The sequence below is a fragment of the Chenopodium album genome, chromosome 20, assembly GCF_948465745.1.
Source record: "Chenopodium album chromosome 20, dcCheAlbu1.1, whole genome shotgun sequence".
Taxonomy (NCBI): domain Eukaryota; kingdom Viridiplantae; phylum Streptophyta; class Magnoliopsida; order Caryophyllales; family Amaranthaceae; genus Chenopodium; species Chenopodium album.
This window is the reverse complement of record NC_137853.1, coordinates 39,440,989-39,582,537: the sequence shown is the minus strand read 5'-3', so window position 1 is coordinate 39,582,537 and position 141,549 is coordinate 39,440,989. Positions and strand designations below refer to the sequence as shown.

Sequence of the window (141,549 nt, the reverse complement as noted above, 5' to 3'; positions counted from 1 at the left end):
ATATATAGAATTATTACGACAAATGTTGTAACTGTTCAATGTTTACTTGACTTAAGTATATTAATATTTGCAATTTGAAGTACTTTGATGCTCAAAATGTAGAATTATACATCCTTCATTTCAAATTAATTAGATGTCATGTTTTGACATTATTCATAAACTCCACTTTGACTTTAAGTTCTCTTAATGTATTTTTCCAAAATATCAAATTTATATATTGATAATTAGAGATATTAACAATTGAATTTGTGCATTGACACATGTGGTAAAGAAAAGTAGGAAGAGTGTATCTAATTAGGAATAGAGGTAGTATATGAAAAGCTAAAAGGTAAAAAAAAAAAAAAATGAAAATGATAATTAATACACATTGTTATACAATACTAAATTAACATGAGTACATTATGAGTAAATGACTAAATGCTTATTTGTAGCCTTAATAAATCATTATTTTTTCTAATTATCAACCATAAAAAAAAAAAAAAAAAAATCCAGTTTCTTTATATTATTGGTCTAAAACTTCTGTCTTTTTTCTTTTTTTTTTTTTTTTTTTTTTTTTTTTTGAGGAAAAGCCTCCAGTTTTTCAAAGTGGCAGTTTCCCAAAATTTAAACAATAAAAAATAAGAAAAAAAAAAATTTCAAAGTGGCAGTGATTAAGTACTCCTCTTCTCTTCTTCACTCTTCAGAGTTGAGAGTACTGTTACTAGGGTTCTTACAAAATTCATTTTATCTCCCATTAAATTTCCAAAATCACAGAAATTTCCGGGTTTCAATCGCAATTTCGTTGAATTAGTCCCATCTGCAAGTGTTTGCCTTTTCAAATTATGGCTCCTCTGAAGAAGAAATCAAAGAAGAAAGATTTGAAGAAATTAAAGAAGAAAACAAAAACAGTGAATGTTGTTCCAATTGAACCCAGACCCATTGAATCTGATTGGTGGGATAGTTTTCTCCACAAAATCTCCTCCTCCCCAGGTAACCAATTTACTCTTTCCATAGTTACTTTATGCTTATTTTCTGTCATGAAATTGCAATTTGTTGATGTATTTTTACCTGGGAATTTGTTAATTTTAGGGATTCCTTTGATTTCTGAATTGCTACTGATTTTATTTTGTAAATATTATTTGAATTTTAGCTGAAAATGTGCATGTTTGTATTTTTTCTTATTGAAGTTGTTGGTGTTATTGTTGTTCTTGTTGTTGATTGTCTATGAAATATTGAAAACTATTTAGCTATAATGAAGGGTAATAGAGTGTCCATTGTACACTCGGGTATTTGATATATTATTTACACCCACAAACATTCTCCTCCGGGTGCTCGTGTTGGAGAATTTGAGAGGGTGTAGAATAGTAGATTTATTCAAGAATCAAGATGTAATATGGAAATGGCACTAGTTGATTGAATTACCAAAATGTTGGTAAAGTGACTAGAAAATTTGTTATTTGGGAATCTTTCAGGTGTGACCATACCTAGTGATGAAGAGGAGGCATTCAAGTTTTTCTTTAGGGTGTCAAAAAAGACTTTTGAGTATATATGCTCACTTGTTAGAGAGGACTTGATATCGAGACCACCCTCGGGGTTGATCAACATTGAGGGGAGGCTCTTAAGTGTTGAGAAACAGGTTGCAATTGCAATGAGGAGGTTGGCTTCTGGTGATTCACAGGTGTCCGTTGGTGCCTCATTTGGGGTTGGTCAGTCCACTGTTTCTCAGGTCACTTGGAGATTTATAGAGTCATTGGAGGTTCGTGCTAAGCACCATATTACGTGGCCTGATCAGGATCGGTTGGAGGAGATCAAATCGAAGTTTCAAAGCCTGTTTGGGTTGCCCAATTGTTGTGGAGCGGTAGATGCTACTCATGTTCTTATGACCCTACCGGCTGTACAAACATCAGATGACTGGTGTGATGAAGCCAATAATTATAGCATGTTGCTTCAGGGAATTGTTGATGATGAAATGCGGTTTCTTGATGTTGTCACTGGTTGGCCTGGGGCAATGTCAGTGTCTAGATTTTTGAAGTGTTCTGGGTTTTATAAGTTGTGCGAAAATGGAGAGCGAGTAAGTAAAAAATTGAGGTTAGATGATGTAGAGATCAGAGAGTACATTGTCGGTGGAGTTTACTACCCTCTTCATCCATGGCTCATGATCCCTTATGACAATCAAGATTCTACCCTCATGAATTCAAAATATAAGGAGGCACATGAGGCTGCAAGGTATTTGGCAGTGAGGGCATTATCATATTTGAAGGGAAGTTGGAGAATTCTTAGCAAGGTCATGTGGAGGCCCGATAAGAGTAAGCTACCCAGCATAATCTTAGCCTGTTGTTTACTCCACAACATTATGATCGATTGTGGTGATAAATTGCTCTCTGATATTGCTATTCCTGGTCACCATGACTTGGGTTATGAAGAGCAATTTTGCAAGCTTGTTGATACCTCAGGGGTTACCATGAGAGATAATTTAGCTACATATTTGCAGCCTAGATAAAGAAGGCACTGATTATTGATTTAAGCATGTTTCCATCTTTGGTTTCCGGCAGTCATTTTAATTCTTGGGGTTGAGGGGTTAGGAAGCCTTCAATGGGGGTTTTTGTAAATTTTGGGATAAGAGATAATTTAGATGAATGCGAGTTGAGTGTCTGCAGTATCTGAAATATTTAAAGCTGTTGTATAACATATGCTGTTTGATTATTTGCTTTTCAATGAGAAAGAACCCTGTTAAATTCTCCAATATTACTGTTCCCTTTTTTTTTTTTTTTTCAAAATTCTATATATACTGATTATTAAAAAATGAAGTGGAACTCACCTGTTAATTCTGTAAGAGCTTGAGTGTACGAGTCTAGAATAATGAGTTGCTTGTAGAAAAATCAGTTAGTACAAGAGCAGAATATGGATAGAAAGCATTTTTTTTTTTGGTTAAAAATCAAATCTAGGCAGCCCCTATCAATTCTGTTAGAAACTTATTTGAATTAATTTATCTTAAATGTATTTATTACCCTAATCTGAACTATCTTCCTAAACTAAGTGGACAGGTGAAAAGAACCAGGAGGTATATCAAGTTCAGACAACAAATAATAAGCGCTATTACAACTAACATAGTTTAAATTAAATAAATTAATTAACAGAAAATTAGATGAATATAAACGCAGCTTAACTAATAATTGTGGAATGGAAGTAACTGTAACATCAACTATCAAGTATAATGGAGCAGTACATTCAACAAACTTCTTTTTTGTTTGTTTTATTTATTGTTCAAAGCTAGTCTGTAGCATTGTTAATAACATTTTACTTCTACTGTCTCAATCTAGTTTGCTCACTTTCCTTATATGTCTATCGAATTTATTTTGTGCAATTCTAAAATTGCCAATGACACTATTTTTGTTTATGGAACTACGGGTGTGACACAAATAATATAAAAGTTTAAAAACCTTAAAGATTGCTGAATATAGCGAAAAATTGCTGCAGCCAGGATCTGAGCATCGTCAGTTGTATATAATTTGATGATTTCTGAGGTAGTTATCAATTTTATTGTTATCATAATCTTGCATATTCATAGAAGTTTTATGAATTTCATGAATTAAATTTTTTATAGGGTTTTAGATTCATTGGAGGAAAGCCCAATAATCAGAGGAGAAGAATAGGAATTTCAGAGCCATTAACTCAATTTTGATGGTTGGGGTTGTTAACCCCACATCCTGGTATATTCTCTTCCTATTTTCAATTTTGTTTTAATTTTTTTTTTTAATTGGAATAATATTGATTTTCCTGCTTTGAATGAACTTTGTCAAAATTTGTGTTAGTGGCTTTTGATATAAATTGCTGACTATTCTAAACAATCTAAAGTAATTATATTAGTTCAAATTAGTAATAGCTCATATTTCCCCCCTTCTCTACATTGCCTATTGAATCAAAGTGATTGTTCATTTGTTCTGTTCTCATGTGTAGCATGCTAAGATTGCTAACATACGGGTATTCTTTATTAGTGTGATACTCATATTATATAACACAAGGGAACAATTATTGGAAAGCACCTGATATGTATCATGTTTTGCCAAAAAGTACTTGTCATGGAGTGTGTATCATTTTGTCCGAAAGCATCTAATATGTATCACAATGCACATATTCTTTATATGAGTAATTGTCAACATTTTGTCAACCTATGGCAATATGATGATGATTACTATCGTCATTTGGCAATTTAGAGTTATATGGTGATCAGTTATCAGTGCTAAGAAGTCATTGGTACCAACTAACTTTTTGATTAGGTCATGACTATATAGTACCAAGACTAAACTATCGACTTCTTCAATTATATAGCCATTCAGGAAAGATTTTTGATGGAATTATGAGGTTGCAAAGGTATGATTGCATTACTAGACTTCCATTTCATTGATTCCTTGACTCTGCATAAACCACATTCTCTCCTTTACACTGTGCTTTGATATTTTCTTATCATTCTTTTTTCGACCCACAATACTTACTCTTGGTTTTTCATTTGCGGTTTTGGATTTCACATATTGATATCCAACAAGTTTCACTTGCTTTTATACTGCTTCAATCTTCCGAGTCAGGCCCAAATAGAGATTTAGTTGTGCAGGTTTGGCCTCTGGTTCAATCTGCTTCAGGATTCAGGAATGACATTTTTAGTAGAATATATCACCTTGCTGAGAGTAACTTGTTTTAAGTGGAGGGATAACCTTGGATCCTCTACTATGCAAGGAAGATTGTAATCTCCTTGTGGTTATATTGCCCATATTACTCCTATTTTTCAGCTGTCAAAGGTTTTGGACTTTTGGTTAGGATTTAGGATTAGTGGTTTACCATGACTCAAGATATGCAAAGCCACACTTAAAATGGATGGTGGCATAAGTTCACTTTACCTCTCTAGGGAAAGGTTAATGCAGAGCAAGATAAATTCAGATAAAGTAGGCAAAGTGCTTATTCTGGCTAGGTTTTAATTTTCTTTTTTTTTTGTTGTCTTTTTTTTTTTTTTTTTTTTTTTTTTTTTTTTTTTTTGTTTTTTAAAATAAAATTTTATTAACTACAAAATAGGAAAATCCTTGTGAGCAGCAATTTTCACATGAAGTACCATATTATTATTGATGTAGCAAACTATGTACAAGCTAGTGATATTAAGACAATAGGAAGAAGACATACATAAGAACTTCAATATTCCATCACAAACCATATCCTTTATTACTAGTATATAACATGTAGAGCTGAACTCTCTTGTCTATGTCTTTATGCTCTCCTAACTCTCCTAGTTGGCCTCCTCCTTCCGAAGGTGTCCATAAACCATTCATGGTACTTGTCAGTGATGTAGATTTTCCCAATTACAAAGCCAACTATGGTCCCACTAATACAACCCAGTGATCTGATGACCCAATCAATTAACTCAGAATCGTCATTGCTCTCGTCAATATTCACTGCTGGCGGTGGCAGTGGCACATCTTCATTTACACACTTCTTGGATAATAAACTTCCACACAACCCGGGGTTTCCTTGGAATGAGGTATCATCAAAGGTATTGAATTGGTTTCCTTGTGGTACTGGGCCCATGAGATGTTCATTATTGGAAATGTTGAACACCTCTAGTGATGTCAATTGTGATAGTGCTGGAGGAATTGCACCAGAGAGTTTGTTAAGAGAAAGATCTAGTGATTCAAGGTCTGTTATGTTGGCTAGAGAGGGTGGAATTCTACCTTCAAGATTATTGTTGGACAAGTTGAGTGCTTGAAGCCCCTTGAGATCCCCAATGACATCCGGTATCCTGCCCGTGAAGCTATTACTTGATAAATCAATGACCCTAAAGACTTTAAGAACCTTTGGGTAAAGAATTTCGTTGCCTTTGTTTGTTATGGTGATTGAGTACTCGAAATTCTGTTCAGAAATTACTAAATCTGTTCCCACCTTAAAGTAGAAAGTAATCAGAGTATTGTATGAACCTGATTGTTCTTCTTTAGAATCTCTCATTGCATGCCAATTTTGAAAGTACCTTGATGGTAAATGACCTGTATGAAGATTGTGGGATAGGTCAATAATGCGCAAGAAGCGGAAACTGAGGTAAGGTTTCGGATACATTATGCCTCCAAAAAATTTATTATGGCTCAGGACAAGAACTTGCAACTTTGGGAGACTTCCTAACCATGATGGAAAAGAATCATTAATTTGATTTCTTCCAACATCAAGTACCTCTAGCATTTTACAGTTTGCAAGTGACCTTGGAAGCTCACCTCCCAATTGATTTTGACTCAAGTTGATCATCTTCAGTTTGCAGTATCTTGAAAATTTTATGGAAATTGTGCCACGGAGATTGTTACCTCGCAGGTTCAGAAGCTGTAGAGATTCACCAAGCTGACCCACGCAATCTGGTATCTGTCCGGTGATGTTGTTGCCAGACAAATCAAGGGAAATTAGAGACTTTGCATTACAAATTTGCCTGGGAATAACTCCAGTCAACAGATTATCTGAGATATCGTAAAACTTCATAGAACCTGGTGGAGAAGGAGCTAGTCCTTGTAACTTATTACCCCTGAAGCAAAACTCCTCCAAATGGGTCCACGGAAGCTCTGCTGTAGGCTTTTCAAAGCCTGTCAAATTATTCTGGGAAAGATCAATTTTAAGGAGATTCTCTTTAGTTGTATTCACCAACCATTGTGGTAAATTACCCTTGATTTTGTTTCCTTTGAGTGATAGTGATTCCAGCTCATTTTGATACTGTAGGAATTGCGGAAAATCGGTCAAGTTGCAAAACTCAAGTTCTAAGAGCTTGAGCTTTGAAAGAGACGAATTGGTCGTAGAACTAGGAAATTTTAGGTTGAGTTGAGATAAAGCTAGATTACGAAGATTCTTTAGATGAAAAAAAATTTCGAATTTGCCAAACAAGTTGTTGTAAGACAAGTCTATAGATTGAAGGTTGGTAAACTGAGAAAACCATTGTGGTATTGGACCCTCTAATTGATTGTTCTCTAGATACAGTTGCCTTAGCTTGGTTAGGTTTGCAAACCATTTTGGAAATGGACCTATTATCTGAGATGATGCAAGATCTAGATAATTAAGTTTTGTAAAGTTTGCAATAAAAGGAGGTATCTCAGTAGCTAGTTTCATCTCAGCAAGGCGTAGGTAACTGAGATTGTGTAGCTTAGACAACTGAGAAAACAAGTCTTGTGGCCTGAATTCGAGATTTGAGAAATCTAAAGCTTCGAGGTTGGTAAGATTTGTGATAGAGAAGGGGACTTCACCTTTGAAGTTATTGCGACTTAAGAGTAAAACGGTAAGTGTTGTCATGTTAGCCAGAGAAGATGGAAGTGATCCTGAGAAATAACAGCCACATAGGTCGAGTTGTTCCAAATGAGCAAGATTTCCAATAGAAGGTGGCACTTCTCCTGAAAAAGCTGTGCCAAACAGATACAGCTCTTTGAGAGGGCTAGTTGATTGGAACTGAGGCAAAAATCCTGATAGATCTCTGTTGCCACTCAGGTAAAGGAATTCAAGTTGTGGCAATTTGAAAAGACTTGTTGGCAGTTCTCCATACAAGTTACAGTATTGGAGGGAAATAGCTTTTATAGAGGTTAGATTTGTGAGGATGATTGGAACTTTAGTAGATAAGTCAACCATATCAAGATAGAGTTTCTGTATACGAGTTAGGTTTCTGAGTAACTTCTCAAGACCCCAACCCTGAAGTTTCAAATTAAGTTGGCTGTTAGCTAAAGAATCACCATTGTTGGAAAGATCAAGGGTATAAAGCTGTGATAATTTTGAGATTTCAGATGGGATTTGGCCGCTAAATGATGAATAGGAGAGATTAAGATTTTGTAGCTTGTTAATTTGGCCGATTTTAGAGGGAATGAGAGAGTAGTTAAAATCATTAAAGGCAAGATTAAGCTCTTTAAGATGAATGAGGCTGAAAAGGGTGCTGTTAGGAGGAAAATTTCCATAAAGACAGCTGCTACTGAGGTCGAGCCCTGTCACATGACCTGTCTCCTCCTCGCACTCAACACCATCCCACATACAACAATCCCTTGTTAGCTCACCTGACCATGATTTCACCTTTGGATATGCAGATGCAGATGCAGAATCAGAAACAGCACAGTTTATCAGGAAACTCTGCCTGAACTGCTGTAATGCCAATCTTTCATGATCAGCACATGATGGCCGCGAAGGGGACACAGAATTGTTTAGTTTAATGGCATGAGAACATACTGGAACTAAGAAAAGAATGTAAATGCATGACAAATAGCACATGAACATAGTGTTATTATGATGCAACTTTTACTTTTAGGGTCTGGTTTTTTTAAGGGAAAAAAAAAAAGAAAAAGGGTTTGTTATATAGCAGGGGAATGCATGGTTTTCTTTGCTATTCGAAGAAATTATTGAATTTTTGGTATCTGCTTTGAAGATTGTGGGTACAAAAATTTTCTGACTAAATGTGAATGTTCTAGGAAATTTGAAGGTATAACCTAAGATTTTTCGCACTTGCCTAATTTCTAAGGGGGGACATATTGAAGTCAGCATTTTTAACAGATTGCTGAAGAATTTGTGCAAAGCACTAGTGAACCGCGAACTTCTGGGAATATGAAAACAAGAAAAACATACTTAAGAGAATAAAAAGTTACAGATTACGGACGAAGAAAGAAAAATGATTGATGAGATGGTGAGAGAAAAGCATAAAAAGTCTTGATTGTAAAGACCTGGAAATGGTGGATATAGTACCTGACCTACCTGTTGTATTTATCAATTTGAATTTGAGTTTGAATTTTCTTTTTATTTGACTATTATCTTTGGTGAAGCATGTATGGAGTAGTGTAATTGTAATTGGCTGTTTGATTTTTCTTGGTTATTGATTACAAAAATTGTTGATAAAATTAGATTTGTTATGAAGTATTATTTTAGTATTACAATAAAATTTAATTCATTAGTTTGTAGTGATGAACTTCTCTGGGCAGTGAAAACTAATAAGTAACAACCAGACATGGTAATATTCCCTTTATTCTATGTTATTTTATGAGTATACAGAATATTTTAAGAGGTGCTACTGTGTTAGTGATTAAATTGGTATCTGAATTAATTATTTATAACATATTGATTATTTTATCGAACAACTTATGATGCACTGATACTTGAACTGACAACTATATGGAAATTAAGTGTGTCGTAAAATAATATGAAATGGAGGGAGTAACTTGTGAAGTTGGTATAGGAGCTAGAGGGCCAACAATAGATAATTCTTAGTTTTCTGAATAAAAGGGTTAGACCGTTTGTTTTTAGCTAGGCTAGTCAGAGAAGTCCTCGAGAAAAGTGATAGAGACGGGAGTTATTGATCATGTACTAAAAGTAAAAGGCACCAAAGAAAAAAGAATATGCAAATTACTCTGCATTAGGATCAATAGTACTGACTTATAAATTTTTCAATGATAGCAATGATATATTGTGCAACTTATTTTATGCTGCTACGACGTACAATCTACCAATGCAGGCTAGAATGATGCAGATGTCTATGTAATAAATCTATTTGGTTTGCTTCAGGAATGATGGTAGCAGTAATGTTGTTTGACATGGGAAGTTGTTGCAGTTAGAGGATCAAACTTGAACATCTAATACAGAGGTAAGAAGTTTTTATCCTTAATTCTTATGTTTCATGGAGATATGAAGATAAATTTGACAGCAGCAGGGCTGCATTTCTAAGATGTTTGAAGGGACACTTGCATTTTAACATTTAGCTAATTAATTTTCAGTAGAAATATAGATTTAAGTAATATTTCTGTCAAAAATCTTGGTTATTGCAAAAATCACAAGTACGTCTTTCTGTAAAGTATTCTCCGAGTTGATTTATATTATTGATTTTTTTTATTCATAAGGCTAAATGGCTACTCATGAGCTGTAAATATATTTCCTTGAAGTAAATTAAGTTTGGAATTTATGAGAAAATTATGAACTTGTTTGGTGTTACTAAAATTGTTGTGTTTCCAATGTAAAACAATTAACTTCTTGTTCATAGACTGTAGGGCTACATGTACAATAATTCTGAACTTTGTAACTATGACCCGGTTTGCATTAGCCAAAACTTCAAATTCTCAAGATACTCAAGATTGTATAGAAGTAAATGGCGAGCAATTCAGTGAAAAAATTGAGGTTAGTTAGATGATGTAGAGATCAGAGCACATTGGCGGTGGAGTTTAGTACACTCTTCTTCCATGGCTCAAGATCTCTTATGAAAATCGGGACCCTTTGTCCATTAACTCAAAATACAGGAAGGCACATGAGGCCGCGAAATACCTTGAGTGAGGGCATTATTTCTTTTAAAGGGATGTTGGAGAATTCTTAGCAAGGTCATGTGGAGGCATGACAGGAGTAAGCTGCTAGCATTATCTTAGCATGCTTTTTACTCCACAATATTCTGAATTTTCTGATTTATTGTGGTGATAAATTGCTCTCAGATATTGATATTCCTGGTCACCATAACTTGGGTTATGAAGAGCAATCTTGAGCCCCTTCGAAGGGGTATTCGTATATTTGGTAATAGAGAAGAATGTAACTTGACTATCTGCGACTGCAGCATCTGATATGTTTTAAGCTGTTGAATTATGCATGTTGGTTTGATTTCTTGCTCAGTTGCTTATTGTTGAGTATTGCTTAGTTGCTTATTAGGACTTTGGAGTGATGACTTTTACTTTTACATCCTGAAAGAGACTGCCAACACCATATTTCTTTGAGTTGATCGTTCGTTTTTAGAGCTTGCTAACATCATACAAGTACATTTGGTCATTCTCTTTTGATCCCGTACGTTTTTCTTTTTTTTCCTGTGCATGACTAATAATTTGATTTTTTTTTTTTCAACATGTTTTTATTCTTTTTATTTTTTTGCTAGCTTTTTTTTAGTATTGATGTTAGTTGCCTTGTATGCTCATTTTTTCAAATTTTGACTTTTCAAAATTATTTTGGGATATATTATTGACCACCCTTCTAATAATAATGACTAGGTTTTGTTTGGTTGATATAAGAACTTATTTTTCATAGGCAATTGTATTTCATTAGAATTAAATTCCCACATGCAATTTCCTAGGAATTGCAAAAAAAATTTTGGTTATAAAGGAAATTGCAATTCATGGGAATTTTGAGTTATCGAGGGGCCTTGATAACTTAATTCCCACATTTTGTAGGAACTGGAAATTCTCATGAATTTGCAATTCCCATTTTTTTTTTTTCAACCAAACAAGGCCTTTGTGTCCATAAAATGATTAAAAACGCTGTTGTCAAAAAAAAAATGATTAAAAACCTTGTCATATGATTTTTTTTTTATTTTTTATTTTCTTTTTAGTATTTTACTACCCTAACCCTTTAGCCTTTAAGCTATCCGTGAAACCTGTCCACTACAAAGGTCAATGGTGTAATTTTGTAATACTACTATTAAAAAATAAAAAAAAGGATATAATTTGTACAATATATATTTTGTATCCTTATCGTATTAGGTTTCCAAATGAGGATATAATCAGATTAGAGTGTGTAACAAAAAATACATATATAGTTCCAATTAGAGTTTAAAAACATAATACAAGAAAAAGTATCATTTACCAAAAAAAAAAAAAAAAAAAAAAGAGAGTATCAAAATAAATTCATTAGGGTTTTCCCAAATTTTACACACATCATGATGAAGAATTTGACTGCAAACCATAACTCCGACTCCGAAGACATGGAGGATTTCAATTATGAGGATTTGACATATGTAGTGGAAAAAAAACAGTGCACCACGCACCGTTGGTACTGCCGGATCTCCCACGACATCCGCCTCGCAATGAAATTCAGCTTAAAAGTGGCCAACCACATCTTGCAAGAAAATCTTACCATTGATAATCCTAAGAATGTTGTTTGTTCCCCGCTTTCGATGGACGTCGTGCTTAACATGATTGCCCTTGGTGCAAAGGGGTCGACGCTAGATCAGTTAATGAAGCTTCTCGGGTGTGATGCCGTGGATGACTTTAATGAGGGGGCGTCTGTGTTAGCCAATATCCTCAAAGAAGCAAAGGATGGTGATGAATTAGGATTATCTTCCGTCAATAGTTTGTGGGTTCATCAAATCTACACCCTAAACGCGTCGTTCCAAAAGGTTTTGAGGGATTTGTACAAAGCTGAGTCTAAGGCTGTTGATTTTGTGAACCAGGTAAAATACTCATCTTATAACCTTCGTGCAATTGTTTTAATATTATTTGTGCATGATTTATAGTGATATAGTTTTATTTGTTCGCCTGACTTACTTTCACACTCTTCACATAATCTTCTTTGATGACCATCTTCTGTGATTTATTCGTTAAGAAATTTATGTTCATATGGAATCTGGTTAGGTTTATCTTAAATCTATTTTTTATAATTTTTACAAAAGTGATAAGGAGTAGTAGTTTGATAGTTGGCTGTTTGTTTTCCTTTTCTTTGTTTTTCCGTCTTTGCTTTATTTTGCTTACTAGTTCTAGCTTTGTACTTCTTTTTGGGGCTTCCCCTCGGCTTCACCAAAAAACTAAAGTATAATTAAAGATTTTTATAGCTAAAGTAATGCATTAACAAATATAAAATCACTCATAGTTGAATTAAAAAAAAAAAAAAACAGAGAAAGTATATGTACTTACGGACTCTCTTTATGTGTTTTCAATTTGAAGGTTGATGAAGTGGTAAAAGAAATAAACTTGTGGGCTGAAAAAGAATCAAAAGGTTTGATAAAAGAACTCATCACAAACAAGTCTCTTTCTAGTAGCACAGTTATGCTATTGGTCAATGCTTTGTACTTCAAAGGAACTTGGGTTGAGAAATTCAAGCCAAAATACACAAAAGATCAAGACTTTTACTTGCTCAATGGAGAAAAAATTCAAGTACCCTTCATGAACCAAACTGATACGCACTACGACTACGGAACCTTTGAGGGATGTCAAGTTCTAAGGATGTTATATGAAGAAGAGGAGGAAGTCTCGAAGGGCGAAACTAAAAGGAGCTTTTCTATGTACATCTTCCTGCCGGACACCAAAGACGGGTTGTCGAATTTGTTGAACACGATACAAATGAATTCAAGTATGTTCAAGGACAAGATGAAGCTTGAGTATGAATTAATTGACAACCTTTCAATTCCAAAATTTGATTTTGAATGCGAGCATTCACTTCGCGATGTTATGATAAAGTTGGGATTGACCCTGCCATTTGATGAGGATTGTAAGGATCTTAGTAAAATGATAGAGTCGTCTAATTCTAGTGAAGTGCCTCTTTTTATAGCGGACGTCAAACAGAAGTGTCGGGTCGAAACCGACGAAATAGGAACAAAAGCCGTGGCTTTCACTAGGGTTCAACTTGAAGATGGAATGAGTTTGGATGATCATCCTATTAACTTTGTTGCTGATCATCCATTTCTGTTCATGATTAGGGATGATAATTCGGGTGCGATACTTTTCGTTGGCACAGTGCTTAATCCTTTACAAGGTTAGGCCTAACATAGCAAATTCATCACTTATGGATGCAATAATGCTGCTTAGTACTTACTGGCTTGCTGCCATGGAAGAGATTAAGTCTTGTTTAGAATTTTACTAGCTATATTCAATTTTTTTATAAAAAAAAAAAAATAAAAAAAAAAAAAAATGTATTTTCACTATTTTGATGCTTTGTGGTAATCGTAAATTTAATGCTTTGAACTTTGGAGAATTTAATTTTTGATTTGAATTTCTGATTAAATTTAATGTTTCTATATTGCATTATTGCCTATTGAACCAAACTAATTGATATGTATTGAACTATTGACACGATCTTTGTACGAGTTATAGTGTTTGTGATTGGTGAATGATTGGGTTGCGATGTGCTTGGCATTGATGCAAACCACTCTAGAATTCATTAATAGCTACATCTAGCCGAAGGTATTTCAAATTCAAAATACAATAATCAAAGCTTTTATCTCAAAAAAGGCAAAAATTAAAATTGAATACCAAAACTACTTAACTTGTTTATAACCATCATGAAACCAACAAATGAGATACATATTTCTTTCCTTTGACAAAAATGAAAGGAAGTGAACAATGAACCTTGCTTCTTAATAAAAATAAAATAAAACAAGCTATTCTTTAACTTCAAATCAATCCATTTTCTTTGTTAAAATGAAGAACAGCAAATTTAAGTCTCTAATTTGTACCATTATCATCTTTTCGAAGCTGAATAGGAGGGTTATGACGGTCACATGGGAGCTTAATATTACCCATAGACCCTGCTGGTACAAGCTTTAGATTCTCACAATTACACATCTCTATCATGAATCCGTCTGGATCATTGAAGAATAGCTGATCGATCGATGTCTTGTTCTCTTCGTCATCCACCGTTCTCTTCATGTACTTTACATTGTATTCCTTCAGTCTTTGCTCTATTGCCTCCATATCCTCACACTACATACTCCACATTACAAAATTAAATGACTCAATAGATAATTTAAAAAACCGACATAAAATTGAATCGAATAACTCATTACTCAAAATAATAAGTGGCGGATCTTGGACCAAAAAGTACAGATATCGTGAACTTTATATTCATAACTAATTTAAGACAATATATTACTCTATATGTCCCTGCATGCATAAAAATTTGATATTAATAATATATTCAATGAGACGAATCCAACAATACCCCACTTATTGACTATATTATATTTTATAAATTAATGAGAATTTACAATCAAAGATTCTAAAATTTTGACTCAATTTTCTTAGAATGGGGCAAAAAAATTAGGAACAAAGGGGTATGTATGATTTATGTTTAATAGCGTTAAGCGATTATGGCGCTATGAGTCTCAATAAAGATCCTTCCCCGACTCGAATAAAAAAAGATGTCAAAAGATAACGTACGATACCTGAAAGGATATGTGGTTGTCCATGGGATCTAAGGCCGTCTTATCCGAAGGCAAACGATCTTCATCCTTAGACTGAACCAAATGAATACCAACACCGTAATTGAAAAGCCAAGCCCCGTCGAAATTAAAAGCTTGAGGCCTCTCAATTTTTACAAACCCCAAAACTTTGGTGTAAAACTCTAATGATTCTTCCACTGATCTACATAGTCTTGACACATGGTTTAGTGCCATCGATGGAAGATCATGGTCGTGGTCGTGGTCATGTTCGTGGTCGTGCTTCTTCTCATCTTCTTCTTGCTTCCTAACACTTTCATTATCTTGCTCTCTTCTTTGTTGATTGCTTCCCATGCTTTTCTTAGCTTTCAATTAAGTTTCTCAAAGTTTATTTTAAGTAAGGTATTAAAAGTGGTTTAGTTACTAGTATAGTACTCCGTAGTATATAGGGTATTAAAGGATGAATGAGTTATTTATTCCTTTTGATATGAAGAAGGTGAGAAGTGACACGTGGAGGTTGGAAATGCATTAAGGATGATGAGGTGGTGGACTTTCAGGAGGACAGTTATAAGTTTGGCATGATGTGTCTTTAATGGCGGTGCATTTGCAATCGTGCAAAGGGCAGATTACTTCATGGTGAAGTAGAGCCCTACTCTTGTAATTTTGTAATTGTTGGACATGTATTTTTTCCTCGAGTGAGATTTTTTTTTTTTTTTTTTTAATTGTGATTTATTTATTATTTTTTTTTTCGTTTTAATTGATAAGGGGGTGATCAGTCGAGCCCCTTTATATGCAAGTTTGGCCCTAATTGCGGTTTCAAATTGACTCATATAAATGTAGTTTTGTGGAATTTTGTTAGATTCATCTTGGTTTATACTTTATTAATATCAATTTTCACAACTTTTACATATTGGTAATAAAAACCAATTAAATGTTGGTACATGTAATGGTGATTGGAGCTGCACTTAATAGGGAGAATTGCATATTAAATCCTTCGCAAGGCCGCAATAATAATTGAGAGATGACTGAGAACCTACACATCTCAAATTGAGCCTCAAATCTAAATTAGTCTAAGGGTTAATTAGGTGGAACACCAAAAACATATTGGTAATAAAAGATTTCAGTAACTAAACCACAATTGTTATAAAGTGATGCATATCTTAGTCTCATATTTAATTTGCCATTAGTCTCATAAGTAAGGGCATTGGTATCCTCAAATGGTAGTTCTTTGTCATTGTTTGAAAACGTTCCCTCCATTGTTACACATTTCTCAAACTCCCTTGCTTATAAGGAGCTGAGAAAGCTAAGAACAATAAGTATGTTTGACCAAAAACACGTAATACCCCTTTGAGAACTATTGTATTTTCTCACAACATAATTACAAGCATAAATAAAAAGTGTTACAATTATATACAAAAGATGACGTATTTACTTTAGTGTAATCGATCTTATATCTTTTCTACTTTAAAATAGTAATAATGAAGACAAAAAATTAAGGTCCCACCCCCACTCATCTCCTCTTGAAATTTATGGTTGAAACCATGACTTTTCATTGACTTGATGCATTAGGTAGACTTTTTTTTTTTTTTTTTTCCCCTTGACAATTCAGGATAATTAGGGGGTTAGACACTTAGACTTAGTCGTATATGAATAATAACAGCATGCGAAATAAACATAAGAATAATAGCGTACACATTTGGTCATTTTCTTACATGTAATATCTAATAAGACTGAAAGTCTATGTTTTGTGCTCAATTTTTTACATACTTTTCAACTACAAACGTATGTTAGTGATTTACTTTAATTCTAACTTTCTATAAAAGTCTCATTCCCAAATCAATTGTTGCTCACTCAAAAATTCACACTATACCAACCTCCATCAAAATAAGCTACATCACAATTCATGGCTACTTTAATGTCTACAATATGCTTCTTAATAACAATATGCTTATTTTCATTATTATTTTCTCTTGCTTCTAATAATTTTGTACTTGCTTATAGTAACTCTTTCCATGCTACCTTACAGCAGCAACCAAAAATTTTATGTCATGACCATGAAAAGTTGGCGTTGCTTCAGTTCAAGCAAAGCCTTCTCATCAATTGTACGGCTTTTGCGCGTCCAAAGATGAAGTCATGGCTACCCTTCTCCTCGGATCATCATCATCATCATCATCTAGGTAATGATACTAATCTTATCGTCGAGGATTGTTGTAAGTGGGATGGTGTCAAGTGCAATGAGGAGACGGGTCATGTGATTGGCCTGGACCTTAGTAACAGTTGCCTTTACGGCACCTTCCCTTTGAACAACAGTCTCTATCACCTTAACCATCTTTTAGAACTTAATCTTGCTAATAATAACTTCGACAAGTCTCAAATCCCCTCAACCATTGGCCGTTTTTCTAAATTAAGAAAGCTTAACCTCTCTCACTCGGCTTTCATAGGCCAAATTCCATTCGAAATGTCAAATTTGTCCACCCTCTCAATTCTTGATCTTTCATCTAACGATGGTTTAGAATTTGGTCATGATTTGAGTTTTAAAAAGTTGGTTAAAAATTTGACCAATCTAACTCAACTTCTTCTTGATTATGTTGATATATCTTCTGTTGTTCCTGTTATCTTAGGCAACTTCACTTCACTTAAAGTTCTCTCACTCAATTTTTGCAACTTATATGGTATGTTTCCAACAAAAATCTTGCAACTGCCGAATCTTGAAAACATCTCTTTGTTTCACAACAATAATCTAAGAGGAATTTTTCCAGAGTTTCCACATAATAGTCCTCTTAGAATATTAGAGCTTGGGTCAACATCTTTTTCCGGTGAATTACCTCCTTCAATTGGAAGACTTGGCCATTTGACTAGTCTAAACCTTTGGAGGGCTAGTTTCGCCGGTCCAATCCCATCTTCTATAGGTAACTTGACAAAGCTCACTCATCTAAACCTTGGTGGGTTCGGAAATAATTTCAAAGGTGACTTACCATGTTCTGTTACAAATCTAACACATCTCACATCTTTGCATCTATCTAATCTTTGTGTTAGTCCTCGAGTATTAAATTCATGGTTGCTTAAGCCAGGGGCGGATCTATGTAGGTGCATGGTGAGTCACGTGACTCACCAGCAAAAAAAAAAAAAAAAAAAAAATTGATTTTTTTTTATAAAAAAATATCAAAGAGACCGCCTATTATAGATAGGAGGTCTCTTTGCTGCTATTGCTCCCTAGCACTTTGTCAGAATGCCAGATACTCGTATTTTTTTTAAATTACAAAGAGATCGGTTATTTAGATAACTGGTCTCTTTTCTGCTGACATTGAATTTGTTTGTTGCGCTGCTTTCATTTTTCATCAAAGAGACCTGTTATGTTTAATAACAGGTCTCTTAAGTTATCTCATTTTTTTGTATTCCGTAAAATTTTTTAATAATTCTTGTTTCTATTTATACTTTATTTGTGCAACCAATTTTAATATTTTCCCACAAAGCTTATCAATTAAGTAAAAAGTTATAAAGGCAATTTAATGTAATAATTTTATAGTACTATATGTTTGTAACATGTTATTTATTTGGAGTACATACTTTCGACTTGTAAGATTAAATTTTTAAGTACTATTGTAGTATGGATTTTTATGTCTTATTTTTGGAATAAGGACAAGTGATCAATTATTGATGGTGACTCACCAGTTCGAAAATCCTGGATCCGCCACTGGCTTAAGCTAAACAAACTAGAGGAGCTAGAACTTTCTCGCAATGTTTTATGTGGTGGAATGCCTCCTTCTCTTGCAAACCTTACTCGACTCAATTGGTTAGACCTTCGCTATAACCAACTGACTAGTCCATTACCACCTTCTCTTGCAAATTTGACGAAACTAACTGACTTATATTTGTATGATAATCAGTTTCAAGGTCCGGTAATACCCTCGTGGTTTTCCCATCTTACTAGTCTTGAAACACTCTCTTTATCATCAAATGGTTCAGTTGGCATGTTTGATCCGTTATTGAAACTCCCATATCTCCAAACACTAAACTTTTACGGTATCAACCTCAAATTTCCTACTACTAATGCAAGCACCAATTCTTCTCTTTCAAAGTTTGGTAACTTGCAGCTTGTAGCATGTAACTTAACAGAATTCCCAATGTTCTTACGTTATCAAGATGGGTTGTTTTACCTAGATCTTTCGGGAAACAACATCACTGGCAACATACCACAATGGTTTGTAAACACGACTGCAAATAGTCTCTTGGTAATCATCCTTGATATCAACTCTATTTCCGGCTTTGAGCATCCTCAAGTTTTCCTTCCGTGGAATAACTTGGAAGTCTTTTATATGAACTTCAACATGTTCCAAGGAATACTACCAATTCCACCCAAGTCCTTGAAAATTTATGGAGTGTATCAAAATAAGTTATCTGGGGCTATTCCTGAAGAAATCTGTAGCGCGACTTCTCTAGCCTATCTTGATTTATCAGGCAATAACCTTAACGGCCACATCCCAAGTTGTATAGGTCCTCTTCTCGCTACATCTATGCAAGTCTTAAATTTACTTGGAAATAATTTACATGGTGTCATATCTCATATTTCATTCACAAGAGCATGCAAATTGAAGATGATTAATCTAAGCAAAAATCAATTGGTTGGCCAATTACCAAAGTCATTAGCCAATTGTACAATGCTTGAGGTACTTGATATTGGGGAAAATCGTGTTAATGACACATTTCCGTCATGGCTAGGAAATCTTCCCAATTTACAAGCTCTTATCTTGAGGCATAATAGATTTTCCGGTACAATAGGCCCTTCAAATAACCGGCCTAATGATCATTTTCATAGCTTACGAGTAATTGACTTGTCTTACAATTTCTTTTGTGGTGACTTACCATACTCGTATCTTGAAAATTGGCCAGCAATGAGAGTGACAATTGAAGATCAGCCGAATGCATCTAATACAGATATTGAGATAGATTATTCAGCAATGGGTACCATTTATACTATAAATGAGCAATATCCCTATGAAATCACCATTACAAATAAAGGTAGAGATACATTATACACAAAGGTTTTGACCATTTTTCGAGTGATTGATTTCTCAAGCAATAACTTTACGAGTGAGATCCCGGACATCCTTGGAAAACTAAGGGGGCTTCAGGCACTTAACCTATCGAACAACAACCTTGTTGGTGGTATCCCCTCGTCGTTAGGAAATATTACAGATCTCGAGTCATTAGACCTTTCTCAAAACATGCTATCAGGAGAGATCCCACAGCAGTTAGCCGAGCTAACATCTCTTGAGGTCTTTAATGTCTCTCACAATCGTCTTGTGGGACGGATACCTCAAGGGAAGCAGTTTAATACTTTCGACGATAGCTCTTTTGATGGCAACTTAGCACTTTGTGGAGCTTTATTGTTTAAGAAGTGCGAGTATGCAGACACCCCACATCCACCACCACCATCGATGACTAATGATGAGACAGAAGAAGACTCCAAGTTGATTGATTGGATGGTTAGATCATTGGGTTGTGCAAGTGGGCTCGTCGTAGGTTTTATCATTGGAAAACTCTACATAACTGATCGGTATCATGATTGGTTTATAGAGACTTTCGGAATGAGGAGGAGGCCAAAGCCACGAGCAAGGAGATCAGCACTCAATCGACGAAGAAATTGATGAGTTTGAAGAGGTCTATCTAGTCTTCTATGTCTGCATTTTCATTCACAGCTTTTGTATTATGGTGTATGTTTATTTATTTTTGAAATAATGGTGTATGTTTAATTAGTGTATGTAATATTGGGATGTTTATTTTTATTTTTTTGAAACAATGATGTATGTTTAATTAGTGTATTGCTATTCCACCACTTTCGTAGTTCCTTTTGTGGATTGTGTTATATGATCTATTAGCTTGTAATATTTGGGAATTGAATAAACATAACATCTCTATGAGATGAGGATTTACATGTTTTGCTAAAATTCTCACTCCGTTCTTATTTTTAAACCAACTCTTCACCCGTTTAAAATTAAGGTGATTGAGTTGAATATTTCAAGATAATATATACTTTCTTTGTCTCTATTTTTTCACATTGAAATTGTTAAGTTAAATTTAAAAACTTTGACTGTAAATTTCTACTGTATTGATTTATAAGAGGTGATATAATCAAATGGGGTCTTGTTGCATTCTTCTCATTATATACTGTAGTTTATTAATATCAATTTTTTATGTATACTTTTTCCGCATATAGAAATGAAGTTGTATACTATATTTTAAGAAGCGTTTTGAATACGGTGAAAAATCAAATACTTCGTATGGAAAAAAAAATGGAAATATGCATGGGAATTGGGGAGTAGTACACAAAACAAATAAAGCACAAAAAAAAATATAAAGTAAAATAAACCATTTACCTTGCAAATTATTTGCACAACCTAATAACCAGCCATACAATTATACATGAGAGTGATGAGACATAATTTAAGCAAAATTTACAAGCTACTAGCAAACAAAACTATTAAAGGCTTGCACCATGCAAGCTCTTTTGTGCTTCATTTTCTATTCACTGTAAGTCCAATGATTTATATGAAGATCAAACGAAAAAGATATAAAGCTCACACCATGCAAAATACAGGATCGAAAACCTCTATGAGCAATACTCTCGTCTCATAGGGTGTTATCTTATTAATATAGCTAACAAAATAATTAGACATAAGAAAGAAAAAAAAAAAATACAAGCTAGTTACTAGGAAACACAACTATTATACGAAAACAAAGAAAAAAGCCTAGATAAAATGAAGTAGTAAGACTTGGCTCTTAGAACAGATAGATATGAAGCCCTGCATCCGCAACCTTTTCAATTTCTCCCAAGCCTTCTTTGTGCTGACCTCTTCACTCTTGTGCCAAAATCAATTTAGGGTGTGCCAAAATCAATTCCCAAGTACTTCGCCAAAATTACTCAATAAATTAATTGGGCATTAAAACTAATAATTATACTTTTGTCATATTTTTGAATTGAGTTGTGACTCTTGTGAGGCCTAATAACCTGTCATAATTATACATGAGAGTGATGAGACATAATTTTAGCATAATTTACAAGCTACTAGCAAACAAAACTATTGAAGGCTTGCACCATGCAAACTCTTTCATGTTTCATTTTCCATTCACCTACTGTAAGTCCAATGATTTACATGAAGATCAAACGAGAAAGATATAAAGCTCACACCATGCAAAATACCGGATCGAAAATCTCTATGAGCAATACTCTCATCTCATAGGGTGTTATCTTATTAATATAGCTAACAAAATATTACATGTTAGACATAAGGGGAAAAGAAATACAAGCTATTTACTAGGAAACACAACTATTAAAACACACATTATACAGTAACAAAGGAAAAAGCCTAGATAAAATGAAGTAATAAGACATTGCTCTTATAACAGATCGATATGAAGCCCTGCATCTGCCTACATCTGTAGCTTTTTCAATTTCTCCCAAGCCTTCTTTGTGCTGACCTATTTACTCTTGTTTTCTTCCTCGATCTCCTCCCAAAAGTCTCCGTAAACCAATCATGATGTCGATCAGCCACGTATATCTTCCCAATGACATAGCCAATTATAAATCCACTTACACACCCTAATGATCTGATGATCCAATCAATCAGCTCAGTATCCTCTTCAAGCACCTCATCATCTGCAGCTTTTTGTGGTGATGATAGTGGCACGGTGTCTTTCTTGCACTTCTCAGACAATGGAGCTCCACACAATGCCAAGTTCCCAGCAAAAGAACTATTGTCAAAAGTGTTGAATTGTTCTCCTTCAGGTATTGGTCCAACTAGACGATTGTGTGATACATTGAAGACCTCAAGAAAGTTTAGTACTATCAACTCTCTGGGGACCACTCCTGAAAGCTTGTTTTGAGAAAGGTCTAAGGACTCAAGGTCTGTAATGTTGGCTAGAGAAGATGGGATACCACCAACTAGATTGTTGTTGGATAGATTAAGTGCTTGCAATCCTCTAAGATTCCCAAATATCTTTGGGATTCCACCAGTGAACTTATTGCTTGAGAAATCAATGACTCGCAATACAGTCAATATCTTTGTGTAAAATGTTTCACTCCCCTTATTTGTAATAGTGACACCGTAATTGTATTTCTCACCATAGAACCCATAGTCATTATACCCAATCCTAAAATAAAACCTAAAAAAAGAGTTGGATGAGTTTGACAAGTTTTCAGTTGAAACTGTCATTGCAACCAAACTTTGAAGATACCTAGATGGTAAGTTACCAGATAGAGAATTACATGACAAGTCAAATATACGCAAGTGATGAAAATCATGAACTGTTGAACTAAGCAATGGAGTTGTTATCTTCCCATGGAAATGGTTATGCCTCATGACAAGAACTTGCAACTTGGGAAGACTTCTTAACCACGATGGAAAAGTGTCATTAATACGATTTCTTCCTATGTCAAGTACCTCAAGAAAAGTACAATTGACTAAGGACTTCGGGAGCTTTCCCTCAAATCGATTTTTGCTTAAATTGATCATTTTTAAATTGCATGATTTTGGAAACATTTGAGGAATGGCACCACTAAATTTATTGCCTTGTATGTTTAATACTTGCAATGAATCACTAAGATGATGACTAATGCAACTTGGAATCTTGCCCATAAGATTGTTTTTAGATAAGTCAAGGAAAACCAAAGATGTTGCATGACATATATGACTAGGAAGAACTCCATCAAAATGATTGTTTGAGACTTGATAAACTTGTGTGGAGCTTGGAGGTGTTGGAAGTTGCCCTCTTAACTTGTTGTCATTGAGATCCAGCATTTGCAAATTATACCATGGGATGAAAATTAGAGGTTGTTCAAAACCCGTCAAAAGATTATTAGAAAGGTTCAAGATCAAGAGATTCTCTCTAGTTGTGTTTACAAACCATTGTGGAATATCACCTTTGATTTTGTTCCCTGAGAGAGATAATACTTTTAGCTCACCTTGAGAATGTAGGAACTCTGGGAATTCAGTCAAGTTGCATGAATCAAGATCTAGAATCTCTAACTGTAAAAGAGATGAATTGGTGTTTAGATCTCGAGGAAAGGTTAAGCTAACACCAGTCAACATTAAATTACGGAGATTTGGGAGTTTCAAAAATGAATCAAATTTGGCAACTGAGTCCCTAAATGACAATAATAATGTGCTAAGATTCACAAGTTTAGAAATCCAGGATGGGATTGGACCTTGAAACTGATTACCATATAGCTCTAAGATGTGTAATTGGGTTAGGTTCACAAACCAATTTGGTAGTGTGCCTGTTAAAAAGTTTTTGCTAAGATCCAAAAGATTGAGTCTAGTAGAGTTACACAAAGGTAAAATGTCATTGCCTAAATTCATTTGGCTAAGACATAGCTTAGTGAGTGAGTTTAGCTTAGGCAACCAAGATTTCAATATTCTAGCATTCCCAACATTTGGCATGTCTGAAAGACTTAAGAAAGTAAGGCTCGTTAAGTTCATGATAGAATCAGGAAGGTCATTGCTAAAATAATTGCGGGCTAGGTTTAGAACAGTGAGATTTGTCAAATTACCTATTGAAGATGGAATTTTTCCATAGAATTCACTTTCTTGCAAGTCCAATTCAGTCAAAGAAACAAGATTTCCAAGCGATGCTGGCAACTCTCCTGAAAATTTTGTTCCATCAACGTATAATATACGAAGAGGACTGTAAGAATAAAATTCAGGAATATATCCTCCTAATTTAGGATTGAAAGTCAATGACACTACTTCAAGATTTGGTAAGTAAAAAATATTTGTTGGGAATCCACCTAACAAATTGCAGTAGTTCATTGAAATAGCCTTTAAAGAAGTTCGGTTGCTTAAGATGAGAGGTACCTTAGATGATATATCAACCCTATCTAGATAAATATGGGTTAAACTACTCAAATTATAAACCAACTTCTTTAGACTCAAATCATTAAGTTTCAGATCTAACTCCTCATTAACAACCATAGGATTGCCATTAAAGGAAAGATCAAGAAGAGAAAGATGGGACAATGTCGAAATTGCTAATGGTATTTGGCCACTGAAAACTGACTTGGAGAGATTGAGATGTGTGAGCTTGTACAGACGACCAATTTCAGAGGGGATTTGAGAATAATTGAAGTTATTATAAGAAAGATCAAGCTCACGGAGATGACTAAGGCTGAAAAGGGTGGTGTTGTAAGGGAAGGTGCCGTAAAGGCAACTACTACTAAGGTCGAGTCCAATGACATGACCCGTCTTCTCATTGCACTTGACACCATCCCACCTACAACAATCACCCCTTATAGTTGCATTTTCAAAATGATATGATTCATCATGCCATGATTTCACCTTTGGATATGCAAAAGCAACATGAGATGATTCAGGGCAATCAAGACGTAAGCTTTTCTTAAAATGAAGCAATGCAACCTTCTCATGATCATGGCACAATGGTTTCGATTGCTGCAAGGAAGGGAGATTAGAATTATTAGCAACTGCTAGAAAATTGATAAAAGGTAGTGGAAAATATACGATTACTAGAAGCATGTATTTAAAGCATCCCAAACCCATTGTTATAAAATTGTATATCTGATTTTGTGAGTGAGGAATTTTTTTCACTGGCACATAACAACAGAGATGAGAGTAGCTTTTATAGGCATAGACGGTCACTTGGTTGAATGTACATATGGTGATCATGATACTTGAAGCTAAGGATCAAAAGTCTACTAACGGGAAAGACGGGGCTTAGCATTTGACAAAAAACAATGATGATGACTTCTTTTTAGAGATGACAATAGTACAAGTTGACGTTTATTTACAAAGGAACTAGAATCGTAAATCCTCTAATCTTTTTTTAAATTCCACTAATATATACTCGTATATTCAAAGAAAGTAACAGCATTCTCTAGGCTGTATCATTAGCTACTTTTGTTAAACCTCAATCTTTCTGAAACAGTTTTTTCTATCCATATTTAAGGCAATAAAATTCCTTGTATATATCTAATCGCTCACAAAAGTTCGTTATGGGGTCAAACCTCTATGAGCCTCAACGTAGATCATCCCCGCTATTCTACTATAACTAGAGAGCAAAGATTATAGGTACTGCCATATTGGGTATCTTTTGCTCTGAACTAGTCAACATTGTTTCATAATAGTTTTCCAAAGGCCAAAAATTTCCACAATTCAAATTCGCTAGTAATAACATCTTCTGAATCATGAAAAGAGTCAAACGTTTAGAATGGGGCGAAGAATTTTCTAACAATGAATCCTAGTCAATGGACTAATAGTGTCTAATCAGATATGACGCGTATGGAATTTATTTTATTTTTCATTCATAGGCAACTTGTATGATGTGTATGGTATAATTTAGGCATCAATTCCTCAATATAAATTGTTAGGAATAAGTTAAGGCTAATCGTCACAGGCCACATCAGGTATATCTCATGGAAAATACGACACCAATCTAGTGCACGTATGAATGCAACAAAAACCATAGAATATCATCTTTATATATCGGCTAAATAATACACATAGCATAACTTTATATAATAAATAGAGTGGGGAGCTGATAGCACACAACAATCTGCATATATATATATATATATATATATATATATATATATATATATATATATATATATATATATATATATATATATATATATATATATATATATATATATATAAAAGAGAGAGAGAGAGAGGAAAACATCAAGTGTTCCATGGAAATAATTGGAGTTGCTATACCTTAATCGGAACGAATTTTCAAGGCCAACTTTCAATCAATTCCACCAAACTCTTTGAAAATTTATGGAGTCTCCAAAAATCAAGCAAATATGCAAAGTATGATCTCAACTTGACTTAGATTTGTCAAGCAACAACTCCAGTCCTTGCCCGTCTTGGTGCTTCTTTACGAGTTTTGGATTTGAGTGAATAATTATATTTTTCCAACGACCAGGAATTTCCACAATCCAAATTAGCTAACGTCTTTGACAATTATAAGAGACAAAGGTGAACAATAGGGCAATTAATAACTATTTCAACAATGTCCAATCCTTGTCGATGAACAACTAGTGTTCTATCAAATAGGCAATGCAAGATGAATGATGTGTGTGGAATTTACGCTATTATTCATTGACTAACGTGCCAAGAAAAATTCGACAATTTCATGGTAATTCGATCAAGAAAGCTTACATAGTCATTACTCTATAGTGTAGTCAGCTACTCATCAGCTTGTTTAGCTTGATCAATTGACCAAGTGATCAAATTTTTTTTTTTTTTAGCATTGCAACGTTGCTAATTGTACAATTTCCAAAAACCTACAGTAAAAGCGAGAACGATTTCCCATAGAAGACTAGCTACTTTGCCAAAAGGCCCAAAATCAGGCATCAATTCGTGAAGAAATCCGAGCAATTAGTACATATTTTTTGCTGTTGGTGCATTTTGAAGACACATAATTAGTAATAGAAACAGAGTAGATAACATAATTAAGTACTACGTAGTAAAGTATTAAGATGTTAGCAATAATAAGTTTGGATAAATGTCACAATTCAGGTATTACATCTCATGGAAAATGCACCACTAATCTTACTCGTGGTTAAATTATGCTAATCCTCAAGAAAATTAATCATTGATGTCCAAATCAGAATTTAGCACAGATTAACTAGTGTACAAATATATCATCTTATTTATTAACCCAATATACATACTATAGTGGGGAAGTGATAGCAAACACTTAGACACATAAAGAAGAAAAAGGAAAATCCCTGGTTAACTACTGATGCTATAACAACACTTGATGCTGAAAGCAAAAGGCGGTCACATCTACGAGTTCACCAGTTTCTCCTGCGCCTTGGTGTGGATCTCCTCGCTTTTGCGTTTGTCTTCCTCCTTTTAAAGGTCTTGATAAACCATTGATGAAGCTTATCAACTACATAGACTGTCCCGAGGACAAAACCAATTGTAAACCCACTTACACCCCCTACGGATATGATAAGCCAGTCAATGAACTTGTAATACTCTTCCGTTTCCTCCTCTGTTGGTGATGAAGGCAATGAGTCTATGTTCTCGCACGAATCAAGTACTGGTGCACCACAAGGGTTAGCCAAAGGATGCCCACATAATGCTAAATTCCCATAATAAGAGCTTTCATCAAATGTGCTAAATTGATTTCCTTGAGGAATTGGTCCTACGAGTCGATTGTGAGAGACATTGAAGTCCTCAAGAAATTTTATCTGTGTCAGCTCATGAGGGATCTTACCTGAGAGCATGTTTTGAGAAAGGTCCAACATCTCAAGATATGTGATATTACCCAACGATGATGGAATACAACCAACAAGTTTGTTGTTGGATAAATTAAGTGACACAAGATCAACAAAACTCCCAATCGATTCAGGAATTCTACCAGTTAATTTGTTGCTTGAGAAATCAATTGCATAGAAATAAGTATTGTGGAATTCAACAAATAAACCTTTGAAGCTTACACCAACATATCCGTAGTCCTCATTGTGGATCATTGATGAGGCACAAAATGACATATATGTTCTGTAATCAGTGTCGTCCGATGGATCCAAGGATGGTTCCTTCGAAAGTTTCAAAGCAAGCCAATTTTGAAAATATTTAGCAGGTAACTCGCCAGTAAAAAAATTAGAAGACAGGTCAAATATACGCAGGCAATGAACACGACCAATAACTGGAGTTGTTATACTTCCATGAAAGTTGTTTTGCCTAATGCTAAGAACCACCAGCTTTTGAAGGCTTCCTAACCATGATGGGAATGTATCATTTATACGATTTGCTCCAACGTGAAGTACTTGAAGCATTGAACAATTGACCAATGACTTTGGGAGCTTACCTTCTAACTGATTTTGTCCTAAATTAATGTATTCCAATTGACATGATGTTGGGAATGTATCAGGGATATTACCACCAAAACTATTATTTCGTAAGTTCAAAACATGTAAAGAGACACCAAGTGTGCCACCAATGCAGCTCGGGATCTTTCCACTGAAGGCGTTGTTAGATAGGTCAAGGTGGAACATAGAGTTTGCATTGCAAATCTGCTTAGGAATAACACCATAAAATTGATTACCTGATAAATCTAAGGTACCTAATTGGGTAAGCTGTATTAGGTAACGAAGGTCACCACTAAAATCATTGTCATTAAGAGCTAGATAGGTGAGTTTAGTAAGGTTACCTAGTGAAGGTGGAATTGATCCGGAGAACTTACACGAACTCAGGTTAAGAACATTTAAGGAACCAAGATTTCCAAGTGAAGTTGGCAGTCCTCCAAAAAATGCTGTATAACTCAGACTTAAATGTTTAAGATGGCTGCTAGACTGAAAATCAGGAAGATGGCCTTGGAGCCCCAAATTATACTCTAATACAACTTTCTCGAGATTTGGTGATTGTAACAGACTTGTTGGGAATTTACCAACTAGACTGCAGTTGCGAAGAGTAACAACTTTTAGCAAAGTTTGATTGCTTAAGAAAAAGGGCACCGGAGACTGTATGTGAACATTGTCAAGGTGGAGTTGAATCAAAAAAGTTAAATTGCGAAGCAACTTCTCTAGGCTTAACAGATAAAGGCCATCATTATAAGAAAGATCGAGAACAGAGAGGCTAGACAGTTTTGAAATTTCTCTAGGAATTCGGCCCCCTAAACCCGATTTAGAGAGGTTGAGGCTTGTTAACTTGTACAGGAGACCAATGTCTGAAGGTATTTCAGAATAGTTGAAATGATTATCGGCAAGATTGATCTCTAAGAGGTGATCAAGTGAAAAAAGTGAGCTATTAAGAGGGAAGGTGCCATAAAGGCAGCTACTACTAAGGTTAAGGCCAATGACATGACCCGTCTCCTCGTTACACTTGACACCATCCCACCTGCAGCAATCACCACTAACAGCTGCATTTTCAAAATGATGATCTGATACATCATGCCAAGATTCCACCTTTGGATATGCAGAGTGGGATTTTGAGTTTGTGCAATCGAGAAGAAAGGTACGCTTGAAACCAAGCAATGCAAACTTCTCAATATCATGGCAAAGTGGTTTTGTTTGATGCAAGGAAGGGGGGTCAGAAGTAGCAAGCACCAAAAAATCGATAAAAAGTACAGCAAAAGAAAGTAAGAGAATCATGTATGTAGACCAGTGAAAAGGCATGGTGATGTTAGGTGTATATCTGATTTTGTGAGGGAGGAATTTTAATTGGCAAATAACAGAAGAAATGTGAATTTTAGCATAGACAGTAACTTAGCTAGTTTGAATTTATAGTGAGGACACTCGAGGTTAAGGATTACATGACGAGTCCACTAGAGGAAAAGACAGGGCATAGCACTTGCCACAAAACATTGAAAACGAAATCGTGAAGAGAAGAAAAGGAAAGAGCGAACTAACCAAACAGAAGTAGACTTGATTTATCTCCTGAGATGACTATAGACTATAGTACAAGTTGGACCAACACAAACCAGACGTTAATTTACAAAGAACATAAAAATATCAATCCTTATCTTTTTATATCCACAAATATATGCAAAGTAACAACATTACTATATCATTAGCTACTCTTGTATAATTGTATGCAACATGTACTTCCTTAAAGAAACAATATTGTGAGACAATTTTTTCTATCCATTTTAAGTACTTACTCCGTTTCAAATTATTTGCAACAATTAGACATAGACCACATAGTGACATAGTAGATAGATCTTGAGATATTGGGCATCTTTTGCTTTGAATTTATCAACATTGTTTCCTTTCAAGACATTTCCAAAGACCAAAAATTTCCACAATCCAATTAGCTAATAATATCTTCTGAAATTATTCAAAAGAAAGAAAGGTGAAGAACGGGGGCTAAGAATTTCTAACAATGTCAATCCTTGTCGATAGACTAATACTACGTAGTTTTTTATCAATTCAAATAGGAAAGTTGTATAATAGCGTGTGAAATTCATGTATTTATTCATTTACGTACTCCCTCCGTCTCTTAATACAAAGCTTTTTTTTAGCATTTATTACTCCCATAATAAAAAGAAAGAGGCTTTTAATTTAGGGATAGAGGGTGTACCGATTTTTTTAAAAGAATATAGGTTTAAGCCTGCTAGGCTGCTAGCTGAATTTGAAGAATATACAAACACATGAACTGAATGATAAGCAAGAAAGTCATGAATTTTTAGATCAAGAAAGCTTCAACTAGTCATTACTCAGCTTATTTAGCTTGAGCGAATGATAAAGTCTCTATAGCTAAATCCAAACACCTTCGGTAAAATTGAGAGTGATTTCCAAAAATTGGGCATAAATTGTAAGAAGACTACTTTGCAAAAAATTGGGCATCAATTCGTGATTAAATTCGAGCAAATGAGCAATTAGTACCGAAATTTCACTAACATTGCAAATTAAACACAAACAAATAATTATAGAACAGATTAATTATTAGATAAAAAAAAAAAAAAAAAAGTAGTAAAACAAACTAGACACAAACTGTAGGAATAAGTTTTAAAAAAAGATCACAAGACTCACAGCAGGTATATATCATGGAAAATGCACCAGTAATTTATATGAGCATCAGAAACTAGACGAAAACAGAATATAGGATTCTGCTCAGAACAATCTCGCTTTCACATAATCTGAAAATAATCCATCTTTTACCCCATCAGAGTTTATGAACGGATTAAATTAGGGATTTTTTTTTTCTGGAAATCGACAATTATATTCCAAGTGATATTTAGTGGGTATAGAAATTGAAAATGGTGACTGAAATTCATGGGGTTTTAATGGGGAAAAGGCATTGAAAACTCGAGGAAAGGGGGGTGGCATTGGCTCCGGCAGGGAAGGGGGGTTGATTCAGGTTGGGGATCGGGGAAGAGGTTATGGGAAAAAGGCTGAAAGGGGTATGTTATAATTTATTTAATTTTTTTTTAATTATTTCTCTTTTTTTTTTGGTTTTTTTTTTTTTTTTTTTTAAAAAAAAAATAATGACATATAACCTTCAAAAATCGGTCAGGGACTTATCTAAGGACCTGTTCACGTTTACTTAATTTCAGTTCAGTTCAGCTCCAATCGGTTTAGTTCAGCTCTTAATTTCCCTCTCACATAAAATATTCATTTCAGCTAAATTCAGTTCAGTTTAGCTCCAATCAGTTCAGTTCAGTTCAGCTCAGTTCAGTATATATGAACATGCCCTAAGAAGATGGGAGTAAAAAATCGGATTGTTTTCATATTTCGCAAAGCACAAAGGCAGAATTGTTTTGAATAGAATTGACAAACGTGAGATTGTTTTTTTTTTTTAATTTATATAACCTTCAAAAACCGGTCAACGGACTTAAATCTATCTTCCTTTATATTTGTTTAAGGGGAGTAAGGGTAATTATTAGTTTGTTAGCCTTAGATTTTAGAGAGGTAACAGATGCGTGGAAACCATTACCCTTGAGTAATGATAATTGTTACTCAAACCTTCCAACCAAACACTCAGGGCTTGTTTGGCATAGTTTTTCGTTTTTAGTTTTCTGTTTTTTTGAAAACAAAAAACCAAAAACAGGAAACAAGAAAAAGGCGTTTTTACTTTTTTGTTGCCAGTTTTCAAAATTATCATAATTTTAATAAATTTGACTATTTTTTTATTTATTATATGACATATATCATATGATTTTGAAATATAAAAAACCAAAAAACAGATAATCACAATGATGTCAAACGAACCCTTAATAACGGTAATGGTTTATTTGAATTCGTTTCCAATCAAAAAACACTCCAACCAAACATGCTTTGTGTATAAGACTATGTTTTTATTCGTTAACAACTTAATTGACATACCAAATTATTGATTCCTTCCTGGATTTTAAGTGGTACTCCTACATTATCTCTACTTGCAAACAAATGTAATACCCCAAATTGTCAATATGTAATACTTTGTAGGTGATACCCCCTATTATAAAATTATCAATAATACCCCCAAATTATCAAATTTACAAAAAATTATCAATTTTTCTAGACTTTATGTATGTCCAATATCAAGTTGCTATACACCATCAGATTAACAAAAAATCATCGAATTTTCTAGACTTTATATACAAATATCATAGTTGCTGCAATAAATAATAATAATTACTGTGTATTGCATGTAATGTCATGCTTGCATTAAAAGGACAACAAATCTATCTATAATAACCGACACATACAATACAAATAAGCAACACATTTCAAGAAAAATAAAATGAGCTACAACCCGTTCGTTGAACGGGCCAAAAGGCTAGTTAACAATAACAAGTACTTCCTAATACAAGATATGTGCCACGTGGCACCTTTCACATATATTAGAAATATGTCACATCATCATAATATGCCACATCATCCATTCATCCATTGAAATATGAATATGAATGAACATGTTTCAATTGCAATAAAAATGTTTATGACAAGGTTTGAACACAAGACCAATGACAAATAAAGTAATGTTATTACCATCTTTGCTATCTTTACATTGTGCTTCATATTCAATAATAATACAATGAATATTTTAATTTGTACTTTACAAGACATCAATTTGAGAGCGTTTATTTAATTTCATTAGTTATTATTGTCCACTTATTTTTTGTAATTATATAGTTTATGATTTTATAGGCCAAATAATATATGTATTGATATTCAAAGCAAAATCCGGTGCATCGCCCGGGGCCACACACTAGTTAACTGGGCATTAAAACTAACAATTATACTATTAATTATACTATTGTCATATTTTTGAATTGAGTTGTGAGGCCTAATATTCTAATAACCTGCCATAATTATACATGAGAGTGATCGATGAGACATAATTTTAACAAAATTTACAAGCTACTACCAAACAAAACTATTAAAGGCATGCACCATGCAAACTCTTTCTTTTTTCATTTTCTGTTCACTGTAAGTCCAATGATTTATATGAAGATCAAACGAGAAAGATATAAAGCTCACACCATGCAAAACACCGGATCGAAAACCTCTATGAGCAATACTCTCGTCTCATAGGGTGTTATCTTATTAATATAGCTAACAAAATATTACATGTTAGACATAAGAAAAAAAATATATATAAGCTATTTACTAGGAAACACAACTATTACACAGAAACAAAGGAAAAAGCCTAGATAAAATGAAGCAGTAACACTTGGCTCTTAGAACAGATAGATATGAAGCCCTGCATCCGCAACCTTTTCAATTTCTCCCAAGCCTTCTTTGTAATGACCTCTTCACTCTTGTTTTCTTCCTCGATCTCCTCCCAAAAGTCTCTATAAACCAATCATGATGTCGATCAGCCACGTATATCTTCCCAATAACATAGCCAATTATAAATCCACTAACACACCCCAATGATCTTATGATCCAATCAATCAGCTCGGTATCCTCTTTATCATTTGTCAATTGTTGTGGTGGTGATAGTGGCCCGGAGTCTTTCTTGCACTTCTCAGACAATGGAGCTCCACACAATGCAAAGTTCCTAGCAAAAGAACTGTTGTCAAAAGTATTGAATTGTTCTCCTTCAGGTATTGGTCCAACTAGACGATTATGGGATACATTGAAGACCTCAAGAAAGTTTAGCACTATCAACTCCCTAGGGATCACTCCTGAAAGCATGTTTTGCGAAAGGTCTAATGACTCGAGGCCTGTAATGTTGGCTAGAGAAGATGGGATACCACCATCAAGATTGTTATTGGATAGATTAAGTGCCTGAAGTCCTCTAAGATTCCCAATGTCCTTCGGGATTCTACCAGTGAACTTATTGCTTGAGAAATCAATGACTCGCAATACAGTCAATATCTTTGTGTAAAATGTTTCACTCCCCTTATTTGTCATGGTGACAACGTAATTGTATTTCTCATCATAAAACGCATAGTCACTATAACCAATCCGGTAATAAAACCTAAAAAAAGAGTTGGATGAGTCTGACAAGTTTTCAGTTGAAACTGTCATTGCAACCAAGCTTTGAAGATACCTAGATGGTAAGTTACCAGATAAATAATTACATGACAGGTCAAATATACGCAAGCGATGAAAATCATGAACCGTTGGACTAGGCAATGGAGTTGTTATTTTCCCATGGAAATGGTTATGCCTCAGGACAAGAACTTGCAACTTAGGAAGACTTCTTAACCATGATGGAAAAGTGTCATTAATACGATTTCTTCCTATGTCAAGTACCTCAAGCAGCGTACAATTGACTAAGGACTTCGGGAGCTTGCCCTCAAACCGATTTTTGCTTAAATTGATCATTTTTAAATTGCATGACTTTGAGAACATTTGAGGAATGACACCACTAAATTTATTGCCTTGTATGTTTAATACTTGCAATGAATCACTAATAGGATGACTAATGCAACTTGGAATCTTGCCCGTAAGATTGTTTTTAGATAAGTCAAGGTAAACTAAAGATTTTGCATGACAAATATGACTGGGAAGAACTCCATAAAATTGATTGTTTGAGACTTGATAAACTTGTGTGGAGTTAGGAGGAGTAGGAAGTGGCCCTCTTAACTTGTTGTCATTGAGATCCAGTATTTCTAAATTGTACCATGGGATGAAAACTAAGGGTTCTTCAAAACCCGTTAATAGATTGTTAGAAAGGTTTAAGAGCAAGAGATTCTCTCTAGTTGTGTTTACAAACCATTGCGGAATATCACCTTTGATTTTGTTCCCCGAGAGAAATAGTGATTTTAGCTCACCTTGATAACGTATGAACTCTGGGAATTCAGTTAAGTTGCATGATTCAAGACCTAGAATCCGAATCTTCAAAAGAGATGAATTACTGATGGTACTTAGATCTCGAGGAAAGGTTAAGCTAACACCGGTCAACAACAAAGCACGGAGATTTGGGAGTTCCAAAAATGAATCAAACTTGGCAACTGATGAGTCCCTAAATGACAATAATAATACAATAAGATTGACAAGTTTAGAAATCCAGGATGGGATTGGACCTTGAAACTGATTGCCATATAGCTCTAACATGCGCAATCGGGTTAGATTTACAAACCAACTTGGTAGTGTGCCTGTTAACAAGTTGTTGTTAAGATCCAAAAGAGTGAGCCTAGTAGAGTTACACACAAAAGGTAAAATGTCATTGCCTAAATTCATTTGGCTAAGACGTAGATGAGTGAGTGAGTTTAGCTTAGGCAACCAAGATTTCAATATTCTAGCATTCCCAACATTTGGCATGTCTGAAAGACCTAAGAAAGTAAGGCTCGTTAAGTTCATGATGGAATCAGGAAGGTCATTGCTAAAAAAATTGCGGGCTAGGTTTAGAACAGTGAGATTTGTCAAATTACCAATTGAAGATGGAATTTTTCCATAGAATTCACTTTCTTGCAAGTCCAATTCAGTCAAAGAAACAAGATTTCCAAGCGATGCTGGCAACTCCCCTGAAAATCTTGTTGCATCAACGTATAAAACACGAAGAGGACTGTTAGAATAAAATTCAGGAAAATATCCTCCTAATTTAGGATTGAATTTCAATGAAACTACTTCAAGATTTGGTAACTGGAAAATATTTGCTGGGAATTCACCCAACAAATTGCAGTAGTTCATTGAAATAGCCTTTAAAGAAGTTCGGTTGCTTAAGATGAGGGGTACCTCAGATGATATATCAACCCTATCTAGATAAAGATGGGTTAAACTACTCAAATTATAAACCAACTTCTTTAGACTCAAATCATTAAGTTTCAAATCTAACTCCTCATCGACAACTATAGGATTGTCATTAAAGGAAAGATCAAGAAGAGAAAGATGGGACAATGTCGAAATTGCTAATGGTATTTGGCCACTGAAAACTGACTTGGAGAGATTGAGATGTGTGAGCTTGTACAGACGACCAATTTCAGAGGGGATTTGAGAATAATTGAAGTTATTATAAGAAAGATCAAGCTCACGGAGATGACTAAGGCTGAAAAGGGTGTTGTTGTGAGGGATGGTGCCGTAAAGGCAGCTGCTACTAAGGTTGAGGCCAATCACATGACCCGTTTCCTCATTGCACTTGACACCATCCCACCTACAGCAATCACAACTTACAGTTGCATTTTTTGAATCATCATGCCATGATTTCACCTTTGGATATGCAAAGGCAGCATAAGATGATGCAGAGCAATTAAGAAGAAAGCTTTGCTTGAAACGAAGCAATGCAATCTTCTCATGATCATGGCACAATGGCTTACGATTTTGCACATAGGGAAATTTCGAATCAGCAAACACGAAGAAATCAGTGACAAGTAAAGCAAAAGATAAAACTAAAAGGAATATGTAAGTAATACACAACCCAAAACCCATGGTAATATTAATATCAGTGTTTATTTGATTTTGTAGTGAGAAACTTTTTTTTTTTTTGACAAGACTGAAGACATAAGTGTGGCTTTTATAATTGTAAATGGTCGCTTTAATGTACATTTAGGAAAATTCCCTGTTTCTCATGGTGAGAAACGAAATTGTTTCTCATGGGGGCATTTTCGTGAATAAATCAACAACTTTTTCAATATTGTGGGCTCAACAATTGAATAAAGTTGAACAAGTTGTTGATTTATTCACAAAAATGCCACCATGAGAAACTGGGGCATCCTCTATATAAAATTAAATGTTACTGTAATAAAAACTCAATATTCCAATAATATACATGCATTAAGATAAATCCAACAATTTATTTATTAACATTTTATTTTATAAAATAGAAATAAAAGATGTGCTAATCATTTTGATACAGCAGAAGTAACTTGGTATTGACGAAATGAACGTGAAGAACTGTGGTACGGGAAAAGCTGAATTGTCTAACAATAATCAATTTTAAATTTTTCTCTGCTTGGACAAATAGTCTTGAATCATTTAGGCAAATAAATAGTTTTGTATACTTGATTACTTGTATAATCGTATGATGTCTATGCAAGAGTTGTGTTTTTTATTCGCTAACTTGACGTACTAACTTATTGATTCCATCGTGCATTTTAAGGTAGTACATGTCTACTTGCAAAACAAATTGATTAATAGTCCCCACTCCCCAACTCCCAACAAAACAAATTAAATGCAATCGTTAATAAGTTTCGCCACCGGTGAAAAAATGATTGAAGCATACATTGAAAAGTTTGTGTTTGGGGACCAAGTTTTTTTTAACTTTGTGTTTGGGGTTAGGGTGCTTCCGGCCAATAAAATGTATTCCCTGAGCTTTAGGATGAGGGCAAAGAATTTTCTAACAATGCTCAATCCTTGTCGATGGACAAATAGTGTTTGTTCAAATACGGAGTTGTTGGCAAGCTTTATGATGCGTGTAGAATTTGTTTTTTTTTTTTATTCAACAACGCACCAAAATATTTCTAAATATGCACTATAGGTTTAAGCCTGCTATTTCAAGAAAATCCAAACACATGAACCGAATGATAAGCAAGAAATTCATGAAATTGTTAATCAAGAAGAAAGCTTAAGTAGTTATTACTCATTAGTGTAGTCGGCTACTCAGCTTGTTTAGTTTACAATAGTTGTAATAAAAAATTAGAAACAAAGTAGATAACAAAAGCAGCACAATAATGTTAGGAATAAGTTTTGATAAAATGTCACAGGTCACAGCAGGAATATATCATGGAAAAATGAAAATTGCACCAGTAATCTAAATGAGCATCATAGAAAAGTAGAAAACAGTAAAAAGTTTAAAACACTATGAAAAATTTAGCTAATATAAACATCAGAGACGAGATGAAAAACAGGGCAAAGAATTGTCTATATGATTGGAGATATAGTCTTTAATCAAATAAGCAAATTATTTAATACTGGTGTACGATAAGTGTATAGAACTTTATGCTATTAATTACTCATTAACAACTTGACGTACCAAATTATTGATTCCTTCATGCATTTTAAGTACTGTAGTACATTATTTCTACCTGCAAAACAAAACGAAACAAAACAAATTTATTACTCCTTAGTAGTCCTACCCTATATTATAAAATCATGAAATCCTAATACAAAACAAACACAAGTAATCATAAATAATCTACAAGCTACTAGCAAACAGCCAAACAATACTATATAAAGCTCACACCATGCAAACTACTCTTTCATGTTTAATTTTCTCTTCACTGTTAGTCCAAAGGTTTATATTGAATATCAAATGAGAAAGATATAAAGCTCACATCATGCAAAACAACAGGGGATTGAATCCTCTATGAGCAATACTCTAGTCTCATAGGGTGCTATCTTATTCATATAGCTAGCAAAATATTACATGACATAACACTGGATAATACAAAAGATAGACATAAGCAAAAAATACTATACTAGGAAACAAAAAGATAGGAAGCCTTGCAACTACAACTTTTTCAATTTCTCCTGAGCCTTTGTGTTGACCTCCTCATCACTCTTTTTTTCGGCCTCGTTGTCCTTCCAAAAGTCTCCATAAACCAATCATGATGTCGATCAGCCACGTATATCTTCCCAATGACATAGCCGATTATAAACCCACTTACACACCCCAATGATCTGATGATCCAATCAATCAACTCAGTATCCTCTTCATCATTTGTTGCGTTTTGTGGTGATGATGGAATGGAGTCTTTCTTGCATTTCTTAGACAATGGAGCTCCACACAATGCCAAGTTCCCAGCAAAAGAACTATTGTCAAAAGTATTGAATTGTTCTCCTTCAGGTATTGGTCCAACTAGACAATTGTGTGAAACATTGAAGACCTCAAGAAAGTTTAGCATTGTCAACTCTTGAGGGATTGGTCCTGAAAGAATGTTTTGAGAAAGATCTAAGGACTCGAGGCCTGTAATGTTGGATAGAGAAAATGGGATGCCACCAACAAGATTGTTGTTGGATAGATTAAGTGCCTGAAGTCCTCTAAGATTTCCAATGTCCTTCGGGATTCTACCTGTGAACTTATTGCTTGAGAAATCAATGACTCGCAATACAGTCAATATCTTTGTGTATAATGTTTCACTCCCCTTGTTTGTTATGGTGACAACATAATTGTATTTCTCATCAAAAAACCACATCATTCGACTTTCCATATAATACATTTGAAAAAAAGATCTGGATGAGTTTGAGGAGTTTTCAGTTGAAACTGTCATTGCAACCCAACTTTGAAAATAATCAGATGGTAACTTACCGGTAAGATAATTATCCGACATATCAATTATACGCAGCCTGTGAAAATCATTACCAGCTGAACCAGGGGACGGGGTTGTTATCTTCCCGTAGAAGTTGTTATGCCTCAGGATAAGAACTTGCAACATTGGCATACTTCCTAACCATGATGGAAAAGTATCATTTATACCATTGCTTCCGACATCAAGCACCTCAAGCAAAGTACAATTCACTAATGATTTTGGGAGATTACCCTCAAATCTATTTTGGCTTAAATTAATCATTTTCAATTTACATGAGTTTGAAAATGTTGGAGGAATGGCACCACTAAATTTATTGCCTCGTGCATTTAAAACTTGCAAAGAATTACTAAGTTGATGGCCAATGCAGCTTGGAATCCCGCCCATAAGATTGTTTTGAGACAAGTCAAGATAGACTAAAGAAGTTGCACGACATATATGATGGGGAAGAATTCCATGGAAATGATTATTTGAGACTTGATATACTAGCATGGAATTCGGAGGAGTTGGAAGTGGCTAAACATGGGCACGGGCCGTGCCCGTGCCGCCGCGGGCCGTGCCTGGCCGTGCCGGGGTGGCGGCCGTGCCGTGCCGTGCCGTGCCGGCTCCGCGGCGGGCCGTGCCGTGCCGTGCCTGAAATTGGCACACCCCAGCCCACGGCACGGCACGGCCCACGTGCCTAGCGGGCCGTGCCGTGCCGGGCCGCGGGCCAAACCGTGCCGACCTTAATTTATTTTTTATTTTTTTTTTTTAAAAAAAAAAAATAAATGTTAAAAAAAAACGAATTAAAAACAAAAATGCATATAATAAAAAAAAAAAATACTAGTGCGATAATCCGAAAACACAAAAAATTGAAGAATAACTTATTTTATTATATGACGGTAGCCGGTACGACCGTACGAATGTACGATAATTCAATAATACAAAATTACAAAATAAGTAATGATAATTAAAAATCGTACAACAGTGTATGAATATTGAATAACTTCATTTATTATACGGAATACGAAGTTCGATAATACAAAAAGAATACAATAGTGTATAATGTAAATATGTAATCATGTAATTATTATTGGTCGTCTTCGTCTTCGCCTTCGTCTTCGCCTTCGTCTTCATCTTCGTCTTCGTCTCCTAGAGGTTCAAGTTCATCCGCCAATTGAGTGGATTGAGAACTAAAAGAAGTCGACGTTCCTTCATCGTCGTCGTTTTGTGCATAAGTACGATCTTGAGAACGAGTTTCGGCATCCAACCAATCCTTGAAGCAAACACACATTTCAAGTGTTTCGGGTTTTAGTCTTGTTCTTCTATCGTCTAGAACTCTTCCCGACGCACTAAAAGCTCTTTCGGAAGCAACGGAGGAGACTTGGATAGCAAAAATATCACGAGCCATTGCCGACAAAATTGGATGTTTCACGGCTTGTGATTTCCACCAATCGAGGATGTCGAGGCCAAACTTCTCTTCATCGTCCATGCCTTTCATGAAGTCGTAACTTAAGTACATTTGCAACTCCGAAACATCGCTTTGAGTTCTCCTAGATGATGATGATTCTGTACCTGAATACTTAGACATCAAGTTAGCAGCTTGTGCAAATAAACCTTTGGCCCGTTTACTTACATTTTTGGATGTTTGAGAAGGGGCAAATCGAGACACGGTTCCATATTTACTTTCATAAACATTATATAAATTAAAAAACTCATCCGTCACCTTATTCTTAAAAGTTTCAACATCATCTTCAAAATTCATGTTACTATAATAAATATCAATTAATAAAAAGGTGCCATCATATTTTTGTCTAGGATCTAAAATGGAAGCAAAAATATAAATCTTAGGAATATCGGTGTAATATTTACGCCATTTATCCTCCATGGATGGAAGATATCCACGATAAACATGTTCTGATCGGTGTTCCGCAAAAAGTTGTGCAAGTAAACATGCATTGCTAAGAAAAGAATGAGCACAAGGATTATATACAGAAGAAAAACAATGTGTCATACCATATAGTAATTGTAAAAACTGCATATATTTTTCACAATTAGCCCAATCATCTTCAAGTAAAGCATTTTGTGGATATTTCATATTATAAAAAAGTGTTAAATGAACCTTGTACTCGATTGCCCGACTCAACATTTCATAGGTGGAGTTCCACCTAGTTGGACAATCCGGTGCTATTTTTATGGTTTTAATCCGTTGTTGCCTGCAAAAACCTTTCCATTCTTGATATCTCATGTTAGAGCTATTAATAGTGCAAATAGCACTCCGTATTTTGTGATAAAATGGACCAATTGCTTGTGTTCCATCCTTCACACACAAGTTAAGAACATGACAAATGCATCTAACATGAAGTGCTTCTCCATCTAATACTAAATCGGTTAATTGGGGTTTAACCAAATTCGCACTATATGTCATAGAAGTTGCGTTATCGAAAGTCATAGACATGATTTTATCCCTAAGACTATATGCATCAATAGCTTCCATTAAATGATGTGAAATGTTAAGACCGGTATGAGGGTATTCAAGCATTTTGAAATGAATGATGCGTTTTTGTAACATCCACTCATTATCTAACCAATGACAAGTAACACATAAATAGTGAAGTCCGTACCCACCATCCCATGCATCGGCGGTTAAAGAAACTCTACAAGGAAGATTAGCTAATTCATTTACTAATTTCAATTTGTACTCTAGATAAGTCTTCATGGCAGCAGATCGAACGGTTTTTCGGGACATTTTTTTGTGTTTTGGTTGTAGTGCTCGGTTAATATAGTTGTTGAAGGCATCATTTTCGGCGAAAAGAAAAGGTTGTTCTGCATGTACAAGCATTCTCCCAAGTTCATCCCTATCTCTCTCGTAATTGTAAATGAAACCTTGTGGATGGAATTGAGAAATTTTAGGTTGGGTTGGATCACTAGATGGTCCACCACATTTTTTTGTATGCCTAGTAAGGTGTCCCGTCCCTCCCTTGGTATCGGCCGAGAAAATTTTACCACAAGTCCGACACTTGCATTTTTTTCCATCTTTACTTAATTGATAATGTACCCAACATCCACTCTTTCTTTTGGTTTGAGCAAAATCCTCTTCGGTACACCACTCTAATATGTTAGGATTATGGGTGGATGGTTCACTCGACCCGCAAGCTTGTGTTTGGCTACCTTGGGAAGGAGGAGGAGGAGGAAAAGGAAATTCATATTGTTGAAATTGGGTTTGTTGAAATTGGGTCCAAGGAGCCATATCATCCATTTGTTCTTGCCCTCCCGTGTTTTGGGGATGAAAGAAAGGGGTGGAAGTGTTTGGAAAGGGCATGTTAGGAGAGGGAAAGGGCATGTTAGGGGGGGGCATAGACATTGAAGTGTTTGGGTTTGGTGATTCCCTACGTGTTGACTTGGCTTTTCTAGAGGAGGAGGAAACGTTCGGGTTTGATGCCATGATTAATTAATAATAATAACACAACTAACAATAACAAAGTAACAATTAACAACAATGAGATCAATGAGAATTAATTAGTAAGTAGTTTTTATATAAATTAAATTTTCAAAAATAATTATAATAATAGTAGATTACTTGGATCAATGAGATCCCAGGTAGGAGAGGTTAGGAGCGACGTTGTCCAGAGCCCAAATCCCGCCTTAGACAGATTTCAACAATCCAAATAACCCACAATTAAAATAGAAAGTAGTTTTTATATAATTAAGTAGTTCCAATAATAATAATAATAATAATAATAATAATAATAATAATAATAATAATAATAATAATAATAATAATAATAGTAATAATGATAATAAATTAATAATAGTAACAATAACAATAACAATAACAATAACAAATTAAAATAAAGTTGAGTTAGATCTTACAATGACGCTTCAATGCTTTCCCAAATTTATAATTTCCCGAATTTTTAATTTCCCGAATGTAAATATAACAATTTTTTTTTTTTTTTTTTTTTTGGTAGTAGACTAGTACAAGTAATAATAGTAAAAATGTAAAATTTATAAGAGAGTAGGAATTTTTTTTTTCTTTTCACAAAAGAGAGGAAGATTGTATGTTTTTTAGGAATTTGAGAATTGAGAATTTGGGAGTAAGAAAATTAGAGAATAAGAGAGAAGAGATGAGTTGATGAATTGTGAAAATTTTGGAGGAAAATATGAGGTATTTATAGGGGATTTGGGTGGGAAATGGGGTGGAAAATATGGCCGTTTATAGCTGTTGGAAAACGGCCATAAACGGCCATATTCCAACGGCACGGGCCGTGCCGTGCCGTGCCGTGCCTGGCCGTGCCGGGCCGTGCCTGGCCGTGCCGGGCCGTGCCACGTGCCGTGCCGGCGGGTCGTGCCGGCGTGCCGGCCCACGTGCCGGCCACCGTGCCGCCCGCCGTGCCACGGGCCGTGCCCGTGCCGGTCCCAAAAAATTTGTTCACGGCACGGCCCACGGCACGCCGGCGTGCCGCCGTGCCGTGCCGTGCCGGCCACCGTGCCCGTGCCGGGCCGTGCCGGAGTCGTGCCGGGCCCGTGCCGCCCGCGTGCCGGCACGGCCCGTGCCCATCTTTAGAAGTGGCCCTCACATTTTATTATCACTAAGATCTAACATTAGCAAATTATGCCATGATAGAAACATCTGAGGCTGCTCGAAACCTATTAAAAGGTTATTAGAAAGGTTTAACAACAATAGATTTTCCCTAGTTGTGTTCACAAACCATTGTGGGATATTTCCCGTGATGTTGTTTCCCCAAAGAGACAATTGTCTTAATTCGTCTTGATAACGTAAGAATTTTGGGAATTCAGTCAAGTTGCATGATTCAAAAAACAAACCCTCGATGGCCTGGAACTTCAAAAGAGATGAATTGGTACTTATATTTTGAGAAAATGTGAGGCTACCACCAGTCAATACTATAAGACGAAGATTTGGGAGCATGAAAAATTGATGAAACTTGCCAACTGTGCCCCTAAAAGACAAACTCAATGAGACAAGATTATTTAGGTTAGAAATCCAGGCTGGGATTGGACCTTGCAAGTGATTACCTTGTAAGTAAAAGTATTCTAATTGGGTTAGATTTATGAACCAATTAGGAAGTGGGCCTGTTAACAAGTTGTTTTTAAGGTCCAAATAAATGAGTCTAGTAAAGTTAGACAGAGTAGGCAGAATTTCATTTCCTAAATTCATTTGGCAAAGTTTTAGTTCTTTAAGTGAATTTAGCTTAGGCAACCAAGATTTCAATATTCCAGCAGTACCAACATCCATCATGTTTGAAAGATATAACTCATTAAGGCGTGTTAGGTTCATGGTAGAGTGAGGGAGTTCACTGAAATCATTGTTAAAAAGGCCGAGTATGGTGAGGTTTGTCAAGTTACCAATTGAGGATGGAATTTTCCCGGAGAATTCACAACTTTGCAGATGTAGAATACTCAAGGATTCAAGAATTCCAAGTGAATCTGGCAATTCTCCTGAAAATTTTGTCCCCGCTAGAGATAAAGCACGAAGAGGACAATTGGGATGAAAATCAGGAAGATATCCTCCTAGTTCGGGATTAAAAGTCAAGAAAATTTCTTCAAGTTTTGGTAGCCAGAAAATACTTGGTGGCAATTCACCCAATAGATTACATAACATAAGGGAGATAGCTATTAGGGAAGTTCGGTTGCTTAAGCTAAGAGGTACCTTAGATGATATGTCAACTTTGTCAAGTTGGAGATGGGTTAAACGACTTAAGTTATTAAACAACCTCTCTAGACTCAAATCATTAAGTTTCAGATTTAACTTCTCATTGAAACCTGTAAGATATCCATTATAGGAAAGATCAAGAAGAGATAGGCTTGACAGTCTTGAAATTTCTGGTGGAATTTGACCACTTAAAACTGAATAGGAGAGGTTGAGGTGTGTGAGCTTGTACATACGACCAATGTTAGAGGGGATTTGAGAGTAGTTGAAGTTATTATAAGAAAGATCAAGCTCACGGAGATGATTAAGGCTGAAAAGGGTGCTGTTACGAGAGAAGGTGCCATAAAGGCAACTGCTACTAAGGTTGAGGCCAATCACATGACCCGTCTCCTCATTGCACTTGACACCATCCCACCTACAGCAATCACCACTTACAGTGGCATTTTCCGCATGATGAATATCTAATTCATCGTGCCATGATTTCACCTTTGGATATGTGAAATCAGAAAATGATGTGGAGCAATCAAGAAGAAAGCTATGCTTAAAATGAAGCAATGCAATCTTTTCTTGATCATGGCACAGTGGCTTCGATTGCTGCAAGGAAGGCTGGTTAGAATTAACAAGCATGGAAAAATCGAAAACAAGTATTGAAAGAGTAAAAACTAAAAAAAGCATGTATGTAAAGCATCCCAAACCCATTGTGATATTTCTGATTTTGTGAGTAAATAATTTTTTTCCTGGCAAATAACAAAGAAATGAGTGGCTTTTATAGCCATAGACAGTCACTTGGTTGAATGCACATATAGTGAAGATACTTGAAGCTAAGGATCACAATTGACAAGTCTACTAACGAGGAAGACGGGGCATAGCATTTGTCACAAAACATTGAAAAACCGAAACCATCTAGAGAAGAAAAGGAAAGAACAAAACAGAGACTTGACTTCTCTTTGGAGACGTCAATATTACAAGGTGGAGCAACTCAAACCAGACGTTTATTTACAAATAATCTAGAAATGTTAATCCTGTAATTAATTTTTTTTTTTTTTTTTTTTTTCATTTCCACTAATATATGCAAAGAAAGTAAGAGTACTATTTAGGCTTTATCATTTGCTACTTATGTAAAACATGATTCCGCCTTAATCTTTTTGAAATAGTATTTTATATCCATATTCAAGGCAATAAGTTCCTTGTGTACATTCTAATGGCTTAAAAAAGTTATGAATTCAGGGCTCAGACAATGTAGATCACCCCCTGCTACTCTGCGAGCTAGAGAGCAAAGATGATAGATACTGAGATATTGCTCTAAAACTAGTCAACATTGTTCCTTTTGGGAACCAATGATATCACCTACGTAGTTTTCCAAATGCCAATAATTTCCACAATCAAAATTAGCTAGTAGTAATGACATCTTCTGAATTTTCAAAAGAGACAAACGTTCAGAATTGCCAAATTAGCTTGCCCTGCCACCTAGGATTGCAAAGCTATTCTTCCTTCTAGTTAATTTATACCACAATGGTTAAGCTAATTAGCATTTAGATTTTCCAGCTTTATTTTTTAAATAATTAATATTTTATTAGAGACAATTAATTTCTAAGCTAATTAGCTTAACTAAGCTAATTTGCTTGGCATTAGCTTAGCCAAGCTAATTGTTAAACTATCCTCCAATGGTTTGGCTATTAGCTTGAAAATTATTAAAATTGCAAGCTAGTCCCTAAAAGCAACCATTGGAGTTGCTCTCTAATCAGATAGGCAAGTTTTGTGATACGGATCGAATTCATGTTTTCATTCATTAAATCATCAAGCAATCTCAAAAGTCATCTTATTTACACAGCAAAATACTACACAAGCCATAACTTTATCACTTGCCTCTTCTTTCAGCTTCTTAATCTCCGATTTATATTTTTATACCGCTCAATCTACATTCAAACTATCAAAATAACCAAAACATAACTCTAAAATTAAGCAGAAATTAAAGTCATCAACTCAAAAACTTAAGAATTATGATCAAATTCGATTACTAAGTTCGAACAATCGAAAATAAAATTGAAGAACAAAATTCAAGTACCTCAAAAACATAATGAGAATCATTTCCATTTGACAAAATCGAAGAATTAGAAGGCGATTTGGAATGAGAACGCCTTCGATCAGACTAAGGATCGAAAGTTCATCTTCATCGTCGTCATCATTGCGGACATCAAGAGCAATTTAATTCAGGTTTTCTTTCAAATTACCAATCGAACTACACATATTTCAACTTCAATCGAACAATCAATGAAATTGAATTGTAAATGTTTTTGAAAATTGAAGGAATTAGAAGTTTGAAGCCTGGTGGAGGGTCGTTTTGGGGGAAGTGAAGGGGGTGGCTGGGCAGGTGAAGCCGTGGGGAGAGGGTTTTTTTTTTATGTATAAAATAATTTACGAGTAATTGTAAAAAAAAAAAAAAAAAAAAAAAAAAAAAAAAATCCTAACTATAATTAAACATTAGGTTAGGTCTCGTGCCATGGACGTTTATTTTAATTAGTCCAAATATTCTTTAGATAAATTAATTTATATAATGAAAAATAATAATTGCTTAGTTTTCGCGGTTGGAAACGCTCAATTAAAAGAGGCAAATAATGATCTTGTCTTTGCAATAAATAAATAAAAGGTTTAGTATCCCTCTAAACTATGTTGAAAAGAGAAAAAAAAATCATAATCTTAATTAATTTCTACTCACTATAAATAGTGCATACGAAATTAGTTGATGCAGACGGATTGATTCATTACATTATTACTATTCGGTTTACTAAAATGAAGAAAAAAAAAACATACTATATCGGACTTAAAAAAAAAACAAAAAAATTGAATGATAAGAGTGTAGTCCATTTATGTAACTAATTTATATATTTGATAAATTTCTCAATTTATATAACATGATTTCTAAAAGAAAATATAAAAATAAAAAAATTTTGTAAAATATTTATTGACATTTAATCAAGAATATATTTATGCATAATATGTCATCAAAATTACATCTTCTTAAAAAAAATTTTTTTACGTATATCCTTATTATTCTTTTGTTGTTTTGTAACAACATAGGAAATTAAAGGTAAATATTATTATTGATCATTTATATGGTTGACAAATACGAACCTTCTTAAAATAACTTCCTTAAATAAATTATAGGAAATTTTGACAATTACCACCTTCTGTTATGTCCATTTTAGCAATTACCACTTTCTATTTTTTTATTTGAAAATTACCACCTTCTATTTTCAAAAACATCAAAAATTACCACCTTCTTGCCCCCCAACTACCACGTGACGGCATTTTGGGCTCATTCTTTCCTGTTTCTCCCTATTTCCCTCACATTTCTCAATCCTATTTGGATTCTCATCTCCCCTTTCACTTTTTTTACCCCAAACCACCAATAATTGTTCGTCAATTTTGATTTGGAGGAGTGAATTGAAGTGTTTTTGATTGTTAGGGGGAAAAAAAGTAAGAGGGGGGATGAGAATCGAGTTAAGAATGAGAAATGTGAAGGAAATAGGGAGGAAAGGGAAAAAATGAGCCCAAAATGACGTCATGTGGTAGTTGGGAGTCAAGAAGGTGGTAACTTTTGATGTTTTTGAAAATAGAAGGTGGTAATTTTCAAAATAAAAAATAGAAGGTGGTAATTGCTAAAATGGACATAACAGAAGGTGGTAATTGTCAAATTTTCCTAAATTATATGGTAAACATAGCATTATATTGCCTTTACTTTTTTAGGACATTTTTATTGAGGAGTGATTCAGCAACAATACTGAAACTGAAATAGTTTCAAAAAAAAAAAAAATTACTGAAACCGCAAATTCAACTCACCTGTTTTTCTCTTTATTGTATGTCCAAAGCATTTTGTTGAAGATAAAATGATATGAAAAGATAAAACACCCAAAACAAAATCTACCCATAAGCAATAACACAAGCTACTAGGAAACACTCAAATATTTTTACAAGTACAATACAACTACAAGAATAAATGTAGAAGATAATCCCTATATACATCAGAGTGGCACAGGTTCTTAATTTCTCCTATACCTCTGTGTTGATCTCCTCACCCTTGTCTTCGACCTTCTTCTCCTTCTAAAAGTCTCCATAAACCAATCATGATATCGATCAACCACGTATATCTTCCCAATGACATAGCCAATTATAAATCCACTTACACACCCCAACGATCTGATGATCCAATCAATCAACTCAGTATCCTCTTCATCATTTGTTGCGTTTTTTGGTGGTGATGATGGAATGGAGTCTTTCTTGCATTTCTTAGACAATGGAGCTCCACACAATGCCAAGTTCCCAGCAAAAGAACTATTGTCAAAAGTATTGAATTGTTCTCTTCAGGTATTGGTCCAACTAGACGATTGTGTGAAACATTGAAGACCACAAGAAAGTTTAGCACTGTCAACAGTTTTTTCTATCCATATTTAAGGCAATAAAATTCCTTGTATATATCTAATCGCTTACAAAAGTTCGTTATGGGGTCAAACCTCTATGAGCCTCAACGTAGATCATCCCCGCTATTCTACTATAACTAGAGAGCAAAGATGATAGGTACTGCCATATTGGGCATCTTTTGCTCTGAACTAGTCAACATTGTTTCATAATAGTTTTCCAAAGGCCAAAAATTTCCACAATTCAAATAAGCTAGTAATAAAATCTTCTGAATCATGAAAAGAGTCAAACGTTTAGAATGGGGCGAAGAATTTTCTAACAATGAATCCTAGTCAATGGACTAATAGTGTCTAATCAGATATGATGCGTATGGAATTTATTTTATTTTTCATTCATAGGCAACTTGTATGATGTGTATGGTATACTTTGGGCATCAATTCCTCAATATAAATTGTTAGGAATAAGTTAAGACTAATCGTCACAGGCCACATCACGTATATCTCATGGAAAATACGGCACCAATCTAGTGCACGTATGAATGCAACAAAAACCATAGAATATCATCTTATATATCGGCTAAATAATACACAAAGCATAACTTTATATAATAAATAGAGTGGGGAGCTGATAGCACACAACAATCTGCATTTAAAAAAAAAAAAAAAAAAAAAAAAAAAAAAAGAGAGAGAGAGGAAAACATCAAGTGTTCCATGGAAATAATTGGAGTTGCTATACCTTAATCGGAACGAATTTTCAAGGCCAACTTTCAATCAATTCCACCAAACTCTTTGAAAATTTATGGAGTCTCCGAAAATCAAGCAAATATGCAAAGTATGATCTAAACTTGACTTAGATTTGTCAAGCAACAACTCCAGTCCTTGCCCGTCTTGGTGCTTCTTTACGAGTTTTGGATTTGAGTGAATAATTAAAGTTTTCCAACGACCAGGAATTTTCACAATCCAAATTAGCTAACGTCTTTGACAATTATAAGAGACACTACGTCTTTGACAATTATAAGAGACAAAGCTGAAGAATGGGGCAATTAATAACTATTTCAACAATGTCTAATCCTTGTCATGAACAACTAGTGTTTTATCAAATAGGCAATGCAAAATGAATGATGTGTGTGGAATATATGGTTTTATTCATTGACCAACGTACCAAGAAAAATTCGAAAATTTCATAGAAATTTCGATCAAGAAAGCTCACATAGTCATTACTCAATAATGTAGTTAGCTACTCATCAGCTTGTTTTATCTTGATCAATTGACCAAGTGATCAAAACATTTTTTTTTAGAATCGCAACGTTGCTAAATGTACAATTTCCAAACACCTACAGTAAAAGCGAGAACGACTTCCCATAGAAGACTAGCAACTTTGCCAAAAGGCCCAAAATCAGCCATCAATTCGTGAAGAAATCCGAGTAATTAGTACAAATTTTTTGCTGTTGGTGCATATTGAAGACACATAATTAGTAATAGAAACAGAGCTTTTTTTTTTTTTTTTTTGAAGAACAGAAACAGAGTAGATAACATAAGTACTACATAGTTGATGATAGCAATAAGTTTGGATAAATGTCACAAGTCAATATTCAGGTATTAGGATAATGCACCAGTAATCTTACTCGAGGTTAACTTATGTTAATCCTCAAGAAATTTAATTATTGATGTACAAATCAGAATTGATTAAGCACAGATTAAACGATATTCTGTTTCTTGTAAACTAGTGTACAAATATATCATCTTATTTATTCAGCCAAATTTACATACTATAGTGGGGAAGTGATAGCAAACAATAAGACACATAAAGAAGAAGAAAAAGGAAAATCCTTGATTAACTACTGATGCTATAACAACACTTGATGCTGAAAGCAAAAGGCGGTCACATCTACGAGTTCACCAGTTTCTCCTGCGCTTTGGTGTGGATCTCCTCGCTTTTGCGTTTGTCTTCCTACTTTTAAAGGTCTTGATAAACCATTGATGAAGCCTATCAACTACATAGACTGTCCCAAGGACAAAACCAATTGTAAACCCACTTACACCCCCTAAGGATATGATAAGCCAGTCGATGAACTTGGTATCATCTTCCGTTTTCTCCTCTGTTGGTGATGGAGGCAATGTGTCTATGTTCTTGCAGGAATCAAATACTGGTGCACCACCACAAGCGTTAGGCAAAGGATGCCCACATAATGCTAAATTCCCATAATAAGAACTTTCATCAAATGATTGTAGAGTTCCTAGAGGGATTGGTCCTACGAGACGATTGTGAGAGACATTGAAGACCGCAAGAAAAATTGTTTGTGTCAGCTCCTGAGGGATCTTACCTGAGAGCAGGTTTCGAGAAAGGTCCAACACCTCAAGGTTCGTGATATTACTCAAAGACGATGGAATACAACCGACAAGGTTGTTATTGGATAATTTAAGTGACACAAGCTCAACAAAATTCCCGATCGATTCAGGAATTCTACCCGTTAAATTGTTGCTTGAGAAATCAATTTTATAGAGATAAATAGGTGCATTGTGGAATTGATAGAATTCACCTTTCACGTTTACACCAACACGTCCGTAGTCCTCATTGTGGATGAGCGATGGGGCACAAAATGACATATATGTTCTGTAATCAATGTCGTCGGATGGATTCAAGGAAGATTCCCTCGAAAGTTTCAAAGCAAGCCAATTTTGAAAATAATCAGCAGGTAACTCGCCAGTAAAAAAATTAGAAGACAGGTCGAATATACGCAGGCAATGAACACGACCGATAACTGGAGTTGTTATCCTTCCATGAAAGTTGTTTTCCCTAAGGCTAAGAAGCACCAGCTTGGGAAGGCTTCCTAACCATGATGGGAATGTATCATTTATACGATTTGCTCCAACAGCAAGTACTTGGAGCATTGAACAATTGACCAATGTCTTTGGGAACTTACCTTCTAATTGATTTTGTCTTAAATTAATGTATTCCAATTGACAAGATGTTGGGAATGTATCAGGGATAGTACCGCTAAAATTATTGTTTTCTAAGTTCAAAACATGTAAATAGACACCAAGTGTATCACCAATGCAGGTCGGGATCTTTCCGCTAAGGGTGTTGCAAGATAAATCAAGGTAGCTCAGAGAACTTGCATTGCAAGTATGCTTAGGAATAACACCATAAAACTGATTGCTTGATAGATCTAAGGTAGTTAATTGGGTAAGGCGTCTTAGGTTCTTGATAGAAGAGGAAAGGTCACCGCTAAAGGCATTGTCATTAAGGGCTAGATAGATGAGTTTAGTCAAGTTACCTAGTGAAGGTGGAATTGATCCGGAGAACTTACACGAACTAAGGCTAAGAACATTTAAGGAACCAAGATTTCCAAGTGAAGTTGGAAGTCCTCCGAAAAATGCAGTATTACTCAGACTTAAATGTTTAAGACGACTGCTAGAATTAAAATCAGGAAGATGGCCTTTTAGCCCCACATTAGAATCTAATATAACTTTTTCAAGATTTGGTAGTTGTAACAGACCTGTTGGAAAATTACCAACTATATTGCAGTCGCGAAGAGTAACAGCTTTTAGTGAAGTCTGGTTGCTTAAGAATAATGGCACAGCAGACAGTATTTGAACTTGGTCAAGATGGAGTTGACTTACACGAGTTAAATTACGAAGTAACATTGCTAGGCTTAACAGGTAAATAAGGCCATCATTATTAGAAAGATCGAGAACAGAGAGTCTAGATAGTTTTGAAATTTCTCTAGGAATTCGACCCCTGAAATTTGATTCAGAGAGGTTGAGGCTAGTTAATTTGTACAGACGAGCAATGTCAGAGGGAATTTCAGAGTAGTTGAAATGATTATCAGCTAGATTGATCTCTAAGAGGTGATCAAGTGAAAAAAGTGAGCTATTAAGAGGGAAGGTGCCATAAAGGCAGCTACTACTGAGGTCAAGGCCAATGACATGGCCTGTCTCCTTGTTGCACTTGACACCATCCCACCTACAGCAATCACCACTGACAGTTGCATTTACCAAATGGTGATCTGATACATCATGCCAAGATTCCACCTTTGGATATGCAGAGTGGGATTTTGAGTTTGTGCAATCGAGAAGAAAGGTACGCTTGAAACCAAGCAATGCAAACTTCTCGTTATCATGGCACAATGGTTTTGATTGCTGCGAGGAAGGGGGGGTAAAATTAGCAAGCACCAAAAAATCGATAAAAAGTACAGCAAAAGAAAGTAAGAGAATCATGTATGTAGACCAGTGAAAAGGCATGGTGATGTTAGGTGTATATCTGATTTTGTGAGCAACTTTTAATCGGCAAATCATAGAAGAAATGAGAGTGGCTTTTATAAGCATATGTTGAAGTATATCCCACCAAGTAACACATGTAAGAGTCCCACATTGATTTAAGAAGAGAGAGTTAAACACTTTATAAGGCTAAGGGGCTACTCCTCCTATTGCCATATGGTTTTGGGATGGAACCTCCTTGGACTTGTAAAGTGGACTTTCTCTCTTAGTTTGCGGGTGCGGCCCAGACCCGCGTTTATCAGCATAGATGAGCACTTAGCTTGTTTGAATTAATAGTGAGGACACTCGAGGTTAAGGATCACAATTGACAAGTCCACTAGAGGGAAAAACACGGCATAAGAACTAATTAACCAAACAGAAGTAGACTTGATTTATTTCCTGAAATGACTATAAGTTGGACCTACACAAACCAGACATTTACTTAGAAATATTTGCCAAATAACAACATCATATCATTAGCTACTTTTGTGATAATAAATTCCTAGTATCTAGAGTTATTGGAGTCGGACCAAAGTTTTATAGAAGATCCTCCTCTTCTACTTGCTAGAGAACAAGGACAATGATAGATATTGGGCATCTTTTGCTTTGAATTAGTCAACATTGTTTCCTTTCATAAAAGACCAAAAATTTTCCACAATCCAAATTAGCTAATAACATCTTTTGAATTATCCAAAAGAGATGGACAAACGTGAAGAACAGAGCTAAGAATTTCTAACAATGGCAATCCTTGTCTATGGACTAGTAGTTTTCAATCAAATCAAATAGGAAAGTTATATGATAAGTGTGAAATTCATGTCTTTATTCATTTACGTACCATTTTTTTTTTTTAACAATCTGCTAGCTGAATTTCAAGAATATAGTACAAACACATGAACTGAATGATAAAGCAAGAAAGTCAAGAATTTTTAGATTTCCAAACACCTTCAGTAAAATTGAGAGTGATTTCCTTTAAAAGACTACTTTGCCAAAATTTGTTTATTTATTTATTTATAATTATTTCTCTTTTTTGTTTTTTTTTTTCTTAAAAAAATTAATACTTCCTCAGTTCTTTTTTACTTGACCTGTTTCTTTTATCACGCTTGTCAATGTAAAACTTAGACGATCAATAAATTTAATTATCTATAAGTAAAAATTATATAAGTTATATATTATGATAGTGCTTACTGAGATGAATTCGAAAATATATATTACATGAATATATTTTTCATTACATATTTTTCACAAAAGATAATCAAAGGAGTGGTGATAAATAGTGTAAAAGTCAAAGCGGGTCAAGTAAAAAAGAACGGAGAAAGTACGTAGTACATCAAAAGGTGATATATGACATGTAACCTTCAAAAACCGGTCAATGGACTTATCTAAAAAGATGGGATTATAAAATTGGATTGTTTTCATATTACGCATAGGACAAAGGCAGAATTGTTTTGAACATAATTGATAAACGTGAGATTATTCTTTTTAATTTTTCCTTAATAGTATTGTATTTAAATACAATCGTTACAATTTGGGAGCATTTGGTATGACTAATGAAAAATTGAAAATGGAGTGGAAATGAAACAAATACATGGGAGGGGAGGAAATGAATCATTTAACTCTTATCTTAGCATTTGTTTAATTTAATCATGGTATTAGATCACTTAAATCTATCTTCCTTTATATTTGTTTGAGGAGAGTAAGGGTAATTGTTACCTTAGATTTTATAGAGGTTACAAACGGGTGGAAACCATTACCCTTTGAGTAATGATAATTGTTACTCAAACCTTCCAGCCAATGAACCAAACACTTGATAAAGATAATAGTTTATTTGAATCCACTTCCAATCAAAAAACACTCCAACCAAACATGCTTTTTGTGTATAGGTCTATGTTTTTATTCATTAACAACTTGACATACCAAATTATTGATTCCTTCTTGAAATTTAAGTGGTACTCCCACATTTTTTTCTACGCAAACAAATGTAATACCCCAAATTGTCAATATGTAATACTTTGTTAATTACTTTGTAGGTGATACCCATATTAAAAGATTATCAATAATACCCCATAGTATAAAATTATCAATAATACCCCCATATTATCAATGATATCCCAAATTATCAAATTTACAAAAATTAATCAATTTTTCTAGACGTTATGTATGTACAATATCAAGTTGCTATACACCAAAGTATCAGATTAACAAAAAAAATCATCTAATTTTCTAGGCTTTATATACAATATCACAGTTGCTGCAATGAATTATCCTATATATAAAGTGAAAGGGGGTTTTGGGTGATAAATTTCACTTTCCCAAAATACCCCTCTCTGCCTAAAAAGAAAAAACAGGGAATCGAGCCTAATCTTGTAATTATAACTAGAGGTGTCAAAAGCACACCCAACCCGATCCGAAATCGACCCGAAAAATATCCAATTCAGATTTGGACTCGCGTGGACATAATAATTTAGTATAACTCAACTTTAAAAATTTACCCGACCCGAGCCGACCCGACCATATCAGACCCGATCCGATTATCCGAACTGACACCTCTAGTTATAACTGTGTTATTGCATATTTTTGAATTGAATTGTGAGGCCTTGTGCTATTAGACTATTTGCACGGCCTAATAACCAGCTATACAATTATACATGAGAGTGATGAGACATAATTTAAGCAAAATTTACAAGCTACTAGCAAACAAAACTATTGAAGGCTTGCACCATGCAAACTCTTTCATGTTTCATTTTCAATTCACCTACTGTAAGTCCAATGATTTACATGAAGATCAAACGAGAAAGATATAAAGCTCACACCATGCAAAATACCGGATCGAAAATCTCTATGAGCAATACTCTCATCTCATAAGGTGTTATCTTATTAATATAGCTAACAAAATATTACATGTTAGGCATAAGAAAAAAAAAAAAAAACAAAATAATACAAGCTATGTACTAGGAAATACAACTATTATACAGAAACAAATTAAAGGAAAAAGCCTAGATAAAATGAAGTAGTAAGACTTGGCTCTTAGAACAGATAGATATGAAGCCCTGCATCCGCAACCTTTTCAATTTCTCCCAAGCGGCCTTCTTTGTGCTGACCTCTTCGCTCTTGTTTTCTTCCTCGATCTCCTCCCAAAAGTCTCTATAAACCAATCATGATGTCGATCAGCCACGTATATCTTCCCAATGACATAGCCAATTATAAATCCACTTACACACCCCAATGATCTTATGATCCAATCAATCAGCTCGGTATCCTCTTCATCATTTGTCAATTGTTGTGGTGGTGATGGTGGCACGGTGTCTTTCTTGCACTTCTCAGACAATGGAGCTCCACACAATGCCAAGTTCCCAGCAAAAGAACTATTGTCAAAAGTATTAAATTGTTCTCCTTCAGGTATTGATCCAACTAGACGATTGTGTGAAACATTGAAGACCTCAAGAAAGTTTAACACTGTCAACTCCCTAGGGATCACTCTTGAAAGCCTGTTTTGAGAAAGGTCTAAGGATTCAAGGTCTGTAATGTTGGGCAGAGAGGATGGGATACTACCAACAAGATTATTGTTGGATAGATTAAGTGCTTGAAGTCCTCTCAGATTTCCAATTATCTTAGGGATTCTACCAGTGAACTTATTGCTTGAGAAATCAATTACTCGCAATACGGTTTTTATCTTTGGGTAAAATGTTACACTCCCCTTATTTGTTATGGTTATAACATAATTGTATTTCTCATAAAAAAACCAACATAGACCAAGATCCACATAATACATTAGAAAATTAGAACTGGATGAGTTTGAGGAGTTTTCAGTTGAACCTGTCATTGCAACCCAACTTTGAAAATACCTAGATGGCAAGTTCCCAGTTAGAAAATTATAAGACAAATCGATTATACGCAACTTGTGAAAATCATGACCAACTGAACTAGGAAATGGGGTGGTTGTAATCTTCCCGTAGAAGTTGTTATGCCTCAGGATAAGAACTTGCAACATGGGAATACTTCCTAACCATGATGGAAAAGTGTCATTAATACGATTGCTTCCGACATCAAGTACCTCAAGCAAAGTACAATTGACTAATGACTTTGGGAGATTACCCTCAAATTGATTTTGGCTTAAATTAATCATTTTCAATTTACATGATTTTGAAAATGTTGGCGGAATGGAACCACTAAATTTATTGCCTCGTGCATTTAAAACTTGCAAAGAACCACTAAGTTGATGGCCAATGCAGCTTGGAATGCCGCCCATAAGATTATTTACAGACAAGTCAAGATAGACTAAAGAAGTTGCACGGCATATATGATGGGGAAGAACTCCATGGAAATGATTATTTGACACTTGATACACTAGCATGGAACTTGGAGGAGTTGGAAGTGGCCCTCGCATTTTATTATCACTGAGATCTAACATTTGCAAATTATGCCAGGAGAGAAACATATGAGGTTGCTCTAAACCTGTTAAAAGGTTATTAGAAAGGTTTAATGACAATAGATTTTCCCTAGTTGTGTTCACAAACCATTGTGGGATATTTCCCGTGATGTTGTTTCCCCAAAGAGATAGTTTTCTTAACTCGTCTTGATAACGTAAGAATTTTGGGAATTCAGTCAAGTTGCATGATTCAAGATGCAGAACCTGCAACTTTAAAAGAGATGAATTGGTGCTTGTATTTTGAGGAAATGTGAGGCTAACACCAGTCAATACTAAAAGACGAAGATTTGGGAGCATGAAAAATGGATCAAACTTGTCAACTGTACCCCTAAAAGACAAACTCAATGAGTGAAGATTATTAAGGTTAGAAATCCAGGGTGGGATTGGACCTTGCAACTGATTACCTTTTAGGTATAAGTCTTCTAATTGGGTTAGATTCATGAACCAACTTGGAAGTGGGCCTGTTATCAAGTTGTTTGTAAGACCCAAATGATAGAGTCTGGTAAAGTTAGACAGAGTAGGTAGAATTTCATTTCCTAAATTCATTTGGGGGAGGGCTTGTTTAGTAAGTGAATTTAGCTTAGGCAACCAAGATTTCAATATTCCAATATCCATCATGTTTGAAAGTCCTAACTCAGTAAGGCGTGTTAGGTTCATGATAGAGTGAGGGAGTTCACTGAAATCATTGTTGGAAAGGCCGAGTATGGTGAGCTTTGTCAAGTTACCAATTAAGGATGAAATTTTCCCGGAGAATTCACAATTTTGCAGATTTAGAATACTCAAGGATTCAAGATTTCCAAGTGAATCTGGCAATTCTCCTGAGAATTTTGTTCCCGATAGAAATAAAACACGAAGAGGACTATTAGAATGAAAATCAGGAAGATATCCTCCTAATTCGGGATTAAAATGCAAGAAAATTTTTTCAAGCTTTGGTAGCCAGAAAATACTTGGTGGCAATTCACCCCTTAGATTACATAACTTAAGGGAGATAGCTATTAGGGAAGTTCGGTTGCTTAAGCTAAGGGGTACCTCAGACGATATGTCAACCATATCAAGATTAAGATGGGTTAAACGACTAAAATTATTAACCAACCTCCCTAGACTCAAATCATTAAGTTTTAGATTCAACTTCTCATTGACACCTGTAGGATCTCCGTTATAGGAAAGATCAAGAAGAGATAGGCTTGACAGTTTTGAAATTTCTGGTGGAGTTTGACCACTTAAAACTGAACGGGAGAGGTCGAGATGTGTGAGCTTGTACATAAGACCAATGTCAGAGGGGATTTGAGAATAATTGAAGTTGTTAAAAGAAAGATCAAGCTCACGGATATGACTAAGGCTGAAAAGGGTGCTGTTACGAGGGAAGGTGCCGTAAAGGCAGCTTCTACTGAGGTCGAGACCTATCACATGACCCGTCTCCTCATTGCACTTGACACCATCCCACCTACAACAATCACCACTTACAGTGGCATTTTCCAAATGATGAATGTCTGAATCATCATGCCATGATTTCACCTTTGGATATCCAAAGGCTGCATCAGGTGACGCTGAGCAATCAAGAAGAAAGCTATGCTTAAAATGAAGCAATGCAATTTTTTCTTGATCATGGCACAGTGGCTTCGATTGCTGCAAGGAAGGCTGGTTAGAATTAGCAAGCACGGAAAAATCGAAAAAAAGTATTGAAAAAGTAAAAACTAAAAGAAGCATGTATGTAAAGCATCCCAAACCCATTGTGATTTATTTGATTTTGTGAGTGAATAATTTTTTACTGGCAAATAACAAATTGAGAAATGGGTGGCTTTTATAGCCATATACAGTCACTTGGTTGAATGTATATGTGGTGATGATACTTGAAGCTAAGAATCACAATCGACAAGTCTACTAACGGGGAAGACGGGGCATAGCATTTGTCACAAAACATTGAAAAACCGAAATCATCTAGAGAAGAAAAGGGAAGAACAAAACAGATACTTAATTAATTGACTTGTCTTTGGAGATGTCAATATTACAAGTTGGAGCAACACAAATCCTCTAATCTTCTTTTTAATTTCCAATGACGGGGCTTAGCATTTGACAAAAATTTTGCAAAGGCCAAAAATTTCCACAATTCAAATTAGCTAGTAATAACATCTTCTGTATCATGAAAAGAGTCAAACGTTTAGAATGGGGAGAAGAATTTTCTAGCAATGAATCCTAGTCAATGGACTAATAGTGTCTAATCAGATATGATGCGTATGTAATTTATTTTATTTTTCATTCATAGGCAACTTGTATGATGCGTATGGAATAATTTGGGCATCAATTCCTTCAATGGACTTATCTAAAAAGATGGGATTAAAAAATTGAATTGTTTTCATATTACGCATAGGACAAAGGCAGAATTGTTTTGAATAGAATTGATACACGTGAGATTATACTTTTTAATTTTTCCTTAATAGTATTGTATTTAAATACAATCGTTACAATTTGAGAGCGTTTGGTATGACTAATGAAAAATTGAAAATGGAGTGGAAATGAAACAAATACATGGGAGGGGAGGAAAGGAATCATTTAACTCTTACCTTAGCATTTGTTTAATTTAATCATGGAAAGAGATCACTTAAATATATCTTCCTTTATATTTATTTGAGGAGAGTAAGGGTAATTGTTACCTTAGATTTTATAGAGGTAACAAACGGGTGGAAACCATTACCCTTTGAGTAATGATAATTGTTATTCAAACCTTCTGACCAATGAACCAAACATTTGATAAAGATAATAGTTTATTTGAATCCACTTCCAATAAAAAAACACTCCAACCAAACATGCTCTTTGTGTATAGGTCTATGTTTTTATTCATTAACAACTTGTAGTGCTGTCAAATTTCAAACCGAAATCGTTTAACTGCCCGAAACCGACCGACCCAAATAAGAACCGAACCGATTAAAAACCGTTTTTTCTAAACCGAAAATCGACCCGAACCGTATTTTAGTAAACCGAAAACCGACCCGAACCGTATTTTAGTAAACCCGGAACCGAATCGACCCGAATAATGTTAATCCGTATAAAAACAGAACCCATTAACAAACCGAACCAAATATATATAAACCGAACTGAAAGAAAACCGAACCGAAATAGAACCGAACCTTATCTAACCCGAAACCGTTTAAACTGGCAAAAAAACCGCTTACACCGAACTGTTAGCAAACTGCTACCCATTTGCACCGAACCATTTAAAAACCGAACTGATTGTAAACCGAACTGGTTATAAACCGAACCGTTTATGAACCAAACCGCTTTTAAATCGAACCGTTTACAAACTTTTTTATATAATTAAATGGATTTTTTTTTTACGGGAATATAATTAAATCAAACCGTTTACAAACTTTTTTTTTTTGACGGGAATATAACTAGTAAGATCAGTATGACTAAACTTGAAACAAAACATAATATGTATTTATAAAATCAATGAGAATTTGTTTATAATATGATGCTTAAATATGAAATAATTCGTGACTTTAGATAAAACTTGTGAACGCAAAAGGTTAGCAAGTACTACCAAATTTCAAACCAAAACCATTTAACTGCCCGAATTCAAACAACTTGATAAACAATTTATTTTTTGAAACCGAAAACCAACCCGAACCGTAATTTAGTAAACTTGAAATGGAACCGATATGAATAACGTTAAAGTGATTAAACCATCGAAGAACCGAACCAGTTAGAAACTGAACCGAAAAAGAACTGAACCAGTTAAAAACTGAAACGAAAAAGAACCGAACCAGTTATAAACTAAACCAAAAAAGAACCGAACTGTTTCTAACCCGAAACCGTTTCCAACCCGAAACTGTTTGAACCGGGATAAAAACCGTTTACACCGCACCGTTAACAAACCGCAACCCGTATGCACCGAACCGTTTACTACTCGACTGTTTACAACCCGAACCGAATTAAAACCGCTTAAGAATAAACCGAAACCGAATCAAACCGATAACTATTTAAACCGAACCAAAACCGACCCGTGAGACAATTAAACCAATTCCAAACCGATCCGATTAAATACCGAACCGATTTCAAACCGAACCGAAACCGAACTGTCAAACCGTTTTGACAGTGCTAACAACTTGACATACCAAATTATTGATTCCTTCTTGAAATTTAAGTGGTACTCCTACATTTTTTCTATGCAAACAAATGTAATACCCCAAATTGTCAATATGTAATACTTTGTAGGGTGATACCCATATTATAAGATTATCAATAATACCCCATAGTATAAATTATCGATAATACCCCCAAATTATCAATGATATCCCAGATTATCAAATTTACAAAAAGTTATCAATTTTTATAGACTTTATGTATGTACAATATCAAGTTGCTATACACCAAAGTATCATATTAACAAAAAAATCATGTAATTTTCTAGGCTTTATATACAATATCATAGTTCGTTGCTGCAATGAATTATAATTATGACTGTGTCATTGCATGTAATGTCATGTTTGCATTAAAAGGACAACAAATTCACAATGACAAGTACTTCGCCAAAATTACTCAACAAATTAATTGTGCATTGAAACATTGTCATATTTTTGAATTGAGTTGTGAGGCCTTGTGCTATTAGACTATTAACTATTTGCATAGCCCAATAACCTCTTTCATATTACATTTTCTATTACACCATGCAAACTCTTTCATATTTCATTTTCTACTCACTGTAAGTCCAATGATTTATATGAAGATCAAACGAGAAAGATATAAAGCTCACACCATGCAAAATACCGGATCGAAAACCTCTATGAGCAATACTATCGTCTCATAGGGTGTTATCTTATTAATATAGCTAACAAAATATTACATGTTAGACATAAGAAAAAAAAAAAAAAAAAAAAAAAAAATTACAAGCTAGTTACTAGGAAACACAACTATTATACAAAAACAAAGAAAAAAAGCCTAGATAAAATGAAGTAGTAAGACTTGTCTCTTAGAACAGATAGATATGAAGCCCTGCATCTGCAACCTTTTCAATTTCTCCCAAGCCTTCTTTGTGCTGACCTCTTCACTCTTGTTTTCTTCCTCGATCTCCTCCCAAAAGTCTCTATAAACCAATCATGATGTCGATCAGCCACGTATATCTTCCCAATGACATAGCCAATTATAAATCCACTTACACACCCCAATGATCTTATGATCCAATCAATCAGCTCGGTATCCTCTTCATCATTTGTCAATTGTTGTGGTGGTGATGGTGGCACGGAGTCTTTCTTGCACTTCTCAGACAATGGAGCTCCACACAATGCCAAGTTCCCAGCAAAAGAACTATTGTCAAAAGTATTGAATTGTTCTCCTTCAGGTATTGGTCCAACTAGACGATTGTCTGAAACATTGAAGACCTCGAGAAAGTTTAACACTGTCAACTCCCTAGGGATCACTCCTGAAAGCTTGTTTTGAGAAAGGTCTAAGGACTCGAGGCCTGTAATGTTGGCTAGAGTATATGGGATACCACCAACAAGATTGTTATTGGATAGATTAAGTGCTTGAAGTCCTCTAAGATTTCCAATTATCACAGGGATTCTACCAGTAAACTTATTGCTTGAGAAATCAATGACTCGCAATACAGTCAATATCTTTGTGTATAATGTTTCACTCCCCTTGTTTGTTATGGTGACAACATAATTGTATTTCTCATCAAAAAACCAGATCATTCCATTATCTATATGATACATTTGAAAAAAAGAACTGGATGAGTTTGAGGAGTTTTCAGTTGAAACTGTCATTGCAACCCAACTTTGAAAATACTCAGATGGAAAGTTACCAGTAAGATAATTATATGACAGATCAATTATACGCAGCCTGTGAAAATCATTACCAACTGAACCACGGAATGGGGTTGTTATCTTCCCGTAGAAGTTGTTATGCCTCAGGATAAGAACTTGCAACATGGGAATACTTCCTAACCATGATGGAAAAGTGTCATTAATACGATTGCTTCCGACATCAAGTACCTCAAGCAAAGTACAATTGACTAATGACTTTGGGAGATTACCCTCAAATTGATTTTGGCTTAAATTAATCATTTTCAATTTACATGATTTTGAAAATGTTGGCGGAATGGAACCACTAAATTTATTGCCTCGTGCATTTAAAACTTGCAAAGAACCACTAAGTTGATGGCCAATGCAGCTTGGAATGCCGCCCATAAGATTATTTACAGACAAGTCAAGATAGACTAAAGAAGTTGCACGGCATATATGATGGGGAAGAACTCCATGGAAATGATTATTTGACACTTGATACACTAGCATGGAACTTGGAGGAGTTGGAAGTGGCCCTCGCATTTTATTATCACTGAGATCTAACATTTGCAAATTATGCCAGGAGAGAAACATATGAGGTTGCTCTAAACCTGTTAAAAGGTTATTAGAAAGGTTTAATGACAATAGATTTTCCCTAGTTGTGTTCACAAACCATTGTGGGATATTTCCCGTGATGTTGTTTCCCCAAAGAGATAGTTTTCTTAACTCGTCTTGATAACGTAAGAATTTTGGGAATTTAGACAAGTTGCATGATTCAAGATACAAACTCCGCAACTTTAAAAGAGATGAATTGGTGCTTGTATTTTGAGGAAATGTGAGGCTAAAACCAGTCAATCCTAAATAACGAAGCTTTGGGAGCATGAAAAATGGATCAAACTTGTCAACTGTACCCCTAAAAGACAAATCCAATGAGTGAAGATTATTAAGGTTAGAAATCCAGGATGGGATCGGACCTTGCAACTGATTACCTTCTAGGTATAAGAATTCTAATTGGGTTAGATTCATGAACCAATTTGGAAGTGGGCCTGTTAACAAGTTGTTTGTAAGACTCAAATAATAGAGTCTGGTAAAGTTAGACAGAGTAGGCAGAATTTCATTTCCTAAATTCATTTGGGGAAGGCCTAGTGCTTCAAGTGAATTTAGCTTAGGCAACCAAGATTTCAATATTCCAGCAGTCCCAACATCCATCATGTTTGAAAGACCTAACTCAGTAAGGCGTGTTAGGTTCATGATCGAGTGAGGGAGTTCACTAAAATAATTGTTGGAAAGGTCTAGCATACTAAGGTTAGTCAAGTTACCAATTGAAGATGGAATTTTCCCGGAGAATTCACAATTTTGCAGATCTAGAATACTCAAGGATTCAAGATTTCCAAGTGAATCTGGCAATTCTCCTGAGAATTTTATTCCCGATAGAAATAAAACACGAAGAGGACTATTAGAATGAAAATCAGGAAGATATCCTCCTAATTCGGGATTAAAACGCAAGATAATTTTTTCAAGCTTTGGTAGCCAGAAAATACTTGGTGGCAATTCACCCCATAGATTACATAACCCAAGGGAGATAGCTATTAGGGAAGTTCGGTTGCTTAAGCTAAGGGGTACCTCAGACGATACGTCAACAAAGTCTAGATAAAGATAGGTTAAACGACTAAAATTATGAACCAACTTCTCTAGACTCAAATCATTAAGTTTCAGATTCAACTTCTCATTGACAACTGTAGGATCTCCGTTATAGGAAAGATCAAGAAGAGATAGGCTTGACAGTTTTGAAATTTCTGGTGGAATTTGACCACTTAAAACTGAACGGGAGAGGTCGAGATGTGTGAGCTTGTACATAAGACCAATGTCAGAGGGGATTTGAGAATGATTGAAGTTGTTAAAAGAAAGATCAAGCTCACGGATATGACTAAGGCTGAAAAGGGTGCTGTTACGAGGGAAGGTGCCATAAAGGCAGCTTCTACTGAGGTCGAGGCCAATCACATGACCCGTTTCCTCATTGCACTTGACACCATCCCACCTACAACAATCACCACTTATAGTGGCATTCTCCGCATGATGAATATCTGATTCATCATGCCATGATTTCACCTTTGGATATGCGACATCAGAAACTGATGTGGAGCAATCAAGAAGAAAGCTTTGCTTAAAATGAAGCAATGCAATCTTCTCTTGATCATGGCACAGTGGCTTTGATTGCTGCAAGGAAGGCTGGTTAGAATTAGCAAGCACGGAAAAATCGAAAACAAGTATTAAAAAAGTAAAAACTAAAAAAAGCATGTATGTAAAGCATCCCAAACCCATTGTGATATATCTGATTTTGTGAGTGAATAATTTTTTTACTTGCAAATAACAAAGAAATGAGTGGCTTTTATAGCAACAGACAGTCACTTGGTTGAATGTACATATGGTGATGATACTTGAAGCTAAGGATCACAATCGACAAGTCTACTAACGGGGAAGACGGGGCATAGCATTTGTCACAAAACATTGAAAACGAAACTACCTAGAAAAAAAAAGGAAAGAACAAAACAGAGACTTAACTTTTCTTTGGAGAAGTCAATATTACAAGTTGGAGCAACACAAACCAGAGGTTTATTTTACAAAGAATCTAGAAATGTAAAATCCTCTAATCTTTTTTAATTTCCACTAATATATGCAAAGAAAATAAGAGTACTATCTAGGCTTTATCATTAGCTACTTTTGTAAAACATGCTTGTAATTCCCTCAGAATTAAAAACACAATTACCTTAATCTCTTTGAAATAGTTTTTCTATCCATATTTAATGAAATAAATTCCTTGTTTTTTTCTATCACTCAAGAATTTATGTGGTCGGGGCCTTATGAGCCTCAATGTAGATCATCCCTGCTGCGAGGCTAGCTAGAGAGCAAAGATGATAGATACTGAGATATTAAGCATCTTTTGCTCTGAACTGGTCAACATTATTTCAATTTCGAAACCAATGATAATAGTTTTCCAAAGGCCAAAAATTTTTTACAATCTAAATTCGCTAGTAATGACATCTTCTGAATCATCAAAAGAGACGAACGTTTGCAACGGGGCAAAGAATTTTCTAGCAATGTACTAAACTACTAATTGTGTTTAACAAGATAGGCAAGTTGAATGATGCTTGTGGAATACATGTTTTCTTTCATTCATTCAGTAATCTTATCTCATAGAATATTATCTTATTTATCCAGCAAAATATTACACAGGCCATAACCTTACATACTAGAATCTACATTTAAAAAAGAAAATGCTTGATTTACTGCTGATGCTATCACACTTGATGCACAAAGCAAAAGCCGGTTGCATCTGCAAGTACATCAGTTTCTCCTGCATAGCCGCGTAGTACAGCTCATATTCTAAGTTATGAGAGGTCTCATTTCAGAATGGAGGCAATAGTTAAAATGTGAAGCAAAAAAAGACTCGAGAATTGCTCTGAGGTGTAGAAATCGATTATTTAATCATGGGAAAAACTAGCTTCCTAAATGCATTAACTTGTTGCAAGATTAAAGCCCTAAACAAAGCCTAGCATGTATATCGTACACCAGATTCTCTTTCCCATAAAAATAAAGAGAATATATGCAAGTCAACAAGTTCTAAAAGATTAGGAGAGAAAAAAAATTACAAGAAAAGCTAAAACTGATTAAATTTCTAAACTTAAAACACCTCACCAACCTCAGTCTCCTCTGGTGTGAGGCTGCACGCATCCACAGAAATGAGTTCTCTTCCGCCTGCGTGGGGTCCTAGTTCCACCATAGAGATAGTCACGTAGGAGGACTCTCGTACTGCGCTCACTTACTCGGGTTCCACCTTTGCCTACTTTGTTATTGTCAAGTTTCATTAGAAGAAACTGTAACTTCTGCACTTCAAGCTGCAACCTACCGATCTTCTCTGATATCCTCCTTGCTTGCTCCAAGCATCTCCTTCTCTTACCACCCCCATTTTCTGATGAATCAGCCGTAACTGATCCATCAAAAGACGATGCTGTTGAGGAATTTTCAATGTTCTTCATTAGTTTTGCACTGTACTCAAACAACTTTAGGATTGTATTCTCACTTTCCAAGAGTTGCTCCTTGACATTGTCACATTCAATACCCTTTCCCTTGCTGGAATTGTGTTCAGTCATTTCCAACTTCTCCTTCAGATCTTGCACTGTTATCTGAAGGTTGGTTAGCTTTTGAACATCAGATGCAAGTCTCTCTAGGGTCTTCCTCTTGTTATCCTCCTGCTCGGGATTCATAAATCTCTTCGAAGTCAGTTGCTGATCATCAACTCTTAATTCCTTCTCCACCATTGACTCTATTGAGGGACGACCACTCCTGCTCTCTTTTACAGAGTCGAGGTGAGAGTACTTGTTGGAAACAGTAGGAGCTGCTCTGCTCTGCTTGCCCACTGTGAGATCAATGCTGCCTGCTTGGTCAATGGTTTCCCATAACTCAAGAATTTGATCATTGGACCCCGTCACTTTTCTGTTCTTCCCATAGGATGAGCAATCCGATACCTGATCAAGCATAATGTCTTTCATCAGAAGCTCCTCCTCTGGAGGTGAGACATCAGGATTTGTTTTCCGAGACTTTGTTTCCTCTGGATGTGATGCAACACGCCTACTTAATCTTCCACTCCCACGGCGGGAGCTGCTTTGAGATTTTAGTGCCTCGATTTGTCGCAGTGCTGAGTCTAGCTCAGAACGGACACCAGAGTTTTCCTCTTCTGCATGCTGCTTCAGCTCTATAACTGCCCTTTCCACATCTTGGACCTTGGCCTGAATGTCATGCAAGTTCACAAACACAGCTGCCTGATCTTCATGCTGGTTTTCATTGTTTTCAACACCCTAAAAACATGAACAATGTGAGCAAAAATTCAATAGCTAAACAATTTATCATAGTTCTCTTTGAGAAATCATAAATGAAAATAGCTTATCACTGCAAACAGTTAGATGAGTTCAAACAACACAAAAGGCAGGCAAAAGAAATATAAAAAGATAAAACCGTGGCAACGGTACTAAACTAGGTTGGCAACAGAGAACTCCACAAAAACACACCATCTCCTCACATAAAACAATAAATTTATCACTGAAATGAGATTTTCACTGGAAATATTGACATGATATCATGGATTAAAAAATAACAATAATAAAAACAATGTTTGGTAGAAGCAGACCTTGCAATGGAGATCTGGACATATGTGGTAGACAAATTTCCTCTCACAAATACTACCTTTATTATCAACACAGATATGCGAAATGGGATGCTGCAATGACACTATTCTCATAACAATCCACTCATTTTTTTCAAGTAGGCAACTATTAACAATGGGCGCACCCAGGGAGGGGAAATTCTCAGCATAAACATTAATTACATTTAGAAAAATAGGTGATTTTTTTAATTAGACATAAAAATACCTCATTCTCCTCGTCGTCAGTTTTGTGAATCTTCTGGTGCCAATTAGCATGCTTCTCAAGAGACGCCAAGGAATCCTTCAGGGACATAATGGCCGAGAGATCAGCAGCCAATCGAGCCTTTATTTCAGAATTTTCACCTTCCAGGGTCCCAACTCTTTCTTTCAACTGAACAACATCTACGCATTTGGAATAACTTTCTTCTTCAAGGATTTCATAAGCCTTCAGAAGCTCAGAGAACTTTTCTTTGATCAATGCTTCACGTACACTGGAGCTTTGTAGCTCAGTGAAAAAAGTGCCTGCGACAGTCTCCCATAGTTTGACTTCGTCTTTTCCCTTCTGTAATTCAGAGCTCAGAACCCGGATTCTTGCTTCACTATCTTCATGCTCTTTCTGCATTTTAGAAATTTGTGAATCCAGATATTCAATAAGTTCATGAAGGTCTTCACATTCTCTCAGTTGTTCAGCATAATTCTTGGACAATTCAAGTAATTGGATATCCCGATTCTCTTTCATTGACTCTGCTTCCAGAAGCTCCTTTTCTTTCAAGCAAAAAAGATTCTTTTCATTAGCTATTTCATCCTTCAACCTGTCATTTGAAACTCTCACTTCTTTCAGTTCATTCTCTGACTTCTTCAATGAGAGCTCAAAATTGATATTTTTACTACGAGCATCTTCTAGTTTCCTCTCTACTATTTGCACTTTCTCCTCAAGAATACTATTGTCGCTGCAAAGCTTTTCAATATGCCCAGTCAATTGTATGACTTTCTTTGATTTCTCAGAGATGACATTCTTGAAAATAAATGACAGGTTGTCCAGTGCAACTACCTCCCCGACCATACAAGAACACTCATCCTGTAGGTTGTGCTTCTCCTCCTCCAAATCTTCAAATGCCTTCATCAATGATCCCTTTTCCTCGATGACCTTGTAATTCTCTTTCTGTAGATCATCATAAGCCCCCTGGAGATTAAACAGCTTCTCCCGGAGATCTTCCATTTCAGTGAGAAGAACAACTTCTTTCTGACTCCCCTCCCTAACTTTGAGAATTAACTCTTCATTACTCTCCAAAAGCTTCTGTATCTCTTTCTGGAGTTGATTTACTTCCAGGTTCCTGCTTTCAACCTCCTGCCTGAGGGAGTTTATAACAGCATTTAAATCTGCCATATCTTGTTTAAGATGCCAAATCATTGCAAGGAAAACAGACTTCTGTATTACATGTTCTTGATTTTCATCCCAGGCTTTATACAGAGATGCTTTTATATCATCAAGCTTTCCATGTATAAGGTTCACAACTCTTTGATCCTCATTGCCGGATTTGCCGCAGTCATCCAGTGCTGAACCTGCATCAGATTCAAGTGCATCTAACAAATGAAAAATCCCCATTCTCAATCCTTGTACTTGACCAGACAACACACTAACTTCATCTTGCTTATCAAGACTCTCCTTCTCCAGTTCCGAAATGAGTTTCTCAGACAACCTGGATGCTTCCAGAAGTTTCTCAGAGTACTTCTGCAATGAAGAATTATTGTCTTTCAGATCTTGTATACTCTTCCTCAAGATGAAGATCTCAAACTGAGCATTAACAGCTTTATCTAATTCTTCTTCAAACTCTTCTCTCATGTGATCACCCGCCTCTTCAAGAAGATGAATCCGCTTTTCCAAATCAGCAATCCGGGTCTGACTCAACTGGTTTGAGTTAGTGTGCTCTTGTTTTTCAGTATCTAGGCATACTTGCAGTTCTTGTACCATCTGGGTTGTGGATTCTCTCTCTTCCTCCAAACCTGTGAATCTTTGCTCCAAGTCTGCATGTCTTTTACCCAGTTCTTCCAACTTACAGTGTGTTGTTTCCAGCTCAGATGTCAATGTTTGATTCTCCGCAATAAGGGCAGAATTCTGGTCATCAAGGATCTTGCATGAATGTTCCAAGTCTTTAGATTTTACCCTCAACATCTCAAGTTCTGCATTGGCATCGAAAAGAGAGTTCTCCAAGAAAGTGTTCTGTTCCGAGAGTTTCTCTAGATTCTCAGTTGTAATCTGTAACTGAGATATCAGAAAACCCTTCTCGGCAACAAGTGTAGACTTCTCACCTAGAAGCATCTGGAAGGACTGCTCCAACTCTTTCACCCTCTTTCTTGCAGCTTCTAGCTCAGCATTCAAATTTGACAGAGAATTCTCCAGAAGCTCATTCTTTTGAACAAGTTTTTCCATTACCTTCAGCTTCTCCTTTACAGTAGCTACCTCAATCTCACTGCTCCGGAAGCTTTCTTTGAGCTTTGAGTTTTCATCCTGCATCTCTTTTACAGATGAACCAAAAGATTCTGAATCATAGCCCACCAACTCCACCTGCCTCAACATATTTTGGTGTCTCTGGCTCAGACTATTTATTTCCTCCTTCAGCGAGGATATCTCTTGCTGAAGATTATTCCTCTGATCAAGCTGAAGCTCCAGTTCATGTTCAAGCTTCCCTTTACCCTCCTTCAAATCAAAGATCTGTTCTTCCATGCTTCTTATTGAAGCAGCCGAGGACAGGTTAAGGTTGTTGAGGCTCATGTTTTCATCCTTTACCTTCTGAACTTCGTCTTCTAAATTCTGCTTCTGATTCTCAAGGTCCTTCAAAAGTAGAACATTCTTGTGAAGATCAGCAGCAACAGATCTGAGTTCCTCCTGGACTTTTGAGTGCAGATTCTGAAGTGACTGGAAAGAAGTTTCAGCCTGCATAAAACGCATGCGTTCTTCCTGCACACATGTCCAAAGTCTACCTAATTCCTTCTGCTTCTCAGATAGCTCCTGGTCCTGAAAACCCACTTTCCGTTCCAACGATTCCACCTCAGACCGCAAAGAATTATTTGACCTATCCAACAGATAGCACTGTTCTTCACTTCCCTTTAACTTCGCTACCCCATCTTCAACCTTAGCTTTTAGCCTTTCCGCCTCTTCCTGCATGAGAACAATTTCACGTTCCAAGGTCACTATTTTGGCCAAACACTGCTCATGTTTAAGAACAGCAGATTCCTTCTCCTCAGTTAATTTGGTTATAGTTCTCCTCAAAGATTCAACTTCTTTTTCAGCTCTGTCAGCTCTCTCACTAGTCCTGCTGGCATAATCCTCAGCTAGCAACAATTTGTTCTCCAAGTTGGCTATCTTCTCCAAAGATTCCATATACTTGGAAAGAAGAGATTCTTTTTCAGCCTTTAATCGAGAAAGCTCTTCTTTCAACACTTCAGCTTCTGTTTCGGCTTTGCAGGCTCGTTCATTAAGCTGTCCTGCATCCTCTTCCACACAAGATATATGGCTTTCCAAGCTGGATACCCTGTCCAGGCATTGCTGATACTGAAGCAGACTAGCTTCCCTTTCAGCTTCTACCTTTTCCAGGGCTTCCTTCAAGCTTTGCACTTGAGCTTCAGCCTTGCTTGCTCGTTCGTTGAATCCTTGAGAATCCTCCTTGGCTTGAGAGACTTCAGACTCTAGTTTAGACAATCGTTCTAAAGTCTGCTGATACTGATGTAAGCCAGCTTCCTTCTCATCTTCTAGTTTGGCAAGGGCTTCTTTCAGAGCTTGAATGTCAGTTTCAGATTTTCCTAATCTCTCAGATTCGGAGAAAGCTTTAGTCTCGGCAAGATGCTTCTCAATCTTTTCCACGATTTCCCTCTCCTCTGCCTCTTGAAATTTTAGCCCTTTTCTTGCCTTCCCTAGCCCATTCAGCTGCTTTGATCCCTTTCTACCAGCTAGAGTATCAGACTCAGACGATAAACCCACTGCACCCTTCTGCAATTCATCAGGATCAAATGAAGCTCGTGTAGGAGCCTGTATTTCAGGCGTATGGGGACCGGAATCTTGAGTGCCATTCACAGGCCCATCATCATTCATTATAAAAGGAACTTGGTGTTCTGCCATTGTTTTTTGAGCCTGGCGAATCACCCCTGTAGCATGATCGTATCTTTCAGCCAAAGCACGGTATGCACGATAGAATTCCTCAACTAATTTCATCAGCTCAGGCCGTTTCTTATAATACATTTCAGCTCTCCTTGCAAAAGAGTCCTCATCTACCTCAATGAGTTTAATCATTGTTTTCACTTTGCTATCCATATCTGCAAGAAAGAAATTGCAAGAGTTAATTACCTTAGCTAGAAAGGGGAAATTCGAAACAATTTTATGCAGTTTAGACCAGCAGAATTTGTTACAGCTATGATTACACTCGTAAATTCAGACTCAACATTAAATGCAGATCAACACACAAACAACACAATAGTACTACATTTACATGAATCTGAGTAGATATTACACTACTTTTAAGACTAAATCACACACACAAAAAAACAATTCAGACTTTTTTCAGCCACCATCAAATTATGCCAACCATTCACTACACATAGTCACATACAATTATACAAACATTTTGACATCACACGGCTACTCAATCAATCACTTAACAAATTATAATCTCAACTTCGTGCAAACCGATAATCTAACAAGCAGTTGCATAAATTGCCTTGAAAATTGCAACTAAATAAAGCCAGAGGAAAAGCACATTATACCTGTGAGATTTTCCTTGAGCCATTTCGAATTCTTCGGGCTAATATGGCTATCCCACCACCAAGAATACATGTCTTTACTTTTCGCCATAATTCAGTCCAAAACTATCTCAATTTCACAATGCCAGCCTGATCAAATCGCCTAAATTATTTAGCACAAAATGCTACACAAAAAAACAAGGTTTTGTACCCTTCAACTATATGTACCTGCAAACCAAAATTAATGATCTTGAGTTAATAATAACCAAAATCATTTTCTAGAAAAATGTTTTCCATCAAAAAAAAGGGGGCAAAAATATAATAATCTTATTATGTTAAAACACGCCAAAATTTCCCTTACAAAGCACCTGAACATTCAACAAACAGTCCAAAACCCCAATTTTACAATAAGATCAAATTCCCAGAATTAATTACATAAAACAAAAACTTAAGAAATAAAAGGGACAAATTATACTTAGATGGTCAGACCCATGATTATTTCATTAAAAAGGAATCATCTTGAATACTTCAACTTTATTAAAGCTACTAATTCAACCAAAATCCACCAACCAACTGGAAAATCCCAACAACATAATTCCCAAATTAAATTATGAGTTTATGACAAGCCTAAAAATCCTAAATTCATGAAATTCAATTACGTAACCCAAAAAAAAAAAAAAGTTGGGATTTTTAGTTTCTCATTCAATAGTCAAAATGATCCAAGACAAAAATAAAAAACTATAATATATCAAAAATTAAATTAAAACTTACCAAAATAAAATTGATTAAAATGAAACCCAGTTGAATTCTTCAGTTTGATTCCATGTTTTTCACCCCATTACCGTTGGATCTCTCACTTTCTCTCTCTAGAACTACAGAAGTGATCCTCTGTACCTTTATTTTCTCTCTCCTCTGTTTTTACTTTGCTTTTTATTCTCTGCTTTCTACTGTTTGGAGGGCTGTCACGCTGAAAAAGAAAACAATAATTGACAAAAAATTTTATTTTTTTGTATTTTGGGGGGTTTCTAACTATACAATATACATGTATATTGTACTTGAATTGTATTTATACGTTATATTTTATTAAGTGGGTCCCAAATTCTAAGTATTTTATGTGGGAAAATGAAAATAATTGGTTTAAGGGGTGATTTTAATTTCTTAATTTAGTTGAGAGATTTGGGGCAAATCCTATGGGATTGTAATTAATTGAGAAGAACGTTGGTAATTAAGTACTAATTTGATTTGATTTTTTTCTTTTTATTTGAAACAAGTTTGATTTGATTTGATTTGGTAAGATTTATTTTTTTAATGTTAGCAAAAATATTGACTAGGTTAATGAGATTTGAAATGACATAATAAGCCTTAAATGGGATTAGTGAAAATGTTGGTTCTTCCTTGGGTCTCTCTAGAAGTTGATGGACATCATTATTTTGCTAATCAAGCATATAATATGAAAATCTGTGCATGGTTAATGAATTAATTGGGAATATTTAAGTCCTCTAAGCTTACGCAAAACCCAAGTTATTCTAATCTATGATCCCTCTTTCAATGCAATAAGATATTAAGATCCTTATTATGATCATGAAGATTTTGGTCAATGGTATCATAGATGCGTACATCAATGATACTGCCTAACATACGCTATGATAATCCCTCCTTTTCCTTTTTATGTTCTTGTTTTGGAATGTTTTATGTTCTAATTTTTAATTTTCGACTAAGGGCCTGTTCACATTTAATTAATTTCAGTTCAGTTCAGCTCCAATCACTTCAGTTCAGTTCAGCTCTTAATTTCCCTCTCACATAAAATATTCATTTCAGCTCAATTCAGTTCAGTTCAGTTCAGTTCAGCTCCAATCAGTTCAGTTCAGTTCAGCTCAATTCAGTAAATATGAACAGGCCCTAAGTTATTGTTTATATGGTCAAATAAAATAAAATAAAATAATTTGGATTATGGGCTTGTTCACATTTACTGAACTGAAGTGATTTGAGCTGAACTGAACTGATTGGAACCAAACTGAACTGAGTTGAGCTAAAGGGCCTGTTCATATTTACTTAATTTCAGTTCAATTCAGTTTAGTTCAGTTCAACTCCAATCAGTTCAGTTCAGTTCAGTTCAGTTCAGCTCCAATCAGTTCAGTTCAGCTCTTAATTTCCCTCTCACATAAAATATTCATTTCAACTCAATTTAGTTCAATTCAATTCAGCTCTTAATTTCTCTCTCACATAAAATATTCATTTCAGCTCAATTCAGTTCAGTTCAGTTCAGTTCAGTTCAGTTAAGTTCAGTTTAGCTCCAATCAGTTCAGTTCAGTTCAGCTCAGTTCAGTAAATGTGAACAGAAAATGAATATTTTATGAGAGAAGGAAATTAGGAGCTGAACTGAATTGAACTGATTGAAGCTGAACTGAAATTAAGCTGAAGTGAATAGGCCTTATATCTTATTTTATTATTATAGTGTGATATCATTGATATGCATATACTAATATGTGAAATATGTTAAATCCGTCTTGATGTAATTTTCAAATTTGATTTTTTTTTTGTTTTTTTTTTTTCACTTACACGTAGTTGAAGATATGATGATCTAAATGCGTCTAACTTTTAATAGTAGAATGAGTTTTTTTTTGGGGAAAAAATATTACTTGTGTTACTTTGTTATTTGTGTACTGCACAAGTAGGGATTTGTTATAGTTTTTTTAATTTGTAATTGAAAATTTTAAGGCCTCAATTAAGCTATAATAGATCAAATAAAATTTAAAAATATGGTGACATAAATGAAATACAAGATTTAATTTCAATTTTAGGATATCTGAATAATATCTAATAATATATATGAAAAAATAAAATTTGATATCTGAATTAATATCTAACATCCGATCTATAGAATAGGATCATACTCCGTACATTCATAGTTTCATACGCATATATAATTTCATCCGTACTCCGTAAAAAATGATCGAAATAGAGTTGGTCCACGTCCACCCTCTTTATGAAGTACTGTATTTTTTTTTTTTTTTTGCAATAATTATGGTATGTAGTATGTACAATGTACTTTTGCTTTATTGTTTTTTTATTTTTTACTGCAAATGACCTAAAGAAGCAAAGAAGCAAGCCGTACAAAGGGTAGTGATTTAATTAAGGTATAAAATTAATTAATTAGGACTAATTAAAAGCTGAGCAGATTTTTTATAAACTGGCAAACTGCTAAACTTTTTATTGAAAGCGGGCTCCGTGGACGGTGGAGAAGGTTGCCCATTCCACACCAGGAAAGTGGAGCGCAGGGATTTCTCTCCTTTAAATGACATTCTCTCTTTACAAATTGGACCACGTTTCTTTTGTATAATTTGCTCAAAACACATTTAAATAATCTACATTAGCAACTAAATCCAGAATGTTGACTTCGTATCAACGTATGTGTATAGAATCACAAAATTCCACACGCCAGCTTTTTTTAAAAAAATTTAACTGATTCAATTGATATAATGAATTGTTTTTCAAAGATTTTATGGTGTTTAATGCGATTTACTTGGTCAATAATAATTTACATCAATTTTGAGAACCATAATCTATTTCTTACGAGTACTATTTTAATTATCATCATATTTCTTTATTGGTATGAATGGTATCCCACATTATTCATATATGATAAATAACAACTGCATTAGAAAATATAAATATATCGGAGTCACTTGTATATAAAGACAGGGTTTTCCATGATGCTATATTGAGTATTATATATTTTTTTCCCAACTCGTTGTTGTAAACACTCTCAAGAGTCTCAACCTGCTTTCAATTGTGTAAAATTTGAAAATTAATCATGTTAAATCAACTTAAGAAATTTGCAATATACTCATTGATCGCTCCTTCAATTTTTTTTTTTATTTTTTTTTATATGATCTACTAGCTATATACGAAGTATAATATAAAGTACGTAGTACTTAGTACTTCGTAATTGGTAAATACTACGAAGTACTTCAGAGTTCGGGTCTGTTCTCTTCAGCTTTATTTCAGTTTAGTTCAATTCAACTCCAATCAGTTCAGTTTAGTTCAATTCAACTCCAATTAGTTCAGTTTAGTTCAGTTTCTAATTTCATAAACAATTCATTTCAGCTCTATTCAGTTCAGTTCAGCTGCAATCATTTCAGATCAATTTTGTTCAGCTCAGTTTTATAAGTCAAAACAGGCCCTTCGTATATAAATTACGGAGTATTCCATAACGGGTAAACATCCTAAAATGGTCGTTAGACGGTTAGGCTCTTGACTAAACACGTACATTATTCAAAATAGAGCAACCATAATCATACCCATCACACTATCAATATCAGCAGGTCAGTTTTAGCTTGTATTTTGTTAGGTAATAATAGCAATATAAAAGAGGATAATAAAAGAGGATAATAGTGGATGAGAAAATACTACTCGTAGCAGAGAAGGTCGGCGCGCATTATGTTGTTTATTTATGCTATGCAGGCATATCATCAAATGGTAGCAACAGTTTACCAAAAGCCAAACTTGTGAGGTTGAGTGACTTCTACGATTGTTTATTTTGTAGGGTCATCACTTTAGTTAGGAAGTTGGGATTAAGTCTTGGGTGCATCTAATTAATGTTTTCATTTCTGATTGATTTTGTTGAAGCTAACATTTTTGGACGTTTTAGTCTTATAATAAACATTAGTTATGAAATATACGCAGTTACATTATGTATAGTAAACTCGATCCATTATGTATGTCAATTAGTTTAGTTTGTAAAGTTTTAAGAGAATATGTATGATAGATCTTGTATCATGGTACATTATTCTACACCGCTACCGTCTTCTAGTGGTTTTTGTAATTTTTAATTTCAGAATTGTGCGATGATTATTGAATTGTAATGAAGAAAATATTCAGAAAAATTAATTAGAATAATTATAAATATAGGATGGGAAATAAGATAAAGTTGGAAAATTGAAATGAATTGTAAAGTATATAAATAATATATATACTCTATCTGTAATATAAATATCATCCCATCATCCAATATAAACAACAACCATTTTTACTCTTTTTTTTTAATGATAGGTGATGAGGAAGCATTGAATCAATCTAAAACTACTTGATATTTGGTAATTTAGAACTCCATATGACCATATTTGGGTTTAGATTATATTCCAAGGTAAGTATATTTTGTGGCCCGGGCTTAATTATTTTAATTATTTTTTTTTTATTTATTTTTTAAGAATTTTCTTGACTGTGATATGGTTTTGTTCGATCTCGACTATAAGATGAAAGCATTTGAAAATTTTGAGCTATGAAAATTGATAAGTGTATTGTACATGTTCATTCCTTATTTATTCAATTTTGTCTAAACCAAAATGTACTCTGTAACATTTATTGCTACAATTAGTGTTCATCTTGTTGTCTATGAATCTATGATTGACAATACTTTCTTAAAGTCTTAGAGAATTGATATTTGAAAATTTTAAATCAAATCTAAGAAATTTTTATTTGCAATTTTTGATGAAATTACAAAAATCAATTTTAAATTTTCAATTTGAATTCTAAACTGTATGGTGCATAATGTTTGTACAAGTTTTTGTGAAAATTGTGATGATAATAATAATAAAAATATCCGAACTTAAATTCACCCTATTTTTCACCCGTCATACACTCATATACCTTATTAGATAAAACCGACTCTCCTATTATAAGCATTTTTTTTCAAAGGAACCCTATTATAAGCATGAGCTATTAGGATTTTCTGTCACTTGTACCAATAATGCTCCAAAAATTTAGACTATTAAATTAGGTGTATGACTCAAACACTCAATACACGTGATCTACACTAGCATATAGAGATGACAAATAATTAAAATCGATAATAATGGAATGTATACTCGTCATTAATCAATGTATGGTTTGTTTGGTACGTGCAAATTGGTTGACAATGGGTGTCACCACGTAGACTCATCACTCATAGAATTAATTTTGTTTAGTACTTCATGCATAGTTATGAGTCTTATGACCTCTACTTTAATTTAGACAACATTGTGTAACTAATTTAATACGGAAAGAAAAGTCTACGTACACCATGGCCATGTCCCCATGCCATTATATGTTCCACTTCCATCAACTTCAATATAATTCATTAAATTTGCAAACGGAAAAAATTTGATCAAGATAAGTATAGTATTGTAAATAATTTGATAAAATTGTACTCCCTCCGTTTTTTTTTTAAAGTAAAACGCTTTGACTTTTTACACGATTCAAATAATTCACTTTGATTAACGGTGGGTATTTATTGGAATCGTTTCAATAAATAACTTATTAATATTCATTACTACAAATTTTTACTTATCGATAATTAAATATATAAACAGTCAAAATTTTGCATAAACATTTTTGCCAACTTAAAAATTACGGAGGAGCGAGTACTTAAAACTTAAAAGTATAATTTGACAAATTAAATTGGATATCTAAGTAAAGTGAGAAAAAAGAAAAACCTCAACTATAAATCAACTTCCTGTTTTTTAAAGCCACAAATTATAATTAATCATGTATATTATTAGGTGGTAGATAACAACCACAAATTGACTACTTTATCAGAAATTAGTTCATTGTATAATCTAGTGCTAATCAAAGTTATGATATCACATTTTGTTAGATAGTTTCCCTTACTATTTCCCTTTTCTTAAAGTGTTTACTTATTAACTCGGATTGAATTGAAACATGTAAGATTTCATATTAATAGAATATTTCTCTTTATTACCTTATAAAAATTGCGGACTTTACGATAAGGATACTTAAGTACGTAACGATTCATTATATCTATCTCACGTACCTTTCTTGCCTCTTTGGACTAAAGGACACAGGCTATCCTATTACGAGTAGAAGATTTTGCACCGTACTTCAGTCGACTTCCAGGAAATTTCACTCCCCATGATATTTTGGGAGTATACGATGTTGCCATTTACATAAACTTAAGACAAATTAAGCCATCTCTATAGTTCGACAAAAGAAGAACTCATCGAAAATACGTGTGTATATGAACATGGACCCATTTTATGTCTTTTTTGTTCATGAAAATATACTGTAATAATGTACGTAGTAAAATTAATCTTTGGTTTAATTGTGGTAAAAAAAAGTGGAGACCAAATAATAGAGATGAGAGTATACACAAAAAGCACACGTCCTGTAAATTTGCCATTATGCTGCCTCTTTAAAGTCATAGCAACTAATTTAGGCCCACCTATACCAACTAATAAAAGCCATTGGGCCCATTTGCTCCCTTTTGAGTATGGTGAAAAATGTGGTTGTGGTTTAACCTAGTTATTATTGCTATGTAAAAGGATGTGTTTCATTCAATCATTCTAGCAATTAATGCCAAAAAATTTATGAGAATTAGGGAGATGCTAAAGAGTAAATGAAATTAGAATTAATTTTTGTAACTATAGACTATCAATGCTTTTGTTTTGGAGTCATGGAAGTGATGCTATCAAGGGAGGGTGGATAGGGACTTTCTCTAATAATGACCAAACTCATTTAATTTGTTCAAATATCTTTATCAAACAACTCTAAAGTATCTTAGCTCCTTAAGGAATTTCTTGTATAAGCGAGCTTGTGTAGCTCCACATCTGTCGGGAAGCAAATTAGGGAGCAGATTTGTTAGCTAACGACTGTTACTTAGTTTTGATGATTAAATATTATTTTATATAATAACTAAAACTACCAATATGTATGAATTGTGTGTTTCTTTTGTGGGAATGGTCTCAATATAATCCAAATTTTGCTCACCTAACAAAAATTAACTCTTTATGCAAAACATGTTGTTCCACAATTATTAGAAGTTGGCAATACCTCATCTACAAATTTACCTACAATGAACTTATTTATCTTATGGAAAAAAAAAATTGTGTGTGAGTGTATGACCTATAATAATTACTTATTAAATGTGGTTAATATTTAAAATGATACTTGTATATTTTTGTCTAAAGATGACACTAACCCTAGTTTACTAAGGCACAACATAAATTCGAACGAAGAAAAACTGCAAAAAACAATACGAGCACAAGATAGATACTAAACCCGTAACTTGTCATACATAACTTTTAGTCTTTTCACTATTAGGGCGTGTTCGGCACTAGCTTTTGAGTAGCTTTAAGGTAGCTTTTAGTGGTTTGACTTATTCAAACCACTACGGGCGTGTTCGGCACTAGCTTTTGAGTAGCTTTTAGGTAGCTTTTAGTGGTTTGACTTATTCAAACCACTACATAGAAAAAATTATGAGTGTTTGGGAATGTAGTGATGGGGGTAGAGTTTAGTGGTTGAAGTAGCTTTTGTGAAAAGTTAACATTATTAACTTTTGTGAAAAGCTAGGTAGCTGTTGAATTTTCTTCTATTTCTTTTAGAATTTTACAATTCACAGCTAGTTTACCAAACACTCATTCTAAATTATTTATTTTCACAGCTAACAGCTAGTTGACAGCTAACAGCTACATATACAGCTAACAACCACCAGCACAGCTAACAGCTACCTCTACAGCTACATTTTGCCGAACACGCCCTACATAGAAAAAATTATAAGTGTTTGGGAATGTAGTGGTGGGGGTAGAGTTTAGTGGTTGAAGTAGCTTTTGTGAAAAGTTAACATTATTAACTTTTGTGAAAAGCTATGTAGTTGTGGAATTTTCTTCTATTATTTCAGAATTTTACAGCTAACAGCTACTTTACCAAACACTCATACGAAATTATTTATTTTCACAGCTAACAGCTAGTTGACGGCTAACAACTACACATACAACTAACAACGACCATCACAGCTAACATATACCTCTACAGCTACATTTTGCCGAACACGCCCTTAATAAGTAGACTAAAAGCTCATAGCTCAAAGTGCTAAGTTATGCAACACAACTAGTCAACTACACAAGGCAACAACTTTTTCTATACAAAGTATAGACAACACACAATAGAGGATTGTCCATTGTTTCATTTTTCCTGGGCCAATCTAATGATTAAATAAAAACATTCTACATGTTTGGCCAACCCAAGCCCAACCTAAATCAACAGTCCAACACCAAGCAAAACACAGTAGAAGATTAGAAGAGAGAGAAAATAAGAAACAAAGAAAGGAAAAAAGAAAATGAAGTTGATGAAACTGATCGTTGATGAGTACGATGACTCACTCACTAGTCAAAAATCTGAAAATGCCAACACTTCATCATCATCCAACTCTCAATCAAACCAACAAAAATTAAATTACTAGTAATTATCTACTTTAAATTCAAACTAATATAACCCCCTCCAAAAAAAAAAAAACAAATCAAATCAATTTCAAAACTCCATTACTATTCCAACATTTTACGCAACCTTAAACTTCAACAACAATGGCGGCTCTTACCTTCATCCTCCGCCGTAAACTCCACCACCAAAACCGCCATATCTTCGCGCAATTCTCTCTCTTACGTCAATTCTCGTCGTCGGAAAACTCCGGCGCCGGGAAGAATCCGATGATCGAGAAGATTTTGGTGGCAAATAGGGGAGAAATTGCTTGTAGAATTATGCGAACTGCGAAGAAATTAGGGATTCGGACAGTAGCAGTTTATAGTGATGCTGATCGAGATAGTCGGCATGTTAAATTTGCTGATGAAGCTGTTCGTATTGGTCCTCCGCCTGCTAAATTGAGTTATTTGCAGGTTAATTCGATTATTGATGCTGCTAGGTTGACTGGTGCTCAGGTTATTTTCTAATTTTGCTGAATTTTTCTTTAAATTTTTTATTTGTGTGATTTTATATATTTGATTGATTTTTTTGGTTTATGGTTCGATGATGTGTGCCAATTGAATCACGAATTGCTATGCTACGTACGTTAATAAGAACAATTGACGCGTAATTTTGTCATGAATTCCGAAATTATATGGAAGTTAATGCTAGGGAGAGTACTAGCTTAGGGATTGTATTTCATGAGTTCATGCTTATGCTTAGCTCTATAATTTTTGTGAGATTATATAGTTGAACTTGTGAGATTATTTAGTTAGACTTGTGAGATTATCTTTGGAATTATTTTGAACAACATGGAGAAGTTCAAAGTTGAATATGGCTTATTCTTTTTTGGGATAGAGGGAGTAGACTATTATGATCTCCTATGTTGTTGATTTCTCCATCTTAAAGTGTTTGTCAAAGTCAAATTTTCGTATAGAGTAAGAGAGAGCGAAAGCCTAGTACTATATCAGACTAGGTTTTAGAGCTTGCATTTGATGTGCCAAGTGATAATGTAGAAAGTTGAAATATCATTAATAGGTGTTATGTACAATGACTCAAAAGTATAAATGTATAATACGTAAGTGGCCATATAAGAAATTTCATTGGGAATTTTATGCTGTTTAATAACTTTCTTTGTAGATGGAGCCCATGTAGGCTATATGAGTTAAGCTCTTAAGGGTATTAGGCATTTGGAAATACCTGGAAATTTTTGAATAATTATGGTTGAAATTATATTCGATGAGCCTTTTGAAAAATAAATAGAGTCCACCTTGCAGTGGCTAATATGATTAATTCTTCTGATGAGATATCTACATTGTACAATGTGTATTAAATTGGGGAAGTGGCATTTCTGATGTAGTGCTGAAGGCAGCTTACTTATATAAGATCTGATTAGCAATTGCTGGTAGCGCATTTGTATATATTACCTGATAATTGACTCTGTTTAACATGTGGCATCCAGGCGATCCACCCTGGTTATGGATTTTTGTCTGAAAATGCTGATTTTGCTCAGAAGTGCGAAGACGAGGGCCTCTCATTTATAGGACCCCCTGCTTCTGCAATACGAGATATGGGCGACAAAAGGTGAAACAAGGAATGCCTTATGGTCTTTCATTTCAATTTAACTTTATTTGTGGATTTGAAGTGGTTCACATATCTTGTAATTGTTTGGCCCTAATGAGGTTCTTAAACTTGCCAATGTGTACCATTTTTCTGTGGCTTGCTCTAATTATGTTGTTGAAGAATGTAAGGTTATCTGATATATTAACCTTTCATTTGGTTCATAGTGCTTCAAAGAGGATAATGGGTAAAGCAGGTGTTCCTCTGGTGCCTGGATATCATGGTAATGATCAAGATATTGACCTAATGAAATCAGAAGCTGAAAAAATTGGTTATCCTATTCTAATTAAGCCAACACATGGAGGTGGAGGAAAGGTGTGCTATGCCTGCCATCTCTTTGTGTTTACTATTTTCTTAATCGAGTGTCATCATTTATTATGCTTTGACTAGTTTTGATAGTGTTACAATGGTATTCTAATTTGGCTGACTCTTGCAAATAAATATTAGATACCTTTACGAATTTGTATCTTAGATATTCCAAATTGGAACCACTTAACCACATTAAACTTAAACAAATGGCTGGATATTTTCTGGGCTTGGGAAAGATTATCTGTACAAGTACATATTGTTTAATGTACCGTAACCAAATGTGGTTAGAGACAACATTTTAAACCAAAATTTTTTTGTACTATTTCTATAATATTGTTCATCTATGTTTACCTTATTGAACCAGACCATTTTATTTTATTTTATTTTATTATTATTTTTTTTAATACCGACAATGATTTCTTTTTCCATTGGTTCAGACCTATTTTTGGGCAAAGACAGTTTGTTAGTATGATTTAGCACCTCTTGAGCTCTTGGTGATATACTGGTTACACTTAATCATTTTCCTGAAAAGAATACAGTGAAGCAATAACTTCAATGATGTTTTTGAAAATGAACCCACTCCAATATGTACTGCTAAAAAAAATCCTCTTTTAGTTTATTCTCTTGAATAAGGACGCCTTGCAAATTTCTATATGCCTTTTCTGCTCTTTTCTCTCCCTAGGGCATGAGGATTGTGCAAAACCCAAATGAATTTGTTGAAGCATTCTTGGGTGCAAGAAGGGAGGCAGCTGCTTCTTTTGGAGTGGACACAATCTTGCTTGAGAAATACATCACCAGGCCTAGGCATATAGAAGTGCAGGTCCTCCTCTTCTCTAACTCTTGTTAATAACTGTGGCTTTCTGTTGGAATTGAAAATAATTTTTTTTCTTATAAAATTTGCATGCTTCAAACTCTGTGAAGCAAAAGATGGGCTTTGTTTTTTTCCTTTTTAGTTTGGCCAAACTTGTTAAGTAGTTTTTCTTATTTTATTTCATCTTTCTGCTTTGTAGATTTTTGGAGACAAACAAGGCAATGTTATATATCTATATGAGAGGGATTGTAGTGTACAGAGAAGACACCAGAAAATAATTGAAGAAGCCCCAGCTGTAATGCCTCTCTATATTTTGTTCAACTTTAAGATTGTAGATTGGAAGAGGTTTTAACTAAAGTTCCATCGATGCAGCCCAACGTTAGTAATGAATTTCGCTCTCAAGTGGGTCAAGCTGCTGTTTCTGCAGCCAAGGTATGCTGCAGGATTTACTTGAACACTGGCTTGATTGTATTGTTTGTATATCTTTTGTTCACTTATCAATGCATCATTATCCACATCCCAAAATTGTTTCCATAAACCTTTTTTTTTTCTCCTTCTGCTTGGAACTTAATCGTTTCTCACACGGCTGTTCTTTGGTTTTGATTATTTGGGACTGGGCTGCTAGTTCTAGGTTTTTAGAAGCTTTATGTTTACACTCAGCATATTGCTCTAAAGCCTGAAGCATAATTTTTCCATTTAGTCTCTAATTTCTTCAACTTTTGCTTAATCCTTCAACTTATTGCTCTGCTGAATTAGCATGTTTTGGGGTGAAAGGCAGTTGGCTATTACAATGCTGGAACTGTTGAATTCATTGTGGATACTGTCTCAGGTCAATTTTACTTCATGGAGATGAATACACGGTTGCAGGTGCTACTATTTCTTATATTTGTTGGTGTGTATTTACAGCTCTACATTCTTGTGAAGTGGACTTGAAACTGGTGTCATGCACATAATTTTGCAGGTTGAGCACCCTGTGACAGAGATGGTTGTTGGCCAAGATCTCGTAGAGTGGCAGATTCGGGTTGCTAATGGCGAGTCTCTTCCTGTTACGCAGTCAGAGGTGCCATTATTAGGTGAAAATTTCACTTTAAACAAAACCCTTAATTAGAAGAATAAAAGTATCTTGCTGAATTTCTGAGCTAAATGTAGATGCTGCCATTGCTCCCTTCAGACTGCCTTACTGCTGTTGATGCTCATTTCCTAGAACTATTAATTTATTGGTAAAAAGTTAAGTATAAGAATGGGGAAATCAGTATGCTCTAATACTCATGGTATAGACACTTGTAATTGCTCCGAAAAAATGTACACTTATATTGCTATTGTGGTTGTTTGATGGCCGGTGTTACAATAGGTAGAAATTGAGTTGATGTATATATCAATGGCATACAAGAATATCTGTTGACCAGTAGGATGCCTTATAGAGTTTGTCATTGCTTGAAAAATTGCTTGGTCTTTAATTTTTTGCTACAGTTTTTATTTTTGAGCTGAATAAATTAATGGCGGTTGATAAGGCTGCTGCTTCAAAACAATGACTATATATCCTTTTTAGTTACCACTATTGGTTTTGATCGATAACGGTAATAAACATGAGTTGACAATTGTAAATTCAAGGCAATGTCTATCAAATTGACAGCCATGCTAGTTGGGTTTGACAATGGTAATAAGTGTGGGCTATTACAGTATTTGTAATTTGTCAAGCATGGTCACACACCAGATGTTTGTTCTGTAGAACTTTCTGCTTATTGTAGTTTAAGTAGTTTGTGAAATTAAAATATTTCAATTTGGTGGCAGGTCATGCATTTGAAGCCCGTATATATGCCGAAAATGTTCCGAAAGGGTTTCTCCCTGCTACTGGGGTTCTTCATCACTATCGACCTGTTCCAGATTCAGAAACAGGTTTTGGCACCTTTTGTTAGTTTTTATGATTAAAATTATAACAGTGCACTTTTAATAATCTTTACCCCCACTGCCCCACAATTTAGTTGTTTACAGGTGGCTTTGTTAGATGTGTTTATTTGGTTGTATCCTCATCTCTTGTTAATTGTCGCACCAAGCTCATTTAGTTTCCCCTTCTATTGGAATTATCAATTTCAATATTGGAGGAACGCTTTTGTTTTTATATTAATGGTGTAGATGTGATGTGTCAAATTTTGCATGTTTTTATGATTTGTTGGAGTGTTTCTCCTTCATGGCTTCACATATCACATTTATTACTCCACCTGCCATTTTTGCTGCCTTATAACATACTTCCTTGTCAAATAATCAAGTTATTTCCTTTGAACAGTTCGTGTTGAGACAGGAGTTGAACAAGGAGATGCTGTTAGTGTGCATTATGATCCCATGATTGCAAAGCTTGTTGTTTGGGGAGAAAACCGTGCTAATGCATTAGTTAAGTTGAAGGATTGCCTATCAAAATTTCAGGCATGGATCTAGAACTTCCTTTTTACATGCTTTAAATTGTATTTCCCTGGGATGTACTTTCTTTTGAGGATGTCAACAACGAATTAAAAATGATAGTAGAATTTACTGGTGCACATATTTTTACTCCAACCTTTTCCCTTCTTCATTTGAAAGCAAGGAAGGTGGGTTAGGAACCATAAGGGGGGCAGAGAGGGGGTTTTTTTGTGGGGGGGGGGGGGGTGTGCGTGTGTGTGTGTGTGCGCATTTGTTATAAGGACTGACTTGCTGAATTTTCCATAAAAGGTCTACCCGAATGATCAAAGTCACCAAGTCAGATGTCTCTTTTTTTTTTTTAAAAAAAAAAAGAATAGCAGAGAGATCTCACTTTCCTATATGTTGCAACCTTGGGTGGCCTGTTGGATTCTCGTACTTCTGGCTTTTTGCTGGTTCTCACTTTGGAGGTGTGCTTAACAAGTTAACAGTAAAGTTGGTATACTTTTTGCCTGAATTTGACTGTCAATATTTCAGTTCCTTTCAAGCTTCAAATTAACATGCAGTCTTGCCTACTTACCTCTCTCAGTGATGATCAATAATGCTAACCTCAATAGTTTATCCTCTTAAACTGTAAATAATTTAGAATTATGAATTTTTAGTTTTTTACTATTTAATGTTTGTAGCCTTGTTGCATCTGTTTTTGCATTCTGTGCTTGGTTAATAGCTTAACATCCAATTATTGTTAATGCAGGTTGCTGGTTTGCCAACTAACATAAATTTTCTTCTTAAATTGGCCAACCACCGGGCTTTTGAGAATGGGCAAGTTGAAACTCATTTTATCGAGCACCACAGTGATGAACTATTTGCTGATTCAAGTAATATGGAGCTGGCAGAGGAAGCATGCAAATCTGCTACACATAGTGCAATGCTTGCTGCTGCATGTCTTTGTAAAATGGAAATTAACACAGCGAAGGGAAATTGTCTGGGTAAACAAATAGCTGATCTATTTTATAATTATCCTAGCAAGGCCATTGAAGCACTGAATAAATGCTGACAATTTTACAGGGGAAAGAAGCCCTCTTTCAATCTGGTATTCTGACCCTCCATTTAGGGTCAACTATTGTGCCAAGCGTGATATAGAATTTGAGTGGGAAAATGACTATGGTACTACTGGTTCAGTGCCCTTGAAATTGGCTCTTACATATCAACAAGATGGGAGCTATCTTGTTGAGGTACCTATCCTTATAACTAAGGCTCATCTTTTCAAGCATTCCATGTAATTTTCTTAGTTTTTTTGCTAAGCTTAGTCTGTTATTCCTTTGATTGCCATGACTCAAAGTTAGTTTAATTTCACAGGATGGAGATTGTGGTTCCCCTGGTATCGAAGTTAAGGTTGTGCAGCTAGGTGATCAAGATTTTAGGGTTGAAGCACAAGGATTAAGTGTGCTCTTAACTTTAGCTGTCTATACAAAGGTGTGTATCTTTGCATATTGCGATGTACTTCCTGAGATATATGTCACTACAAAAATCAGGAACTGAATTTTCCGCTGCTGCGTGCAAGTCTGTCTGAAAGCATTGATTTTCCCACCTGCTTACTCTTTACTGACGTGTGATTTGTGAAACCTGTGATACATGCTTGAGTTACCCTGAGATTGAGAAGGTTGTGAAATAAATAGCTTACCAGTTATACGTCTTACCATCTTGGATGCTAACAAACTTTATGTTAGATATAAGGCATGCTGTAATTCTGGGATTGTTTTAAAATGTTGTTCCTGCTCGGTCTGCTTGACTTGCAAGAACTGTCAATGATCCTTTGAACATTTAGAGCATATATTATTTTTTTCGCTAAATTTTCCCATATACTTGTGTGATAATTAAATGTGAAAGTGGAACTGTATATCTTAGCCAACAGAAATCACCCCATGCAACCTAACACCCTTGGATAGTGAGTTCCACTCCAATTTTTGTCATGATCACTATATAGCCTGTATATGTAATGCATGCTTTTCATTTTCGTTGAGTCCTTAATTGTCCAAATTATTGTTTTCGACTAGGTACTGTAGTCTTTATCAATATTTATGGTGTATTTGGCAGGATAATAGCAAGCACATATACATTTGGAATGGCCTACAATATCACCACTTTCGGCAAAAAATTGGGCTGGAATTGTCTGGAGAGGATGAAACTGAACAAAGGCCTACAAGAGGAGCTGAGATTGCATCTCATTCCCCAGGTTCTGTATCCGCGCCAATGGCTGGTTTGGTGGTCAAGGTTCTCGCAAAGAATGAAGAGAAAGTAGAGGCAGGGCAACCAATATTAGTCATGGAAGCTATGAAAATGGAGGTTTGTGCCGCATATAATTTTTTGTATTACTTTTATCTGTTCCTAGTCTTAGAATCTATTCTTAAAAATTAAAATGCTGTGCTTCCTGTTCCAGCATGTTGTAAAGGCTCCTTCCTCTGGTTTTATTAACGGGCTTCAAGTAGCTCCTGGGCAGCAAGTTTCAGATGGTAGCATTCTCTTCATTGTGAAGGTGTGTGTCATCTTTCTGCTGATCATGCTTTCGCATATATAAATTAAACGATTTATAGATATGATTGCATAAAGTAATTGTTATTACGTTGTTGAGACATGGATTTTGAATATCTATGTATTAAATACTGATTAGAACTTCTTCACATGTACAGGAAAAATAAGAAGGTTTTGAGCTGCGCAATTCTTTCACCAGGAAACAGTGTAGATCTAATATGTAAATGATTTCTTATTCATATGTAAGCTCTGTTAAAAGAATACCAGAAAGGCAGAAACCTAGCTAGTCTTCTTCACGATGTAACAAAATTAGGCTGCAGTGCTGTACAAACTACACAAATAAACCAGAAAATTCCTACCTGTATATCACATCTATTTTTCTGATATTGGACGCTCAGGCAGCAATTTCTTCTGAACTTTGCAATGAATTTCCATTTACTTACAGGTCTTCTAACGGAGGGCCTATAGCAATAACAAAGAAAGAGGATGTACTATACAGCTAACATCCTGCAAATCTTGAAAACTAAAATGATATATGGAATTTTTTATTTTCCAAACTATAAAGAATCATTTGAATTTTGTATGTAAATACAAGTAATAAAGATCTAAATAAGCTAAAAACTACTTTTACGAGATAAGAAAACGAAATTCAAAATTCTTTTGGCCGAAAGCCTACACATTGGAGATATTTTCTTTGTACTCCGTATGATTGTAAAACCAAAGTCAATTGATAAAAACATATATAAAAGTGTAATGAAAGAATTCAAAATCAATAGACTTTAGAGTATCTATCGTAAAAGTAAATCATATACTACCTCCGTTAAATGTTATGTGCAACTTTGGGGTATTATTTGTGAGATATAAAATATTCCAAAGTTGCACATAACATTTAACGGAGGTAGTATGTAAATTTATAGGAATGGCAACGTATCAAATTCGAGTTGGGAGTTACACTGCATTCACCCACTTGCTCTATCCAATCCACCCATCACCCGCAAAACCCATCTCGCGCATCCAGCCCATCTATCATCCACGGGTGAAACGGGTGGATCAGATGCTTAAAAGATGATGCATACATTTGAGGCATATACTTAGGTGCATGCTTGTGCATGTAGAGTTAGATGCAACAACCCAAAACGCATGTTTCATTGAATGAAACGCAGCAAAACACAGCCCTGTTCTTCTGAATTCGATCAACAATTTTCGCGCCAAGTTTTCCTAATTCTCATCAAAATTCGATCAATGTTCTTCTGAATTCAATCAACGTTCTTTCCTAATTCTTATCAAAATTTTCGATCAAAAATATCATTTTGTTTTTCTTTTCCTCTGTTTTTTCTCCTTCCTTCTTTAATTTATCTCTCCTCTGTTTTTTTTTCCTCTTTTGTTTCAGTTTTTCGATTCAATTTTTCAATTGAGTTTCTTATGTGGTGAATTTGTGCTTAATTTCGATTGATTAAGTTTATCTAACTTTTGAATTCATATGAATTGATTTTTTTTTTTTTTTTAGCTTCGATCAATTTTATTTGTTTATGAATTTCATCTGATTTTTTTGCATTTTTTTTATCGATGAACATAATTATGCAAAATATGAACATATGCATAGGTTCCCTTAAATGTGAACATTATCTTTTCATAAAGTGAACATAGGCATAAAAATATGAACATATGCATTTCCGAAAGTAAACATAACAATTTAAAATATGAACGTAAGCATTGTTTTCCTTAAAGTGAACATAATCATTTAAAAGGTGAACATGTGGGTAAAAAATATGAACATATGCATAAACAGGCTTAATGAGAATATTTCATGAACAACAAATATTTACTATGAATATTAACATTATGAACATATGCATAGGTTCCTTTAAATGTGAACATTAGCTTTTTAGAAAGTGAACATAGGCATAAAAAATATGAACTTATGCATTTCAGAAAGTGAACAAAACATTTCAAATATGAACGTAAGCATTGGTTTTCTTAAAGTGAATATAAGCATTTAAAATGTGAACATATACGTAAAAAAAATATGAACATAAACATTTAAGAAAGACAGCATATGCATAAACAGATTTAATCAATATTTCTTAAACAACGCATATTTACATTATGAATATTTTAAATTATATATGAACATATAAAATATTAATATGAATATAATGCATTTAATTATGAACATAAAAATTTGAAGAAATAAAAAATAATATGATTATGAAACATATGCATTATAGGTATTAAATGTTCATTTTTTTACGTGTTCATTTTTTATTATTGAATGTTCATATTTTTTTACTAAATGTTCATTTTGTAGAGCGTAGTGCTGATTTTGACGGATCGCGGATTTGTTGTCTGGGTTATTAATTGGGCCGCGCGTTTTGGGCCTTCCCTTGTTGCATATATCTTAGGTGCATGAGGATGCACCCAAGACCAATTGGTTTTTTTTTTTTTTTTTTTTGTTAGGCTGTATGTAGGCTTTAGAACGCAGAACTGGCTGAACAGCCCAAAAAGAGCACAAGCCCATCATACGATAAACAAAGAAGACCAATAAGTTCGCGCCATTCTTCTCCTCCTTCGACAATTATTTAACAACTTTCCCCATTCCTCTTTTCTCTTCAATTCATTTTCTCTCTCATAAACTCGAGTGTTTCGACACACTCTCTTTCTCTCTGGTTTCTTCGTAAGAGCGCAACAATGGCGGACGGCCATCTCTTCAACAACATCTCTCTCGGAGGTCGTGGCGGCACTGTTAGTCTCTTTCTCTCTCCTCATTTTCTGCATCTTTTTCGAATTTTTTTTTTTAGTTCATGTGCTTCTTTCATTTTCCGCCTAACCCTAATTTTTCATGCTAAACGCTCGATTATTCTACGATATCTTTGCTAGGGTTTGGTTATACTGTGTATTCATCTTTACATTAGATTAGATTAATTTTTAATGTGTAGAAGAAATTTTTATAGTTTATTGATTAAATTAATGTTTGTCTGGGTTTTAGAGGTTTTGTTTGTATGAAATTAGGGTTCGATGGTTGAAATTTTAAATATTGTGATGAATTATACCAATTTCGGCTATTGATGTTTTGGTAGTTTTTTGCTTTTTAATCTTAAACCCTAGTTATTGAACCCTAATTTCACGCTGCCTAGCTTGATTGAATTTTCGATTTTGTCGTTCGATTGAAAATTTTGATTTTCTTCAGTACTACTACGGAGTAGAACTTACTTGAATATTGAAGAAGGATAAATTGGATAGGACCAGAATATGTTGACGCATCAATTGAATGCTATATAAGATTCTAAGTATTGAATAGTGGAGAACGTGTTTGATAGAGGAGACAAGGAGAACATAGGAATAAAAATTCTTCCTTCATTTCAAATCAATTGTGATCAAGCATTTTATTTTGCTAAATTTTTATGGCTTTATTACTTAGATTAAGAAGCTTTAATTGTCATATTGGTATTTGGGATGGTCAAGTAAATTCGTGTTAGTTTAAAGATAAATCGACATTTTATGATAAATTATGAATACATAAGTTCAATTGAGTAAATTACTGATATTGAATGTGTGTGTGTGTGTGTGTGCACAAGCACGAGCATGTATGCTATTACAGTTTGTTGGAAAGCAACATGGGATCAATGAAGATGGTTTAGTATCACCTGGTATTTATTACAAATGTCTCCCATACTTTCCGTTTTGGATGTTTTAGTATTCATCTAGTCCAAGTGTTTAACACTAGTGGCTATTTCACCCCCCCACCCCGCTATTTCTATCTCCTATCGCTTTATGCTCACCTATGTTACCTGGACACGGCATTTTGGCCGGCATACCCGGGTCAATACGACGCGACACCGATCCGGGTATGAAATCCGTTCCGGATACTCAATTTTGTTCTCGGGTACGGCGGCCATTGAAGGAGTTGAAGCTTTGAAGAAGATGAAGACGGTTCTCAAACAATTTCGAAGATGAACACGATTACGAGTTTTCTCAATGCAGTTTTCTCTCTCTTTCTTCTTTCACGTGTATTTACTTATTTAATTTCTGAAGTTTTTGACTTTTTTTCTCCCTCCTCTCTCCTGATTTACCTAGCAGTAACATTTTTTTTTTTTTAATATATGTGCTTAAGGGTGGCGGCTAGGGTTTTGTTTTAATTGGTAAAAAGCTTAAAAGGCCTTAAACCTATGTTTCTCTATCAACAACTTGAGCTTTTTTTAAATAAACAACTTGGGCTTTTTATTTTGTTTACTTTTTTTTAGCAATCCACTCACCTAGATATAAAAATCTATCAATAAAATTGCCGTATCCGTACCCGAGTCCAATGTTAAGACGGTGTCCCCGTGTCCTAAATTTTTGAGAATGGCGTATCTGACACTCGGATACGTACCAATATCGGATACCCGTACCCGTGTCAATGTAACATAGATGCTCACATAATGTAGGATATTTTTAGGTAATTATTGATTTATATGTCTGTATTTACTGTCTTTCATTTGTTATCGTAATCAGTTAATGTTTGTCTTTTTTGTGTCTCCTGTGTGGGCTTGCAGAAGCCAGGGCAGATAAGAGTTCATTCAGGTGGGATCCTGTGGAAAAAGCAGGGAGGTGGTAAAGCTGTAGAAGTTGATAAGAGTAATATCTCTGGGCTATTCTGGATGAAGGTGCCAAGGTCAAATCAACTCGGAGTTCGAAGCAAAGATGGGTTGTACTATAAGTTTATAGGTTTCCGGGATCAGGTGTGTTATTTTTCTCCAACGCACATTTTTTTTTTTATTTAATGTTTTCTACTTTTGATGAAGTCACTTTGAGTTCTTTTAATATTGTATAATTTCTTTGCTTACGTAAGTCCTACCAAATATGGGATTTCTGAGATTTGACCTCTATTAAATATGTTAATATGAAATAACTCGGAGAGTATGGAAATATTTATAAGAAATGAACTAAATGATAAATCTTATTAGATTCGAAGCGCCCCCCCCCCCCCCCCCCCTCGCGATTTTGGTTTAGATCTTTTGACTTCCCTTATATGCAACCATTTACTGCAATTATTTTGGATGTTTTTAAAGTTATGTGCTATATAATTTGTACTACCTACAATGCGTGCATAATTTTTTTGCACTTAAAACCGTGCAGTGCGTTTGGGGAAAGTGGTGAAATTTGACAATATTGCCTATGTGATTAGAAAGGGGATTGTGTTCAACAAATTTACTATAAGGGATTTGTCCCCTAAAGTTGTAAATAATGGATTAATTTCGCCGGAGAAAAAAAAATCCCCTTCCTATTGAGGGAAATGGTGCATGTATTATGAAATATCCGAGTATGGAATGTGTCGCATGTATTAAGAAACAAAGATAGTTTATAGAACAGACTTTTATGCAGTAGTATACAATGACAATCTTAGCATCAACTTCTGATGCCTCTGTGGAAGTTTTTTCCATGGGCAGCTTAAGTGAGAGGCTTTTTTATTCATCCTTCATAATAGATACAACTGCTTGCCAAATTATGTCAAATAAGTAAACAAACCGTTGGTTGATAATAAATTGAATTTATTATTATATCATCTAAATCAGTAGTTACAATAGATCAAGTTATGTGAGATGAAATGCCAGTTGAAAGTTTGGGTGGGTTTATTTGTGAATGTAGATTTTGTTATTATATTGCTTTTTATCATCGCTTCACATAGAAATGTCAGCTGAACATATTTGGATACATGGTCTTCTGAGCCTGAGAATGCTGCTTATGGCTGTTAGCTTACTGTCCTTGTGTAGATATCCATCAAACAACAAACGTTGTTTAATTAAGTTTGAGATAAACAAATGTATCAATGGTGACACAATTATGTTGAAGGACTCTTCCACCCAAACTTGTATTGATTGTATGTCAATCATATAAACTTCCACATATTTGGTGTCCTACCTTTGAGCTACCTAAATTTTGGTCTTCCACCCTTGAGCTTCCCCAAAACTTTAGTGTCTTTCACTAGAGACACCCTCATGTACACCTGTGCTGTATCTTTAGATCTCACTCTTAAACTCCCACATACCCTAACCCATAACATATAATCCATATATATAGGCTAACAATCACCTAATTCAACTAGATGATTTCCTTAATACTACCAAACTCTTAATAATATTTTATAAAAACTTAATAATGATAACATTCATAATGATTATCCTAATAATAAAAGAAACATAGCAAACTAACAAGATCCAAAGTGCAATGCTAACCCAACTTTATATGTTCATCAAGATAGAATCACATCAAACAAAGTTCATGATGTGTTGCTGCCAAAGTGTTAAAACCAATTCTACGTGACTTCACACACATATGCTACTCTATAGCAAAGCCTTCTCTACCCCTCCGTAATCTAGGCTTGGTGATTGTGGTCAGTGTTTGAAAAAGCGCGCCTAGGCGCTGAGGCGCAAGGCGTTAGAGGTCATGCGCTTTTTATGGTGTAGGCAAGGCGACTTCGATGAGGCGCAGCTAAGGCGCACAGAGGCGCGCCTAGGCGCAGATTAAGGTGCACCCCTGAGGCGCACAACGAGTTTTTTTCTCAGATTTTTTTTATTGTTTATTATATGCGCCTCACTTCAATGAGGCGTGCCTTTGCGCAAGGTATTCCGAAACGCCTTGGTGAGCCTTGAGCCTTTTTATACATAGATTGTGGTCCAGTTACTATGCTGGGACTTGTTGAGCTTGCAATCCTAACAATGGCTGATTTGTCACTGATTATTTTATTCATGTACTTGGCAAACCTTGTGGATATAAGTATATAACAATGGTTATATTACTGATTTTTCTAACCCTAACATTAATTCAGTGCAGAGTTTGATAGACCTTTAATCTCTTCCATCAATCTTGTGGATGTAATTTTTGAATGTGTTTCCAGTGCATCTACATCTCCTGGCTGTAATTGTTTATGCTGTGTTTTGCATCAAAGTTTTGCGTTGAGTTTAATACCTTTGCTGTGGCTCCTTTGTTGCACTCTGTAATATTGGCCTCATTTCTGGATGGTGCTCAGTCAATTGTGTGAGGGTTTTCCAAAAATTTGAAAGCCTGATGCATTTTTAATCATCAAAGAGAATACTTCATGACAGCTGATGAATTCTTTTGCTTGTATAGGATGTTGCGACTCTGACTACTTTCTTCCGAAACAGCTGTGGAATTACCCCTGAAGAGAAGCAAGTATCTGTGAGTGGGCATAACTGGGGAGAAGTTGACTTGAATGGTAACATGATAATCTCTATCCTTCTACTTATTATCCCTTTCCTGGCTGTGCATTTATTATTTTTAATTCATATGTCCTCAAAATTAGGTAAATGCCATTGAGAGGTCACAGCTTGAGTAGATCCAGATTTACAATTGCATTGTAGTTACTAAAACACCAAGTCACAATTGTTTTGTACATAGTGCTTTTATGGTTTGGAATTTTGTATGACAAATATTGGATGGATGCATAATTGCATATATTGATGATATTTGAGTATTTTTTAGTGCCGTATGACTGGTTATTTAAGGCCGGGCTTTGGGTTGACTGGGTTAAAACCTAATAGAATCAAAGGGGACAAACCGCAAAAAGTATGAGATTGAATATTTTGAGGCGACTAATAAATGGTTAATTAGTTGACAAAATCTAGGGAATTACATTCTTGGAATTACTCCCTTCAAAATAGAGGAAATCGCTTACCGTCAACAGATTTTACTTCATGAGAACTGCAATTTCCTGAATAGATCACTTATCCTATAGAGATGGCCTATTAAAGTCTTGTTTTATTTAATGTGCTCTCTTCCCTATATTGTTTTTCCAATTGTGTTTTTTCGCAAAAAATAAGAAATTTGGAACATTTCATTTGCAAATATTATTTTACATTTGTATTTGTATGTGTATGTGTATTGGAAAGTACACAATTCATTGTTGAAGAGATGAAACTAAAAATAATATTTTTGTATTCACCTCATCCTTGAATTTTATAAATATTTATAAATTTTTTTTTTTTTTAAAAAAAAAAAAAAGATAAAACGAATAAACTCTCTTGCAATTGTAATTTAATGTGGGTACATTAAATAAATTTGAGGGTAATTTAGGATGAAATGATGAGTTTGAAAAGGAAGAAAATAAAAACAAGAATATCTTAGGAAACTTAAAGAAAATAAAATCTAGTATGGGATGAAGGGAAGTAGCCATTTACAGGTAACTTATTGGCTATAGCATTCTAAGCAGCCATTTGCTTCATCGCTCTTTATTTAAAAGCAACAGTTTCCCAAGTTAACTTATGGGGATTTTGTATGAAATTTTGCCTGCCTGCTTATTAGCTAAATTTCATTAGAGGTACCCTAGTTTGGATGAACTTTTTAGGTATTAGTTTTTATCCTATAGAGGCTGTCATTAATTTTGATCAAATCTTGACCTTGCTGTATTGGTACTTTTTACTTATCATATATGTCTTGCCCCTTTATATACTCCTTGTCTCCTTGATCTGTCTGACACTCTGAATTGAAATGTGTCTGAAGGTAATCTTATTAATTTCATATCCTTCTCTCAGGGAATATGCTGACTTTTCTCGATGGCTCAAAACAAGCCTTTGAGCTATCTTTAGCTGATATATCTCAAACTCAGATGCAAGGGAAAACTGATGTTCTATTAGAGTTCCATCTTGATGATACATCTGGTGCCAATGAGGTTGTTCTTTTATCATGGCTTAGAAATTCCTCAATGTATTAATTTTTAGATTTGTGCATTTGGTAATGTTGGTGGCTTGGTTGAGGCAACATTATTTAGTTTCTTTTTCCTGTATCTTACAGAAAGATTCTCTGATGGAGATAAGTTTCCACATACCAAATTCGAACACCCAATTTGTTGGTGATGAAAATCGTCCTTCAGCCCAAGTGAGCTTCTTTCTAACTCTCAGGATCTTGCTGAGTAACAATTTGTTATCTGAAGATTTGTATCTTATTGTTTGGCTGATTATCCCCTTAGGTGTTTCATGATAAGATCATGTCTATGGCTGATGTTGATGCTGAAGAGGCTGTTGTCACATTCGATGGTATTGCTATCCTTACTCCAAGGTTTGGCAACCCAGTCTATTTTTTCTCTCTAGAGAATATGCCAAGTGTTGGATTGTTTGTCTTTTTATTATCCTGTAAGATGAACATGAACTGCTACTGACTGTTTTCTCTATTAATCTAGGGGTCGGTATAGCGTTGAACTGCATCTTACATTCTTACGTCTTCAAGGACAAGCTAACGATTTTAAAATCCAGTATAGCAGTGTTGTTCGACTTTTCTGTCTTCCTAAGGTTCATTACTTTTAAATTTTCTGTTGTCTTTTCTGATTGAAAATCATATGCATTTTTTTCTATTGTAATGTTCATTCATCTTCTACTATGTTGTTGCAGTCAAACCAACCGCATACATTTGTTGTTGTCACTCTTGATCCTCCAATTCGTAAAGGGCAAACGCTGTACCCTCATATTGTGATGCAGGTATTTGTGGTTCCATTTTCTGGACAATTTTCAGATCTTTCCTTAATTGATATATGCTCTATTTGCTTCTACCTTTTTTTTCAGTTTGAAACCGACTATGTCGTTGAAAGTACTCTTTCCATAAATGAAGATCTCTTGAACACCAAATACAAGGACAAGTTGGAACCTTCATACAAGGTAATGCTTAGAGAATTTACTTAATGAATATAAATTTTGAATTGTATTTGTCACTCCCATTTGCATTCCTTTTGGTTTTCATTCAGTGATATAGAATTTGTTGTTGGTTTCTTATAACTCAGGGTCTCATTCATGATGTGTTTACAAATATATTGCGTGCCTTATCTAGCGCCAAAGTCACTAGGCCTGGAAAATTCCGCAGCTGCCAAGATGGCTATGCTGTCAAATCATCTCTTAAAGCTGAAGACGGAATTCTATACCCACTTGAAAAAAGCTTCTTCTTCTTACCCAAGCCTCCAACCCTTATTCTTCACGAGGAGGTGATTTCTGTATATGTGTACAACATTTTATATAGCATCATGTGTATAATTTACTGGCTATCTGTTTTCTAACCAACATTGATTCCTTATATACCAGATCGATTATATGGAGTTCCAAAGGCATGTTGTTGCAGGATCCAACATGCATTATTTTGATCTCCTTGTAAAACTGAAGACAGATCAGGAGCATCTCTTTCGGAATATCCAGAGGAGTGAATACCAAAACTTGTTTGATTTCATCAGGTTTTAACAAGCTTCCAAGTTCCAACATTTGATTTAAAACACTGTAGTACACCTGATTTTAATTTGACACGCTTATATGGTTACTTGCAGCAACAAGGGCTTGAAAATCATGAACGTGGGAGATGGTCCTAATGCACCTTCACTCTCCATTGCACCTCTTAGCAGTGATGATGAAGATCCTCATATGAAGAGGATCAGGGATGCACAAGATGAGAGTGATGAAGAGGTATTAGACCGTTCCTGTTCCTTATGTGTTATGAAATGGACCAGTTGATGTCTTCTCTTTTTTCTTCTATTTCTTGCTTTCCTGTGAGGAGGCAGCTATCAATGTTTGCTGGAAGAGGTTTGAACATATAGTTTTGACCTTTTTACAGGATGAAGATTTTGTTTTAGACAAGGATGATGGAGGATCTCCAACTGATGACTCTGGAGAAGATCAATCGGATGCTAGTATTAGTGGTGATGAGAAAGAGGTTAGTAGCTAACCAAGACATTGTGTCTCTGCGAGATATATCTGAACTTTATTTTTGCCAATTAAATTCTCTAAATAATATGAATTGTTTGATACAGAAACCTGCTAAGAAAGAAAAGAAAGACTTGGCATCAGTTAAAGCTTCTTCAAGCAAGAAGAAATCTAGAGATGGAGATGAAGATGGATCTAAGAAGAAGAAAACAAAAAGGAAGAAAGATCCAAATGCCCCCAAAAAAGCAAAAACTGGTTTCATTTTCTTCTCTCAAGCCGAGCGGGAGGTAAAGATGGCAGCAGATGCAGTCTTTTCATAGTTATAATATCCATTGCCAGTACCTGAGAATTATTTTTTAATTTAATTTGGGGTGTGTTTTATGCAGAACACAAAGAAAGAAAATCCAGGGATTGCATTCTCAGACATGGGGAAGGTTCTTGGAGAGAAATGGAGGAAGATGTCAGGTATGATGATATAAAAAGAAACACATTATTATCTTGTAGAGTATCTAAAACAACCCTAAATTGGTCTGTTTTGTGATGCAGCTGAGGAAAAAGAACCTTATGAAGCAAAAGCTCTTGCTGACAAGAAACGGTACAGTGATGAAATTGGTGACTATAAGAATCCACAACCTGCAAATGCAGACTCAGGGAATGAGTCTGACAGCGAGGAGTAGTGTAATTCAAATCCTCTTTTGTAGCTATCTTGGATGAGGATCTATTATCATACATTCATACTACCTAGCACAGTTATGTTTTTGTATCAGTAGTACTCCTTAGTAAAGTAGTAGGTGGTTACGGAGTATTTGTCGTCTTCAGATGACCAAAACTTTGCCGGGACAAGGAGGTATCAGTGAGAAAGGGGGCCTAGCACTGTGTTAACGTTGTATATCTTGCGTGGGTGTATGGTGATTTGTCATATCCATGCCTCCATGGTACCAAATTATCAATCAGCCAAACCTGAGGCTGCTAGATAATCTCATCCAGAGTGTTTTTTCACATTACCAAAACTAATGAGAAAAGGAGAAATGAAACAAAAAAGAAATGTTGAAAGGTTTACAGATAGATAGATTTCTCTCTTTTTTTTTTTTTTTTTTGGCGAAGTGCTGATAAATTTCTACATGCTCTTCGTATGATACCCCCTCAGTAAATATATTCAATCTTGTAGCTATATTTCAAAGTGATCATATTATATGTTTGAAATTATTGTCAATATCAATGACCTACGAGACTACGAAGTATATAAATACTACTAAAAACATGGCAACAAATGAGATGGTGATACAAGTAAAACCGTAATACATTTGAAAAGAATCCTAACATTAATCCCAATACGAAATGAATAAAAGATAATCATTTTTTTATTTTTTAAAACGGGATTAAAAAAATAATAAAATAAATATTTTTTTTTTTTTTTTTTTTTTTTTTTTTTTTTTTTTGAAATAGGGAAAAAAATCATTTAAGTATTGGTGAATTTGTAAATAACTAAATATGATTCCACTTATCCAATATACTAGTATCATGTGTTTATTAATTCAAGGGGAGGTTTACTGTCACCCACAATTCCACAAACCACTTGAGAACGGTTAATTTTTCTCTGATTTATTCAGTTTCAGGTTTCTCTCCTTTTCCCTATTTTTTGATTAATTTGTGTTTGTTCTATTGGATTTTTGTATTTTTTTTTTTTTTGGGTTTATTCTCTGTTTTTATTTTTGGTGGGTTGTAAATTTTTAGAATTTGTTGGGATTTCGTTTTCCTTATGTTCAAGCTTCAAGGGTTGTAAAAAGGTCAGAGGATTTGTTTGTTATTAGAAATTTAGCATGTTTAAGCTTTAGTGAATACTTCTGAGTTTGATGTTTTTGTGTTTCAATTCTTCTTTTTGGTGGAAATTTTGATTTTTGTTAATTTTAGTACTAAAAAGATTTGATTTTTAGTATGTAACCTTGTTTGGTGTTTACCTTTCCAATTTTAATTTTTATATTGCCGTCAAATTTTGTTAGGGTAGCTGATATTGTGTTTCTGTGCGTCTGATTTCATTGAAATTTGAAAAAACTTTCATCTAGGGATAAAAAATGGAATCAAAGAGCAATGAAGGGGATGAAAGTGTCGTTGCAGTGGCTGAGAATTCTTCTGATAAGCCTGCTGAAGAAGCAAAAGGCGATCAGAAGTGCTCTTTTCCGAATTTGACGGATTCGGGGAATTGCACCAAGAAAGAAGAGTGGGAAATTGACTTGGAGAAACTCGATTCGAAGCACAATATTGCTCATAGCACATATGGTTCTGTTTATGATGGAAGGGATGTTGCAGGTAATTAATAAAAACCCACTTTCATATTCTGTTTATCATTTTATCTCATGATAAATTTACTATCTATCATTGTTTTGTCAAGTTTAGTTTTATAAGTTTGATCATAAGTTGTGTGTGAGTATTAGGACATTGTACACCAGGCATGACTTGATAGAATTCGATATTATAGGAAAAGGAACTAGGTGACATGATTTTATTTTGTATCTTATACCGGGGACTAATCTATGCCTAATTGCCTATTGGACTATCGTAAAGTCTACATGGTTTCGATGAGCTCTTCATGTGTGTGTACCATTAATCTGTTGACCTTGTTCGTTACCTATTAACTATTACTAGTATATAACAGATTGATTAAAATTGAAATTGTTTTTGACCTTATGATGCACTTAATCATTAAGCTTTGATCATTATTCAAAGAGGTGTGTCATTGCTAGTTGAGGTATGCATGTAGCACCAAGTGCCATGTGCTGGGCTTTTAGTGTGCTCTGTCAATAACTGAGGATCATTGCCATCCATATTTGTAAAAGAAAATGTGAATGGACTATCTGTCATGTATGTATAGCATCAGTAATTCGGTATATAGAACTCATGACCCCCTCTCTGTAGGTTGACAAGTTTAAAGATTATGGTAATTTGTATAGTTCTTTGCTGATAGGATTAAAGAACGAGGAAACAAAAAGGAAGAAGGATCCAATTCGTCCAAATCCCCCCAAAAGGGCAAAAACTGGTTTCATTTTCTTTGCTCAAGCTGAGCGAGAGGTAAAGATGGCAGCAGACACAGTCAGACAGTCGATTCATATTTATAATATCCATTACCAGTACCTGAGAATTACTTTTTAATTTAATTTGGGGTGTGTTTTATGCAGAACACAAAGAAAGAAAACCCAGGGATCAGATTCTCAGAAATGGGGAAGGTTCTTGCGGAGAAATGGAAGAAGTTGTCAGGTATGATGATATAAAAAGAAACACAGTATTATCTGTCTTGTAGAGTATTTAAAACAACCCTAAATTGGTTTGATTTTGTGATGCAGCTGAGGAAAAAGAACCTTATGAAGCAAAGGCTACTGCTGACAAGAAACGGTACATTGATGAAATTGCTGACTATAAGAATTCGCAACCTGCAAATGCAGACTCGCGGAATGATTCTGACAGTCATTAGTAGTGTAATGCAAAGCCTCCTTTGTGAGTAGTATCTGATCTTGGATGAGGATCAATTATCATACTACCTTGCACAGTTATGTTTTAGTATCAAGGGTAGTAAAGTAGTAGGATCGATGATTCAAAAATAATCATTTTTGGTTCATGTAGCCGGCCCCACTTATGGAATTAAGGCTTTGATTGATTGGTTGATTGATTGATTGAGATAGATCATAAGATCAAAACTTTGCTGGGATAAGGAACTACCAGTGAGAACGTGGGCTAGCCCTTGTGTTAATGGTGTCTGGTGATTTGTTGTATGACTCATATCCATGGTACCAAACTACCAATCAGCCAAACCTCTTAGGCTGCAGATAGTCTCATCCAGAGTTTTATTCACATTACTAAAACTAATGTGAAAAAGGAGAAAAGAAACAAAAAAAAAAATGTTGTTTTTACTGAGATTTTTTTTTTTTTTTTTTTTTGGCGACCGATAGATTTCTACATGCTTTTTGTATGATCATACTATAATACTATTTATGATATTCAAGTGAATATAAACAATCTTGCAGCTATTTTTCAAAGTGATCATATATGCTTGTAAGTATTTTCAATATCAATGACCCTCCGATTAAACATTTAGATGTCAAAGGAATAATGCTCTGAATGCGAGTATTTGACCAGCGAAAGATATAAAAATTACGAAAAACATGGCAGCAAATGAGATGGTGGTCCAAGAAACAGAAATACATTTGAAAAGAAATTCTAAAAGAAATCTCAACTAAATTATACGGAGTAAATAAAGAAATTATTAAGTTTTGGATAAAATTGTTTCACTATAAATTCGTTCTTTAAACTTCTATTCCGTATCTATTTCTTAAATTTTAGTTAGAAAGGAATATACTTAGGGCATGTTTACATTTACTGAACTGAACAGATTGGAGCTAAATGATTGGAGCTGAATTAAACTGAACTGAAATTAAACTGAAGTGAACAGGTCCTTAGTAATCCCGTTGCATAAGCATAGTTTTGCAAAGATGATTATACAAATATTATCTGTCTACATTTAATTATGTTGCTTACATCATCGTATGACAAACCAAAAAGAGCAAAACAAAACTAATTGAATATTGCTAACTTCTCTGTCGACATCGTTTGCTGTTGGGAAATGTTGAGTGCTCACTGCTCGCTATCTATGTCCTTGTCCACCGTACCAACGAGTACCGCACCGTTTCACAATAAGCGGTTCAATTCTTGTTGTCATTGAATTTGTTGCTACTTGCTAATACAAAATATAAGTTAAAATTTATTTTTTTTTTTTTTTTTTTTTTTTTTTTGTGTCCAACTCTTTCTAGCAATGGTCGTAACTCGTAAGTCATAGATATTAGTTATTGCAAATCACTTACGAAGTATGTAGTATTATTTAATAGAAATCGCTTTAATTACGAAGATTTACAAATGCTTCCTCTTTATTTTTGATGTTTGCAGCATACACAACTAACACAAGGTACAATGTGATGTACTGTGCACAAAATATAATCGTGTTATACATTGAATTGTCCAATGTATAAGAAATACTCGTACTTGCTAATTTGGAAGTTCATGTTCTACTACGTTCATATAATGAAGTCACTATTTGTGATTTGTGAAGCAAATCATGTCTTACTTCTTACATACTTATATAATATTACGTGACTATTTTAATCGACTAAGATTTAGGGAATGTACCTAAAATTTAAGATCGGATTTCATTATATTATTTGCCTTTTATGACTCTTTTATTACACTAAAGGCTTGTTCTCTCAGCTTAATTTCAGTTCAATTCAGTTCTTAATTTCCTTCTCTCATAAACAATTCAGCTCAGTTTAGTTCATCAAATCAGAACAAGCCCTAAGACAATAATAATATGGGACAACACTCTTTATGAAGACAATTGTTTTGTGTGTGCGTTTTTTTGAACACATACAAGAAAATTGTCGGTGTAAGACGTAACTCATTTGGTATATTCATTATAACACTCATTAGAAAGGAGTATCATACTTGAGTAATAGATAATTAAAATCCATATGATTCTCATATCAAAACAGATTATGTATCAAAACAGATTATGAATTATCTTAAACATATTCTTAATTTCTAATTTTTGTTTTTTATTATTATTTTTACACAAACCTTTTCTTAACTCAAGTACTTTAATGTCTTTTAGTGGCATGATGGGTCACAAGACTCACAACATGTCAAGTTGTCAACATACATTTTTTTTGTTTCCCTCCCTTCAAAACTGGAAGTAACATATATTGCACATACTACTAATAATAGGAGTTAAATTTATTTGTCACACTATAAAAATACAATATGACCCCATTAATAAAATAAAAAAGATAGCTTAATTATCCTAGGCAAAGATTTGGATAAATTAATTATCCTCATTGATTTGGTCTAATGATAATAATCCTCCTATTATAAAATTCTGCTCCGAATATCCTAAATGGTTTTAACTCCCAAAATAACATTCTCACCCTATAATTCACTCTTAATTATTTTATGCACTGTTCATCAAATTTATCCATATAATTATAAGATAGATACCCACCAAAAATTACACTATTTTCTGGCCACTTTCCCTCAAAATTCCTTGGTATTTATAAATTCTAGGGGAGGTTTATTGTCATCCACAAACCCCTTGAGAATTACTCGTTCATCAGCTAATTTTCCGGGTTTTTTGTTTCTGATTTATTCAGTTGTTTTGCTTGCAGGTATCTCCCCTTTTTCCCCTTTTTTTGATTAATTAGTTGGTGTTTTTTTCTATTGGTTTTTTGTGATTTTTTGTTTGTTTGTTTGTTTGTTTTCTGTTTTAATTTTTTGTGGGTTGTAAATTTTTGTTGGGATTTCGTTTTCCTCATGTTAATGGGTTGGAAAAAGGTCATTTTCTGAGAATTTGTTATTCGAAATTTAGCTTTAGTACTTAATTCTGAATTTGATGTTTATGTGTTTCAATTCTTATTTTTTTTGGGATGAAAATTTGATTCTTTGTTAATTTTAGTATAAAAAGGTTGGATTTTTAGTATTTAACCTGTTTGGTATTGTATATAATCATCATGATTTTGATAAGTGTATAGATTTCCTATGTTAATTTCTTAATTGCTGTCAAATTTTGTCAGGGTAGCTGATATTGTGTTTCTGTGCGTCTGATTTTATTAAAATTTGAAAAAAAAAAAAAAAAAAGTTTAATTTAGGGAGAAAAAAATGGAATCAAAGAGCAATGAAGGGGATGACAGTGTTGTTGAAGTGGCAGAGAATTCTTCTGATAAGCCTGTTGAAGAAGCAAAAGGCGATCAGAAGCGTTCTCTTTCGAATTTGACGGATTCAGGGAATTTGAGTGCAAAAAACATGATGTTTAGGGCTGATATGATTGATTTCAAGAATTGGGATATTCATTTGGAGAAACGTTTGAGTCGGGTTTTTTCTCGAGATCAAGATCTTAATGCTACCAAGAAAGAAGAGTGGGAAATCGACTTGGCAAAACTCGATTTGAAGCACAATATTGCCCATGGCACATATGGTTCTGTTTACAAGGCTGTTTATGATGGAATGGATGTTGCAGGTATTGGAAACCCACTTTTATATTCTGTTTATCATTTTATCTCATGATAAATTTACTACTCGTATCTAATATTATTTTGTCAAGTTTAGTTTAATATGATCTAAGTTTGTGTGTTAGTATTTGGAAATTGTACACCAGGCATGTCTTGATAGAATTCGATATCACAGGGAAAGGAAATAGGTGACATATTTTGTACCCCTATTCCGGGGACTAATCTATATGTTGGACTACCGTAAAGTGTACATGGTTTCGATGAGCTCTTCATGTGTGTCTTACCATTAATCTGATGACCTTGTCTGTTAACTATTAACTGTTACTACAGATTGGTTAAAATTGAAATTGTTTCTAGATCTTATGATGCACTTAATCATTGAGCTTTCATTATTCAAAGAGGTGTCAATGTGTCATTGTTAGTTGAGGTATGCATGTTGTACAAAGTTCCATGTGCTGGGCTTATAGTGTGCTCTGTCAATAGCTGAGGATCGCCATCCATATTCGTAAAGAAAATGTTAATGACAGCCCACCCAAAAAAAAAAAAAAAAAAACTGTAGGTTGAGAAGTTAAAAGATTATGGTAATTTGTATAGTTCTTTGCTGATAGGATTATGTGGTAATCGGGTTCAGGTGGCAAAAGCTGGATTTGTGATTGTTCATTAATGTGTTATGTATACTTACTTGCATATGACATAGTTTTGGTTGATAAAATACTAGATATCTCTTTAACCAATATAGTTTCAAGTTCTTATGTAGTGACATTTAATTTGTCAGGGCATGATATATTGGTGTATATAACTATATACAAGTAATTTTGTCTTAATGCATCTTATTTTGTGCTCACCCGTTCCTTTTATGAACTTTGCTCATATTTCTATCCTGACATGATATGCCAAATACAATTATCTTCTGTTTGGAGAAACACTATCACGTTATAATTCTTGTCGAACTTCAAACTCTTGCTTCCTTACTTAAACGGTTAAACCTTTGAAGTGTTGGGTAAAGCTTGATCCTAAAGCAACCATGTGATTATCAACATTATAAGAAACTTGACTTAAGCAAATTTATTGGTTAATCTGCCATTTTATGAAAGAATGAAACTACTGACTGTATAAGAATTATATATATACATATCTATATATACTTTTGCTATTCCATATTAAATTAGCTTGAATTCTTATTTAATATGCCTCCTTTCGTACTCTCTACATTCTTTTACACCTACTTTTTAATTAATACTATGTATAACAATACAAATATCTCATAGCTACCATTATTTCTACTTCAAATACTAGTTTGTTTTTTTTTTGGGTGTTGTTTGTATTAGTGGGCTACAAGTTTATGTATTTTTATGGGAGTTAGGAAATGAATTCTATGTATTATCTTTATTGGTATGTTTGATTGGTTCACTTATTTTTTTTGTGGCTATATTATAGTGAAAGTTTTGGATTGGGGGGAAGATGGTATGGCCACAGAGGCTGAAACTGCGGCTCTTCGGTCCTCATTTCGACAAGAAGTTGCTGTTTGGCATAAACTTGACCATCCCAATGTTACAAAGGTAAAGCACTTAGAAACTTATGCTATGTCTTTTGATCTTTATGCTTTTGGTCTAATCACATGTGACTGTGACATTTTTTTTCCCAAATGTAATGGCATGCATTTTTTTTTGGTTTCATATATCCATATTTTTTTGAATAAATTTGCTGAGTGTTTGAACTATCAAATATATGTTGTAGTTCATTGGAGCTTCAATGGGAACTTCAAATCTTTTAATTCCTACCAATAGTGGCAATTTGGGCAACTCTCTCCCTTCTAGGGCATGTTGTGTTATAGTTGAGTATCTTGCCGGAGGAACACTGAAGAATTATTTGATTAGAAATAGGAAGAGAAAACTTGCCATCAAAGTTGTCATTCGACTCGCATTAGATCTTTCTAGAGGGTAAGTTTTGTATGACTTGTATCTTTATGGGTAAGTTTTGTATGACTTGTATCTTTATTTCTTACTTTATTATAAGAAATTGATGAGATTGTGTACCTTCTTATATGTGCAGATTAAGTTACCTTCACTCTAGAAAGATCGTACATCGTGATGTTAAAACTGAAAATATGCTACTAGATACTAGTGGTACATTAAAAATCGCAGATTTTGGTGTTGCTCGAGTTGAGGCACAAAACCCACGTGACATGACCGGAGAAACTGGTACACTGGGATATATGGCACCAGAGGTAACGATAGTGTTATTACTTTGACGATGTTATTAAAATTATTGATTTTGGTGACAATTAATTTTTATTTATTACTTTGACGATGTTTTTATTAAAATTATTGATATTGGTGAAATTAACTGAAAAATTAATTTTTATTTTAATAACTTATTTGCAGGTACTTGATGGTAAGCCTTACAATAGGAAGTGTGATGTATATAGTTTTGGAATATGCTTGTGGGAGATTTATTGCTGTGATATGCCTTATCCTGATTTGAGTTTTGCGGATGTCTCTTCTGCGGTGGTTAGAGAGGTTGGTGACGTACTTTCACGAGTTTTATACATAGCAATCCAATTTCAATGTTTATCTGCTTATTGTTTTTTTTTTTAATCTATTTGATAGGGTATGCGTCCTGATATACCAAGATGTTGTCCACCTTCATTAGTGAGTATCATGCGCAAATGTTGGGATGGCGAACCAAACAAACGCCCTAATATGGATGAAGTAGTGAGGTTACTGGAAGCCTTTGATACAACCAAAGGCGGTGGAATGATACCTGATGATCAAGTTGTTCATAGTTGTTTTTGTTTTGGCCCTAGTCGGGGGCCGTAGCTTTCATCACTTATGTTGTTTGGATCAATCGATTTTAGAATATTAAGGATTTTAACAAATTTTGACCAATCTTTTATGTTTAATTTTGTATTATTGTTTTTTAATTGTAAAAGAGGTTTATGTATATAATTTATGATTTTTTTTCTCTAATTTTATTTTATAGTTGCATGATATGTAGAGATTTTCAAATGTAATTAACAAGTATAATATTTGTAAAATGTTTTTTTTTTTTTTCTGTTCATTTTAACATGGGAGAGTCTACAATACATGTCGTGCAATGCTATGTACTGCAACTGATATGTACCGCTATATATTAGTAATTTTTTTTAAAATATTTTTTTTATCCCTTTTAGATTCCTTTTAAATTTATATATTTTTTTTTTGACAGTGCCCATCTCCTTCGTTTTATTTATATTTTTTTTATTCATTCATCACAATTAAAGATTGAAGCAAATTATTATTTGGGAATAACATTATTCAACAGATTTGAAGATTCTGATTTATTGGTTTTTTCAATATCAATCTCTCCGTTCATCAATCAATGTTACCCTAATCTATATTTCTAAGTATAAATTAATTGTTTTTGTTAATTTCAATCTCTCATTTTCATTAATTTAAAACCTGATTTATATTCAATGGCTACAATAATTTGGTAGCCATTGTAACATATTTAGGGCCTGTTCATATTTACTGAACTGAACTGAACTGATTGGAACTAAACTGAACTGAACTGATTGGAACTGAACTGAACTGAATTGAGCTGAAATAAATATTTTATGTGAGAGGGAAATTAAGAGCTGAACTGAACTGAACTGATTGGAACTGAACTGAACTGAACTGATTGGAACTGAACTGAACTGAACTGAAATTAAGTAAATGTGAACAGGCCCTTAATATAGATCCAAATAAAATTTCAAAACTGAATAAATATCATAAAAAAAAAGATAATCAAATTGATTAGTGCTTTTTTTCATACCTTCGATTTATTATGATTATACCTTTTTTTTTTTTTTTATTCTTCAATAAATTGCTTTGGCTCTTTAAGCCGAGGAGCCAAAGTTTTGAATTGAAACTACTCTCGTCAAATCAAAAAATAATTGAAACAACTACCTAATATGAATTATGGAGACTGAAAGGTTTAGAAAGAAAAATATATGGTTTTAATGAATTTCCTTACAATTATCACAATTATATTGGTGAAGTCCTCACCTCAAAAAAAGAAAAAAACAAATCAAAATTGATGAAGAATATACTTGGGGTAGAAAATTGATAGAGATTATTTGACATTTATAATGTCATTGATTTCCTTCTCCAATATAATTTTTATCTAATCTCTATGTGTAAATTTTTTTTTTTTTTAAAAAAAAAAAAAGGTATGGTGAGCATAAAGATTTGATCCTTAAACCACAAATCAAAACAATAATGTAGTTTACCATCTTAGCTAGTGTTGAATCATGTTTTTAAAATGCAAAAAATATAAAATGTATTTAATTAATAGTGGTACATTGCGGTACGTTGCTTTAATAGTACATAGCGGTACACGTCGTTTACTGTAGAATTTTCGTTTTAACATAAACTTCAAACATCATTGCAAAAAGGCATAATCAATAATTAATTAATGCATGTTGAGTGAATAATAATTAATTGATGCATGTTGAGTGAACAAAGTGTTGGAAATCTTGTGTGCCTTGGATTGAATGTCAAACTCCAATATTTATATGCTTATAGCAATCCAACACTAATATTTATAGGCTTATAACTAATTGGAGGATAAAAGAAATGACTAGAATTACCTAAACTCAACATTTAGAATTTTCCATTGCTTTCCAATTTCAAGTGTTCTCAAGAAAGTTAGAATGACCTATTCTTCTAGAACATGCATGCACCTATTCTCCGACCAGAATATTAACTTTGTTTATTATTAACTTTTTCCACTATAATGTGGTGTTTTTACAAACCTCATTATTGGACCACAAACCTCATATGTTGTTACTAAGGGCCTGTTCTCTTAAGTTGAAATTCAGTTCAGTTCAGTTCAGCTCCTAATTTTCTTCTCTTATAAAATATTCATTTCAGTTCAGTTCAGCTGAGTTCAGTTCAGTTCAGCTCCTGATTTCCTTCTCTTATAAAATATTCATTTCAGTTCAGTTCAGTTCAGCTGAGTTCAGTTCAGTTCAGTTAAGTTAAGTTAAGTTAAGTTAAGTTCAGTTCAGTTCAGCTGAGTTCAGTTCAGTTCAGTTAAGTTAAGTTAAGTTAAGTTCAGTTCAGTTCAGTTCAACTGAGTTCAGTCAATGAGAACATGCACTAAGTTGAAAGTATCAATATTTTTAATTTTTCGATGTTATAAACTTGAAAAAAAAGAAGTTGATATTTTTATAAGACGACACTAATATGTTGATAAAATGACAATATACATTGTAACAAAATATACATGATACATATATTGTACAAATGTGGCACTTAAAAACAAACAAAAGGAGTATTACCCTAATCTATTAACTACTATTAAAACAGATGATGCTGACATCACCACTGTTCACGTGTCGCTCTCTTAATAAAATTCTCCTGCCTAAATGCATTGATGATGTCATCATTTTTATTATTTTTTTTAATTTTTTGAGATTTATCATATTTAACATTTTTGAAATTTAATTATTAGAAACTTCTACATTACAACTAAAACCTATCAGTTTATCGTAGGAAATTGAAATAATTTTAAATAGCACAGTGATAAATGACCACCTATACAAAACTATGAGTTAGACAACGTTGAACATATACTATATTATAATTTTGATGAAAATCAAAAATTTTAAAATTACAAAATATACGTAATTTTATTTATATTTATGTATAATAGCCATTTATTTTTAAAATGTACAAATTAAAAATAGGTTTTATATAAAGTGAGCATCGCACGGGTTCTAACCTAATTTATTTACAGTAACATGTCCAAACCAATTATCAATGGTAACTTTATTCTAATCAATTATTCTCCATTCAATCATACTCCTTGCTTTTTTTTGTTCAATTCTAATACCTTTTGATTTTACATAAAACCACTAATATTTTGTTCATTTCTCTCAACCACTCATCTATTGTAACTTTGTTTAATCAAACCTTCATCTCTATTTACTCATACACGACGTTTCTAAATACTTGTAAGTTGTAACAATTACCTTTTCCATTCGTTTTCTAAATGCATGCAACACATCCTGTTTTAGTATAAAATCACTGTTATTCTGTTTTTCATTCCTCTCACTAACCTCAGCAGTACAATTTAATTTTTTTGGATTCTCTCTTTCCCACACCCCATTAACTTCCCTTACACACTAGTTGATTCATCTCCATGTACCAATGTATTATCTACTGCCCTTCCTAAAACGACTCTAAAAATCAAAAATTACAAATATAACCATTCTTTCTTATTATCTATAATATACATATTTTATTTTTTACATTTTGGTTTCTTTTTTTGGGTAATCCAAAAGTACAATCCTTCTTTCCTTTTTTAGTAAATATTTTATTTTCAAATATCCTAAACTAGCTTAAATCCCGTGCATTGCACGGTTGTTAATTAGTTTTAAAAATAATATTATAAAAATTATATAAATAGAATGACTCATGTATTAAAAATATGGTATATATTATTAAAAACCTGCAAGAGAAAATATTTAAATTACATGTAACATTTACAATGAATAGTTTAATATTTTTGGAAAGGAATTATATTTTATATAAAACAAATATCATAAAAAATTTTGATTTATTTTTTATTTTAAGAAGGTATTTTTGGAGGGAAAATTTTTAATGCAATATTGACAAGTGTCTTTTTTATTCTCTTTTAGTATTATGTAATTGATTGATTATCCCTCCTTTTCAGTTTTGTAATTAATGCTCACTCTTATTTTTTTCACTTTTATTTTCCTACTAGGTTAAGTCCCGTGCCATGCACGGTAATTTTTAATACATATCATTAGTTTAAGACTGCTATTTAATTATAAAAAAAAAAAACCTAATTGCAATGAAAATTCTGTAATTACAAAAAAAAATAATTAAAAAATTTATCACACTAAAGAAAATAGAGAGAATAATATATGCACGACTAATAAAAATAACTCTGAATTACATTACAAAGTTATAGATAGAAAACTATTATTGCATATAAATAAGATATGCTTATCAAATAGGAAGTGAATTATTATTGTATAGTTTGTATTAAAAACTTCTCTAAGAAGCTTTGGCCAAAAAAAATAAAAAAAAATATAAAAAAAAAACTTTTGGAGGGAAAATTTTTAATCAGGAAATGACATGTGTCATTCCTGGTTTCGCTTTTAGTATAAAGCTATAGATTCTCACTCCTCCTTTAGAATCTTTGTGCCTAAATTTAGATTAATATGATTGGTTCTTAATTTTCCAATATGAGCATGTTATTGGGTTTTTTTTTTTTTTTTTTTTTTTTTTTTGATTGATAACATGACATCATTAAATATTAAGTTATCTTTGTATTACTCAAATATCATTTAATGTTTTGTACTTTCCATTGTGTTTTGTTGTATTATTATTTGTTTATTTTTAATTCCTTATTTTCCGTGTAATATAATAAACAAGAATGTAAAAAAGGGACGTAAAGAGTAATACTACCTCCGGTTCATTTTAGTCGCAACAAAGGACATGTTTGCGGAAACTAAGACAGAAGATTGAAAACTTGATTATGGGCGAATTAGGTTATATGCTTAACTATTAATTCAACCCAAAAAAAAAAGAAAAAACAAATTTGAATTAATTAAATTAAGAAACCCACCACCACCAGGCACCAACATCACCAATCATCACCCAAACCACCCACCACCACCCAGTACCAAACCCAGCACCGTCGACGCACCACCACCACCCCACGCACCCATCAACCCGCCAGCCCACCACCACCACCACCCCTCACGCGCCCAGCAACCACGAAACCCACACTCCCAGCAACTTGTCAGCCCACCACCACCTCACGTACTCAGCAACCCACCACCACCGCCCCTCACGCACCCAGCAACCACGAAACCCACCCACAAAACCAAACCCACGAAACCCACACGTCGCCGATCTTCAACCACGAAACCCACCACCACCGCCCCTCACGCACCCAGCAACCACGAAACCCACCCACAAAACCAAACCCATGAAACCCAGCACCTCGCCGATCTTCTGACGATCTGAAACCACGGAACCCACCCACAAAACCAACGAAACCTACCCACGAAATCTGACGATCTGAAACCACGGAACCCACCCACAAAACCAAACCCACGACGCCGCCGATCTACAACCCACGAAACCAAACCCATGCCGCTAAAACGCCGCTGATTTAAAACCACCACTGCTCTTAACACCAAGAAGCCACCATGAAAAGGGGGTTGGAGGAGGAGAGAGAAAATTAAAGGGGTGAGAGTTTAATTAATTAAGCTTGGGGTTTAATTTAATGAAATCAGATTTGCAATTTAATAAGAGTGTTTAAGAGAAAAAGTAAGGGCATTTATGTCATTTTACAGTCCAAAAGTTATTAAATAGGAAAAAAAAAATTGTTACAAGTAATATGAAACAACCCAAAATAAAAATTGTTGCAACTAAAATGAACCGGAGATAGTATTTAAAATCGAAATGAGCGAGCATTTGAATAAAGGAGTTTGTGAAATCGTACGTGGCAATAACTAGTAATACTCCTACACGCACTAAATTGAGGAGAACGTGGGCCCACGTGAATATGCATTACAGATTACATTCTTAAACATAAACTTAAACATAAGCAAAATATCTGATGCACAAGATTACAAGAATAGTCCCACCAAATTCACAGGTGTAATATCTAAGCTGACGATTCACACTTTCATTTCAAGAAGTTACGCAACTTAAAAACGCCGTTTATATATTCAACTCTTGTTAGAAACAAGAAAGAAAAAAGAAAGAAAGAGAGAGAAAAAAAAAAAAAAGAGTAAGAGTAAGCTAGCTAGTTGTAAAAATGTCGTCAATAATGTCGAAGATTCTGGAAAATTCCGGCGGTTTCGCAATCGTCGACGGCGGACTTGCGACGGAGTTAGAGCGTCACGGCGCCGATCTCAATGATCCTCTTTGGAGCGCTAAATGTCTCGTCACTTCTCCTCACCTCGTTCGTCAGGTTTACCTCTTTCTGATTTTGTGATTAATTTGATTCTAAATTTGGAAAATATGCTCAAGATTTGTTTCAATTGTTTATAGTTCTTACTATTTTTGGCATTTTTTAAGATTTTTATGGATTGTTTAATTGTTTTTAGCTCTTACTTAGTACTAGGTAAAGAAGCATCTTGCAATTTTGATTGAGACTATTTTTTTTTGGATTATTGGAATTTATTATTCATGTTTATCCTCCAGATATTCGCGCACTAAGTACGAAAAAGTTAGATATGATGAATATAAGAGGATTTTAAAAGGAGATGTTACGGAGTGTATGTTTGTAATATTTGATTAGTCATTGTCAACCAATTAAGCAAACTAGTGTAGTTGGTTTAAGTCTTGGTGTTCCAAAATATTAAATCCCGTCTACATCATTTGCTCCTAATTATTATGTACTTAGTTCCGTTTAATATTTATTGCAACTTTTGCAAAAAATGGACGCTATGCATTATTTGCAACTAACATATTCTTTCCTTTTTAGGTTGTCATTTCTCTTTATCTTTCTCCTTATCGCATGCATTCCTCTTTCTCTCTGTCTCTATATTACACTTACAAACAAATTTTGCTTAGGAGTCCGTGTGCCCTTCAAAGTTGCAAAAAATGTGAAATAGAGGTAGAAATACTAGTTGAATATGCAATGTGTAGTAATCCTACCTCCTTCCGAAAATGATCTTTCCTATATTCTTTTTTCAGTCTTGATGGACAAACTTAGAGAGCTCATTGTAGATAGTAATTAATTTTGTAAATTAATCGAGTAAATCATTATATTCATATGTATAAATGTGTGACAATGTAATGCTTCAAAAGGCAAACAACAAGATTATATTGAGATGGAGGGAGAATTGGAGACTCGGAGTATTAACATTTTGCTAGAATTTGAAAATTTAATATTAGGTCACTTGTCACATATCAATTTTTTTATTGCTACTTAGTAAAAGATGCTTTGGTCATATATACTTTGTGTCCTATTTTCTTAAAATTGTTGGGTGTCATGTATTAAGTTGTGTTATTTATTGAAATTTGACTTCACATATCAAAGAATTTATGTCTTTGCATCCTCTATTAATTTCTTTGAAGATAAATAATTAGCAGGACACCTGATACCTGCCCTACAATTGTCTTGGTGTGGTGGATATCATGTTGGAAATTTTTGTATGCTACTTCATATGCCTTTCTTTCAGTAGATAGGTTATGTTGTTTAAATTTTTCAGTATCAATTTGCTAGTAATGATCCGGACTCATGATTTTGTGTGTTGGTATACCATTGCTGATGCTTAATCAATTATAATGTAGGCTTGCCATTCCTTTATATATACATTTGGCCAAAAACCTGTTTGATTGCTTGATATGACGTACATGATGCTGCAGGTTCACCTTGATTACCTTGAAGCTGGTGCTGATATCATAATATCTGCATCGTATCAGGTAGCCTTCCTTTAATCTTGTATCACTTATTAGTTGCTGTTTTGTCCTACTACACAGACATTTATAGATTTATAAATTTTCCTTTTGATGTACCTTGATAGGCGACCATCCAGGGTTTTCGCGCCAAAGGGTTATCACAAGAAGAAAGTGAAGCCTTGCTAAGGAAAAGTGTTGAAATTGCCTGCGAGGCACGTGATTTATACTATGAAAACTGTGGTAAGGCTTCTGTGGAGGCTAGACATGATAGCAAGATCCTAAAAAGTCGGCCCATCTTGGTTGCAGCATCAGTGGGAAGCTATGGTGCTTATTTGGCTGATGGTTCAGAGTATAGGTAATACAAAGCCACCTCCCCTCCCCCCTTCTTTTTTCATGTAGTAGTACTATTCTATTCTTATCTGTTTTTGAATTTCTCGTCCCCGTGCATTCTAGAAGTACCTGGAGATGTGAAATGTCACCACTAATCAGTCAAATATCTTACTCCTGGTCCCAAAGACTTTGCTTTACTGTATTTTCAGTTATATTATTTATACTATCTTCCAATACTTCCCTCATCTACTTGGTGTGAAGCTAACTTCTATTATCCAGAATGATTGATGTGTAATGCTTGCTATGTTCATTTTCCAATCCCCAACTATTACATACTATTACCTTTCTTACTATGCTTGCATGGTAATTGGTCAATTAGGACTAGATTTGGGGGATGCATATAGTGCTACCTTGTTCTCTAGCTCTATGCATATTTATGTTTCATTGGTGATATAAATGGATGTAATCATAACTTGCTTCCCACTAATAGTGTCAATGTTAAGTACTTGTACCTAATGATTATTTCTCATGTCATAAGCACTTGTAGTATTAGGAATTTAGGATACAAATAGTGGATGGAATTTGGTGGAAAAGAGATGAGGTGTATATCAATTTTTTTTTTTATATAGTTCATTTTCTTGAATATTGTGTGGGGAAGTTAAAGCTACGAGAATGATGCGTCTTTAGATATATTTAGTTAAAAGTATCATATTCTATATGGTAGTGGCATGAATGGATAAGCTATTATCTTGGTGCTGCCTTTCTCCCCTGTTCATCTGTTCTGTTTCAGTGGTTCAATGTTTTCTTTTTCACCTTCACTGATACCTCATTGTAGTAAGGGGACAAGCGTTTTTCTGTGTAGTCACAATCTTGTGTGCTGTCTGATACCTATGTGCATCTTTTCCAATGTGCTGACAATAACAACCTCTTGCTTATCTTATCCTTTTTATTTTTTTTGATATATTTTATGGTCTTTTCCTTTCATAAATGCAGATCATGTTAAGTAAATTTGGCTCTTTCTATGGATTCTTTTTACAGTGGAAACTATGGTACTTCTGTGACTCTGGATTTCTTAAAAGATTTTCATCGGAGAAGAGTTCAGGTTTTAGCTGAAGCGGGTGCTGACCTAATTGCATTTGAAACAATTCCAAATAAAGTAGAAGCACAGGTATGTTGGAGCTGTGGAATATTATCTGCTAAAACTGTTAGGATGCAAATTTTGATCCTGAGGTTTCTGAATTAATTGTCTTACTGTTCATCTTGATTATTTTACTTTACATTTTGGGATAATTTATAAATTGCTCCATAGTGTGCATATTCTGTCTAGTTGGACTTTATGGAGGGGCATCAGGTTTGGTTAAAGGCACTCACAATAGTTGTGTGTATTATCACTCTAAAATGACCTTTACCTTGGCTGTTATGTCCAATGTCCAGGCTTATGCTGAACTTCTTGATGAAGAAAATATAAAGATTCCTGCATGGTTTACTTTTAGCTCAAAAGATGGTGAGAATGTGGTCAGTGGTGATTCCTTGCCTGAGTGTGCATCAATTGCTGAGGCTAGCAAGAAGGTTGTTGCTGTTGGGATTAATTGTACTCCTCCTAGGTTTATTCAAGGACTGATTTTGTCAATTAAAAAGGTAACATTAGAGTAGGTTCATCTGTTTTGTTCTTATATAGTTATCCTGGAGGAAATTTAGGATTATTTCTTGTTTTTCAAACTCTGTTGGCTCATAAGGATACCATTAAAATTTCTCCCAAAAAAAAAGAAAAAACAAACCCTGATATTGTCTCTGTTTCCTGCTATAGTGTTTTATTTGTTCTCAAGCAGCAATCTGGCACTGAAATTTTAATAGCATATCAAAATGATTATTTCAGGTGGCAACAAAACCAATTATTATATACCCAAACAGTGGTGAAACCTATGATCCAATTATAAAGGAGTGGGTGGTAAGTTTTCTCCTCAGTTTTGTTCAATAAATGGTTATTATGATGAGTTTTTATTCTGCATGGGGATCTATTATTGGATTTATATGTCACAATATTAGTGAAATTGATCTTTCATAGGCAATGGGCTATGGACTTGTGACCCGTAGACTATTCCATGCAACACTAGATAGTCTCTACCAGAAGGATGTTATTTTGTCACGTGCTTTCCTTTTAGGGCACTAAGAAAATTATGAATTGTGGAGCATGCTGCTAACTAGTTTAGTTGGTCAAAGCTTTGATGGGTTGTACCTACGACCTTGGGATCAAATCTTGCTATATCATCTGCCCTTTGCAGGTCTCTCTACACCAGACAATTAAAAACAGAAAACTACAAACTGGAATTAGGGAAGTTCTAGGCTTCCTGGTGATCGGTTGTATCAGGAAAAGATTTTTCCCTTACATAACCCATAGGTCATACCTGCCTATTGCAAACACCACTTGTAAGACAAGACTGAGCAAGGGAAGTCTCCTAAGCTCTCAAACAAACTCTTAAAATTCCCTACGCATTGGCTATACTGTTTCCACATGTTGTAGATCCCATTTAGACTGTTGTGACTCTTGTGAGACTTTCCAAGGTTCCAACATCTGCACTGAGGCCTGAAAGTAGCCTTATGAGATTATTTGATGGTCCCTTCATTTTGGTTTGCCATGAGATTTAAGCTTTGTTTGTCTCCTTGGCTCATTAAATGAGCATTAAAAAAGTTATAATAGGAATTGGAGGGAATTCTTCTGGGCTATAACTCTATAAGTCAAACCATTGAGAATTTTTTCAGGGGTAGAATTGATTGGAGATCTTCTGGGACCATCTGGTGCTTGTTTGACACCATATCCGTACTTATTACACCTGAATTGGAAAGATCATTCTATTGTTGGGAATTTTTAATGGATACATCAACTGAAAATACAAGAACTCATGATGTTGTTTGAATGGCCACTTGATTGTATTTTGTATAGATACCAGATTTAAGATTTATTGCCTCGTTCAATTCACATGCTCTAAGTAATGTTCTAAACACTCATTCTTGCTAAACATTGATCAGAGTGACATCTACCAGGTTTTTTTTTTAAAAAAGTTATTAATATATTAATAGTCTCCTAGGTTGCCTACTTGCCTTGTGTCAATCTATGAAATGGGACCTGAAAAGATCCTCAGCATTCCTGTAATTTTTTTCTCGAACACCACTAAAAATCTCTGGCTATGGAGCAGTCTTTGAGGGTCTCTTCAGGCCCTTATACAATCTGCTTCAGTGGCTCAACTCCGTGGATTAAGCACTCTCAAATTATTAATCTCAAATCTGGTTTACAATTATTAATCTCTGATTGGAAATTTGGGTCATTGATATTTAAGATCTTTGTACAGATTTCTATTGTGGGGGTAAAAGGTAGTGACATACTTTACCGAGCTTTTTGAAATGCACTGCAGAACATCTTTCTTTTGATGCAAATTCAAGCATAATTGAACTGGCGGTCTGATTGGAGTAAAAATGTAGTTGTTCTAAACTGATTTGTTAGCCTATGTTGAGGCAGAGTTATTATGTTGTGCTTGTTCAGAGAAATTTGTTTCTTCTGTATGTGAAAATCTTCTTTGTCTACTGCTATAGTGTACTCCGTAATTATCTTCATATTTCGTAGTATTGGTGACATCTGTTATAATGTCAAGACTTGAGAGTAGCACCACCAGACTAGCTGAGCTTATGTTGCCAGAATGCCTGATATACTTTACAAAGTATAACTGTCTCATATTTTGTAGAAATGGCTGGGTTTTCAGTAATATGTCCCATTTCTCTGTCACTAATGGGTAGCTGCTGTTATCTGTCTGATTTGTAAATTCACGCCTCTGACTTGGTGCATATCTTGCAGCAAAATACAGGGGTTCTTGATGAAGATTTTGTTTCTTATGTGAAACATTGGCAGAAGGCAGGGGCTTCTCTATTTGGCGGTTGCTGTAGAACTACTCCAAAGACAATAAGTGGAATTTACAGGACTCTTTCAGAGCAATCAGTGCCTTCCATGTTAACAAATAACTGACGCTTTTGAGTAGTAAATGATTAACCCGGAAGTATGATCAATATGCCTGTTTACTATTGCCTTCACTGTTTCATAGTGTTTTGAGGATTTCCTTCTTGACTAAGCTTGTTTACTGAAGGCCCCTTTACATTTTCTGTAATCTGTATATAAAGCATGGGGATATTTGCACAAAGACAAGCTTTGCATACAAAAATTATGTACTCAAATAATATAGGAAGCTTTTATCTCGAAGTTATACTGGATATCTTGTTTCGTCTCTGTCAAGTTACTCTTATAGTAGATTCATATTTTTTACAATGAATAACATGGAAATTTAAAATGACCCCACTCATGATTTTTGATGAAAAGAGCTGGATTGAACACCTCGGGCATGAATTATAAACCAGTTTAACTCTCTCCTGCTAATGAATTATAACACATTAAATGATGTTAATTTTGACGCATCAGTACAATTTACAAACTACGAAATGTATAACACATGGCAAATCTTGCATACAAAAGGATAATAAAATCACACATTATTCATTTATTATGGAATCAGTCTGCAAGCCATTACACAGGTGGGACATATATTATTTTGGAACTACTAAAACAGAACCTACAAAAGTAACTCTATGCAATTGAGAACTCAAACAGCATGCTGTGCTGATATTTTTTACCAGGTTCAACAACAACAGAAGGGAAATTCGGTTGGTTAATAGCGTTCGGGAATCCTTGTGTCTCGAGACAAAGTCCAGCATGTTTGTTGTAAACAGCCCCACCTTTCCCACTGACTCCATTCACATAGTTACCAGTGTAGAATTGCATGCCAGGGGCACTAGTCCAGAGGTCAAGTACCCTTTTGCTCAAAGGTTCCCTGACTTTGGCAGCGTGTTTTAATCCTGTCTTTTCATCCCCACAGTCAAGCACATAATTGTGATCATAGCCCATGCCAACTTTATCAATATCCTGACTGATCCTCTTCTCCGAAGTAAAATCGAATGGTGTGCCTTTAACTGAGACAATTTCTCCGGTTGGGACTGTGTTCTCGTCAACTGGGGTGTAGTGATTTGCCCATATTTGAATATGATGGTCAACCACAGGGCCTGAATTATGCCCTGCTAGATTCCAATATGTATGCTGAGCAAGATTGACTGGAGTTGCCTTGTTCTCAGCCATAGCTTCCATGTCTAGCCTCATGGTTGTCTTGGAAGTAAGAGTATATGTTGCAGTCACAGAAAGATCACCAGGATAACCTATTTCATGAAACACAATTCTTAGGGCTTTGTTTGGAAAAAGAATAGATTTGACAACACTATATTTTACAAACAGGTGGATGTTAGAAAATTGTACTAGGAAGTTTGATTTTATTGGAGTATATTCAGTATTAGCGTTAGCAGATTCTTTCAAAATGTATTTGACATATAAATCAGGTCTACAGAATCACGGTAAGGAATTACAAATAGAAAATTGAAAATAAAAAATATACTAAGTGATACTTTTGTATTCTCATCCAAACACTTAATCTAGTGTATAAACTAGGTGTAAAATATGCAATGTTCTTTGATGTAAACTCTGAAAACACGCACTAAAAAATTCAGTAGTCAGCAGAAGAGGGAGGATACAATAGAGTGCATACCTTCCTCGCCATCATGACTGTGATACTTAAAAGTAATGGAGGGAGTGCCATTTTTCTCGTATGCAACTACATCCCAGATCTGCTTGTCAAATCCTTTATGGCCACCTAAATGAAAAGATCGAAAATTATAAGGAAACACATAAGGAAATAAGGTTAGCAATCCAGGAATGCAGTAGGTTCCAGCTATCTGTACAGATAAGAGGAACATAATTTGATGTCTAAACTAAACCACATGGAACTAGAATCCAAGCGAAACAATGGCCCAATTTGAGTTCACACTGTATTAAGATGTTAATAATGTCAATCGTAGTGCTTTGGCCACCAGTTCACTTTTTGGACCTAGACTTATATAGGCATAAATGCAATGTGGCACTTGAATCATATAAGAAGGAAAAAAAAAAAACCTAGGCCTTCAGTGTTCTCGCTGTCTTTTCACTTATTTCAAGAACAATAGATTCAGGTGGAGTAAGTTAGATTCAATACCACTTAGTTCAAACAAGTTAAGTTTAGGGCTGATAAGGGATACCTAAATTCAATTCACAACCACACTTAACTCTAAGAGTTCAGGGAGTATGTAAAGAACACGGTCACACCCTTTTGAAAGATAACAGGCCTAAAGAAGACAGATAGAAGGCTTGATCCAATAATATTTATCAGATTCTGTCTTCAACAACAAAAAGTCAATATGTACTACGGAGTATATCCAAAGAGAATTTAAAATTTTAAAAACCAAGACTAGTGAGTCTCACATGACAATTTATAAACAAAGGAAAGCAACAAATAATAGATCTCATCTGTCAACAGTTGCAGAGATATGTATACAGAGATAACACAAGTTTAAGAATCTAAAAAGCTAAAGTTATCTTACCATGGAGACTATTTGGAGGCTTGTTCACAGGCAAAGAGTACTCAACTCCATTTAGTGTAAACTTCCCATTCTTAATTCGATTTGCAACACGACCGACAATGCAACCAAAATATGATCCAGCTCCTTGCTGAGTTAAAAAATTAGACAATAAACAACGGACAGAAACATCGAAGATCTTAGATCATTACTTGTTGCAAAGAAACCCGACAGCTTAAATGTAAAGAAATTCAACATGAAGAACAACTGATGTTGCATTCAGCCTCAAAGGCAAATACAAGTATATTTGTTTCAGGATCCAAACTTGGGCTTGAATTTATAATTGAGTTTGGTTGACTGCAGGAAAAGACTCACTTACTGAATTACCTAAGTGTATTATCATAACAACATTACAACCTTTAAGATTTTTCAGAATTGATCTAGAATACACAACTCAAATTATTAAAAATCCATACTCGTATCATACATATATTGAACCCCATTCATAAATTTTTTAATTCCACAATGTTCATGAATTTAACCAACAAGCTGATGCCATCTAAACTAATTTTCATCAGAAATTCCAAAAATTCAATAAAATATTTACGAAATAAACAGACGCTATTCATCAATAAAATACAAAAACTCAAAATAAAATTATTGATCAAATCAAAAATCCAATGCAAAATCCTGGAAAGAAAGAGATAAATTACCAAGTAAGGGTCGACAGAATCAAATCCCAATACAACATCCGCAAGTTTACCTTCACAAAAATTAGACAAAACCCATCAATTATCATACATGCAATAAATAAACCCGGAAAAGAAATTAAGGAAAAAACTTAAATTTGATGAAAAGATTAAAACTTTTATTGAAAATTAATGTACCATCTTTGTCAGGGATTGATAAAGAAGTGATTGTGCAGCCATAGTTTGAGATTTTGACATGCATTGAACCATTGTCAAGCTCAAAAATCTCAGCCTGCTTTCCTTGATCTGCCATTAGAGAGAGGGGGGAATTTAAGATGTTTATTTTTACTTTGTGAGGGTTTTTTAACTTTATCAATTTTATGATTTCAGCCTTTATATATGCTCCCAAATAAATGGATATGGATTAAATTTTGATATGGATCATAGATGACATCATTGATTTTTTTGGAAAACTATTGACTTATCTCTATTAGCTGTTTAAACTAGCTTGTTAGAGTTTTAAGGTTTTATTGTGTGAGCTTGTTTGACTAATTGATTTTATTATTTTTGACTAAAAACTCTCTTTCAATTATCTCTCGACCAAACACTCACATTAGAAGCGTAAGCTAATCAAATCTATTGTTTGTCTAATTGCCTCAAACAACCAAACATCTCCTAATCAAACACCCTAAATCATCTGAATGAGATTTTTTTTTCTTTCGGCTAATTCGAATTCAAGGATCAATTTTAAGTGGTTAGGTTCCAGTTTCCTCCAATTATTATTGCGGGGATCGAATACGAGTCCTTCCTACCAATTGTAGTCCCAATTACCACCATACCAACAACCAATTGGTATCCAAATGAGATATTGACGACGTAAAACTTTGACTAATATTACCCACGTATTAACTTATTATCGTTGATAACTAGAGCAGTTTTTAATTTACACCCTCTTTAAGAGCTTGGCCTAGAGTTTAGAGTACGGGAGTATTTGTATCTCCCACTCTCTTCCTTCCGCCATTGTCAGACCGCCATTCGACCGAATCACATTCAATTAAATCGACCAAATTCAACAACATTCAAATTCAACGTCATTCACATTCATCAGGTTTGTCTCTTTTTTCTTGAAAATTAGGGGTTTTTTGTTGTTGTCGAAGTTAGTTTAATTTGCTCTATTTTGCAAACTTTCGGGGGTATTATTCACAAATTATACATGTTTTATAGTTAACATCGCTAAATTGAAGCTAAACCCATATCAATTACACATTATATTTGGTGAATTCAAATGATTTTATTGTTTGTTATTGAAAATTATGGGTGGGTTTTGTTGGGTTAAGCTCTCCTATGGATTAATAGACAATGAACAAGGAGGAACATGTTTTTTTTTTTTTTTTTTTTTTTTTTTTTTTCTGGGTATTAGATTATATCAGAAATATTAGCTGTATCTGCCAGCCAATTTATTTTTATCATGTAATTATGAAGCTAGGTTATTTTTGCTATGTAATTTAAAGGATATCAATTGCGACATATGCAGTCAAGTATTGAAGTAGTTATAATTTTTGGATGGTTTTGACAAAGAAGAAGAAATAGTTTTGATTTCTTAATTTGATGTTGTTGTTAGCTTTTTCTTGTAAATTGGTTTTCTCAATGTGGTTGATTCCTTGAAGTCAGGGACTGTTATAGGCCAAATGAGGCTGAGGATCACCAATTCAAATTTCTGATGCTGCTTAATTTATTTGGCCTTAGATTGTCTAATTTATGTGGATCATTGAAAATAAATGAGTACATATAGGTAATTGTTGTCACTCCACGTTTTAATTCGTTTTGAAAGTTTATGTTTAAAATTTAATAGAACCTTGATGGCAAACTTGAATTGTTTTGACTTGCAAAGGTTGAAAATAAAATCAAGAGTTGATAGATCAACCTCCCTCCCTAACTAAGCTCTTGAAATTCAGAAAGATTATATCTGGTGTTATGTTAGAAATTGTGCTTTTCAAATTATATCCGGTTTCTTCTTTCCAGGAAGCTCAAAGTATATTGTACGAGTAATTGTCTAAATATTATTCATGGTTTTGCTCGATATAAATTTATAACTGTATAGAGGATCTTTCAAGCTTTTGTAGCAAAACTACGATTTTTTTATTTGTTGCTTGTATGTTGAGGGTCATAATTTATCTGTGTTCTGAATTTCTGCTCCCTTCTTTGTGAAGGCTTAGTAAGGGTGTCCTTTGACGGTGGCTATATGCCTATACCACTGCTGCTATACCACTGCTGTACATTGCTCATGTTATGATTTGAGGATTCTGTGTGATGATCAGTTTGCTTTTGTATCAGCAGTGTTTATAATACTGTTCATGTTTATGTTACACCAATACACCATAGCTGCTTGTTGAATGTTGATTTAGCTTGTTATCATGACTTCTATTTCATTTATTTAGCTTCAGGTTATCATGATTTTATATGAGTTAAGGAAGTTTGAGTATCCAATGTGTAGGAAATTTGAACTCGTTCTTTTGATCTAACATTCTCACCTATATTGGTGCATTCTTGTTACTGCAGTTTGAAAAAGCCCAGTTTCTAGTTGCTTTATTCTGGAATGGAGATCGAGACTGATGAAAAAAACAGGGGTCTCATTCTACTGAAACAAGGCGCTGAAGCTGTGAGTTAAATATTTACTTTTTTTTTTTTTTTGAAAGGGAGCTAAGCATTTTATTAATTCCTCGCAACGCGATCCATGAGTACATACGGAGTAACAATTTGGGGACAATGATTCTCCCATATTTGTTCAACTCCAAACGGAATAAACTTAGCTAACGAGTGGGCAACACAATTACTGTCACGTTTCACATGTGACCAAGTGACAGAATTAAAGAAAGTGCAAAAATAAAGAATGTCTCCTAAAACAGTATCCAATTCAGTAGAGCAAATAGCCTTCTTGGACAGACGATCAATAACCAGCTTGCAATCGGACTCGAGAATAATGTCCTGCATCCCATATTTTCTACCAGTTTTCAGAGCAAGGAGCAGAGCCTTCGCTTCAGCAACATCCGGTGGCCAGAAAGCTTTAACACGGCAAGTAGCAGCCCATAAGATTTTACCCTCGTGGTTTCTGGCAGCCACACCAAGTCCCACCCAACCTTCATCTGCGAGGGAGGCATCGGTGTTCAGCTTTACAATGTTTTCAGGAGGGGCGTGCCAAAAGTTTAGGCTGCTAGCAGGACGGGGGGTAGTGGAGTTGTAGATACGAGCAGCATAGTTACCATATTCCTCGGCATAGTTAGCATAGTTACCATAAATATTTACTTTATCATGGATAAAATAAAATATTTATTAAGTAGATGGATGGCCAGAAGTCCCATCCGATGCTCCAGTAGAGGTCTGAGCATGAGCTGTTTTATTCTCCATGATTTTTCTGGAACATTTGTTGTGGTAGAAACATTTCCATACCCCGCGGGGGGAGCTTACTACACGTGATACTTTCTCCCCCTTCTCCCTAATCACGGTTTCCTTCTGTCAAAGTGTCTAACTTTGATACATGAGTAATAATACTGACTTTCTTTCATGCCCAAAGAGCTCCCAACAGAATGGTGTCAACTCATGTTTGCTGTGTGTTTTAATTTTATTCAGAAGTTTTCAGAGACTACTAATTTGATCTTTTGTCTATGCTGCTTCTAATATCCCTAATTATATGTTTTATTTCTTTCATTTTCAGAGGGTTTTTGAGTCAACCTTTGTTGGAAGAAGATCTATTGTAAAGGAGCGGTTTTCAAAGAAGTATAGGCATCCAACACTGGACTCAAAACTTACACTAAAGCGCTTGAATGCAGTAAGCTGTTTACCATGCAGTCATTTAACTCCTGACTTTTGTCAAATTTGTCGGTAAGCTATTGTTTCCTAACCAAAATTTTTTTTGATTTTGACCAGGAAGCCCGGTGCATGACAAAAGCGAGAAAGTTAGGAGTTGCAACTCCAGTTCTATTTGCAGTGGACCCCATATTACATACTCTAACATTTGAGTATGTTGATGGCCCTATGGTTAAGGAATTATTTCTTGAGTTTGGTGCTAATGGAATTGTTGAAGAACGTTTACAGGATATTGCAACACAGATAGGTAACTCTATTGCAAAATTGCATGATGGTGGCCTTATACATGGAGATTTGACAACCTCAAATATGTTGATTCATAAGGATACCAATCAACTGGTGAGATTCTATTTTGATATTTGTTACTGTAGTTGGGAAGGAAAAATTAAACTTTTAAGTTGGAGAGAGAGAGAGAAAGAGGGGGGGGGGGGGGGGGGGGGTGAGCCCATCAGAGAAAGATCTCTTAGTGTTTTCTGTGATGTTTTTCAGGTGCTCATTGACTTTGGCCTTAGCTTCACGTCTACTTTACCAGAAGACAAAGCAGTGGATTTATATGTACTTGAAAGGGCATTGATTTCTATGCACTCTTCTTGTGGAAATGTGGTAGGTTATATTGGATCCTATTCATGTTGTATGATCAAGCAGAGAGTTTATTAGTTTCTTTATACTAAACCACAATCAATGGCTTTTATGGGAATACGTATGTAGGAACTGCTGGGTTTTCCATTCTGTAAATTTTCTTTACTGTGCTGCATCAATTATTACTCGACAATAGTGGTCCTTCACAGATCACAGTGACATTGGGGGAAAGATAAAGATGTTAATTAAAATTATTTAGAGGATATGTTCTGTTTCCATTGTGTTTAAAAACAAATATTTTTGTGTAGATGGAACAGGTGCTAGCTGCATACAAGAAATCCTCAAAGCAGTGGTGCTCCACAACAAACAAGCTAGCTCAAGGTACTATATTTCCTTTGTCTTCCTTCTCTTGATCTGCTGCTGTTCCTCTTTGTGTATCTGTGCTCACTTGTTCGGTTTTATTGTTGCAGTTAGACAAAGGGGTAGAAAGCGCAGCATGGTTGGATGAGCTGCAGAAAATCCTTCATAGAATTGATCATGCAATATCTTCATGGATTGTTTCTCTTGTCAGTTGTATCAAGCTTACTTGTAATCGTAAGCTTGTTCAGTATTTATACTCAATCCACAATATTTTTTAATGTACCAATTTGTTAGGGTTAGTCTTGTAATGTTAGCAAGCTCATTTTTGCATCATATCAGTGAACCACTGAATGTCTTATAAGAGAATTCATCTTGTATAAGAAAATTGATCTATGCTTGTACCATTATTAAAGAGCAAAATTGATCTATGCATCATATCAGTGAACCACTGAATGTCTTATTAAAGATCTGTTATAATTACATGAAGTACTTGTATTATTATGTTAGTGGCATCTTCCTTCCAAAAACTATGATAATAGAAGGGTAAAATGTTCAATTTTGGTGAATTGTGACTATAGATAATATAAATGTGATTCGTTCTTAGATTTAGGCATTAGCCTAACATATGCAACGTAGCCCTTATGGCCCTTTTTCATTTTTCCCGAGCTGACACAATTTGGACCTTTAGAAAACTAATAATGGTTTCTAAGTTTATATGGCACGCACATGATATTGCAAAGACAAGCACAAGAGCATTCTTAGAGTGATACCAAGGCACCAAGTAATTCACAATTTAACAAATACTTAAAATGCCATTTTTACAACTCTTATCACAATTTCAAAACTTCAATTACCATTAAGAATAACTAATATCCCAAACAACATCCCATACTCTCTCCTAATGGCCAATAACTTCCCAAATTCGAGTGACTAACTAACTATCAGTTCCATTTCTTATGTAGTTTTTTTTTTTTTTTTTTATTTTTATTTTCCCTCTAAAATATATATCAGTGCATTAGCACGGGTACATTCTAGTTTAAACTTAAAAAAGTAATTGAATTATTGATGGAACAAAGTATCATATACTATAACAATACGACGCAAATAATTAGGCAAACATGCACAAGAATCCTTAATCAAGGATTCACTCCAACTTCAGCATTTTTAACCTAACTCCCAACCCCAAATCTAATTAGGTTTCACTTGATCACATCCACCATAGCTTTCCCGCCAAAACCATTCTCTTCCTTGTAAAATCACCAAAACCCAGAAAAACCTACCAAATTCATTCAAATTCCCAGAAATGTCAAATCATCCAAACAAGAAACCAGCAAACTACGAACCCTCAATCAACCCCAATTCGCTTCACAACATCAATGTCAAACCCAATCCCATTCTCTCTCCTCCTCTTCTTCCCGCGACCCGATTGTCTTCTACCGTAAAGGAGTACCCATTTCTCGGATCGAAGTATTCGGAGTTGTTGTGACCCGAGACCTCAAACCCGACAAATTCCTGAGGTTTTCCATTGATGATGGAACTGGGTGTGTTCAATGTATTCTTTGGTTGAATCAGATGACTTCTTCTTACTTTTCTCGGAGATGCCCATCAGATGTTCACTCAATTGCCCAAATGGCAAACATTCATTCTAGCCGAGTTCAAATTGGTTTTGATGTCAGGGTTCGTGGCCGGGTTTCGGGTTTTCGTGGTTTGATACAGATTACGGTGGATGATGTTGTGGTGGAGAGAGATACCAATTACCAGATTTTGCATTGGTTGGATTGTGTAAAGTTGGCTCGGAAGCGCTATGATGTTCTGTCTTACAAGAAATGAGGGTAATTGTCTTTTAAGCTAAATTCTACTGTTTTGCTTGTTAAATTATTTGTGCAATTGGGTTGTTTATGATTGTAACACAGTGTTCATAGTATATGGTAAATTGTTGAAATTGTGTTGTAATAATTAGACTTAAGATCATTGTCTAGAATGGGTTGTAGTGTTTATGAAAGTATTAGGAGCTAGAATTGGTTGATCAAAAGCATAGGCTATATAAGTTATAATATTTGAGTGATATAGCCATACATGGATGTATTAGAATGTAAGGTTCTTGAGTATATATAGGACATATAAACTCAGTAAATCACTTGCCAAATTTAATCTGGTTTAGTCAGGACAGGTTTGATTTAGAAATTTGCTTCATTAATTTAGCATAGAGTTTCTATCATCTGGTCTAAATCGATTAAACCTAGTGAATTCTGAAGTCTGTTGCCCTAAAGAGACTATTATTTATCCTTGGTGTATTCGTACTGTTGTGGTGTGCTATATGGTAATTCAAGGAGATATCCAGCAAGTATTTTCTTGATAGCTTAAGTGATTCAAGTGATAATATTACCGAACATGAGAATAAAGGTGAGAACTTGAAGCATACTAGCCAATGCAATGAATATGCATATGGATGATTTTATGGGACAACTCAAGAGTTAATTTTGTTTGATTCTTAGATGGGTCTTTCGGTTGAGGACAACTTTACCTGAACCTCAAGGCCACATAATGAGAGGTTGTTGATCTACAATAACTTTAAGATCTAATGCTAAGGGCATCTTTATGCTCATGATCAATGTCTAAACAAGTTTATATGTAAGTGCAACTGGTAACATGTTTTGGTTGTTTTTATTTATTGCTCAATGGTATTGTGTAGAGCTTGAAGATCTCAGAATATTTCTTATGGGGATTATGGAGCCACTTGAAAATGTATATGAGGTTTGAGGACATTATGACAAGGAAAACAATATGAAGTTTGATTGGAGGCAAAAAAAAAAAAAACTCTTATACCCTAAAGAGGTTACAATTCTTGATGTCTATGTGAAACGAGCCAATAGTATAAAATTTTGAATTTATTTGATGGTGATTTATAAGATTTTAAGATATCATAAAGCCTCCTTAATAATTTGGGAAAGACCATAGATAGAACCTTAGAGGTCCTATGATCACTTGTAAAAAAGTTAACATCCCTTAAATCTTGAAATCATATTCTTCATGGTGTAAAGGTGTTTATGCATGCATCAATGGAAGTAACCTACACCGAGGTGAGAGGGGCATGAACATGAATTAATTAGAAGAAGATTTATGAAAGCTTCGGTTTCAGTAACAAAAGTACCAAAAATTTATCTATAGCTACTAACTAATACTGTAAGCACAATTTTAGGGGACAAGAAAATATAGATATATTTTTTATTGTTAGTGGGCTTAATGCCTTAAATCATGTTTGGTTAAACATGTGAAGGGAAAGGAGGGGATGAACAGAGAAGGAAAGGATGCGAGGAGGGAGAGGTAAGGAGTTTGTTTCCATTTTTCTTATAATGGGGTCAAGATAGAATGATGTCGACTTCATAGGTCAGGTCCACATCATTCTAGACTGCATGGGGTGGCCAGGTCCTCATGCACTAGCTTGAAGCTGTCATTATTCTCAAGAACTACGTGGGATTTTTGTAAGCACACTACTTGGCCATGCACATCACTTCCCTAAGCACGGGGAAGGCCCCTTAGATGCACTTGAGTTGCCCACCTTCCCCTATAGAGCTTTATTTTAGATTTTGATTGTATGCCCAGTTGCCCAGTAAATATCTAATTGACAATAGTATAATGATAGCTCAAAACTTGTGAAAATGTTATTAACTTTATAACACCCCTTTTTTGTCCAAAAATCCAACATACGGTAAAAATCTTCAGATTATTTTTCTGAAAAAACATTAGAAAAATAGTGTTAAAAGGGAAAAACTAGGGGGGGGGGGGGATATGGGGATGGGTAATTGATATTGTGGGGGATCGCGATGTTCCTAGTGTGCTCGTTTTAGGGGTTCAGAGCTTGTTTGAACCAAAAATAGGATATAGAAAACTGTGAGAATGAAGAATTGAGTTAGTGATTAGGTTACGGTTTACATGTTTGTGTTTATAATTCTTTTTTGTAAATTCAATATCTATTTATATAATTCATTTGATAATATGGAGTTAAAATAGGGAATGTTGCAAAAATAAGTGTTATGATTTTTTGTCATTTATGATTGTTCCCGCCAACCTTGAGATGATGTTCCTTTGAATTCTTTTACAAAGATCTCACTATGAACAATTGTAAACAACCTCTATCAGCAATGGTAATTGGGTGTGTAACATCGATATAAACTATTTATGCATTGACAGTGGTAATGGGTGGGTGTGGCTACGATACACTATTGAAGTAATTCTGACACCTTAATAGGACCCTAAGAGACCTAATTGTTGATTGATATTATATGTTGCAAGTTGCAACACTTACGCAAATTTCTCTCAAATAACCATATAATTGAACCAAACTTATTTTCAGAACTTTATAGACCAATTGGTAGGCCTATCATGCTTCCAAACCAATTTTATGATCCTAGGTGATACCTCCTACATTCACATCAATTTTGAAAAAAAATTCTCAAAATTAGTCCAAAAACATGAATTATACCCTTCTTGACCTTTTTAAGTCCGAAAAGGAAAGAGAATGATGTGCTTTCCATGGACCCTATGGGACCCCGAGAGACCATTTGGGTGGTTAGAATCATCCACTTTATCTTTTAACCAGTTAATTACACACCTTTTTTCAATAACTAAAGGCTTAGTTGTATATGGTTCCAAACAACATTATAGGTTCTTGGGATGCATCATAACTATAACTTGAATATTTGACACCGGGCCTCAAAATCGTCTGAGTGATAGCCTTCAAAGTTAGCTTCCCTTAGAAAATTTTAAGTCCAGTAATTAGGCATCGAGGTGCTTTATCAGGTTCTCAAAGGGCCTCGGGAGGCCAACTTGGTTCCCCAGCCATTATAAGCCTTGGCCACCGCTTATACTAATGTCTTAAGTTGCCTCGCCTTGCCTTGCCTCGCCTCGCCTTTGGCCTTGGCCCTAAGGTAAGCCAAGACACTACCCTCTATAGCCATGCATAGGTGTTTGTTAAGGATGAGGTGTTTTTATAATATATCCTTGTGCTCATGCCCCATGCCTAGACTAGGGAAGGCCTTGACTGGGGAGCAGCTACAGTGCCCATGCCTTGGCTGGGCGATGACAGTAGCATCAGCACCCCAAGGGCCTAGGCATGTGGTCATGGGCTACAGCTGCGGCATCAGTGCCCAAGGCCTTGTCTCTAATAGTGGGAAAAAAAAAAAATAAATAAATAAATAAATAAATTTATATATAGGGAGAAGATGGATCCCTCCAATTACTTTCCATACCCTTTGTTTATTTCATATCCATTTAAGGAAAAAGGTTTCTTACTTACCCTTACCTTCATTATCCTCCATATTCTCTCATCCAAGCACATTATGAATGTTTAACATGTCATATTTATTAACATGTCATATTTATGAATTAACGAGCTTTCTTATTTCTCCAAAAAAAAAAGGGGGGGGGGGGGGGGGAGGGGGAATAAGCACCGAAGCTTCAAAGGCACTACCGAACTTGAAAGTCAATGACCTTGTGGGCTTTAAAGCAAAGAATTAGTATACATCATTCTATATGAGTTTTAATGGAGGCACATTCAGAGTTAGTCTTCTTAAGGCTTGATGAACCATATGTGACTATATGTTGATACCCATAAGTTTCAATATGTGGAGTTTGACATGGAATTAGATCTGAGCCCCTAAACCACTTTAGAAGTTTTTGAAAACCCACTCCTTTAAGTTCAAGTTTGTGCCTCGATACATTCGATATAGGCACATAAAAGAACATTGTAAAAAAGCTTCTTTCTGAGAGCTAAGAGCTAAAATTATTATCCAAAGGACCACTGGGGATTACCATCTAGAGGCTTAAGGAGGTGGTGGCATTCTCTTAAAATTGTAGGAGAATTGAACCACATATCCTATAGTCAATGTTATGATAATCTTGTGATACAGGTGCTTAGGAGGAACTTAAAAAATGGCTTGTTTGAAAAAGGCATTTCATGTCAATGACAATCTAACTGCAAATGGCTATTTCCTATAATATTTACCTTCCCACATCCTAGAAGTGAAAACATAGGCTTCTCTTTTCCCTATGGTTGTCATAGGTTTCGTGATCATTGCCATGTCTTCTGCAAGCCTCAACTCTTAGGTAGAAAGCACCCTCAATATTAGGTTGAAAAAAATTTAAATACGACTCTTATCCCACATGATATATATATATAGAGACACTATTTAGTTTGGACTTCTTTAAGGTAGGGTCTGACCAGAGACATGTATCTTGTCATTCACCTGTGGGGTGCTTATGCCAAGGAATCAGCTTTTTTAGGTAGACATGTAGCAGAATCTATTAAACCTATACAATTAAAGTGGCAATAGTGGGCAGTGAAGACAAAGTTTAACTCTTGGTATGAACTTGCTGTTGCTTGTGGTTGTATTCTTGTTTAGCAGCCCTACTAACATTTCACCTGTCACATTTCTCCTTAATTGGAAATGAAATTCATGAGAGGAAGTTCCCCTCCCTCCCCTCCCCTGGTGTTAGGTCTTGAAAAATTTGTAATTGTCTGTTCCTCTGCAGCTTTACTTAAAACATTACTCCGTATTTTTATTTAGTCTGCTTTGTTAACTAATATGTGAAGAGATACGAGGAAAAAGTATGTGAACACTTAATCAGTATAAGCCTTTTAGGTGAAACGTTGATCTTTGGGGAATGTATCAATTTGATAAAACAGGATTCTACTTTCTGATTTTTGTTTGGTTTGGGTACATCCATTCCATTGGAGGAAAATATGCATTATAATTTGTAACCTTTTATCTTCCGACTAAATTAGGTGGCTTATTAAAACATGCATGCTTATTTACTGTAAAGTAGTAGAAAACTGTTGCTAGATCAAGGGTAAAGTGTAAACAGCCTCTATGTAAAGTTGCGATACATCCAAACACCTCACCTCACCCGAGATGAATCCTCTTTAGGGGCATTGGATTATGTCGATATTAATATTGATTGTATTAGTTAGGATTTAAATTGATCAAACATTTCATTGAATTTTCTGTTGTTGACTAATTTGCCAGGGTTAGTACAAACAACTTTATAAATTTTCACTTGATGCACACTATCCTTACAGCTTCTTTAAAGTGCGTGCATCTCTTTGTATTTCCTATGAACCTCCTTTCAAATCGTTAAGCATTTAATTTTGATGAACAGGAAGCATGCAACAGAACCTGATCATGCTGTATATATAGGATTTTGAACGGAAAAAGAAGCTCTTAAGGGGACAGGTTAGCCATTATCTTTGAATAGATTTTCCTAGTGTCTATCTCAAACTTTCCCCTTATAGCCTTACCTGTTAACTTTGAATGTAGTGCCACATTATCTTAACAAAAAAAGACTGGTTGTAAACCATTCCATAAAATGTGGTGTGCCTTAATTTTCTCCTTCCCTTCCCCTTGCATAACTACTGTGACTTGGGCAAAATCACTGGTTACAATTTTAAGCCAACAATTTGCCTTATATAATATCTGGGTTTGCCTCCTTTTCCATGGGTGCGTTTTATTTATTATTCCTTGCTTTTTACACTGAAAATCCACACTTGGGTGAATCTTGAGCTAGGTACACGTACACCCACAGTACGTTTTTGCTAATTTGGCAGCCATTTCTATCTTCAATTAGATTAGGGCGTAGTTATGGATGTCATATAAATTATAGCTACTTAAGGTGATCTCATGCATGGATTTAAAGATGAAATTAAGTCTGAGTGCATTTCATATGGTAGGCCTTGTCTTACTGGGTAGATGTACTATTATTGCATATTGTACCCCTTGTTGAAGCACAGAGGACAATGTTTTAATTTGTTGGCAGAAAAATTATTTGATCTTGTCTCCTACATCGAATCTTTAATGTGTTCATTATTTCAAATTAAAGCTTGTTTTTATGTATATGCAATTTTATGTGAATGGTCCCTTTTTAGGTAGGGGATGGAGGAAGTCCTTACAGGCATTCCACATTTGTGTGGGTAGGCTAAACTAATTGAACTGCAGTCAAGTTGTTAAATAAGTTCCATATTTTCTAGGTTTAGTCCATCTAATGTGGTCCTTTGCCCACCATATTCCTTGACATGGCTATGATACTTGTAATTCACATCCTGCTACTATGTTTTTTTTTAGTTTTAAAGACCAATTGATTTTCCTCTTTCCTTTGTCAGGATTTTATTATTCAATCTCTTCTACCCATTCTTTGCAGGAAATAGAGAAAGGTATTTCCAAGTATAATTAACTCCTTGTAGTCCCCAAGTTTTAATTTTCCGAAGTTTAGAGTGAGAGACCACTATCCTTGAAATTTAGATGAAGCATTAGAGTGCAAATAAGATTTAGGAGAGTTAAATTTCAGAGTTCACTCTTAGCTTTATTTTCTTCCTAATGCTACCTGCTTTAGTAGAGGGAAAAAACAAATCCAAATAATGCCAGAATTTACTTTAAAATGCCTTGGAGCACATGAATCCATTCTTAGAGGTTATTGACTTTACAACTTAGCTATATGAAATATAGGAACCTTAGATCCAGCAGGTGTAGGAGTAAAAACTACTGTTTTGGCTTATGGATCTGATGAAAACCCCACAGGGTCTACAATGTTAATAATGATGGTTCCTTATGACATATTTGATCCAATTAGTGTTGTTGATTTAGTAGTTTTTGAAGTGAATGAAGTCAATTGTCAATGGCGGTTAATTACATTTCTTTCTTTCCTAAGAAAAGTTGATTGTTTTACCAGGGTAACATAATTTAAAGAGTGAAATTAATTTATAATGAGAACTTTTTTTATGAAAATATGAATAATATGCTTTACTCTTGACGTATAGCATAATGTCACATAAGGGGTATTCTGGCTAATTAAAGCATGGTTTGTTTTCCACACCACCCATATTTGAACCTTGTACCTGTTTTCCTCGTCAAATATCACACAGTTAGGCTTCTAACGACTTGGATTTGTGGCTTAAGAGGGGCAGTCCAGATTGGGCCCATGTGTATTCATAGCTTAATAAGTCCAAGGAACTTGATTAAAAGATTATGCACTTGTATAAAGTAAAACCATATAAAAATTGTTGATGGACGCAAAATAAAGGTGATAATGTAGTTTTAGGACTTAGACTTACATGATAAGATGAGAGCAACGAGAAGGTAGGAAACTAGGAATTTTATATCAAAGTGCTCTCTTCTTAATCTAGGCACAAGAATAATGTGATTGGGCCAGTGAGCTAGACTTTAGTCCAATCCATTGGATTCCATGTGATCTAGAGCTATCTAAACATTCGAGTTTGTCGGTACTGATTTTAAATTCAATCTTAATGACGCGCTAAAAATTTCATTATTTGACTTAATGCTAATTTTCTGTGTTGTGATCCTTTTTTTGGTCCTGTAAGATATCCACTATCTACACTATGGCCTGATATGATGTCATGAAATCCAAGGTCTTTGTTTGGTAATAGAATATCCTAGGTTGAATATGGGAATGATGATGCAATGATATTGGAGAAAGATTGCGACATTTCATATTCTAGTTCAATATGATAAAAGAGGATTTTAGACTTGGTACATATGTGTAATAATATCATGACAATTTGCTTGATGACAAATAATTTTTGGGTCTGCTGATTTAGTACTTCTGACTGTTACATGGTTTAAAACAGGTTTTGGAATACTTTAATCAAGGTTTTTTTCGTTTTATTATCCTCTGCCTTGTCCTGCACTTTGCAGGTGTAATAAGCATTAGTTTGGCTGTCCATTTTTGTTCCTTTCTGCTTGTTTTTGGTCATTATTATCTGAATTAGGATTTTCAGAAACATTTTTTTTCTTTGTCTGCGTCAGGTTAAGGCTTGGGTGTG

The 141,549-nt window shown here is 34.7% G+C and overlaps 17 protein-coding genes and 2 pseudogenes across 20 annotated transcripts; 10 read left to right on the top strand and 9 right to left on the bottom strand.

The window, feature by feature from the left end:
- The first annotated feature begins 579 nt into the window (after positions 1-579).
- Positions 580-2,714, top strand: LOC145598711 (protein ANTAGONIST OF LIKE HETEROCHROMATIN PROTEIN 1-like). Its single transcript, XM_081655094.1, has 2 exons — positions 580-969; positions 1,452-2,714. Exons 1-2 carry the CDS (start codon positions 822-824, stop codon positions 2,477-2,479), a joined length of 1,176 nt encoding a protein of 391 aa, XP_081511220.1. The 5' UTR covers positions 580-821; the 3' UTR covers positions 2,480-2,714.
- Positions 2,715-11,680: 8,966 nt separating this feature from the next.
- Positions 11,681-13,451, top strand: LOC145597220 (serpin-ZX pseudogene; annotated as a pseudogene).
- A 484-nt stretch (positions 13,452-13,935) lies between these two features.
- On the bottom strand, positions 13,936-15,290 carry LOC145598914 (glyoxylase I 4-like). The gene is made up of 2 exons (XM_081655316.1): positions 14,855-15,290; positions 13,936-14,393 (listed from the first exon to the last, which is right to left on the bottom strand). Exons 1-2 carry the CDS (start codon positions 15,200-15,202, stop codon positions 14,136-14,138), a joined length of 606 nt encoding a protein of 201 aa, XP_081511442.1. The 5' UTR covers positions 15,203-15,290; the 3' UTR covers positions 13,936-14,135.
- Positions 15,291-16,973: 1,683 nt separating this feature from the next.
- LOC145597219 (receptor-like protein 7) lies at positions 16,974-20,496 on the top strand. Its single transcript, XM_081653370.1, has 2 exons — positions 16,974-17,942; positions 18,553-20,496. The coding sequence occupies exons 1-2, from the start codon at positions 16,974-16,976 to the stop codon at positions 20,494-20,496; spliced, it is 2,913 nt and encodes a 970-aa protein (XP_081509496.1).
- Positions 20,497-22,296: 1,800 nt separating this feature from the next.
- On the bottom strand, positions 22,297-25,401 carry LOC145597218 (receptor-like protein 6). The gene has a single exon (XM_081653369.1). It carries the CDS (start codon positions 25,399-25,401, stop codon positions 22,297-22,299), a length of 3,105 nt encoding a protein of 1,034 aa, XP_081509495.1.
- An 8,618-nt stretch (positions 25,402-34,019) lies between these two features.
- Positions 34,020-37,118, bottom strand: LOC145597217 (receptor-like protein 6). Its single transcript, XM_081653368.1, has one exon. The coding sequence runs from the start codon at positions 37,116-37,118 to the stop codon at positions 34,020-34,022; it is 3,099 nt and encodes a 1,032-aa protein (XP_081509494.1).
- Positions 37,119-39,148: 2,030 nt separating this feature from the next.
- LOC145597216 (receptor-like protein 6) lies at positions 39,149-46,130 on the bottom strand. The gene is made up of 2 exons (XM_081653367.1): positions 44,494-46,130; positions 39,149-40,184 (listed from the first exon to the last, which is right to left on the bottom strand). The coding sequence occupies exons 1-2, from the start codon at positions 45,816-45,818 to the stop codon at positions 39,149-39,151; spliced, it is 2,361 nt and encodes a 786-aa protein (XP_081509493.1). The 5' UTR covers positions 45,819-46,130.
- Positions 46,131-51,895: 5,765 nt separating this feature from the next.
- LOC145597215 (receptor like protein 27-like) lies at positions 51,896-54,220 on the bottom strand. The gene has a single exon (XM_081653366.1). It carries the CDS (start codon positions 54,218-54,220, stop codon positions 51,896-51,898), a length of 2,325 nt encoding a protein of 774 aa, XP_081509492.1.
- Positions 54,221-56,859: 2,639 nt separating this feature from the next.
- On the bottom strand, positions 56,860-60,413 carry LOC145598569 (receptor-like protein 6). The gene has a single exon (XM_081654941.1). The coding sequence runs from the start codon at positions 60,390-60,392 to the stop codon at positions 57,324-57,326; it is 3,069 nt and encodes a 1,022-aa protein (XP_081511067.1). The 5' UTR covers positions 60,393-60,413; the 3' UTR covers positions 56,860-57,323.
- A 3,038-nt stretch (positions 60,414-63,451) lies between these two features.
- On the bottom strand, positions 63,452-66,784 carry LOC145597214 (receptor-like protein 7). Its single transcript, XM_081653365.1, has one exon. It carries the CDS (start codon positions 66,782-66,784, stop codon positions 63,692-63,694), a length of 3,093 nt encoding a protein of 1,030 aa, XP_081509491.1. The 3' UTR covers positions 63,452-63,691.
- A 1,115-nt stretch (positions 66,785-67,899) lies between these two features.
- On the bottom strand, positions 67,900-75,323 carry LOC145597796 (protein NETWORKED 1D-like). The gene is made up of 4 exons (XM_081654042.1): positions 75,168-75,323; positions 74,421-74,624; positions 69,889-73,973; positions 67,900-69,318 (listed from the first exon to the last, which is right to left on the bottom strand). The coding sequence occupies exons 2-4, from the start codon at positions 74,506-74,508 to the stop codon at positions 68,164-68,166; spliced, it is 5,328 nt and encodes a 1,775-aa protein (XP_081510168.1). The 5' UTR covers positions 74,509-74,624; positions 75,168-75,323; the 3' UTR covers positions 67,900-68,163.
- Positions 75,324-83,514: 8,191 nt separating this feature from the next.
- LOC145598075 (methylcrotonoyl-CoA carboxylase subunit alpha, mitochondrial-like) lies at positions 83,515-91,706 on the top strand. The gene is made up of 16 exons (XM_081654375.1): positions 83,515-84,103; positions 85,090-85,211; positions 85,415-85,562; positions 86,239-86,376; positions 86,567-86,662; positions 86,740-86,799; positions 87,142-87,234; positions 87,329-87,440; positions 88,159-88,263; positions 88,652-88,788; positions 89,513-89,747; positions 89,827-89,993; positions 90,118-90,234; positions 90,856-91,104; positions 91,199-91,294; positions 91,449-91,706. Exons 1-16 carry the CDS (start codon positions 83,753-83,755, stop codon positions 91,455-91,457), a joined length of 2,235 nt encoding a protein of 744 aa, XP_081510501.1. The 5' UTR covers positions 83,515-83,752; the 3' UTR covers positions 91,458-91,706.
- Positions 91,707-93,882: 2,176 nt separating this feature from the next.
- On the top strand, positions 93,883-103,080 carry LOC145596536 (FACT complex subunit SSRP1-like). The gene is made up of 16 exons (XM_081652711.1): positions 93,883-94,032; positions 95,823-96,008; positions 98,398-98,503; positions 99,819-99,955; positions 100,078-100,161; positions 100,253-100,341; positions 100,463-100,571; positions 100,671-100,757; positions 100,842-100,934; positions 101,057-101,254; positions 101,352-101,497; positions 101,588-101,723; positions 101,872-101,970; positions 102,068-102,247; positions 102,347-102,425; positions 102,507-103,080. The coding sequence occupies exons 1-16, from the start codon at positions 93,979-93,981 to the stop codon at positions 102,635-102,637; spliced, it is 1,914 nt and encodes a 637-aa protein (XP_081508837.1). The 5' UTR covers positions 93,883-93,978; the 3' UTR covers positions 102,638-103,080.
- A 283-nt stretch (positions 103,081-103,363) lies between these two features.
- On the top strand, positions 103,364-105,891 carry LOC145596537 (FACT complex subunit SSRP1-A-like). 2 transcript variants are annotated; one of them, XM_081652712.1, is made up of 5 exons: positions 103,364-103,576; positions 104,024-104,267; positions 104,923-105,026; positions 105,134-105,212; positions 105,299-105,891. In XM_081652712.1, exons 2-5 carry the CDS (start codon positions 104,033-104,035, stop codon positions 105,424-105,426), a joined length of 546 nt encoding a protein of 181 aa, XP_081508838.1. In that variant the 5' UTR covers positions 103,364-103,576; positions 104,024-104,032; the 3' UTR covers positions 105,427-105,891. The 2 variants fall into 2 exon arrangements, with proteins under 2 accessions (XP_081508838.1, XP_081508839.1); XM_081652713.1 differs by lacking the exon at positions 103,364-103,576 and having other exon boundaries at positions 103,822-104,267.
- Positions 105,892-107,916: 2,025 nt separating this feature from the next.
- LOC145597506 (serine/threonine-protein kinase 52-like) lies at positions 107,917-112,517 on the top strand. Of its 3 annotated transcripts, none has more exons than XM_081653693.1 (7): positions 107,917-108,160; positions 108,641-109,008; positions 110,438-110,559; positions 110,738-110,940; positions 111,053-111,227; positions 111,385-111,519; positions 111,610-112,517. In XM_081653693.1, exons 2-7 carry the CDS (start codon positions 108,651-108,653, stop codon positions 111,817-111,819), a joined length of 1,203 nt encoding a protein of 400 aa, XP_081509819.1. In that variant the 5' UTR covers positions 107,917-108,160; positions 108,641-108,650; the 3' UTR covers positions 111,820-112,517. The 3 variants fall into 3 exon arrangements, with proteins under 3 accessions (XP_081509819.1, XP_081509818.1, XP_081509817.1); XM_081653692.1 differs by having other exon boundaries at positions 108,631-109,008; XM_081653691.1 differs by having other exon boundaries at positions 108,566-109,008.
- A 5,185-nt stretch (positions 112,518-117,702) lies between these two features.
- Positions 117,703-123,998, top strand: LOC145597599 (homocysteine S-methyltransferase 2-like). The gene is made up of 7 exons (XM_081653803.1): positions 117,703-117,982; positions 119,386-119,442; positions 119,544-119,773; positions 120,787-120,916; positions 121,183-121,386; positions 121,625-121,696; positions 123,596-123,998. The coding sequence occupies exons 1-7, from the start codon at positions 117,827-117,829 to the stop codon at positions 123,761-123,763; spliced, it is 1,017 nt and encodes a 338-aa protein (XP_081509929.1). The 5' UTR covers positions 117,703-117,826; the 3' UTR covers positions 123,764-123,998.
- A 268-nt stretch (positions 123,999-124,266) lies between these two features.
- Positions 124,267-127,302, bottom strand: LOC145597842 (uncharacterized). Its single transcript, XM_081654094.1, has 5 exons — positions 127,113-127,302; positions 126,939-126,988; positions 126,250-126,376; positions 125,382-125,486; positions 124,267-124,998 (listed from the first exon to the last, which is right to left on the bottom strand). Exons 1-5 carry the CDS (start codon positions 127,225-127,227, stop codon positions 124,376-124,378), a joined length of 1,020 nt encoding a protein of 339 aa, XP_081510220.1. The 5' UTR covers positions 127,228-127,302; the 3' UTR covers positions 124,267-124,375.
- A 572-nt stretch (positions 127,303-127,874) lies between these two features.
- LOC145598743 (uncharacterized) lies at positions 127,875-132,152 on the top strand. The gene is made up of 7 exons (XM_081655132.1): positions 127,875-128,022; positions 129,474-129,573; positions 130,627-130,740; positions 130,839-131,117; positions 131,268-131,381; positions 131,666-131,738; positions 131,828-132,152. Exons 2-7 carry the CDS (start codon positions 129,511-129,513, stop codon positions 131,863-131,865), a joined length of 681 nt encoding a protein of 226 aa, XP_081511258.1. The 5' UTR covers positions 127,875-128,022; positions 129,474-129,510; the 3' UTR covers positions 131,866-132,152.
- An 814-nt stretch (positions 132,153-132,966) lies between these two features.
- LOC145599516 (CST complex subunit STN1 pseudogene) lies at positions 132,967-133,547 on the top strand (annotated as a pseudogene).
- Positions 133,548-141,549: the final 8,002 nt, after the last annotated feature.

Coding starts and splice junctions, on each gene's coding strand:
- LOC145596537 (XM_081652712.1), top strand. CDS start 104,033: ATGGAATCAAAGAGCAATGAAGGGGATGAAAGTGTCGTTGCAGTGGCT. Junction 105,027..105,133: donor TTGCTCAAGCTGAGCGAGAG/GTAAAGATGGCA, acceptor TGTTTTATGCAG/AACACAAAGAAAGAAAACCC. Junction 105,213..105,298: donor GAAATGGAAGAAGTTGTCAG/GTATGATGATAT, acceptor TTTGTGATGCAG/CTGAGGAAAAAGAACCTTAT.
- LOC145597217 (XM_081653368.1), bottom strand. CDS start 37,118: ATGGGTTTTGGGTTGTGTATTACTTACATATTCCTTTTAGTTTTATCT.
- LOC145597215 (XM_081653366.1), bottom strand. CDS start 54,220: ATGATTCTCTTACTTTCTTTTGCTGTACTTTTTATCGATTTTTTGGTG.
- LOC145598569 (XM_081654941.1), bottom strand. CDS start 60,392: ATGCTTCTTTTAGTTTTTACTTTTTCAATACTTTTTTTCGATTTTTCC.
- LOC145596536 (XM_081652711.1), top strand. CDS start 93,979: ATGGCGGACGGCCATCTCTTCAACAACATCTCTCTCGGAGGTCGTGGC. Junction 100,342..100,462: donor ATTGCTATCCTTACTCCAAG/GTTTGGCAACCC, acceptor CTATTAATCTAG/GGGTCGGTATAGCGTTGAAC. Junction 100,572..100,670: donor GACTTTTCTGTCTTCCTAAG/GTTCATTACTTT, acceptor ATGTTGTTGCAG/TCAAACCAACCGCATACATT.
- LOC145597219 (XM_081653370.1), top strand. CDS start 16,974: ATGAAGTCATGGCTACCCTTCTCCTCGGATCATCATCATCATCATCAT. Junction 17,943..18,552: donor CGGATCTATGTAGGTGCATG/GTGAGTCACGTG, acceptor CACTGGCTTAAG/CTAAACAAACTAGAGGAGCT.
- LOC145597216 (XM_081653367.1), bottom strand. CDS start 45,818: ATGTACAAGCTCACACACCTCAACCTCTCCTATTCAGTTTTAAGTGGT. Junction 40,185..44,493: donor GATCTTAGTGATAATAAAAT/GTGAGGGCCACT, acceptor GATTAATTTAAG/CCAAAATAGATTTGAGGGTA.
- LOC145597842 (XM_081654094.1), bottom strand. CDS start 127,227: ATGGCAGATCAAGGAAAGCAGGCTGAGATTTTTGAGCTTGACAATGGT. Junction 126,377..126,938: donor ATTCTGTCGACCCTTACTTG/GTAATTTATCTC, acceptor TTTTTAACTCAG/CAAGGAGCTGGATCATATTT. Junction 125,487..126,249: donor GCCTCCAAATAGTCTCCATG/GTAAGATAACTT, acceptor CTTTTCATTTAG/GTGGCCATAAAGGATTTGAC.
- LOC145597218 (XM_081653369.1), bottom strand. CDS start 25,401: ATGGGTTTGGGATGCTTTAAATACATGCTTCTAGTAATCGTATATTTT.
- LOC145597214 (XM_081653365.1), bottom strand. CDS start 66,784: ATGGGTTTGGGATGCTTTACATACATGCTTTTTTTAGTTTTTACTTTT.
- LOC145598743 (XM_081655132.1), top strand. CDS start 129,511: ATGGAGATCGAGACTGATGAAAAAAACAGGGGTCTCATTCTACTGAAA. Junction 130,741..130,838: donor CACTAAAGCGCTTGAATGCA/GTAAGCTGTTTA, acceptor GATTTTGACCAG/GAAGCCCGGTGCATGACAAA. Junction 131,118..131,267: donor ATAAGGATACCAATCAACTG/GTGAGATTCTAT, acceptor GATGTTTTTCAG/GTGCTCATTGACTTTGGCCT.
- LOC145598075 (XM_081654375.1), top strand. CDS start 83,753: ATGGCGGCTCTTACCTTCATCCTCCGCCGTAAACTCCACCACCAAAAC. Junction 85,563..86,238: donor CACATGGAGGTGGAGGAAAG/GTGTGCTATGCC, acceptor TTCTCTCCCTAG/GGCATGAGGATTGTGCAAAA. Junction 86,800..87,141: donor CTGCTGTTTCTGCAGCCAAG/GTATGCTGCAGG, acceptor TTGGGGTGAAAG/GCAGTTGGCTATTACAATGC.
- LOC145597796 (XM_081654042.1), bottom strand. CDS start 74,508: ATGGCGAAAAGTAAAGACATGTATTCTTGGTGGTGGGATAGCCATATT. Junction 73,974..74,420: donor GCTCAAGGAAAATCTCACAG/GTATAATGTGCT, acceptor TCTTTCTTGCAG/ATATGGATAGCAAAGTGAAA. Junction 69,319..69,888: donor CTGACGACGAGGAGAATGAG/GTATTTTTATGT, acceptor TCATGTTTTTAG/GGTGTTGAAAACAATGAAAA.
- LOC145598711 (XM_081655094.1), top strand. CDS start 822: ATGGCTCCTCTGAAGAAGAAATCAAAGAAGAAAGATTTGAAGAAATTA. Junction 970..1,451: donor CAAAATCTCCTCCTCCCCAG/GTAACCAATTTA, acceptor GGAATCTTTCAG/GTGTGACCATACCTAGTGAT.
- LOC145597506 (XM_081653693.1), top strand. CDS start 108,651: ATGGAATCAAAGAGCAATGAAGGGGATGACAGTGTTGTTGAAGTGGCA. Junction 111,228..111,384: donor TGGGATATATGGCACCAGAG/GTAACGATAGTG, acceptor ACTTATTTGCAG/GTACTTGATGGTAAGCCTTA. Junction 111,520..111,609: donor CTTCTGCGGTGGTTAGAGAG/GTTGGTGACGTA, acceptor TCTATTTGATAG/GGTATGCGTCCTGATATACC.
- LOC145597599 (XM_081653803.1), top strand. CDS start 117,827: ATGTCGTCAATAATGTCGAAGATTCTGGAAAATTCCGGCGGTTTCGCA. Junction 119,443..119,543: donor TAATATCTGCATCGTATCAG/GTAGCCTTCCTT, acceptor GTACCTTGATAG/GCGACCATCCAGGGTTTTCG. Junction 119,774..120,786: donor GCTGATGGTTCAGAGTATAG/GTAATACAAAGC, acceptor TTCTTTTTACAG/TGGAAACTATGGTACTTCTG.
- LOC145598914 (XM_081655316.1), bottom strand. CDS start 15,202: ATGGGAAGCAATCAACAAAGAAGAGAGCAAGATAATGAAAGTGTTAGG. Junction 14,394..14,854: donor ACAACCACATATCCTTTCAG/GTATCGTACGTT, acceptor TGGAGTATGTAG/TGTGAGGATATGGAGGCAAT.